Below are 144179 nucleotides of genomic sequence, written 5' to 3' on the forward strand. Positions count from 1 at the left end.
AATGAGGAGTGAAATACACTAGGTGTAAAAAGACAAATATCACAATATTTCATTCACATTCACAATATTTCATTGACACTTGGAAGAGTAAAAATTCCTAGTGATGAACTAGGTCTTTGGAGCCCATTGCCTATGGAGGGACACCTTGTTCAGTCTAGATACGGGGTGGGGGGAGCTTGGTCCTGCCTCAAGTGATGTGACAGACTTTGTTGACTCCCTATGGGAGATCTCACCCTCTCTGAGGAGTGAATGTGGGGTGGGTTTGGAAGAAGATGAGGGAAGAGGAAGGAGAGAAAAGAGAGGGAACTGGTATTGGTATGCAATTTTTTTTTTAAAAAAAGGGTTGTTTAAAAAATTTTAAAATATATTAGAATTCAGATCAACCAAAATGCAAGACAATGCGCCTTCCTCTGACACATGGCTATCAGTTATAGCCTTATTACAAGACTTACTAGGAACTATTCATCAATCAGTGAACATAGAACCTCCCTCAATCATCTGAAACCTATAAAAAGAGATCCCAATTTTGCCACATGGTCTGAACTCCTCAAAGCCCCTGCCATGCTGTCATCTGTCTGTCTATCACATTAATAACTTCTAATAAATATCATATGACTGGGAACATAGCTCAATATTATACGGTTAGCACATGTGAAGTCCTGGTTTCAATGCCCAGCACTGTAAGAAGAAAAGAATTAACTTATAAATCTCTTACCCAGGGGCTGGAGAGATGGCTCAGCAGCTGCTCTTCCAAAAGTTCTGAGTTCAATTCCCAGCAACCATATGGTGGCTCACAACCATCTGTAATGAGATCTGGTACCCTCTTCCGGCATGCAGACATACACTCAAGCTGAACACGGTAAAAATAATAAATAAATCTTAGAAATAAATATATCCTCTCCCCATTTAAAGAAAAATGAGCTCATGGAAGTGGAGGACAGTATAGTGGTTATCAGAGTCCAGAGGTAACATAAGAGAGGGGTGTGGGCAAGCTTATCAACAGTACAAAGCTATGACCAGATAGAAGTCTGGCATCCAATATTATGGAGTGGTGATTATTTTAACACTATCATGTGGTCAAAACAGCTTAACGATGAACTAGAGAGATGACACATTGGTTAAAAATATATACTGAAAAAAAAAACAAAACAGAACATACATTGCTGTTGCACAGGACCTGAGTTTGGATCCCTGTACCCACATTGGGAAAATCACAACTGCTGAAACCCTAGCTCCAAAGACTCTGACACCTCTGGCCTCTGTCCACACACAGCTCCACTCATGTGCACACACCTTCATGATAGCATATACACATGCATAGTAAAATACAATCCAAATGAATCTTTAAAACTAGATAGAGGACTGTGAATGCTCTCATCACAAGGGAATCATACATGTCTGAGAGAGAGGTCAGTCTGTATGCTAAGGTGACTGGCACAAAGCGTATGGCTGCATTGAAAGCATCACACTGTACACCGTACAGATGTTTAATTACTACTCCACTGGCAAACCCTTGCTAGCAATTTTCGGATGTGCAATTTAGTTAATTTTATTTGGTAGCACACATACAGATCTCTCAAACTCACCATTCTTTAATTTTATATGAATCAGCATCTTTCCACCTTCAGGTTGCCAAAAATCCTGATAATGCCTTTCTACTCTGCTTTGTAAACAATATTTTTATAAACTGGAAACATAAGACCATATGGTATTTTTCTTTCTAGTATCATCTTATTTCAGTTATAATATCACTGAGGCTCTTCCTAATGGGTTAAATGACAACTCTTCCTCTTTTAAACATTCTGAATAAAGTTTCAATGTTTGCGTATTACATTTTCTTTTTTAATTGACATTAAATGACATCACTTCCCACTTTTGTTTCTTCCAGGTTTTTGCAGCTAGCTACTCTTGTAGTATTAACAATAAAAATCCAGAGACCAATATCGGGGTTCAACTTGAAGATCAGAAAAGCAAAGCAGCCAGCCACTGGCTCTTACCTCTATCTCAGACCAAAAATGGACGACCCTGCCTCCACAAATCCTCAGATTGAGAGAGAGAGAGTTCCTGTCTCATCCTGCCTCATATCCCTCTCTAGTGCTATGATTAAAGGCATACACCACCATGGCCCCGCGTCTATGGCTAACTAACTAACTAACTGTGGCTGCTGGGTTTTAATGTTTGTGCCCCCACTACCTGGCCTGTACAGCTAACTAACGTGGCTGTTTTATGCTCTAATCTTCAGGCAAGCTTTCTTTGTTTGTTTGTTTATTTTTGTTTTCTGCAAGATTATTTTAAGCTTTGTTTACTAAAATACAAATGAAATATCACTACATACTCTCCCTTGACCTCCAACTCTCAAATTCATAGTCATTTTTCTTTAATATTGTTAAATTACATGTGCATATATTAATACAAACATACATGCATACATTCATATATACAAGTAAACCTGCCTGCTGAGTTCACATTTGTTGGTGGTGTGTATGTGGCTGCAAGGCTGAGCAGTCGGCACTGGATATCCAATAACAGGGCTCATCCCCAGGACACACTAATTCCCATTCTCTCAGCAGTTATTACCTCTAGCTCTTTGTCCAGGGTGAGATCCCATGAAGCTTTGCTCCTTCCCTGGTAGCATGTCCATTGTACTGCCATTGTTATGGTCTTATTTATGCTGCTATTTCTAGGAGACACTGTCTCACAGCAGACTTCCTTTTATTCTGGATCTTCCAATCTTTCCATCCCCTTTTACACAATGTTTCCTAGATGTATGAGCCATAGATGCAGGAGCCATAGACGACTAGTAGATACAGGAGCTGTGATCTAGATGCACATCTGTTGGGTCTGTGTTCCTCACAATCTGCTGATCTCTTCATTGAGTCCGGTTGTGGAATTCTGTGATCATCTCCATTTGTGTAAAGTCAGGCTTCTTTGATGAGGGGTGGTACCCATACTTAATTGCAGGCATCTTTTCTATAGGATTTAGAAAGCAGTTAAGTATAATGCTGACTGAGCAAGGTGACAGTAATAGATCCTTTTTTCTAATGCCTGTGACCTCACAAGATTTGGAAATCTGGCTAGGTTCCCAGTACTAAGCATGCTTTTCTTCCTATTGAGTGGACCTTAAGTCCAACTAGACAGCTGCTGGTTATCACCAACACGGAAGTGTCATTTCCTGCATCACTGTACCTATCTTGCTGGTAATTGCTGTGGTTCACGGGTGATGCAGCTGTGTGGGACTGTTTAACTGCTTCCATTCATTGGCACAGTGCAAACATGCTCGAATCTTAGAGGCTAGATGGAAGGAAAACATTCTGGTTAGATGCAACTCAGATCATCTGAGTCTTGCATCCTAACTGTGCAGTGTCGGCAGCAATGGGCCCACCTTCAACCATTGAGAGGCAACTGAAGGCTACATTGATAATCTATATTGTTTTGGGGAGTCACTTGGACTACCTGGATCAACCATTTGAAATGAAATTTCTTCTGCTTGGTATCTGGGGATTCGTTAGTCTATGGCTCTTATGAGGAGTGTATTGCCAGATCCAGAATCAAGAAAGCCATATGTTCTCTCTCATCTGAGCTTCCTGGACCCGAATCCTAAAATGTGTATATAAAACATGGAGTAACCACAGAAACAAAAAAGTATTTTCTGGGGGAGGAGAGCAGATGGGCTTGGAAGAGAACAGCAGGATATGGGTGATTTGAAAAGGGGGTCCCCAACTGAGGAGGAGGGAGAGCGGTCAATACAGAAGAAGAAGGAAGAATCAATGACAATATCAAAATGTTTGATAAAACCTCAAAGAATCATATTTTATATTTACTTAAAATTATGCAGGATGCATATAATTAAATACATATACATATACATCACATAGTCTTTGTCCATTTGCTACAGTTTTAATTGGCTCCCCAAAAGGCATGTGTTATAAACTTTTCCCATGATGAAATAATGTTGAAAAGTAAGAAGTAAGGAAATGATTTGGGTCATGAAAGCACCATTCTTGTGAATGGATTAATGTTATATATTTATGTATACACATGCATCTGTACATATGAGAAAGGTTCTTACCAAAAGACTCAAGATTTAGTTTCATCTCCTGATCCTTCTCTTTGTCCTTCCACCATTAGGGACTTCAGGAAGAAGACCTTTGACAGATGCTGGAGCCATCACCTTTGGACGTCTCATCTTCCAGAACTAAAACCCAATAGATTTCTGTTGAGTACAGACTATCCAGCATGTAGCATTCTGTCAGAGGGTAGACTGGACTAAAGCATGAGTCACCCCAGTGGCTCTGTATCTTAAATGCTATGAACAATGCTGCAATTGCAAAGTGTCATGGTTAGTTATTTAACTTTAAACAAAGTTATTAATGCAGTTCAAGGGGAAGACCCATGTGTTCAAATAAATTAGAACAGCTGGATATCTATATGGAGGACACAAAACAAAACTCTTGACATTCATCACCTACTCTAAATAAAAAAAGAAAGGTTCTAGATTGAAGTATAAAAACCAAGCTCAAAAACACAGAAGAAATATACCAGAAAGACTTTACAACCCTGGGTTTATCAAAATATTTTTTTGTCTTTAAAAGGAACACACACACACACACACACACACACACACACACACTCCATAAAAGAAAACAAAAGCCCACATAAACAGTTGTTATAATTGTCAACTGTCATTGTCTGAAAAGACATTTAATATTATCTGACATCAAATAAATGCAAATTAAATCCATGAGCTAGAGCCACAGTTCTCGACCTATAGGTTGCAACCCCTTTAGGGGATAAATGACCCTACTATCCTTTGCCTGGCCCCTACAGTTCTTTCAAATCCCAGAGGAAGAATTCATGACACTGTAAACATTGAATCTTTCTGGTTTCTAAAATCAGCACCACATGGATGGCACAGACAAGTGCGGCTGCCAGGTAGCAGGGATCACATTTCATATGCATACAGGAAGCACAGAGAGAGAAGAAAAAGTGAAACAAGGCTATAAACTATCAAAACCCCAGTGACATACTACTTTCAGAAATTCCATGACCTTCCAAAGAGCTCCACCAACTGGAGACCAAGTGTTCAAATCCATGAGCCTATGGGAGACATTCATCATTGGCATTACAACAGGCTCAAGCCCAGTACAACAACTACATAAAACCACAGATTGCAGTCACCCTGATGTCTGCAGAGATGGTTCAGGAAGCTTGGGTTCTCATCCCTAAAACCTACTGTGCTGGTTTGCATGAGAATGGTTCTCACAGGCTCATATGTTAGACTCAGACTTAGTCCCCATTGGTGGAACTGTTTGGGAAGGATTAGGAGCTGAGGACTTGGAGGTGGCACTGTCCTTGGGGTTTCAAAGGACACATGCTGTTTCCAGTGTGCTCTTTCTCAGCCTCCTGCATGTGGATCAAGCTCCAGTTGCCTGCTGCCTGTTACCCCCATGCCACTATCATGAATTCTGACCCTCCGAAACTGTAAGTCCCAGATAACTATCTTCTATAGGTTGCCTTGGTCATGGTGTCTTATTCCAGCAATAGAAATGTAACTAAGACACCTGCACATAAATTTAGGTGCAGTAACACATCTGTCTTTAATCCTAGCACTCTTACAGGGAAAGGGAAAGTGGAGGCATAATGACCCAGACACTCACAGGCAAGCTGGCCAGGAATACACAGCAGTGAACAAGAGTAGACCCTGTCTCAAACTAATATGAAGGCAAGGACCAACGCTAGCTTGCCCTGACTTCCATATGCACGTCCCTACACACACAGTAGCGTATACTGTTTTGTATGTCTCTACGAACAACATTATCCATAAATTAAATGACCTGACTCTTTTATTCAATGCACCTATAACATATAACATACTTGCTTGGAAATCTGGAAATGGAAGGCTGAGAATAGAATATCAAATTTTGAGGCATGTGAAAGATCATATTTGCGTAAAAGAGTCAAGGCTGTGTTAAGTCATGCCAAGCTTTCATCCCTTACTTGAGTAACCTGTGAATGGAAAGCAAAGAGCCCTTCATTTTGCCTTGCTGTTGCTTCTGCCTTCATCAGCGGTGATTATAGAAACCCAAAGGTAGCTTTTTTGCATGGAATAGAAAGAATTCTGAGAAAACTTATTCTGCTGAAATCACTGTTGCAGATTCACATCTTAGTTAACAATGTACACACTCTCTTTTGTGTTCATTATGGCTTTGCCAAAGCCTATCCGAGATGGCACAAGTTCAATAGTTTTTATGTGATATTGCTCTAATAACCTTTTGGACTCACATGCTTACATCTTATAGTTATATGAATTTGAAGGAATGAAAATACGTCCAAAATTAAAAATATCTGTGAGATTTTTCACTTAAGGAGACGTCTTGAGATGGATTTTAGACCTCAGTGAAGTATGTTTGGAAACATCAGCTAACACTTTGCTCTTTTATAACAGATAGCAACCTTTAGGTTTGTATTCAGCCTAGTGTGTGTGTGTGTGTGTGTGTGTGTGTGTGTGTGTGTGCCAGGGGGGAGTGAATTAGAGTATTAGAATCTACCAGATGTTTTGCATGTGTCAGAAAACACACACACACACACTCACAGAGACAATGCCTAATGTGTCAGTGAATAATTGAGTACTTGCAATTCTTTCCAATAAGTGAGAAATGATTCCTTGTGGCAGATGCTGGAATATGACAATTATTTAAATGCAAAGAAAATTAATTTATACCTTATGGACTCATCTTGATTTCTTTTAATTTCCGACTTAACATCTGCTAAAACTACACTTCATGAGAACGCACAGGAATGACGCAAACCACCGGTATCCATTTCTTCATAGGTGCTAGCATGATGGAGGGAACCACAATCACGCAGGGCAGGTCAAAGGTGTGGGTGTGCTGAAGACAGTGAGGAACGGCTGGCAGACCTGCCAGCATGAAAACAGGGAGATGCTGTGTCCTGGAAGCCCGAGGAAAGCAAAGTCTGCTCACAGCTTGGATAGGGCACAAAGGTATTTGTTCCACTCACTCCGAGGACTCAGGATGCTAGAGAAACAAACAAAACCTATACAAGAAGTTTTGTGAGGTTGGTAATGTGGGCACTGAGGTTTAGTTATGATGGACATAGATCACATCAACCATAAAGGGTGTCGCCAGGGAGCCTTTTAAAGCCCCATCTAAGAAAACTGTATGACTGGCAGCTTCTCCTCAGCTTTCATGATCTAGGATGGGAGCTGATCCCCAGGGAAGTCCTCTCAAGGTCCCACTTTGTGCACAGTTCCCTTTAGCAGGATTTATTTCTCAGACTGCTTAAAAAGATGGGTTAGTGCGTATGTGTTATAATAACTGTACTCTGAATTTTAACAGTGCAGCTGAAAGAATAAACCACATTTTAAAAGAAGACTTTAAAATAATAATTACCTGTATGGTTGAGGGTCATCTTTTTCTGCAATCTTCAAGCATGCTGCTCTAGCAGTTTGGATGAGACAAAACGGCTTTATCACTTTGGGATCATGGATTTTGCCATATGGAGCCAGAGTTGTGCTGGAAATGAGGTGGCAGTGTAGCTCTAACAGGCTCCTAAACTGTCCTCTGACCAGGTTTATGGGTCCTGATGGAGAAACACATGGCGTGTCGCTCACCTGACTAAGCAGAAGCAGTCCGTGTTTAATGGGAAGGCACTTTGGGTTTCGTGTTCCTGTGGATGCTGTGCCTACAGAAAGTTGATTAGTGAGGTAGAGCTGCAGTCTACCGAGAAAAGGAATCCTGCCTGGCCACCTTTCCACACTGCAGCAGGACGCCCTGTGAGATGCCCTGACCCATGATCTTTTGCTCTTTTCTATACTCTTGCCTCGCTGTCCTCCGTCTCACCGAGCAGTCTTCGAAACGTCAAGATGACTGTATGTTTGCTTTTTTGTCCGTCTGGCTTCTTTTGCTTTTTCTTTTCTTTTTGTTTGTTTGTCTGTTTTGTTACAACATGGCCTTACTCTGTAGCCCAGGATAACCCGAAACTCATTCTTAGCTCAGACTGACAATAAACTTGTGGTGATTCCCATGCCTCAGCTTTTTAAGACTACAGCTGTGAACCAGCATGCCTGGCTCCAAACACAGAAATCCTTAGGCAGCATTTTCTGCCTTCCACAGCTAACCCTCCCTTCCACAGCTAATCCTCCCTTCCACAGCTAACCCTCCCTTCCACAGCTAATCCTCCCTTCCACAGCTAACCCTCCCTTCCACAGCTAATCCTCCCTTCCACAGCTAACCCTCCCTTCCACAGCTAATCCTCCCTTCCACAGCTAACCCTCCCTTCCACAGCTAATCCTCCCTTCCACAGCTAACCCTCCCTTCCACAGCTAATCCTCCCAGGGTTCGCCCCATCATGATCTCACTCTCAACACACCCCAAACTCCATTCTGTAAAACGGGTCCCCTTTCCAGAATTCTATATTCCTCCTAGTTGTTGGGTCACACTCACAGTCACTGCCATAGGAACCCACAAGTCTTGGACCTATTTTCTATGTTTTTAACATGGTCTTATAATCCCAGTTTACTATGATAAAAGATAGTGCCCAGTTTAATCATAGGAAAAAGTCTGATCAGTTTGTGTGTGCCTGATTCTTGGTGCTGCCTAGCTGCACAAGGAAAGTCATCCTGCCTCTGCCCGTGTGCTCTAAACAGAGTCAAACACTGCCTATAAAATTGAATCAAAACCCAGCATTAAACAATGTTATACCCTCAAGCAAGGCTCCCACTGATCTCAACACTGCCTGAGCTCCTAAATAATGAAGTTACTATTGCCCTGTGCTCATTTAAGTGTACAGCCTTCCTCCTTCCTGTCCCTCAACTCAGCCAGACTATATGGAGATGAAGGGATGGGCTCTCTGATGGACACGCGTTGCAGACATGAAGCTACCAGCTGTCCTTTTGCAACTGTGGTGTTATCATTGATTTGCCTTTCTTTCTGTATTTGACAGCAGTTCTTAATTATCTATCAGAATCTCAAGATGACAGAAACTAAAAACAACACTAACAACAAACTGCGTGTTTTCCTGATGGACAAAAATGATACAGATCTTAGGCGGATAGAATTATCTTTAGCTTCCCGAACTGGAAGCTTATTATTATTTCCAAATGTACAATTTTACCTCAAAAGCCAATTGGAAGGATTCTTATGTCAGGAATTTAAAAAAATTACCATAACAAAAAAAACCAAATAACTTGATTGCAACGAAAGTTCGTTGCCAAGCCGTTTTGCTATGGAGACATGAATGTCTAATGTTAGTTTCTAGAGACAGGTCAAGCTGTCCCTGAGTTAAAGAGCTTGTGACCCATCTTAAGCAGGAGGAAGAGAAGCCAAGCTGCAAAGGCACACGTCAGGCACCTGGAGATAGCTCATCAGAGGCAAAGGAAGACCTGTGCCCATCAGAAAGGGTGAGGAGTGATGCAATTGGGGATGTGACTTTGGTGAACTGGATGGATCTTCCCCTAGGGAAGAAAAGGGGATATGTATGTACCTATGCATGTGTGTGCATGTATGTGTGAGTGTGAGTGTGTGTGTGTGTGTGTGTGTGTGTGTGTGTGTGAGTGTGTGTGTGTGCACTGAACAGAGCAAGGAAAATTTTAAAATCTTTTACCCATTGGACCTCAGGAGAAAGATAGATGAATAAGTCACAATGATGGGGATGTTTTCCTGAAGCAGGAATGAGGATAAAGATGGAAGCCCGAAATATCCATGGAAGCTCCAAGTACAGAGCCAGTCACAGCAGGAGCTAGAGGAGCAGAAACAAGGGGAGAGCAGACTACAGGTAGCCTGCGGATGGTAGTCAAAGGGAGCACGCTTTTAAAGAACGGTTCTCTAGAATACTCAGTAGCCACGTGGGCAAACCAAACAGGCAAGATAATTAGAACTTGAAAGAATTCAGGAATCTTTCCAAGGAAATCCAGTCAAAACTAAAGACAGGGACACCTGCTGAGTGAGGAGGAAACTAAACTGGGTGGAGTCTAGAGAAAGTCTGTACTATAGAGGGGAAACAGGAAAATACTCAAACTTGGTGCCATTAAGCTATACCAAAAAAAAAAAAAACAAGAAAAAAACAAAACAAAACAAAACAAAACCCAAAGATGTAGCTAATTTCTAAGTAAAAAGCAAAGGTTTCTTTTTTTTTAATCAAATTCACAAACAGACAATTTTTACACAGTTAAATGTCTCTCACGTAGAAGCCAAACAAAGTTTCAAGTTTTGTCTTATACATTGTCCAAAAAAAAAAATCAATCTCTCTCTCATCTCACTCTTCTTTCATTTTTGTTTCTATCTCTTTCTATGTCATATCCATTGAGAAAATCCCACGCCCTTTCAAGCCTACCTCTGTAGTCACTGTTCATGGTAAGTTTTCTCCCTACCCCCTTTTCAACATACCTCAAGCTGCCTCTTGAGTTTTTTCTGCTCTTTTTTCCTGTTAAGGTAACTTTTAATACTTAATCAAGTTGGATGTCAAATACATAAACATATAGTTGGAAAAAGAAAAGATTTAATTTATACCAAATTACATAGTTGCTCAAGACCATATCTGCCATGTCTGTATCTCTTAATTTGAATAATTTTAAGCCATTGTAGGACCCCTATATTATTCCAGGTAGAAGTGCATAGAAAACACAGAAGAGTGAAGACAGCTGGGTTTTCCTTCTCTTTCTCATACTTCGCATCTAGAGATTTCATTTCCTGAATATTTTATTAGCAACCTGCCGCTGACTCACAAGCGCATAATTCATCACCAACCAAGGTATGAAGTCAAAGCTGACTGAGTTATGCACCAATTTTAATGTCACAGATTATACTTTCACACGACAGTTTCTTTCAGGACAGGGGATCAATGCAGCCACACCGAAAGACCTAACTCTAAGGGCGGTTGGTCTCCACAGTCCTCCAATAGACAGGTGCTGTGTGGGCCCCAAGTATCTAAGTCAGAATTTATGCACTTGGACTTCTATAAACCCGCCACATTCTTCACAAATTTCATTCTAATTTACACCAGTCCTGTCTCCAAACATATATGTGTGTGTGCGTGTGTGTGTATACATATGTTTGGTTTGAATGGATGTACACACACACACATACACATCTATCTATCTGTCTGTCTGTCTATCTAGCTATCTCTCTCTATATGTGTCTATATATAGACACACGGAGAGGAGGGGTTTCCTGATTGCACAAAAAATATATTTCATAGCCATGAGCAGTTCTAGAATAAAATAACTTCCACTGAAATGCACTCTATTAACTTTGATCTAAAACATAAAATCAGGAATAGTCTAAGGCTACCTCAGCTTCTCAAGAATTTTTGCTACTAGGAATGTGACCTCTGCTTAATTGTGTTGAACTCTCATTCTTTTATTTGGAAAAATGAGATTAAAACTAAAATTTATTTCATAGTGTTATTATAAAAAATTGAATAAAGAAACTCAAAGAAAGCTAAAATGGTATTTAGGCCAGAATTTGGGCTTAATATAGCTCAGTTCTTATTCTTAAAAAATAACAGTTGAATTTATGAAAGTGTTCTGTTAGTAAAAAAAATAAAGGCAATACAAATATAAATATCAACGGTGCATTTTGTGCCAGACAGAACTGTACAGAACAAAAAGATAAATGAACCTTAATAAATCAATCATCTGATAAAGATTTCACATTTACTTATTATGCTTTAGAACATAGGACTCTACTTGAAATGCTAATAATCTGAATCTTGAGTGGGATCAATTTGTGGAACATGTAAGTGATCTTGATTAAATAAAAAATACAGCTTGGCTTTTGCAGGGAGACCAGCTTTAGCCCACATCTCTGCGGAACACCTGTGACAGACCAACTACTGCCCTGCAGCCAATTGTGACAGCAGCCCAGCGTCCTCCACTTCCGCACTCAGTCCCCAAAGCTCCAAATATTAACCCTAGTTCACATCCTCCCTGGAGGAAATGTGCAGACTGAAGGGTGACTGACTGGCGTTTCTCACCTTCTACCGAAATGTATTGGTCTCATCCAGGGTCGGCACCATAAAACTCTGAGCTGGCTTGCTAATGAGGACAATAAGCGTTTAAGTCAACAATTTATATTCCCGTTTGCCTCACTAATCTCTTTCAAAAAGGCGGCAAGTCAAAACATTATGAAACAAAACTTTTATTTTCTCTTATTATTAATTGAAATGACTCTCTTTAATGGTGATAGAACAACCATCATTTACGAGTTAGAACACCAAGTGTCCATTACCACCTGCTGATTACTTGCGAGGAACTGCCCTTTTACCGCAGAGCAATGGACGGCTTTCCATGTTTTGATAAGGGGGGGCACCAAATTATCTTCACAACTACAGTTGTGTCATATGGGTACAATTAACACCTTTTAAGTGTTGAGCCAATTCTACATGTAATAAATTAGTCACGGCTCAGTACCTGGCAACACTCTTCCGTTCAGTATTTATATGCTCACTGTGGGTTAACGAAAATGCTAAAAACAGACAAATTCTTTAGAACAATGCAATTACCGAGATAATTATATATTTGTCTTGATAATGCTGATTACATAAGCCCTCACAGGGGGAGGGTAATAAATTAGAAATGTCTCCTGTTATGGCCACAGGGTTTGTTCCCAGATTGAGATAAAGTCACTAAATCACCCCTTTATTATTTTTTATTTTTTTCTACTTTTGTTCTTACACTGGAAACTTTTCATTATCAAAAATCAACTATAATCACTTTCATTTAAAATTGTGTAAGAGTTGAGAGAAACTCTGACTCAATATATACAAGTACATTTAAAACTTAATCACCAATTTATATATGTAAAGTTTTCCCTTTTGGAAAATACCCTTTCCACATTCTTTGCCCTAAAGTCAAAATGCAAATAGTAGCAATTTATCCATTGGTTAGAACAAACAGATAAAATATCCCTAATAAAAAGATAACAATAAGTGGACTTTATGGCCCACTTGCAATCTTAAAGAAATATCACTTTCTTAATGAATGACTGTCTGTGTCTTTTCCCTTCTTCTGTAGAAGCACACAGGACTGAAGGCCAGCATAGAACTTGCAATCTGTCACATGGCTTCTTCCCAAGGAACAGAGAAGAAGTTACAGGCTACTTGATTTTGGTACCAAACAGCAGTTGGAGCTCCAGAGGTGGGAAGGGGGTTCCCAGTATGGCACAGCGTGCACAACATCAAACAATCCGAAAGTTACTTAGAAGCATCTCTTTTAATTTTCCTGAGGGTTTTTTTTTTTAATGTAAGTGATATGATTTTTTTCCTTTTCAGGAAAGTAGGCACCAGTGTTAAGTGCTGCAGAAATAGCTAATTGGGTGGAATGATCAGAAGATTACATAAGCCATTTCTCAGGTAGGTACATTGAAGACAAACTACACAGGAATGTGGGTCAAATGTTTAATTGCCCTCCACAGTGCATATAAAACTAATTCCTCGTAATGAATTCCAGATGGGCAGTTTTCAGCTTCCTATTAAGCTACAAATCAAGCCATGATCACAAATCTATTAGGAGGTTGAGGCTACTCAAGTCCACTTTCTCATATTACAGTTAAGAAAATAAAATCTAAGGTGGCTAAAAGTCTTGCTCAAGACTCTACAGTGGGATTGTAGAGAATATGATATTTAAACTGGAGAAATTCTGGGTAGATTACAGATAGGGGCATGGGGACAGCATGTGACCTCCCTGAGAACCTCAGCCACTGTGTTTTACAGTTTGTTTATAGGAATAGTACTTGATGGGTTAGAGTAGCCTTGCATTGTGCCCTGGATCTCATGCTGACTTTGATTTCTTCATTAGAGTAGCCACACAGACGAAAATGCCTCCTCTGTACTGGAACAACTTTATTCTATTAGGATTCAAAATATTCTCTCCATTGTTTTAGGTATCTCGGCATTGAGTCAATAGAGTTCTCATAAAGTTTCTACAGTATGAAAATTGTTTCTACAATTTGCAGTTTTGCATAAATTTCTCTAACAGTTTCCTCATATGATTTATTAAGTTCTAAAATAATTAGAGTTGGGATACAAAGACAGTGAGTAAATTGGTTCATTTTGTCATCAAATTATAAAGTCTTCCACACTATAGGAATTCTAAATATGCCCTGGTCTAGTAGTAGACAATTACATAAAATATCAATTACATAAAATAACACGTTAAGGAAAACTTTATAAAAGCTTCTATAATATACAGAAATGGTGCTCTGGCTGGTGCATTGTGGAGGGGTTTTTTGTTGTTACTGTTTTATTTTGTGTTTTGCTATTGTTGTTTTGGGTTGGTTTGCTTCAATTTTCCAAAAATAACCAAATAATGAAATTTAAATGTTTTTGTTTCCCTATTTTGAGACTGGGTCTTACTTTTTTAGCCCAAGCTGTTTCTAACTCCTCACAATCTTCCTGTGCCCACCTTTCCAGTATTAAGGATTATAATAGGCATCCCTGTGTCTGACTGAATACTAGTTCTAAAAGTTGCCTTTCATCTGCAGTTAGTTTAGAAAGGGATTTGAGATAACACACTCAGGATTGGAGTTTATGGATTCTTTTAGACCAATGACATTTTTCCTATGAAATAGTTATCAATTTCTATAGGAATGATGAATCAGAAGCTAATAAGGTATACTGTCCTAATTAGGTATACTGTCCTGTTCAGACACTATTCTTCAACAGTAACTATAAAAATTTACAAAGAAAAACAAAAAATATTAAAATTATTTTTCTTACATAGCCATTGCAATATAATATATAGCCTATAATACTGACAAGAAATTATTGACCAATGTAAGAAAAAATATACTCTGGCTATGTTTGAGAGATGTTATTCCACACAATGATTTTAAACCCTTCTCTTTGGGTAACTATACATATAGAAAAACATATTATAGAAATCACGGTAGAATAGTAAGCTAGAAGAGCCATCCAATCATCCATTCATAGGGTGAAGCCATAGTAAACAGCTAATAAAATCCATACAGTGATGTGCTGTTAGGTGGAAGACAGGGAGGTCTGGTTAGTTTTCCAAAACAGAGCCCATGGAAGCTGAAACTTGAACAGCACATAAAAGTGCCCCTGCAAAGGCAAGTGGTTAAGAAATTGCAGCTCCAGTACAGCCACACCTACACAAATACTCGGAAGAGAGCTGGTGTAACGAGGAAACACTTGGGCTGGCATTGAGACTTAGGTACAAAGTAGCAGTAGATGAGGCAAAATAGGAAAACAGAGCAAGAATATGACATCCCCGATTATCAGTCTCTATTGGGGCTTTTTCAAATGATAATTTTATTCTTTCAAATGTTTATGGATGTATACAATATATTTGATCATATCCATGTTCCCCATTACGTTCCTTCAATACTCCCAGGGACCCCTCAATCTATTTCCCTCCTAGCTTCATATCCTTTTTGTCTGCATCATCATCATCATCATCTTCTCCTTCTTCTTCATTTTCCCCTGAGTCCAATCAGTGCATGGGTATTGGGACATCCAGTGGGATATTCACCTGTGACTTTTAACATACTTTAAGTAAGGGAGTGTCAGACTCTAATTCCCATGTAGAACTTCTGGGTGAGAATAAAATAAAATAAATGTGAAAGTAGTTTGCATCCACTCAGAGAAAATATAACATTGTCAAATAAGGAAAGTGAGCAGTGTGGTATTAAGGGAGCATCGTCAGTGAGGTCTGCTGCTTATGGGGCTAAAGAAGAATCTAGAAACGGAAAGCGCACCAGCTATCCAGCCTGAGCACCTGGCAGCATGGTGGTGCCAAGCTCTGAAACGGGAGACATACGGTGCCGGACATGAGTGAAAAGCACAAACTGTCAGACTTTAACTTTGAGTCGCCATAAGAATTTGCAGGAGGAAACTCAAGGAGGCTCTTGGGTCTGTAGTTCTAACAATTCGTGCTTGCTAATCTTGGGTCTGTAACAGTTCATTCTAGCGTTAGTAGTTGGAGAAAAGTTTAGAGGTGGTACGTGTTATAGTCGTGATTGTCACCTTGGAAGCACGTAGAATTACCCAAGGAAAACACCTCTAGGAATGTCTGTGGGGGTGTCCACAGGAGAGGATTAAGTAAATGGGAAAGGCCAACCTTCAAACTGGTAATAACTTCCAACAAGTGACTCAGGCAGATAAAGGCCTACAGAAGCAACATGTGACAAGCCACTTGGTTTCCTTTTTGTCAAGCATGCTTATGCCTTCTGCCACCACATTCTACTGCTTCAGACTCCAACTTTTTTGGTTTTCCAAATATGGAATCAGTACCAGAAGATTTCCAAGGAAGTTCCAGACTTTCTGTGCCTGATTTGGACTGATGAGGTATTCAGCTTCATGCACTGAGCAGTCACTGGCTTCTTAGACTTTCTGTAGACAGAGAGACAATGTTGAACTAACCAGTCTCAGTTGTATAAAGTGGTCTACTAACTCCCATTATAAGACACACAACATATGGCAAAAACAATAATCTTTTAAATTTACTATGAAAGAACACTTTATGCCGGGCGGTAGTGGTACACACCTTTAAACCTAGTACTTGGGAGGCAGAAGCAGGCAGATCTCTGTGAGTTCAAGGCCAGCCTGGTCTACAAGAGCTAGTTCCAGGACAGGCTCCAAAGCTACAGAGAAACCCTGTCTCAGAAAAAAAAGACACTTTGTAATTTCACATCATTCAGGATTTAGAATTTTAAATAAGCATAAACTGTATAAAATAACTAGCATTTCATATAATTAAATTTTCTCTCTGTATATGCTTTCTCTAAATTATTTTTATTGAACTATATTCTTTCTTCACTCTGCTCTGTAGTGGGAAGCTGCTTGTTGGTTCCCAGGCACCTGGCTATCTTAGACCCATAATAATCACACAGAAACTATATTAATTAAATCACTGCTTGGTCCATTAGCTCTAGCTTCTTATTGGGTAACTCTTACATCTTAATTTAACCCATCTCCTTTAATCTATATATCATCAAGGGGTAGTGGCCTACCAGCAAAGTTTCAGCACATCTATTTCCAGCAGCAGCTCCGTGGCTTCTCTCTGACTCCACCCTTCTTTCTCCCAGCATTCAGCCTAGCTTTCCCTGCCCAACTGAATTCTGCCTTGCTAAGGCTTACTACCTAAATTCTCCCTTCCCCTTACGCCCTCCCCCATGGTCCCCGTGTGCCAAATTTACTCAAGAGATCATGTGTTTTACTGCTTTCCATGTAGACTAGATCTATGTATGTCTCTCTTAGGGTCCTCTTTGTCATCTAAGTTCTCTGGAATTGTGAATTGTAGGCTAGTTTTTCTTTGTTTTATGTCTAAAAGCCATTTGTGAGTGAGTACATATGATATTTGCCTTTTTGGTTTGGGCTACCTCACTCAATATGATGTTTTCTAGATCCATCCATTTGCCTGCAAATTTAAAGATGTCATGTAAATGTAACACTTTTATTTTTATCCATTCTTCAGTCAAAGGGCATTTAGGATGTTTCCAGGTTATGATTTAATGCCGCTACAAACATAGTTGAGCACATGTCCTTGTGGTATGATTGAGCATCCTTTGGGTATATACCCCAAAGTGATATTACTGAGTCTTGAGGTAGGTTGTTTCCCAGTTTTATGGGAAATTGCCATACTGATATCCATAGGGGCTGTACCAGCTTGCATTCCCACCATCTATGAAGAAATGTTCCCTTTACCTCACAACTCTCCAGCATAAGTTGTCATTAGCATTTTTGATCTTGGCCATTCTTACAGATATAAAATGGAATCTCAGAGTTGTTTTGATTTGTATTTCTCTGATGACTAAGGATGCTGAGCATTTCCTTAAGTGCCTTTCAGCCATTTTAGATTCCTTTGTTGAGAGTTCTCTGTTTAGGTCTGTACCCCAATTTGGATATTAGCCCTCTGTCCAATGAGGGGTTGGTGAATATCTTTTCCCATTCTGTAGGTTGCTATTTTGTCTTGTTGACCATGTCCTTTGCTGTAGATAAGCTTCTCAGTTTCAGAAGGTACCATTTATTAATTACTTCTCTCAGTATCTTTGCTACTGGGGTTATATTTAGGAAGTGGTCTGCGGCAATGTGTTCAAGTGAACTTCCCACTTTCTCTTCTATGAGGTTCAGTGTGGTTGGTTTTATACTGAGGTCTTTGATCCATTTGGACTTGAGTTTTGTGCATGGTGATAAACATGGATCTATTTTAATTAATCTACATGTTTATATCCAGTTATGCCAGCACCATTTCTTAAATGTGGTTTTTTTTTCCGTTTTATATTTTTTTTGCTTCTTTGTCAAAAATCAGGTGTTCAAAGGTGTGCGAATTAATATCTGGCTGTTGGCTTACTGTATATTGATTTTATTATGTGTAGGTATATTCCTTGTATCCCTGCTCTCTCCAAGATCTTTATCATGATGGGATGTTGTATTTTATCGAAGGCTTTTTCAGCATCTAATGAGATAATTTTGTATTTTTTTTTCAGTTTGTTTATATGGTGGATTACATTGACAGATTTTTATATGTAGAAAGCTGAGACTCAGCCCTCACCACAAAGTGAATAATGGTTGATAAGAGGCAATCATCACATATTGATTCTTATGTCCAGTGATGGATTTCCTCTTGGCCACATGATAACAATATTGTCTATCAAGCTAGAAAACTGCTGGGGGCTTCTTGAAGATGCTTCCTCAACATGCATGAGCATTCTATAGGAAGAGATAGCCTCTCTTATCCTAATGAATCTTGCTTTGAGATGTCAAACCATCAGCTCTGCTGCCACCATTTATGGCCATGTTGTAAACACAGTAAGGATGGTAGGGAAGGAGTACACACACACACACACACACACTGGGGGAGGTTCAGGATGCTGTCTTCAAACTTATTTCCTGCTAAGTAACCTATTTAACCTGTATGAGTCAGTATTCTCTGCTATTACAGCTACATGTATTCCAACTAATATAAATGCCCTTTAACTTAAGGGCATTTATAAGACAAGATAATAGAAACCTTAACAGTTAAAGGCATCATTCAATGGTTGGGAAGCATATATCTAGTAATCTCCGTGGTCTGTCTTTGGAACCATAGCCACCAGTTCTGAGATGAGTACTGCTTACCAATACTTACTTGGCTTTACTGTTATCCTCCTGGATATTGGAAGTAGACAAGAGTGCCAGGTAACCTTGGGTGCACGGGGAGGGGGGGGTGGATGGAAGGGGAGAGAGTTAGAGAGAAGGGAGTAGGGGAGGATTGGGGAAAGCTTGGGGGATTGGGATGGGGGGAGGGAGGAAGGATGGATATGGGAGCAGGAAAGTATACATCTCAAATAAGGGAGTCATTTTAGGGTTTACAAGAGACTTGATTCTAGAGGGGCTCCCAGGTCCAAGGAGAGGTCCCCAGATTGTTCCCTGGACAGCAGAGGAGAAGGTGCCTGAACTGGCCTTGGCCCATAACCATACTGATGAATATTTTGCATATCACCTTAGAACCTTCATCTGGCGATGGATGGAGATAGAGACAGAGACCCACATCGGAACACTGGACTTAACTCGCTAGGCCCAAATGAGAAGCAGAAGGAGGGAGAATGTGAGCAAGGAAGGCAGGATCAGAGGGAACCCTCACCCAATAATGGATGGAGATTGAGACAGAGACCTACAATGGAGCACTGGACTGAGCCCCCAAGGTCCAAATAAGGAGCAGAAGGAGGGAGAACATGAACAAGCAAGGCAGGACCGTGAAGAGTGCGTTCACCCACTGATACAAGGGGATTGATCTAATGAGAGTTCACCAAGGCCAGCTGGACTGGGACTGAACAAGCACATTGTCAAACTGGATTCTCTGAATGTGGCCGGATTCTCTGAATGTGGCTGGCACGGGGACTATCTGAGAAGCCATTGATAATGGCACTGGGACTGGTTTCCTCTGCATGTTCTGGATTTTTGGGATCCTAGTCTGTTTGGATGCTCACCTTCCTAGACCTGGAGGGAGGGGGGAGGAACTTGAACTTCCCGCAAAGCAGGAAACCCTGACTGCTCTTAGGGCTGGAGAGGGAGGAGGAGAGGGAGTGGGGGGAGTGGGAGGGTACTGGGAGGAGGGATGGAAGTGGAAACTTTTATAAATTAAAAAAAATGTGTCTTTCATTTTTATTAGACCAATTATCCTGGATTTCCCCCTTTTTATAGTCTATTATAGGATTCAAAGATTATCAATAGGTGAACATAATCATCATGCATAAAAGTCAAGTCATAGGCTACTATACAGTAATTTCTGATGTACGCTACACGTGATTAGCTTTAGTCATGTAGTACTTCTTTTCACAACAGCTAGCAAAAGTAATGTCCTGAACCACTAATAACATGAAAATGTAAAATAGAAGTGTTGTTTGTTCCCCTGAACCCTAAGGTCCATATTTGTTTTAGTCTCTTAATCTGTTATCAGAGTCTAAGAAGATCAGCATTCATTTCTGACGGTGTGATACACATCAATTGATATGTAAAGAATACTGTCAATATTTGATGACATTTTTAAGTAAATAAAAATTTTCCATAGATATAATACCAAAAGTGAAATGTACTATATGGAAGAACCGATACATAGTATCAATGTTTTAGAGAAATAAGTAGGCTGTCAATGAATGTATTGAGCATTTCAGGGAACAAAGTTAAACTTCAGTGAAAGTTTGTACATGTACGAGATCAGTGGATGGGGGGTGGTGATTATATAGGATTTTTCCTATAAAATTAGTAAATATATTGAAGATAACGAGCAAGGAATCTAATCATGAGAAAACTGTTCTCTAAATGTATGTTTTATTCAGGTTTAGCAAGGCCAACAGACCAAAAGACACTTGACATTAAATAATGCAGTTTATAAAGTTGTGCCCACTGATACGAAAGTGGCATGGCTGTAATGGGGTAAGCAACCACCCTCTGGAGAGAAGCTATGGCTGGCACTATAAGCCTGGTCAAAAGCAATGGTGTCGGAGGCTCTAGGCTTTTGGAGGAACCTAATGTTTTGATGAATGAACATGCTATCAAACTGCCCTCTAAACATTTGTTTGTGCCCATAGTTTAGTACAGGCTCAGCCTTGGTCATACTGTTTTGAAGTGATCATTAGTGAATGCAGAGACTCATAAAGGTACAAAGGAATGAGAATTAGAATCCAGTGAGTCTCCAGTCAAAAGCCATACATCTTATCCCCTTTCTGAGGTATAAGGGCCATTGTGGAAGAAGAGGTGAAAATAAGAATATAAGAACTGGAAGATGGGTGGAAATGCTGTGGGACATTGTCTTCTAGACGTGGTATGGTTACTGTAGCCACTAAAATGGTAATCACTTGTCAAAGATCAGTATATTCTATTACACATTGGGAAGGGGCTCATGAGGTCCCAGTCCTTCTTGAGAAGCAGTCAGTTGGTGGTAAGAAAAGAGGACCTACACTCATCCATTGTTGGTGGGAATGCAAACTTGTGCAATCACTTTGGAAATCAGTGTGGTGATCTAATGGGAGCTCACCAAGGCCAGCTGGACTTGGAGTGATGGAGCATGTGATCAAAATGGACACTCTGAATGTGGCTGGCAATGAAAGCTGACTGAGAAGTCAAAGACAATGGCACTGGGGTTTTATTCTACTGCATGGACTGACTTTGTGGGAGCCTGGTTTGTTTGGATGCTCACCTTTATAGATCTGTATGGAGGGGGAGAACCTTGGACTTCCCACGGGGCAGGGAGCCCTGACTGCTCTTAAGACTAGAGAGGGAAGGGGAGGTAGGGAGGGGACGGGAAAAGGGAGGCGGGGAGGAGGTGAAAGTTTTTAATCAATCAATCAATCAATAAATAAAGGGAAAAAAGAAAAGAAAAAAAAAGAAAAAGAAAAGAGGACTTATATTCCTAAGTGGTATAACCACTGGTAAGTTGGCCACACAGAGAGGCACTAGGCTTTGTCAGTGGCAAAAGGAAAGAGGAAAATCCATGGTCCTCATGCAGTTTCCATGGGAGATGCAAGGTGAGGCACATGAAGTGGGTCTAAGTTGGCTGATGTGAAGAATTTCAGCAGGCTCAGAAAAAGGTCTATCTCTAGCTTTCTGCTGCCCAGCCCTACATTGCTTAGGACAAGCGTTAAGAATATACAAAATATAAAGAAAAAAAAGGTGGACATTCTAAAAAATGAAGAAATAAAAAACTGTAATCTTCAAAATTGTTAAAAACAATACAAGTCTAAGAAAAACCTAGAAACAAATGCTTATTGTAGATACCTTACAACTAAATGCAAACTGAATTTTACAAGGGGCAGCTGATAGTTTCTGAACAGGGTCTAGGCTATATTGGTTTCTGATTGTGATGGAGAAAAAGCTTCCTCCACCTTGTATTCTTGCTGAGACCATTTTGGGTATAACTAGAATTAGATCTCCTTGATGCAAAATCCCATAGAAAATTATCAAACACTCTTCTAGGATTCTAGGATCAAGATGCCCCAGCTAACTTAGTTTAGCTTCTGGTAAACTGTTAACTTAATAAAATAAAAAAAAATCCTATTCACCCTGCAGTTGCAGGGTCCAGGATGTGTTTTTTGCCTTTAAAAGCCCCTTGTTCCAAACATCCAAAGCTACACTTGAGTCCTGAATGAGCGTAGTCTCTGCCTGCTGAAATAAAGACTTCAATTGACTATACACTGTGTCTGTGGTGCCTGGGTGGTCGTTTCTGGTAGGCTCCCCAAAACACTGTATTAATGCTTATATTGTGTTTATTATGTAGGAGAAAGATCTGATTTTTAGAGTTCACATCATTTAATGGAAAGTGTTCCCAGTATTTGCTTCATTTTCATTGTATGTGCAATTCTGCAAGTTTTCTACATCTTCTCCCACCCACAGGAGGATCTTCTCTGCCTTGCAGACAGAGCCGAACTCTCCTTAAGCAGCCCTGCTCTGTGGGTTAAGAGTGATCAACTATCTATGAACTACACTATGGCTGCTGTTACTTCCTGGTCTACCCGACTGATTTTTTTTTCAGTTGAAAAGGATAACCAGAAAGCTAATTTTGCTGTTTCCCAGAAATAGAGGAGGCTTTGCTTCTTTCTGGACTTAGATTTTTTGAGGTAAATCTGTCTACGGTTTGTTTTACCCATACTAGTTTTCTACAATGTGTTTTTTTTTTTATGTCACTATCCCTTGTATTTTGAGAACTTTCCAGGGATATCATATAAAAGGTCATGTCATAAGATATCCTTTACCTCAATGACCCTGTAGGAAGAATAATTTTCTGTGTTCCAGTTAGTGTCATATGTGAACTGGGGAAAAGTCAGGTGTTTACTCTCATACACATCTACTTACCCCTCGCGTGTGGAAACTACAATACTCATCGAGCGACCAGTCATTTCCCAATCACCTACTACCATCTAGGCAGAGTGTTCCTCACTTAAGATGCAGCAGTAAGTGAAACAGAGATAAACCACTGCTCACCTGGGGTTTATGTTCAGCAGAAGAGATAATGAATAAATGACAAGGAAAATCAATAGGCAATTGTGGTAAAGGTGATAAATGCTACAGAGGAAAATATATAGGTGGGGCATAAAGGTGGTTAGAACTGCTGGGTTTGAGACAAGAAGGTTGAAATTGTACCAAAGTAATAGAGACCCTTAAGATATAGACCCTAGGGAAGTAAAAATTCTCTTAGAAATTATAGGCTGGGGACCAGCCCAGGTACATAGAAGAGGAATTGTCATTTTAGAAATCACCTCTTTCCACTCTGATTACTGTCTTATAGCTGAATCGACATATTTCCTGGTTTTGTTTCACCATTTTTGTCAAATGTTGATCCTGGCACCTCTTAGAAAAGCTGAGAGAAATTAAGAACTTTTCTTTCACAAGTTCTGGCCCAAACTACAAAGTATTCTGCCACCTTCAATATTTTCTGTCTCCTTGTTTTGTTTTGGTAAGGTTATAAGCAAAGAGCCTGAGATTCCATTTATAAAAATATTTGAAACTAACTTAAAAATGAAATTTTACATTGTTGAGAAACAAATGAAGAACTATTTTAAATTATACTACTTAGTGATGTGAAATATCAATTTTTTTTCCACCTCCTCCCATTTCCTTCCCTCTCCCCCTATTTCCCCTCTCCCTCCCTCTCCAGTCCTAAGAGCAGTCAGGGATCACTGCCCTCTGGGAAGTCCAAGGTCCTCTCCTTTACATCCAGGTCTAGGAGGGTGAGCATCCAAACAGACTAGGCTCTCACAAGGTCAGACCATGTAGTACATTCAAAACTCAGTGCCTTGGCTTCTCAGTCAGCACTCATTGTCAGTCACATTCAGAGAGTCTGGTTTGATCACATGCTCCGTCAGTCCCAGTCCAGCTGGCCTTGCTGAGCTCCCATTAGATCAGTCCCATTGTCTCAGTGGTTGGACTCACCCCTCGCGGTCCTGACTTTCTTGCTCATGTTCTCTGCCCTTCTGTTCCTCATTTGGACCTTGGGAGCTAAGTTCAGTGATTCAGTATGGGTCTCTGTCTCTCTCTCCATCCCTCTCCGGATGAAGGTTCTTTGTCTTTGGCTTCTCAGTCAGCCTTCATTGCCAGCCACATTCAGAGTATATATGGTAGCAGGGAAGTAAATATCTTAATTAAGGGAGCCATTTAAGGATTTGCAAGAGACTTGAAATATCAATTTTAACCATTAGAAACCATTTTCTATTGTAAATATTTCCTTTGTACCCTCAAGGGCGACCCAAATTTCCGAGGATGTGAAAAGAGAAGGAATTGGGGCGGGGGAGGAAGGAGAACTCAGCAGACCAGCAAAGAGAGACAAGAGTAGGAAGTTTAAGGTTCTGGAGGAAAGGAAGGCTCAAAGGAGAGAAGTCCGGAAAAATGAATCCTATCATGATGCCCACGGGGAACTTAGAACAGGCCATCTGGGTGTAACTCCAGGGAGAAAGTAGGGACATGTTTTCTGCCATCCCTTAGATTCACCATGCTGCTTAATTATCAATTACTAAGATTTTTCCAGGGTGGGATCGCTGCTGCTTCTGTGTCACCGGTGAAGGCAACGGAGACTTTCAGGTCATCATATCTAATCACCAGTTCTCAGTCCTCACAGAATTTCCCTGCAGTGTCTAGGTGGATACTTAGACTTGGAAAGAACACTCTCCAACCTACTGAGATGCCTAAAGGCTGTTCAGTGCGCTCCAGGGGTCCCTGATTTCGTGGGCTGTCACTCACATTAACTGGGCTTTGGTGACACAGTTGTCTCTGAGTTATTTCTGCTCCTATAAGTAACTCCTCACCCATATTCTTGTATGTAACTCCTACAAAATTCACTGATTCCCCAACATGGACTTTGATAACCATACTTTGGATTGTCATGAGTTCCCTATCTGGGTGTCTAGGCATGTATGTTGTGTCTCCCTACAAAAGCCTTGTCATGCAACGATGGCGCCACCAATATCCAGGGTAGATTTTTCTTCCTTGGTTAAATCTTTCTGAAAACAACCATCACAGACACACCGAAGATGTTATTTCCATGGTGATTCATGTCACTCAAGTGACAATTACCCATCATGACAATGCTGGCTAGTTCACGTCTCCAGCCTCCAACCTGCATGTCTACTCTGGGTTTTTATTAAAATGTCTAATGTACACGTCTAAAATTTAACTTTTGAAAACTCAGATTCATCACACTCCCTTCACACACACACATGACTTTCTACCTAGTAGATGGCATTTTCCTTTACTCAGATATGGAAACTAAAAGTACTCTAGCCAGCTCAGTCACGGCAAGCATGGCTCTGGCAGCTCTTGCCTTGTCCCCCACTCCCTCTGCCTTGTAAAAAACTCTTAGATTGCATTTCTAAAGCTAGCCACCAAGATCCATTCTTTTACTTGGTCACTTTCGCCTCCTGAGACATAGTTTCCCCTTTTTCCTTCATAAACTGCCATTTGCCTAGCTGCCACACCTGTCTCCTCTCTGTCCAGAGGCAATCTTTTGCTCCTCTGGAACAAATAAATATCCCTTCCCCCTCTTCCTTATTCCTTCCCCTTTTTTCCCTTGTCCCCTCCTGTCTTTGTCTCTTAGTCTCTGCCCTTTGTCCCTGTGGAGCAAATAAATCTCCTTTGTGCTGAGAAGTTGGTCTTGAGGCATCTTATGCCAAATACCCAGCCCATTAGAAACCTTATTGTCATCCTTGGTATTTAGATTTTTAACTGCTTTATTGAATCTTTGGGGATAACACCATACACCCTAATTCTGTTCACCTCCAGGTCCTCCCATATTCTTCCGTCCCTGTTGCATCCCCCTAATGAAAGAAAACAAAACAAAGTAAGCAACAAGCAAACAAAAACAAGAACAAAAAAAAGGAAAGAAAGAACACACTGAACCAAAACAGAACAAAAAATTCAAACTCAAAACAGCAAAAGCTCTGCCTCTCCTTCTCTCCTGACTTCTCCATTACCTCTTCATCCATCCTGATGGTATTGGAGGCTTCGGGGAGTCATAAAGTATACCCCCTACGTTTCATCAACTTGCCTAGCAACTATCATTGCAATTATTTGGTTCAAGGCCCCTGGGTTTTGTTACACCATCCACACAGGATCTTCATAAGAGCTCTTCTAGAGTATCCTGTATCTTAGAGATCTTGCAGGAATTTTTCCAGAGGACCAGTCCCTTCACAGCTCCAGCAGGACCTAGATGGGGTAGACACTAGTGTGTTTCAACCCAAGACCCAGTTATGGGCCTGGATGTTAGTGGGTCAGGTCAGATGGAACCACTGGAGCCACCTACCTTGGGGGCTCTGGTGGAGTCAACTCCCCTACATGTCTGCCCTCAGGGCAGGTTCATCCTCACCTGTGATAAGGTGGGGGGCCTCTCTCCTGAGAGCAGGGCCCGTTTTCTTGCTGTGGCAGACAACTCGAGATAAGGCCTGCTTTCCCAAGGCAGTGGAGGCGTAACTGGCTCAGTATAGCCCTCTGATTTCATCTTGAATGATTTCTAAGGCCTACTGAGGTTCCTCTGGTCACAGAATCAACACAGACCCAGTTGGGAATGAATCATGGACCCAGACATGGCTTTGGGCAGCAGTTTAGGCTCTGAGTGGAGGGAATGGCCGCTCAGGTGGGAATGGTTCCAGCAGCTCTTGGTAGCCAGACACCCCCTAGGCCACATGTTACGGCCCCGACCCTGGGTCTCTATGTGACCATTAGTGGCAGTGTAGGACCTGCACCCCAGGTCAGACCACCCCCTCCAAACCATGATAGGACCATGGACTCAAACATGGTCCTTTGTAGCAGCTAGGTCTAGATGTTACCGCTGCCCCAGCTGCAGTATGGCCCCAAAACACTAATCTGACCCTTTATCTTGAGTGTCAGCATGGCCTTCCATAGTAGCAGGAACACTGGACATCAGTACAGTCGTTAGTGTTTATTAAGGTTATTGTAAGTCATACCCATGTCTCAGGCACTTAGTACAGGACCCTTCCCAGAAACCCCTTTCTCCTTCTATCTCTGCACATTCTTCCCTTCCTTTCCAGTCTCTGCTCACATGCAGCCTCGTCTTCCTATGATAACTTTTGTGGAAATGGGATCCTTTGTCAAAAGCTGTCTACCTGTTGTCTTCACCTAATTCCTATTACTTGCCATTATAGGTTTATCATTTTCTTATCTCCCTGGTAGGAAATAAGCTCTCTTATAGCAAGAATATTAAATTTTAATAATATTACATCTTTCTATTATCAATAGGCATCATCTAGTAGATATTCAATAAAGAACTTTAGTACTAATGAACAAGAGAAATATGACAGTTGATATGTGAATATTTGAGAGTTTTGGTGGGTTTAATACTGAAATCGAGATTTCCCCTGAGGGTTGCTACCTAAAAGAAAAATTGCAATATGTTGATAACCGAAACTAAAAACCTAAGAAAAGCTTGAAGACACTGGTGAGCTTTGAGAACTTCAGGTTGTAGGTCTGTGCTGCCTAATATGGTCATCATTGGCCGTACAATTAATTAAAATTAAAATTTAGCTTCTTAATTACACTAGCCATATTTCAAGTGTTCCCTAACCACAGGTAACAAGGACCTACCATATGGCCAGCTTCATCCCTAAAGAAAGTCCCTGCGTCAGCATTGCTGTGGATTATTAACACATGCTTTTACTATATCCAAAGTTCATAATTAGCTCCTTTTTTCTCTCCAAATCTGAAAAGTGTCAAAAAGACAACTGTTAGGATTTTTTTAGTGCTTTATTTCTGATGCTGCCATTGCTTTACAAGGAGTCTACATCCCTGACAGTGTTTGTGTATGCTTGCACACAGAATCACACACTTCTTCTTCCTGAGGGTTACCTTTGCCCATCTTTGTTTACTGCACCTGTATATTCTGACACATATACTCTGGGCCTGCAGATACTTATTAAATCCCTCTGTATCTGAAAGTCCATATTTGGGCTTTTAGAATGAAAAGAACATACAAATACCTACCCAGTACGCAAGACAGCTTGTAGAAGGAGAATACGGATACTATGCAAATGTGGTTTAAATTAAGAAAATAACATGATCAAGCACTGAAGAACCTTGTAGAAATTGAAGACGCCCCAAAGGGAATGGCAGCATGATTCAAGGTGTGATTGTTCCCAGGTAACATGGAAGGCCAGATCAGCTGTAACTCTCACCATACGAGCTCCTACTAGGTGCCCTGTGCTGGCGTCAGAAGCAACTCAAATTCAGGAAATTAAAGTGTCCTTGATAAAAACAAGTAAGTGGAGTATGAAAGAAAAGTTTTTAGGACAATTGAAAACACTGGTCTTTGAGTTAGCAACCAAATAGTCGATTGAAAATAGTGGGACCAGAGGTGAAAAGGCTTGGAAATCAGGTCTCAGTGTGCATGAGGATGACAGAAAATACCAAAGGCAAGAAGACCAAGATAAAACTTGAGCTTTCCCCTCTTTTGACACATTAGCGCCTTCTAATATTTTACCCTATAATTCTGTCACCGGCGCTCTACTCTCAGCTGGCGGTCTGCCAAATTTTCCCTACACTTCTCTTCCAACACTCCATCATAAATCAAACTTTATATTCGTAAGGTTATGAGATTATACTCTATTGAATTCTCGTAACTTGTCTGCATCCTTGTCCAATCTCCTAATTACTCTGTTCAACAGGAAAGTGCCTTCATACTATGGAAATGTACATGCTAAGTTTGTGTATGTTGGCCCGGAGCCCAGTTAAACTATGGTAACCCAACCCGTTAATGTATGGCTGTTTACATGCACTTCGGGCAGTTAAGAGTATCTCTCAAGTTTAACGAGTCCTGCAAAGGCAACTGAAACTCTCCAGGATAAACTCTAGCTGGACGGCGGCTTTTGATGTGAGCCTGAAAGGCACAGCAGTGTAAGACACAGATAAGAAGGGGGAAGGGCTCTGTTTCTCCTGAAGGTAAATGGTATCTGCATGTGCCTGCCCAGCTGTGACAGGACAGCTTGACTTACTACATCCTGTTGCTCTGTGTGTATGTGTGCACGTATGCATATAAGTATGTATATTGCATTTGGGTAACTTTACTTGGATTAATATATCCATCAGTTAACAAGGATTTGGGTGGTATGGCTACTATCCAAAGAACACACACACATAAATAAAACCCAACAAATCCCGAAACATTTAGAAACTCCATAGGAGGACCATGTGAATTGCTAATTAACTACCAGGAGAAGAAATTAATTTTCTAATAAGAATATAGTGACTAGGGACTTCCCAAAAGGGAAGCTTAGCCTAGGGAATTAGGGAAAACTCTTTAGAAAGTTCTGTTCAGCTGAGTTCTGAAAGGTAAGGTAACAGTCCCTAGAAAGGAAGCAAACTAAAGCAACAGACAACTGATAATACTCCCACAGTCCTGCATTCGGTTAAAAAAAATACAAAATGTGCGGTGCAATTAAAACTTTCAAGTGATCTTAAATATGTGAAATATGCTTTGATAAACTAATTTCCTCAAATTTGGTGAAATTAGTTTAAATGGATAAAATTCTGCTAGGGAGGTGCCTTAGCAGGTGCACACATGGCTACCTGAGTTTAAATCCCCAGATCACATATGTGTCTGCAAAGCCAGCTCTAGCTGTGAGGGTGGGTGGGTGGAGATGGGTGGAGTCAGGAGCATGGCTGGGGCTTACTAACTACAGGCTTAGTTTCAGATGCAGAGAGGGGATGCAGTGTCTTTAAGTGATTAAGATAGAAGGACAGTTCAGGAAGCTCACTGTCCCACTCTGGCTTCTGCCTGCACAACAGATGTATGCACACTCACCCACACATGCCCACATATGGAAAACCATTCCATGGGCCTTTAAAAATTATGTAATCAAACTGAGAGTTTTGTTTCCTAATTGTTCCCACTCCCCACTTAAAGAATAAACCTCTTCCTCTTAAAAACATTGCTGTAATCAATGAAATGTTATCTACTGAGTAGAAGTTTATTTAGTTCCTCATCTGGAAGACTGGGAAGTGCAAGACCATGGCACCTGCATGTGGTGAGGACCTTTTTGCTCGTCATAACCACTGGTGCTTTGAATGACAAATGTCCCCTTTAGTCTCTGGCATTTATCACCTTGGTCCCCCGTTGGTGGCTCTATTTTGAGAGGGTTACAAGGCACAGCTTTACGGTGGTAAGAAAGTTAAATCACTGGGGTGGGATTTAAGATCAACAGTGTCAGGCCGCTCTCTCTGCCTTGTATTTGTCTGTGGAAATGTGAGCTCCTAGTTTCCTCCTCCAGCTGCCATAGTTTCTGCCTGCTGCCCTGCGCCCCCGCCATGATGGACTCATCCTTCTGGAACTGTAAGGCAAAGATCTTCCTTCTATTAGCTGTGTTGGTCATGGTACTTAATCTCAGCAGCGGGAAAGTACCTAAACCAAACCCAGCCGGGAGTGTTACACTAGACAGCAAGCCAGTGACAAAAATAGAATAACCTGCTACCTTTCCTCAGGGAAACTCATCCAAATGATTCCTAATATTTATAGCTCCAGCTTCAAAGAACGCTACTACCCTACTCTCCACCTCTGAGAAGGACCCAGCTCCTCACAAGTCTGAGGTGGAAGACCTCTGGGAACTAGAGAGTTTCTTCCAGGCAAATCAGGCAATGCAATGACTCTCTATTTCAAAAACTAAAAGGGTGGGGGGGCGGCAGGAATACAACTCAGTGTCCAGTTCTTGATTAGCATGCTGAAGTTCCCAATACAAAGCAGAAGAACAAACCTTATGATATTATAAAATATAAGGAGCTAAATTTATAAGAACATGAGAAAATAAACCTTACATACAAATAAATTATAACATAAGATAATACATATTTATAAAAGTAAACTATAATACTAAAGATACATTAATCCTCCTGGTCTCCTATTTATTTTATTCCAACCATGATATTATGAAAGAAGTTTAAAATGTATTTTAGAGATGGGAGAGGTGGCTCAATGGTTAAAAGCTTTTATTGTTTTTCCAGAGGGCCTGAGTTCAATTCCCAGCAACATGTGGTGGCTCACAACCATCTGTAATGATATCTGGTACCCTCTTCTGAAGGTATATATGCAGACAGAACACTGTACACATAATAAAATGGGCTTTAGAATTTGCTTGTTCAATAATCCTACAGGGTAAGAATGAGTTCAGAGGGAAAGCAATTCTATCACATACAAATGATTTCCCACATATTTGCTCAGATTTTAACTCATAATTTTTAAAAGGTAAACAAGTAATAAATATCAAAGAATTAAAAACAAATAATTAAAGTCTTCCAATAGAAATTATTATTTCTCTGTAATTATATACAGTCTCACTCATCAAGAAATGGTACTTTCTTACGTATTCACCACCCAGAAAGGTTCCATTTTCTATGGTAGAGGTTTTATTGAGCTATAATACAGAGAGAAAAGTACACAATTCAAAAGCAGACAGCTGAGAAATTATCATAAAATGAACACACCCATATTCTTTACCTGAGTTAAGAGGTAGAATAGTGAAAGCGTCCCAGAAGGGTTTGCATGCCTCCTCACATCTTTCCAGAGAAAACTGCTGCCCTGAATCTTAGCCATTGGCCAGTTCACCTGGACAAGCAGGATCACACAACACACGTTCTGTAGGGGAGCTTACAATCTACACTGCGACTACAAAGTTTATCCCTCATGGGTAACTATCCATAAACAGGTAATTTTGTTGATGGGAAATTTCCAACATATTGAAATAAGGAAGCAGCGTGTATAAAGAATACACTGTATCCTGATATATGACATGCTACTGCTCGCTTTCCTGATGGCAGATATTGGAGGTTTTAGTGTTGTATTATCGTGTATAATATAGCCGTAAATACTTGTGGAAGCATTGGGTTGCCTGCTTACATTGGGTACTTCTCTAGGGTATAAATGACTGATACTTATGCAGCAATATAATTGTTGCTCTGTGTTTGTTACATTCAACTTTAAGAGACAGTGATGAATTTTATGAGTTTTACAAGTGATGCATTCAACAAGATATAAATATGGGAATTCCAGGTGTTTTTTACAGTTGTTGACATTATCAGATTTTTTTATTTTAAGTACACTTTGATGTTTTTATGCATGTCATTGTGATTTCAAAATTTCTTTCTCAAACAAAAAAAAAGTTTATGGTTATTGGTTCTTGGAATTATCCTGTTGGGAATTCTTGCTCTATGTAGTACATTTAAAAATTGAGTTGCTGCTATCTTGCTACAATTATACAGGATCATATATAGATTTTTATGGTTATGTGTAAGCATTATGTGTCTTTTAGAGTTTTCCAAATATTGCCTTTGAATGATCAGAAGACCAGCAGGACTACAGTAAAATAATATCATTTATAAAAATAAATAAAAACATAAGACACCTAGAAGTAATTGAATTAAGCATAAGACATTCAACTTAATCTCTCCAATGGTTTGAATAGAACATCAAGAGAAATTTTTACAAGAATCTAACTTTAAAGTTTATAAGTTTGAAACTTTTTCACAGCCATAGCATAGATGATTTAATATTGTTAAGTTGTCAGTTCATCCCAATAGACCCATAACATATTCATGTGAGAGTCTGTGTATCATAGAGTTAAAAATGAGCCATGTTCGCATGCAGGGTTGTAATTGGTGGGTTTAAGAACTGATATGGAAATACAGAGAATCAAGAATATCCACAGTAATGGTGAAAAAGACTGTAGAGAACGGTCGGCTCTATTACAAAGCTAACACATGTAGGACACTCTTCTCTCTGCACAGGACAGACAAGACGACCAATGGAACAGAATAGTGACTACAGAAACAGAACCACATATAAACACCAACTTCATTTATGCCAGTGACACACCTGAGAAAAACTGTCCTTTCCGTAAACTGTGCTAGACCAACTGGCTGGCCTCTAAATGGGGACCTGCTATTCTGAGTCCATCCTCCACACCCCCACACCCCACTTTTCCCCCTGTTTAACATCCACCAAGACCACAGCCAATCGTGCTCTTCCTAAGACTGCGGACGTTCCCAGACTCGAGCACAAATGTTCTGTATTTGCTCCACTTTTACTGTCCATGACTCACAAAGGACTTTGTGAACAAATTTAATCCCACTAACCACCACGAGACAGAGTGCGAGTCAGTCGCCTCTGATAGTAAGGCAAAGGCTCACAGAGTAAACAGGGTGAGCCACTTTATGAGCTGTGTGCAGAAGTGGCCTGAGAGCGCAGGCAGTGAAATCACAGGAACAGCGTTCTAGAAGAACAGGAGAAGGGCAGACACCAGAAGCCAGCCTCGGGCCAGTAGAACAGAATGCAATCCAAGAAGCAATGTGCTGACTCCCCTTGAAGTGGTCTCAGTTCCTACGCTGATTACACTGCAACCAACTGCCAGAGATTGGCTACACTGTGTCATCGAGGAATCCTGCAGTATTGAAGGCTGTATGGTATTTAAATAAACAGGTCATCTGCTGGGGTGCGGAAACCTTATTTAGAGCTCTTCTCGGGAGTGGTGTTTTTGTAACTAGACTGGGCTTTTATTACACCCAGGCAACTGGGCGAGTGCTGTGTTTCTTGAATAAAATGACTTCCTGTCTTGAACTGTGCAACTCCTCCTTCTCATTTTCCAGCCCTCTTCTCAAGTCACATTTTGTCCCTGAATATTCCACTTGAAAACTCAGCCCATATTGACAAAAACTGTTCTCAAAATTCAGGGCTGCCTGTTGTCGCATGTGGTCTTCCAGGACTTCTTGATTGTCTCATGCCTGTTTGTGTCATAAACACAGATACAGTGCCCAAAAATTCCCCATGAGAGGAGGATTCAAAGGGAACCTGCCTTGTACCTTTCTTTCCATTACATGTAATTTATTTATTGAGGAGGGGTTTGCACACATGTGTCACATGACAGCTGTGGAAGTTGGAGAAAAAAAAATTGTGGAAGCCCATTCTCTCCTTCCACCCATGGGAGTTTCAAGACTAGGACTCAGGTCTGCAAACTTGGTAGCGATCACCTTTGCTCACAGAGGAATCTTGCCAGATCTGCCTTGCTTTATTTTCCTTTCCCTACCTTCTTTTCTCTGGTGCCAGGCACTCCAATGTCATATTTAATCTCAGCTACTCTTAGGGTGAGTGTTAATATCTCCGCTTATCAGACGAGGAAGCGGGATTTCAGGGATACCATATGTCCTGCCTCATTAAACAGATGCTTACACATGCACTGGAATTCAAATGAAGGTAATTTTTTTTCAGATCCATGCAGTACTGTGTCTTCCCAGACTTCCCACGTTTCAGAAGTCTGGCCTTGCTCACTTGAATATGTGAAGCCAGTAGCAGCATCATAGAGGTAAACGAAGAGTTCTCGGGATTTGGGAACTGGACGCCAGTGTTCCGGTTATGGTTCTACCATGTACACCATCTACCCAACTACTGAAGGACACATCTGGAAGTTGCCTGGTAGAGTTGTATTCTGCATGATCCCGTGCCTGCTCTACATCTAAAGATTCAATCAATCTTGAATTGAAAGTTTTCAAGAAAAATAAAATTGTCTCCATACTGAACATGCACTTTTATTCCTTGCATTAATCTCTAAACTACAGAGTATAACAATGATTTACATATAACTTCATTGTATCAAGAGATCATTGAAAGCACAGAAATGGCATTCATAAATTATAGGCAAACCCATCATTAAATGTACAGGATTGGAGCCTGTGGACTTGGGCGTCAAAGAGAGGCCTGGAGCCAAACCCTTGGCTATCCCAAGAGAGAATGAACCCTAATGCCATCCTTTTGTTTTTTTTTCTTTTTAAAGAAATATCCTAACATTTGGGCTTTGGGGTGAAAAGAATAATCTGAGTTTGAAGCTGGAATCTGCCTGTTCTGAGCTATGCCAATATCAATGTAGTGAATTTCTCTCAGCCCTATAACCTCATCTGTAAAATGTGTTAAAGATCACCAACTCAATGAGCCATTAGGAGAAGTCAATGAAGTTATGTGTGTAGAGTTTTGATCATTCTGCTGGTAAACGCTGCACAAAGCCATTGCTTGCGCACATTATTTTTGGATTAATAGAAAACTGACAACTGTGCTCTAGGTAGACTAAAGATTCTGCAGGAACGCAGTCATCAAAAAAATTGCAAGGCATAAAAGTACAATTGTAATCACTTTTTGAGTCGATATCTAATAAATAATAGGTCCAATTTGGGAAATTTGCACATTGTAATTCGTAGTTTATAGCCAGAAATAATTTTGAAACTATCAAGGAAAGCTGTCTTCTCCAGCATTGATTAAAAAGTAACTTCATCATATAAAGTTGCCGAGTCCTTTCTGCTTAATCATAAAATTTATTAAGGTTACAATCACATGGTAAGTTAAAAACTTTCAATTCATGAAGATAGACACTGATTAAATTTCCTGTACATTAGGTGAAATGATGAAAAAAAAGACACAATCCTTATTTATTTCCCACTTTTGCTGGCAATTCGATAACAAAGCCAACTTTAGATAGGTCTAGGGCCAACAGAACTGACTCACATAAGAACAGTGAAAAAAAGAGATTTTATTTTTCTTGCTGAAAATATTTTAAACAATTATTTGAGAGCCAGATGACTCCTAAAAGTGATCACGGGCTACTGTGTTCTGTAACACTGACACCGAGGTCTCCAGCTGGGGTTGGCAGAGCCTCGCCTATCTGACAGAATAGTATGGGCTCTCAAAAGAAAGGACAACGCAGGTATTTTCAAATCCTTTAAAACAAATTGAAAGCACAGGAAGGAGACAGATTTCTGAATGCTGGTCTATCAAGTCACATACAGCTATGCCTGGTGGGGTGGGGGTAAAACAGCAGGAGTTAAATCTGATGTTCATTAACATGAAGGGACATTTCTTGAGCCATTTAACTAATATCTTAGTTGGTACAGTGTGATAAAGACATTTCAGCTGCTAAAATCTATTATACCTGCTTTAAATTGCATCCCCCTATAGCCAGAAGCTCAATAGTTGGTTAAATTCAATTTAAGTTGCCAGGGGCTGTTAATGGGCAAGATTTCTACTTATTCTCTTAATTGTTCCTTATCTAAATTATCACTGTGATGAAATCTTATGTTTGCTACATTCCCACATAATCAGAAGGGCTAAATAATTTTCCCCTTAAGTATAATGATATGGAACTAAGGGTTCATAAAAATCTTTAGGAATAGTTTTTAGGGTTGTTTATGCACGGTTATTATTATTGTCATTAATGTTTATGTCTGCATTATATGCACATTTAACTTCACAATAAATAATTTCACTTAAACTTTAAAGTATTAATACAAATATGAATAGAGAAAGACAATCTCATTGCTAAGCATATAGTAGGCGCTTACAGTATGGGTGCATACTATTTGACTACTCCCTCAATTTTAGCTTGAGAATGCTCTCAGAAACTTCCAAAACACAACACTTCTATCTGAATATAGCTTTGTAGTTAATGTGCTATGCTTATGATATAACATTGAAATTTCATTCTTAAATTACTTACTGGGTTTATGACATAATGGCTACAGTAAAATGCAAACAATGAATTGGACAGAAAGTGTGACTTAATTTCTATCCGTAATTCCCAGCAGAGGTCTCTAGAGAGCAAGCAAAGTTATGGAAATAGGGAATATAGGCTCAGTAATTTAAATAGAAATTTTAACTCTTCAGCCTAATGTGAGCTTTCTTTTCACCCACGCCCCTTTCTCTTTTGATGTCTCTGCTCCTTCATCAGATAAAAGGCTGTCTAAAAAACTGATCAGAATAGACACAAGAGAACAGGTTAATCCCAAGTGCACCGGTGTAATGTGTCACAAAACAGACAATGTAATTATCTCAGCAGCCTGTTTAACCGGCTAATTCAGTAGCTTTGCATACCACGGGTGAGCTCATCTGTTCACCCTGCTCCCAGCCAGGACTTTTTCACCCAGATCACTAGATTTACAAAAGCTTGTAAAAGCCTGAGGATTGAGGGTTTCGTTGAATGTGGTTTAACAGCTTTTTGAAATCTTTTATTTATAAGGAAGCAACAGACTAACAAAGAGAAGAAAATGCAGATTGGCATCATACAATCCCTTCAAAACGAAGTCACCGATGTAAATATCCATGTGTTCAATGAAATAAACTCTCTTTACTGGGAATCTCTGGAGAACTGCTACAAAAGCTAACAAAAATGTGACTTGGAGAGTAAAGATTTCTGAGCCTGGTGTCATTTTCTTAGAAGTTAAATTCTCTTGCTATCAAACACGTTCTGCATTTTACCTACACCAGCCCTATTTGAAGAATTAGTATGGGATTATGAGTCATGTTGATGTAGGGCTGAATTTTGGTTCCTACTAGGTCTTTAAAAATTGATCTTATTGTTTGTTAGACTTTATACTGTGAGTCGTACCCACCACACAGTGGAAGTTCATTTAGGGGCTTAAATTATATAACAGGGAAATTCTGCACCAAAAGATGACTGTGGCTGCTATTACCCCACAAAATCATAAGCATACATATAGATACATAACTGTACTAAAACATGCACATATATATGTATGTATGTTATCGATAAATACACATTTATAAATGTAAGTATCTACTAAGTCAAACACAGGACATAATAATAAAAATATATATGAATACACCAAATGACAGTAAGTTCTGCTGTCTAATGACTCCGATAGAGGTAATATCTGTGATATTATACCTTACTATTTGACACAAAGTCCGATAGAGGCATGCAAGTCAAAAACCTTAAGCAATGTTAATGGTTGTTTTGAAGGAGAAGCCCAGAGGAATGAAATGTAGGATTTATAGCAAAAGTATAATATTTAATTATTTGGTGAGCAAAGTGTGATTGAATTACATCTCAGGTGCAAAATTAGAATCACATTAAATTGGAACTGCATCTCAGGTAGGTGGAACGGCACAACTCCATCACCATCAAGATGGTCTAGGAAGCAGTAACAGGAAACAATGTATAGCCTACAGATTCAGGGCACAGAATCTGAGGTCTTCTACATCAAGTTGGAAAATCTGGGGTATGTTTGCCTTCTGTTGTCCTAGACGATCACTAAAATGAAACTCGGATCACACCCTTCCTCTTCACCCTCTAGTAACCCCGCCATAACTCAGCTATCCTCTGCTTCCAATTTCCTTCAAACACTCCTCCCTCAACTGCTCCACTAAGGCTACCGGGTCTCGAGGTTATGCTGGGATCAAGTCACAGTTAGGCAAGTGCCCTAGTAGTGACTACACCTTCCACCCTCACCCTACTTCCTCCAAGTCCCTGCTTAAATATTATCTCCCAGGAAAAGCCTTTGCCATTCATACCTGCTCAGCCAGTAACTTGGACACACTCTGACTTTTAACATTGCTACTCTTTTCTCCACAATGCTTGCCTAGACCTCAGTATTATGTAGTATTTATGTGCGCTTGCGCTTGCTGTCCCTCAAACCACTAGACAATTAGCTTAGTGAAATCATAAATTTACTTTATTCATCGGTCTGAAAGGTCCCCATAAGGTCTCTGGCACACAAGGCAGCCACTTGGTACACAATTGTTGAATGGATTTTAGGAAAGTTGAAGAGCCAAATGTCTGTGTTTTATCACACTTTGTTCATTTAGCCTCATGTTCTACTGTAATTGAGAATCTCCACAGCCTATTGCTACAATTAGTCGGTCGGCTCTCTAAGTCTGGTAGGACCTGGATCTTAGCCATCTTTCATTATATTGCCTGGCAGTAGATTAAAAGGGGGTAAGGGTGTCTAACAAGCAAAAATTCTTAAAATGAACAAAAAAGAAGTAGAAAACAAGGCATGTTTTTGAATGAAGAATCATTTTAAGTGGTATTTTTAAAGACTGCTAAATGCATCAAGATAATCCTGAGGTGTAAAGATAGATAGATAGATAGATAGATAGATAGATAGATAGATAGATAGATAGATAGATAGATAGATATGCAGGTAGATAGATATGTAGGTAGATAGGTAGATAAAGGTTGAGAAAAAAAATCACTGTGTCCCTTTTTCTTCTAACTTAAACCCAGGGAAACTGAAGGAAGTAACTGTTAGGCATCTTGCCTAGAATCACATTGCAAATTACTCTGAGATCTTAGTCGTCCATATTAACAACTTTCTCTTGAACATCTTCTGGGTCGACCTTTCAGGCTGACCTTCTAGAATTTCAAATAGTGTTTTGTTTTGGTTTTACTCTGCCTTTTATCATTAATAATCATCCCTGATGCTCCCTTCTAATAATCAAGTCAATATCACAACATTAAGGATTTAGATGTTGGGAAGTTTCACTTGGATGTTTCACATGCATGAATGGATGGAGTTTCATTTCAGGACCTTTTAACACATTTAACAAGTGCATTCCCCCCACCACACACAAGGGACTGGCATTGTCTTTGTACTCACAACAGTTAGATTTCATAAGAGTCTACTAAGACTACTCAGTAGAGAAAAGGAATGTCATACCACCCGGATTTCAAGGGCTTCTATGACGAGTGGATTTCCTTCCTGTCCAGAGTGGGTGATACATAACCTCAGTATAACTCAGCACATGTACTTGGTAACTCCATACCTTTTCTAAGCCAATAGGCAGTTCACTCCGAGTGGGTATATTTGGGTTTTAAAAGAGACAAAAAATTAGAGAGTGAACTCTGCTCTGTATGGGCTCCAGTTAACATATTCCATATGGTAGCAGGTCAAACACCTTAACTTGTTTTATAGACCCACAGCCTAATATTCTTCAGCTCCTGTATAATTTACTCCGCATTATGCTTGCAGGCAATATTAATTTGCATGGGTTCAAAAGGGTCATTAGTTTATTACTAAGTATCTGTGTGACCTTTGGCAAAGAGAAAGTATTACATAAGTACCAAATTAGAGTCCCCCAGAACCTGGAATGTTAAGGTTTTCTTAATTCTTCTTTTATTGTCAGATAACTTATGGAGATGTGCTCACGATACTCATTAGCTTAAAGTTCCTTTCCTTTAGACACATGTTTATTCAGCAATATGTAAAACATTTTAATATTCAAGTTTCATAAATGTACTGCGTATACAGCAGGATGAGGAAGGCGCAGACAAGAGGAAAAATAATGAGCACAGATATAGTTGAATGCCATAATTGTAAAATTAATAGTCACAACTAATTTGCATACTTCATATATAAGGCCAAGTATCAAGGTAGAAGGAAATGTTACAGTACTTTTAAGGCTGCATCATCTCAAATTAACCACAACGCAGTTTTAAAGTATGCCCAATGTATATGCATCAGCTAATCAGCATCTGAGGCCACGAAATGGAAATATATGCTACTCAACACATTGCTAAACAACTAAGAAAATACCAGGAAAATATCTCTATGTAGTTTTCGAAATGAAATTTTAATTATTGGTCATAATTTTGGTGGAGAGAGACGAGAAGCAAGGGGACTGTGTATCATCTAGCTTTCCTAATTGCTGTGACCAAACATTTGACCAAAGCAATTTAAGAAAATATTTACTCTGGCTCACAGTCTGAGTGAATGAAGAAGCCTCACTTAGATCTGTCAGCGTTCTCCAATGGATGTATCATGTTCCTGGCGTCTCCTATCTCCTGGGGTCTCTACTGACACGTAGCATTCACCCTCACAGATTCCTGGACAACCCATTCAGGAGCTCCATGTAGAGTCCCTGATATCCTGACATGCATTGCCTAGCCTCAGCAGCTCTCTGGAACCTAGTCGCAAGCCACCATGATCCCCTCATTTATGCATCTACACACCTGCAAAACCAGTGCCATATGGAAGCCATCATAATTTGCTGTCATCTTGAAATGTAGCCTGGCCCCTTCGAACTAAAACCACAGTAAGCCCTGAGTGCTTGTCTGATTGAACTGGAGTGGCATTTCCTAGGTGGCCCTGCTCACTCCAGCGGGATGCTAATGGTTCTCTTTTCAAGGACTCTTTTTTCAAATACACACCTGTAATCTCAGTATCAAGGAAGCTGGGGCAAGAGGAAGTCTATGAATTTTAAGCCTGAGCTACATAGTATGTACCATGCTAGTTTGGGCCACACAAATCAAAGCCAGTCTTGAACAACAAAACAAACAATAAAAGCACACCAAGCTATAGAGATGGTTCAGTGGTTGAGGGCACTTACTCTTCTTGCTGAAGATCTAGTTTGAATACCCGGTGTCCACATGGTAATACACGAATGCCTGAGACTCTAGGTCCTGGTCAGCCTATATCCTCTTCTGACCTCCATAGGCACAACATGCACGTGATACATTTATTATAAAATAAAAACAAAAATAAATAAATCTGGAAAAAAACAGGAACGGTTTTGAAGCGGTTTCCATTATTATCACTTCTCATGGATGTAGCAGACTTTTCCTATTGTCAGAGTGCAAAGTGTAAAGTCTCTCTTCAATGTCACTAATCCCTGTAACATATGGATGCTTTGACCATGCACACCTGTTGCAATGTTAAACTCACTTCTTCCCACTCCAAATTACACAGTTTTCACATTGTCTTTGAATGTGCCTATAAGCCCCACATGGCTACTACGATGAGCAATAACCATGCAGTAGCCTAAATATTAACTTGTATTATCAACATTTCCTCCACCCAGTTAGTTGATTTAATACTTCTGAATTCAACCTTACTCAGTCTTTCCAGACAAGAGTAGGATATAACAAAAACAGCCTGTACAATAGAATCCTTGCTCTCCCCAAAATTTCCTGAGCCAGGCCTCTGCTGTCTGCCTTTTTTCTGGACTCAGGTCTTTCAAACTTCCACCAAAATGACCAATTGAGCACTGCTTGAAAGGTTTTTAAAGTTTCTTTGTAGCCCATGACTCCACTCCACTGTGTACTCAATCCAATTTGTGTGTCTGGCGGGGGGCGGGTGTACATGCATGTGTGCAAGTGCACATATGTATATGGAGGCTGTAGAACAACACTACTATTCATCTTTTTAATAAATAGGTGTGTGTAATGTTATGTTGATGTGCAGTGTGTGACCACATGTCCATGTGTATGCGGAGGCCCAAGGTTGACAGCAGGAGTCCTCCCCCCCATCTTTGCTGATACAGGGCCTCTCACTAAACATGAAGCCCGTCTGTTTGGCTAAACTGGCAGGTTCATGAGCTGCAGGATCCACTGCCACTGAAGTCCTAGGGCTGGGTTCTAAGTACATGCTACCATGCCTAGCTTTGTTCACGAGTGTTGAAGAAATGAACTCCAATTATTAGCCTGGTGAAGCAGGCACTTTACAGACTAAGTAATCTCCCTTGCCTCACAAGTTCATTTTCTGGCTGTGTCTCACTGTTCTAGAGCTCACCAAGTAAGCTAGGCTGGTCAGTCAGCAAGCTCCGGGCATCTGCCTGCCTCCACTTCACTAGTGTTAGAATTATGAGCATGCGCCACCATGCTCAGCACCTCATGTCGATTCTGTGACTTGAACTTAGGTTCTCATGGTTGTAGAACAAGGACTTTACAATTGAGGATCTAGCCCACACAGACCAACGTCAAGGGCCTTTACACCACAGGCTCAGGGCTCACACAGCAGTGATTCTGCCATCGGTACCAGTTCTCTGTATCAGTTACTTTTCTTCCTCCTGTAATCAAATATCTGACAAGAAGCAGTTTAAAAAAGAAAGATGTATTTGACTCATGCTTTGAGCACACACTCTCTCAAGGAAGAGAAAGCAAGAGGCAGGTATTACTTGTGGCTGAGGCTCTTTCTATTCGGGGCTTGTTGGAAATTAAAGGACATACTGACGTAAGTACAAGCCCAAGGAATTCTTTTTGGAGACCTCTACTCAGGTGAAACCAGGATTCTTGACTGTGTGGCAGAAGGCAGTTTTAAGATGAGCCAGTATGGAGCAGAGTTGGAATGTACTGAGAAGGTATTTCAGCGCAGTTAAGCACAGGGGTTAATGAGAAGAGTGGCTCGGAGACAGGATAAGACACACCCAGGTATAGGTGTGGACTTCTCAAGAAAGAGTTGTGCTGAAGAGTCTTACAATAGCGCTAATGTCTCTACAGTAGCCATATATGTGATTCCACCGTCTGCAGTCACATCTCACAGCGTTGCTAAGGAAATGAAATATTGTCTCTGTGTAGCTAATCAACAAATGTCAATGTGCTGCAATTTTAGGAGACTTTAGTTCTATGGTGGAGGACTTTTTTCTATTTCTACAACATCTTAATTTTCCCTATTCAATTCTGCCTCAATATTATGTTATTATAGTCTGTTTCTATCAGTTATAAAAGTATCCAAAATGTAAGCATGGATTCCCTTTTATTTTCTAATTAAATCAAGTTCCGAGATACCCCTATAATTATATTCTCATGCACTCAAATCTCAAAGCATTTTTTTAACCGTTCAAGAAGGAAACATCACAATGGAGGCAGAACTACCAGGGACTCTGATGAACTTGGCCCGAATGGAGTACATCACTTAGCACTATCTATGAACTTGAAAGAATTAGAACAACACACCAAAGTGAAAAAAGATAGGACAAGGAAAATCAAAAGCTCAGAATAGATGCCCTAAAGAAGCCCTCACACAGGTGAAGATCACCCGGTTTTCACCTCCAAATCTCAATACAATGGTCACTCTTCACCCTCACCCCCCAACCAAACCCTAGTGCCAAGCCTGTCCTATTTAGAAAACAGGGAAGAGCTCATAGCTCGCTATGGTAAAACCAAAACTGCTTCTGGTCCTCCGATGCCTTTGTATTTTAGGAACCAGATATTTTTCTTCAAAGCTTACATTTCCACATAATTATCATTATTGATGGAGACAAATGCTTAACTAGCATTTACACTCTGGCAAAAATTTAAGAGAAGGTAACTACCAAACCTCTCTTAGTCTTTGTTTTTTGTTTGTTTGTTTGTTTTGTTTTGTTTTTGCCTAGATTGATCTCTAAGCATCAGAGTCATTTTAGGGTTTTGATTTCTTAAATACTTTCTTAGATAGCCACTCCAAGACTACTTTCATTTTTGGACACTGTGATAATTAATCTTCTTGTAGGCATGTCTATGAGGGTGTTTCCAGAGAGGTTCAACTGTGCAGGTGAGATTTACCTTGAATGTGCATGGCAGCGGCTCCTGTCTGGACACAAGAGTGGAAGATCTCCAACTGAACATCAGCATCCATGGCTCTCTGCCTCCTTGTGTCTAATGCAATGCCAGCGACTAGCCACCTCACACTTCTGCCACCTCACACTTCTGCCGCCTCACACTTCTGCCACCTCACACTTCTGCCACAATTCCTTTTTGCCACGATGGACTATATCCCCTCTTAAACCTTAAGCCCAAACTATCACTTCCTTTCTTTCTTAAGTTGGTATTGTTAGGTGTTCTAGCATAACACAAAATTAAAATACAGACACTGATTATTGGCCCAAACTACCTGCCAAATTTTGTTTATCCATTGTTGTGGAATATTTGTTTACATTGCAAAGACGGGTCTTTGTCAAGGTGCCTTCTGATTGGTTTAATAAAAAGCTGAATGACCAATAGCTAGACAAGAGGTATAGGTAGGCCTTCCAGGCAGACAGAGCTCTGAGAAAATGAAGGCAGAGTCACAGCCAGATGCAGAGGACAGATGGGCAGTCGGCAGAGATGAGGTAATGAGCCATGGACAGAATATAGATTGAAATAAACAAGTTAAGTTAAAAGAGCTAACAGAACAAGCCTAACCTAAGGTCAAATGTTCATAATTAATAATAAGTCTCCATGTCTATTTGGGGGAGCTGGATGGTGGCCCAAAGAAAATTCCAACTAAATTCATTTCTTGGGTAGTTATGGCTTTCTAGTTTGAGACTCCAGACCAATATCACCTTACTTTCTCTAAAATTCCATGACCGTAATCAACTCCATAATCATCATTCTGTTGTTGTCACATCACCAAGGAGTCAACAGGGAGCGAGGTCGAGCCAGAAAGTGAGGGCAACATTAGTATGAGATCATGACTTTGGGGATCATTGAGACAAAGATTCTAAACTTTTCAAGCATTTGGAGGGCTTAAATTAGCAAGAAATGCATGTATTTCAGATCTAACCAGAAAAGACCCATATGACAGAATTGAAATCAGCAGACTGAGGTCAATATGGACAAAGATGCAAGCATGGGAAATGGGTTGAAGATAGTCAGAGAACAACTTGGGATTGTTGGACTGTCTGGACCAACGAACAATAAAAATAGCATCTTCTTATAGATAGTTAAGCAGTCTGAATAGGCACAAGCAGAAAGCGTGAATTCTAGGGATGAACAGGGCATCTGTTACTCTATTTTAGGTGTGGCGTTTTGCTTTGGTGTGCGTGTGTGTGTGTGTGTGTGTGTGTGTGTGTGTGTGTGTGTGTGTGTGTGTGATAGAGAGGGGGGATGAGGATCAAATACAGGGCCTTGTCTATACTAAACACTACTCCACTAAGCACTTTTTTTCCTGGTACCGGAGGTTGAATTAAGGCTTTGGGCACTGTAAGCCCATGCTCACACTTGGGGGGTAGGCATTCTTGGTTGTTTTACAGAAGAATCCAATTGTCAAGAATCACAGCATGTAAACAAATGTATACTTCCATTTAACCCTCAGTATTAAGTAGCATAATAATTATGTTATTTTCCTAAGTATTTCTTTCCCCCAAACCATGTGAGCATCTGGATATACAATGTCTGCTCACACAAAAATAACCCATAACTAACACGAATTAAGTAGTAATTGCAACCAACAACTTTGTCTATTGTCCTGGCTAGTTTTGACATCAACTTGTTATGAGCTAAAATCATCTGAAAGGAGGGAACCTCACTTGAAAAAAAATGCCTCCATAATATTCAGCTGTAAGTCATTTTCTTCATTACTGATGGATGGGGGACGGCCCAGCCCATTGTGGGTAGTGCCATCCCTATGTCCTGAGTGCTATAAGAAAGCAGGCTGAGCAAGCCATGAGGATCATACCACTAAGCACCCCGCTCCATGGCCTCTGCATCAGCTCCTGCCTCCAGGTTCCTGTCCTGCTTGAGTTCCTGTCCTTCCTTCCTCCAGTGATGAACTATGATGTGGAAGCACAAGTCTAATAGGCCTTCTCCTCCTCAACTTGCTTTTGGTCATGGTGTTTCATCACATGATAACTCTAACTAGGATATCTATCCAACTTTTTTCTTTCGTATTTCATCCTTCTTTTTTTCTCCCTCCCCTTTTCCCCCTCCTCCCTCTCTCCTCCTTCTCTCCTGCATTTCTTACCTCCTCTTCAACTCAGGGAATGAACCCAGGGTTTCATTCATGCTAGGCGAGCACTCTGACACTGATCTGGCACCCGTGCCTCCGGCTAAAGTTTTTGGAGTAATTTTCTGCACAACTGAAACTTAAGAACTGCTATACCCCACATGATATGCTTGCTTTTATAACTTATAGGTGGGATCGGAAAGATCAGGGGAGGAGTTTACCAGTTCTTGCATCAGTCAGAAGAAAGAATGAAGGTATTTTTGGTCCTGCCTTTGCCAAGATTACTGTTGAGTGTGTTAATTGCTTCATCTCCCCATTCTACAATGATGTCAATGGTAATGTCTATATAGCACAACCATACAGGGGAATGAGGCTAGAGATAACACTGCATGAGCTCTGAGAAAAGCACCTATGGAAGCATAGGATATTATGACTAAGAAGTTTCCACAGCCTTTAAAGCCTCCAAAGGCCCCAGGCTGGGTTTGGTTTGGTGCCAGAATATGTCAGGTTGACAGCCAACAATCTTGGCTTATTTCACTTTTTTTCTTTTTAGAAAGAGAAGCAAGCCTCCTGGCATACTTAACCTGCGTGTTACATCACCACACCACCACAGGGGCTTGCTGAGCTCCGGTTGCTGGAAGCCAACACTCGGTATGAAATGACAGGCGCTGGACTGACGCACGGAGGTCAGGCGTCTTTGCCTTGGTAAAAGAGAAAAAGAGTAAGACTAATTAATTCCTCTCTTTTAACCAACTGAGTGACGATGCTCCCTTAGCTTGGTCTTATTAACCTTCTGTCCATTTAGTTCTAAAAGATATTAAGAAATAATTAAGGAAAATAAAGAAAATTTAAAGTTACATAAACAGATTTTTTTTTCATGGTTAGTTGTCAGCTTGACACAACCCAGATTCATCTGGGAAGAGGGTGTCTCACTTGAGGGATTGCACGTGTCAGATTTGTCTACGACCTCATTTGTTTGAAAGATCAACTGGTGACTGATGTGGAAGAGCCCTTTACTTGCTGAGTTCTCATTGTCGACTCGATGCAACCAAAAGTCATCAGAGAAGAGGGAGTCTCGACTGAGGGATTTGCACAGGTCAGCTTGGCCTGTGGCCTGGCCTGTGAGAGACTGATGATTGGTGTGGAAGGAACCAATCCAGTGAGGGTGGCACCGGCCCTAGACAGGTGGTTCAAACCGGTGAGCAAGTTTGAGGAAGAAAGAGCCCATAAAAGCATTCATCTATTATTTCTGCTTCAGTTGTTGCCTTAATTACTGCCTTGACTTCCCCAATTTTGATTTATAACCTGGAATTAGAAGCCCAAAGAAACCTTTTGATGCTGTAAGTTGCTTTTGACCAGGACATTTATCATAGTAACAGAAAGCAAACAAAACTTGGATAGACGTTTTTCTTCATCACATTATGTGTGCAAGAAATATTTTCTAAAGTTTCTCTATGATGAAAAGGACTCAAAATCATTGCAAGCATTTGAGATAAGCTAAAAAAAAAAAAGGGGGGGCGCAGAGAAATGGTGGTGATAAGAGAAGTATAAAGATGGACACAGGGATGTGTCCTTGTCATGGATGTCAAAGGCTTATACAAGTTCCCTTGCAAAAGTGTATCAATGGGCGGTGGTGGCGCACGCCTTTAATCCCAGAACTCCGGAGGCAGAGGCAGGTGGATCTCTGTAAGTTTGAGGCCAGCCTGGTCTACAAGAATGAGTTCCAGGACAGACACTACAGCTACAGAGAAACCCTGTCTTGAAGAATCAAAAAAAGAAAAATAAAAAATATAAATAAATAAATAAATAACAGTATATCAAACAACATGAGGAGCAGACGAAGTCCGCAGGTGAATGTGTGTTGATTTACAAGGATGCAATCATGTCAAGAACCCCAATGTCTCAGACTGACTGCAATGGCAATGCCTTTACTTTGTCACGGCATGCATGCTGATAAAAATGTCAAACGCAGCCTCCTTCCCCTCCACAGAAGGTCTATATAGTCTGAGACCTCTCCCCTACAGAAAGTTCTCGCCGAGTTACGTTCAATCCTTCTCCTCATTCAGCATTATACACTCACCCCACCTCCTTGTTCAGCTGTATAAAATAAGCCTGCTTCCTGATTCAGGCGCATAAGGTAACAGGGTTGAGTTTCTGGGCGACTGGTGGTGTCTCCATCGAAGGGCAGACGGCCTACCATACTGTAGGCTCTCAGCATGTGTGCCTGTCTTCTTGTCATTTCTTCATTGCCTATCAACCCTGTCAACTCAGTCTCTAAATCTGGGCAGAGCATGGCAAAATGAGGCCGAGGGAATGTGGTAATTAAATAGGAACTCTAATAAAAAGACCTAATATGACGACTGGCTGTGACAACATCTTCATGAAGAACCAAAGCTGACCTGTGAAGGTGTCACAGAGTGTCTGTAGCAATATGGTGACACCGTGGACTCCAGCTAGAAAAGAGAGTTGGAACAACTGGGAAAATAACAGGGGCAGCCAAAGAGAAGAACCCTGTCTTTGGAAATAGGATAAAGATACTTTTGTTCAAGGTTGAGGGGATATAGTCATTACGGAAAAGTTAGGAGCAAGGAAAATGACTGAATGAGGGGAAGGCGAGATCCACTTTGAGTCTTAGCTAAGGATCATCAGCACAGAACAGAACTGGGACTAACCTAACTTCACTCACGGTGTTTACTTCATAAAAGATAATAAATAATGAAATGAACTACTCACATTGTGATTCACTTGCACGAATCGTTACTTTCTTCTCCAGACGAGGGTTCTGTGCTACAGACTACATTTCATTTCGGATGTGTGTGGCATACACAATCTGAATTCCCTGCTCCACACCTCTTCCCATCATCTCCCCCTATAGGGCTGGGAAAACCATGGGTAAAAGCACGGGCCACCCGAGTCACATGACCTTATTACAGAACCCCGGAATCCATGTAAGAGCCAGATGCAGAGAACAAGGGTCTATAATCCCAGCAGTCCCTGCAGAAAGGAGGAAGGAGGATAAAGGAAGAATCCCCTGAAGCTCACAGGGCACTGAGCCTGCCCCTGCTGTGGCAGAGAACCCATCTGAAACAAGGTAGAAAGACAAGGACTAACACCCAAAGGTTGTCTGACTTCCACACATGTCCTGCCATTATTTGTGTGGCCACACCCACACATTTTACACACACACACAGACACATGCATACACATGCATGCGTGCACACACATACCTGTGTCATTTATGTTTTAAGTGACTACATGCTTTAGAGAATGACAAGTCCTGTCTTATCCTCGGAACCTTTAGTAGTTTACTAAAGTTACTCATATAAATTCTATCGTCCTTGGCAGTGATAATGTTTTGAAAGAGACATGCTAAACTTTCCTGTTTTCAAAATAGAAGCCTTACAAGGGAGACCTCCACTTCTCCTACTTGGTATAGTAGTGTCGACATGAAATAGCTGGTGTATAGACCCATCCCATGAGAAAGCAAAGTGTTATGGCGCTGGTAAGCAATAAGTGGAGAAAACGGTTCCATTGAACATCATAGACCGACTATAGACCATTATAGGAAATAGTTACACTGATCACAGACTGGATAGGATTTAGAATCACCATGAAAACAGACCTCTTAAGTATGTCTCTGAGGCAACTTCTTGGTTAGATTAATTGCAGTGGAAGAATACCCCTCACTGGGGACAGGAATCACTCCCTGGGCTGTTGTCGTGGGCTGAATAGAAATGAGAAAGTGTATGAGAGAGTATGAACGTTCATCTTTCCCTGCTTCCTGACTGCTAGTGTCATCATCTGAAGCTCCCACTTCCATGGTGGGCTGCATGATTGAGTCATGAGCCAAAATAAGCCCCTTCCTTCATGAAATTGCTTTGTCGGGTGTTTTGTCCCAACAATGCGTAAGTCAACGAGTGCCCCGCCACAGGGCTTCTGGCTGTACAGTTATCAGATACATTTTACTAGAGTTTCTGTCTCTTAAAACAAAGTGCATTCTAAGTGGCATACTACAGGTTAAGTATATGAGGGCTGAGAAAGGCAGATTTTATTAAGGTCCAACTCCATGTCAGATATTCTGCACCCCTTCTTTCATTATTGTTATATGAATGCTGTTTGATTCACGTGCTCCACATTTAAACCAGGTTTTACTCAAAAGCCTGGATGTTCCTACCCCTCTATATGGGATTAGGAAACCTTATCCAAATTATGAGCCACTGAGTGTTGCTTCTAGCCTACACTAATATTACTTCCTAGACTTAAAATTGTTCTCTTATGAATATCAAATTTCTACAGGGCACTATAGAGCTATGAAGCTGGGCCATGAAATAAGGCAGACTGTTCACGTATCAGCACATTTATTGACCAGGTGAACTAAAACAGATTACTTAGATAGTAGAGTGTGCATTACCACCAAAACAGACAATAATGACATCTACCTGCAAATGGATATTTCCAGTAGTACATTAGATAATGCCTGCAGAACATCCAGCAAATACCACTGAGGATTTAGTCAAGCCACAAATGTGCTCTGTTCATAAAATTTTGCTACTGCAAAATACACAGTCAATTTTTAAAAGTCACATCATAGAATTTTAGGAGTGGAGGAAACCGAAGAAATACATTCCCATGCTATCCCTGCATGCAATGGGAAGAGCCTATAATTTAAAAAAATAGCTCATAGCAATATATAAAATATATAAATGACCTTCTTTCTAGTTACTTCTAGAAAACTATTTGGAACAAATTTATATCCCCCCAGGAAACTTATGGTAAAAGTTACCTATCATTAATGACTAGTGAATAGCTGTACACAGCTGCTTGAGAGAAGGAAAACAAACAAGGTTAGTTGAAAATATATGAGTGGGATAATTGTCCTTATGTTTGTCCCACTGCATGGTAACATTTTAGTGTTGTGTAGCTAAAGATGCTGAACTTAGAGTTTTAGAAAAACACAGCTGGAACCTTCTCCATTATTTATTGGTCTTGCAACTAGGTACAAGTGGATTGTCATCTTTAAATCTCAACTTAATCTTTAAAAGAAGGTGACATGTGACACTTAGTCACTTGCCTCTCTTATGGCCTGATTCTGAGAAAGCATATCCCAAAACATTTTACATAATGTAACGTCAGCATATGTGTGAGGAAAATAAAAATGTCGATGACCACAAATGACAGAAAGCTCAAATTCTGCCTTCTGTAACGTGTTCTTTCTGACTGTTTCCTTCAGATATTTACTCATTTCTGATTCTGAAGTGTCAGCAGCCTCCCGGAAAGCTGCGAATGGCTGTAGATTCAAGGAGGGTCCTTTGATGATGGCAATCTTTGAAGGTTTCTCGTCTCTAGAGGCTCGCTGCAGCCGATGGAACAACTCTACAGGCTCCGTTTGTGATCCTCGGCTGGAGTCACGGTTGAAAACCACTCAATCAAGAAACCAATCAGTCTGCCTAGAAAACAAATGGGTTAGAGAAGAAATGCCAAGATGACTCAGACACAATTTCGAAAGTGTTTTTAATGGGGGCATTGATTAGGCCTCCACTGAATATTTACTAAAAATAAAAGATAATATTGGCAATGCTCTTTGTGGACTCTCTTCCAGATAGCTGTGACGTCTGAGAAGCACTTGGAACAGCACACACGGAAACCGTAACTAACTGCATCATTCTTACCTATGATTGCTTCTCTCACTCCACAAAAGCCTTAAGTAAAATGAGTTGTTTTTCCAGGAATCCAGAATGCAGTAGAAATCAGTAAAGCAAGCCCCAGTACTCTATTTCATTGTTATAATTGTTAGTTTTCATTCTAGTGCAGAATCTCTTTTGCTCATAGAAAGTTGGCTTTAAATACCGGTCATTGTCCCAGGCAATTAAAAAGGTACATAAATGACTCCAAAATCAGTACAAGATAAAATGGAAAGGGTCTGTGCAGAAAACTAAGGTAACCTCCAATATGCATAAGTATAAACTCTTACAGAGGAACAAAACCTAACCAGGCGTGAGAGGACCACGAACCAATCACAGCAGAAAATGTGAGATGGATGATGTCTAGAAATTAGTACAGAAAAGATTAGGAACGCTTGCCTTTTACTGCCTCCAGCTTTTGTAGGCAAGCATCTGAAAACACTAATTTCATTGAATGGCTGCCCTTCTGTTTCCTGAAAACCTTAACATGGTTGATATGTATGAAAGGACTTAGCCAACTTCAGAATATTACCATAGTACACAACTAACTTATAAAAAAAGTAACGCCCAACTTTTCAAGTAAGGTACTGAACCACTTAATTATCCCACCTAAAGTGATCATGTTTTCACTTAGTTTCATGTAGACAGACATGTCTTATTTATCAACCTTCCAGGTACAAAATTAGATATGATGATTGAACTTCTAACATGAGTTTTCATGGACATCAAATCAAACACCTTCTCTCCAATGTACTCCTCATTCTTCTCAGGCCTGTTTCTGTTCCTTATCCCTTTCTATTCGTTTGGTTTCCTTTTTTAGACCAATTTACCTGAAACTAATGTTTTTGTTTATTTGATGTGTTCTGAATTTGATCCTCTATTTCTATTTTTTTCTATATTCAAGTCACTTTAATGAGAAAATCCTCTTGTCAATACAGGTAACAACTTTCTTCAATGTTAGTATCTTCTGTTTTTTTTTTCTTTAAAGAATCCTTCCTTATCCAAAAGACATAGTGGAGCAGTTATGGGGCTAAGGAAAAACCTGGTGCTAGGAAAATTCCCAGGAATCCACAAGAATGACCCCAGCAAAGATTTCGAGCAGTGGTGGGGAGGGTGCCTGACCTGGCTTTCCCCTGTAATCAGATTGGTGAGTACCCTAGCTCTCATCATAGATCCTTCTTCAAGTAACTGATGAAAGCAGATGCAGAGATCCACAGCCAAGCACCAGGCCGAGCTCTGGGAGTCCAGTCAAAGAGAGGAAGAAGAGATAATACGTGCAAAGGAGGGGCGGGGTCACAATCATGACTAAAAAACCCACAGAGACAGCTGACCCGAGCTTGTAGTAGCTTATGAACTCTAGACAAATAGTTGGAAAGTTTCTCTCCATTTAGTTTGATGTTGGCTGTTGACTTGATGTATATTGCCTTTATTTTGCTTAGGTATGTTCCTTGTATCCCTGCTCTCTCCAAGACCTTTATCATGAAGGGATGTTGCATTTTCTCAACAGTTTTTTCAGCATCTAGTGAGATGATTATGTGATATTTATTTTTCAGTTTGTTTATATAGTGGATTACATTCACAGATTTTCATATGTTGAACTATTCCTACATATCTGGGATGAAGTGAACTTGATCACAGTAGATGATGATTCTGATGTGTTCTTGGATTCTATTTGCCAGTATTTTATTAAGTATTTTTGCATTAGTGTTCATGAGTGAGATTGGTCTGTACTTCTCTTTCTTAGTAATGTCTTTATGTGGTTTGGGTATCAGGATAATTGTAGTCTCATGAAAAAAGTTTGTCAATGTTCCTTCTGTTTCTATAGCTTGAAACAATTTGAGGACTATTGGTATTAGTTCTTTGAAAATCTTGTAGAATTTTAGCTGAAACCATCTGATCCTGAGCTTTTTTTGGTTGGGAAACTTTTGATGACTGTTTCTATTTCTTTAGCAGTTATAGGTCTGTTTAATTTGCTTATCTGCTCTTGATTTAATTTTGGTGATATTTATCCAGAAAGTTGTTCATTTCTTTTAAGTTTTCCAATTTTGAGGAGTATAGGTTTTCAAAATATGATCTGATGATTCTCTAGATTTCCTTCCTGTCTGTTGTTATATCCCTCCTTTCATTTCTGATTTTGTTTATTTGGATATTCTCCCTCTGCCTTTTGGTTAGTTTGGATAAAGGTTTGTCTATTGTGTTAATTTTCTCAAAGAAGCAACTCTTTGTCTCATTGATTCTTTGTATTGTTTTGTTTCTATTTTGTTGATTTCAGCTCTCACTTTGATTATTTCCTGCCATCTAGTTCTCTTGGGTGAGTTTACTTCTTTTTATTCTAAGGTTTTCAAATGTTCTTTCTGTTAATCACTAGTGTGGGATTTTTCCAGCTTCTTTATCTAGGCATTTAGTGCTATGAACTTTCCTCTTAACACTGTTTGCATTGTATCCCATAAATTTGATTGTGTTGTGTGGTCACTTTCATTGAACTTTAGGAAGTCTTTAATTTCTCCCTTTATTTCTTCCTTGACCGATTGATGATTCAGGTGAGCATTGTTCAACTTCCATATGTTTGTGGGCTTTTTGGAATTAATGTTGCTGTTGAATTCTAGTTTTGAACCATGGTGATCCCATAAGATACATGGGTTATTCTAATTTTTTTGTATCTATTGAGGTTTGTTTTGTTACCGAGTATGTGATCAATTTTTGAGAAGGTTCCATGTGGTTCTGAGAAGAAGGTATATTATTTTATGATTAGATGGAATATTTTATAGATGTCTGTTAAGTTCATGTGGATCATAACATCTGTTAGTTCCCTTATTTCTCTGTTCATTTTTTTTTTGTCTGACTGCAGTGGTGAGAGTGGAGTGTTGATGTCTCCCAGTATTGTTATATGGGGTTTAATGTATGATTTAAGCTTTGAAAGTGTTTCTTTTACACATAACAGTGCCCTTGTATTTGGGGCATAGATGTTCAGTATTGAGATTTCCTCTTGAATGATTTTTCCTGTGACTAATATGAAATGTTCTTCTTTGTCTCTTTTGATTGATTTTAGTTTGAAGTCTATTTTGTTAGATATTAGGATAGCTACACCAGCTTGTTTCTTAGGCCCATTTGATTGGAAAATATTTTCCCAACCCTTTACTCTGAGACAATGTCTGTCTTCGGGGTTGAGGTGTGTTTCTTGTATGTAGCAGAAGGATGGATTCTGTTTTCATATCCAATCAGTTAGCCAGTGTCTTTTTATAGGTGAGTTGAATATTAAGGGATATTAACGACCAGTGATTGCTATCTTCTGTTAATTTAGTTTTCGTTGTTGGTGATGTCAATTTGTGAGTTTTCCCCTTCTTTGGGGTTTGCTGCTGTGAGATCATCAATTGTCTGTGTTTTGTTTTGTTTTGTTTTGCTTTTTGGTTTTTTTTTTTTTTGATGTAGCCAATTTCCTTTGTTTGGAGTTTTCCTTTTAATACTTTGTGTAAGGCTGGGTTTATGGCTAGGTATTGACTAAATTTGGTTCTGTCATGGAATATTTTGTTTTATAATTCTACAGTGATTGAAAATATTGTTGGGTATAGAAGTTTGGGTTGGCATCCATGGTCTCTTAATGTCTGCATAATGCTAGACCAGGGCCTTCTGGCTTTCATGGTTTTCATTGAGAAATCAGATGTAACTCTGATAGGTCTGCCTTTATGTTACTTGGCCTTTTTTTCTTTGTAGCTCTTAATATTATTTCCTTATTACGTATGTTTAGTGTTTTGATTATTTTGTGGCAAGAAGACTTTTCTTTGATTCAGTCTATTTGGTGTTCTGTAAGCTTCTTGTATCTTCATAGTCATATCTTTCTTTTGGTTGGTAAAGTTTTCTTCTATGATTTTGCTAAATATAACTTCTATGCTTTTTAAGCAGAACTTCTTATCCTTCTTCTTTACCTATTATTATTCTTAGGTGGTCTTCTCATGGTGCCCCATGTTTTCTGGATATTTTATGTTAAGCTTTTGTTGGATTTAATGCTTTCATTGACCAATGAGTCTATTTTCTCTGTTGTATCTTCAGCACTCAAGATTCTCTCTTTCATCTCTGGTATTCTGCTGTTTATGCTTGCAGTTGTGGCTCCTGATCATTTTCTCATGATTTCTGTTTCTCTAAGTTCCTCAGTTTGTGTTTTCTTTATTGTCTCTATTTCAGTTTTCAAGTCTTAAATAGTTTCATATGTTAGATTGCTTTTTCTTGGTTTTCTTTAAGAGATTTGTTGATGTCTCCCAATTTTTTGCTTGTCCTTTCCTCCATTTCTTTGAGGGATTTTCTCATTTCCTCTTTAAGGGTCTCAAACATTCTCCTGAAGTTATTTTTTAGGTAATTTTTTTCTGCTTAATCTGTACTTGGTTGCTTAGCTCTTGCTTTTTTATGGTCACTACAGTTTACTAATGTCATGTTCCTCATTGTGGTGTTGGTGTGTTCTTACCTTGTCTACCCATCTTTTCCTCTAAGTGGTATAGTTGGAACTGTCTGTGACTCTGGTGATCAGTCTTCCAGGTGCCAGTGGATCCAAGGCTCCGATGGTTGTTCCTCATGATGCAGTCAGTGCCACAGTTTCGGTCATCCTGTTGGTCAATCCGTGTTCCTGGAGGTTGCTCAGTGTTCCAGTGGAGTTTGCTGTTTCAGGCCTGTTCTGGCCTAGTTTGCCAGCTCAGACCTGTTTCTGTAAATGTCCCTGGTTTAGATCTGCTCTGTAGGGGGTTCCTGGCTTGGTGTTGGTCCTGCAAAGGTCTTTGGCTCTCATCTACTCCCTCAGAGGTACCAGACTAATGCCTGGACCTGCAGGAGTCTCTGGCTCTGACCCACTCTGTCAGCAGTTGCTCCCCTGTACCTGTTCCTGTGGAGTTCACTGTCTCAGGTCTGCTCCACTCTGGGTCGCTGGCTCAGCCCTGTTTCTGTAAATGTCCTGGTCTGGATCCACTCCCACTCACATGGAATTTGCTGTCTCAAGCCTGCTCTGGCCCAAATCGTTGGCTCAATCCTGTTCCTATGGAGTTTGCCATCCCAGGCCAACTCTGGCCCAGGTTGCTGACTCAGTCCTGCCTCTACAAATGTCCCTGGTCTGGATTCACTTGATCTCTCACAAAGCTCAGTATTCCAGGCCTGCTCCAGTCTAGGTCTGTAGCTCAGTTCAACTCCTGTGGCCCAGGTCAGTGGCTCAGTCCTGCTCCTGTGGAGTTCACTGCCACAGGCCTACTCTGACCTAGATCACTGACTCTAATCTATGCTTTTTGATTTTTAAATGTGTATATACCCATGTCTGCATGAGTGGATGCTGCATGACTGCAGGTACATGCAAAGACAAGCAGAGGGCATTGGATCTCATGAAGTTATAGTTAGCAGTAGTTTCGAGCTACCCATGGGTTCTGGGAACAAAATTCAGGTCCTGCATGAGAGCACTGGTTCTCTTAACTGCTTAACCACTCTCCAGCCCCATCCCATGTATTTTTTAATTATGATACAGTTATCTAGAGAATCTCAGGTTTCACCTAACTTGAATGATTTCATGTTTTCTAGCTTTATTTCACAGTATTTGAATAACTGTGACTTTCTTCTTGAAAATTACTTTTATTTTCTCAGTGACATTGCTCTTTCTCTTCCTTTCTTTCTACAGTTCCTCTACTAGCCTCCTAAATGGTCTGTCCTCAGCTACTTCTGTTCTGCTTACTTAGTAATTTACTTTTTCCTTCATATAACCCTACACCCATTCTCAGACACCAGTGTTCTTAATATACTTATACCCACTAACTTGGCTGAGTTTTTTTTCCAACAATACTTTATTTCTGATTATTCTTTTTTTCTTTATACTTGATAGTCTCTGAATTTCCTTACCTGAACTAAATTTTAGTATTGCCTGAAGATAAATCATTAGTCATCTCAGGTCATGCTGTTTCTTTTGTACTTAACACCTACTATAGACTCTGTGGGAACTCGACATCATCCTTAACCTTCACCACCACTTCCAGGCTGATTGTCCCACATTTATATAAAACAACATGACCCTCTGAAGAGAGTATAGTATTCTGATGTATGTACCCATATTCTTATTGTAGCTTTAGTTAGATTTTCTTATCCTTTCTCCTTTCATATTAGCGAGACTTCTCTAGAGGAGTGGCTTACATGATATGGGCTGGGTAGTTCAATAATGTCGGTCATCATGCTAGAGAGGCTGAGCCCCCAGTAGCTGTTCAGTCCTTAAGGTTGAGTGCCTCAGCAGTCCCAATCTGTTATGAGAGCAAGGAGGATTTCTGAAGAGCTGCTGTCTTCAGTTTATGCTAGAGTTCTGAAGAAACTGTGTATTGCTGTTGTGAAAGAATCCAGAAACAACTTTGGTGGTGGTGAGGGGTCAACAAGAAGGTAGATGAACTACTTGGTGGAATATGGAGGCAGTGAGACAAAAAGCAAACCTTTTCCCTAAGACATGGTTTACTTCAGGCTGTTAGTAGAAGGTGATGCTCATAGTTGATGTAGGTCTTTCCACTTCAAATCATTTGAACAACAAAATCCTTCATAGCTGTATTAATCAGTCTATCACTTAGCTGACTCCACATCCAGTCAAGTTGAAACCAAGTGTAATCACCATGCCCTTCATTTGCAATTTTAATATCTGGTACATTTTCCTCCCCATAACCACAAGTTCTTTCATCATTAAGGGTGTCATCTCTCTACTGGTTAAGCTTTGAATGTTTGTGTTCCAACTCCAAATTTATATGTTCGAAACCCTAAACCTAAAATGAAGATATTAAGAGGTAGGGCAAATCAGGGAGGATGTTAGATCTTGAGGGAGAATGATTCATGACTTGTATTAATGCTGTAATTAAAGAGGGCTAAGAGAGACTCAACACTTCTTCCTCCATTCACAAGTGCACCTAGAAGATCTTATCCATGTAAAATAAGGCAACCCCTTACCAGGCATGATGTAGAATTCACCTCTATATGCTGTGAATATGTTCTAGTAACCCACTGGTTACTAAAGAAGCTGCTTTGGAAGCTTCTTTATGGAAGGCAGAATAGAGTTAGGCAGGAAACCTAAACCTAATACAGGGAGAAAGAAGGCACAGTCAGGGAGACATCATGAAGCTGCTGAAGAAGACAGTTGCTGGAACCTTGCCAGTTGGCCACTGCCTCATGGTGATACTTAGATTAATAGAAAGGGGTGAATTTAAGTGTAAGAAATAACTAGAAATAAACCTGAGCCATCAGCTAAATGGTGTTGTAATTAATATGGTTTCTATATGAAAATTTGGGCCTGGACAGTTGGGAAACCAATTGCACAGTCTCAGTTTACATAATGGCCCCCACTGTCTGGGGCGTGGATTCACATAAAACCTAAAAAGCTTAAGAAAATAGAAGAGGGTTTCTAGACCCACAAAAAGAGGAACCAATTGCAGCTTCTTGGTAGTCACATTTTTTTTTTCCAGATAGGATCTGTTTGCCGGTTGCAAGCAGAGGTATGGTTCCTTTAAGAGGTTTCCTGAGTCAACATTAGCCGCAAAAACAGCATGGCTCTTTTAAGAGACAGTTTCCTGGTTTGTGTTGGTGGCACTACTAGTTATGGTTCTTTAAAGAGGTCCTGCTATGGAGCACCTGAATGGGGGTTGTGGGCACATGCTGCAAGTTCCTTGGTGACAGCATGAGCCAACTGCTTCTGAGAGTTATGGTGGTGAGCTTGGGCAGTCCCAGAGCTGGCAGTGAGTGTACCTCTGCCATGTTCAAAGGCTAAGAGAGATGGATTCAGCATCCAGAGCCATTGTGACCACACTGCTTATGGTTTAAAGGGGCTCCTTGTAAGAAAAGGATTTCAGAAACACAATAGGACAGATTCAGACACAAAAGACCTCTAAATGAGATACTGTTTAAAAAGTGTACATAGGCTTGGGAGAGAGAGAAAAGGGGATAGACAGTTATAAAAAGAAATAGATTTTAAAAATAAAACGAAGTATTTAAAGAAACAGTAAAAGTAATATGAAAGAGTAGAGAAAGTCATAGACTAAAGCAATAATGATAATAAAATAAATATTAAAAAGTAATAGAGTTAAAAGTAAGCCATGTAAAGATGGGAAATACACAGAGTTTGGATTATGTATATGATTGTGTTTTCTTTGAATTTTTTGACTATTAGTGAGCTAAGTGCAGAGTCTGACCTGGTTAAGAAGAGACCAGATCACGGGGATGAAATCTTCCAGGGGATGTCTCCTCAGCGTCAGCACACAGAAGCTGTGGGCCAGAGGGGACCAAGGACGCATCTCAAAATGACAGCCAAACTTGGCAATGTGTAAGTCTCCCACATCATAATCATTACAGTTTTGACAATAAGAAGGGGTCATGAAGAGCAGCTGGGGATTGACACTATGTGACAAATTTGGAAAAGAGGCCAGAGAGGCCAGTGGCAAATGTGCAGTCTTGGTTGCAGGGAAGACTCCTGTATGTGGGAAGATCATCGAGAATAAGAAGTGTGGGGCAGAGCTGGCACGAGCCTAGGAGACAAGTTGTACGTGTTACTGAGAGCAGAACTGGAGGGATGGGACTGTCTTTGGAGCGTAGAAGAGCATGAGTGAGCCCCAGGTGTGAGACACTAAGCTGTCCTCCTGGTCAAATTTTGGTTTTGCTTTGATCTGATTATAAACTTGCCCTGGCTCTTTCTCTTGGAATAAGAAAATATGTAATTCATTTTGGACTTTACAGGCACTCACAGATAAAAGGTTGTTTTTTTTTTTTACTTTTAAGGATTTAAATTTTTATTGTAATTTTTAAATTTTTGTGTCATACTTTTAAATCTATATAAATATTAAGATGACATTTTGGGAATAAATGAGAAATAAAAGGTTATAGCTAGGTTATGTGTTTGTGTGTCAAGTTGACAATTAACAAAGGATGAAGTGTGCTAATTATTTCTGTTGTGAACTTGAAATAACTTGGAAAAGGGAACCTTAACTAAAGAATCGCTTCAGTTGAACTGGCTTGTGCGTGCCCTTGAGGCATTTTCTTGAGCGCTAACTGATATAGGTGGGTGCAGCCCACTTTGGGCACTGCTGTCCCTGACCTGGGCAGTATAAAAAAGGTGGCCAGTCATGAACCTGGGTGCAAGTCACTGAACAGCATTCCTCTGTGTCACCTGCCCCAGTTCCTGCCTTCCTGCCCTGAGTTCCTGCCTTGGCTTCCCTTAATGATGGAGTACGAACTGTTAGATGAAAGAAACCATTCCCCCAACAAGTCGCTTTCGGTCCATGTATTGTCACAGTAGCAGAGAAGAAAATTAGAACACATATCTACAAATTTGAAGATTAGTCTACAAGCTGATAAACTCACAGGCGATATGCTGGTTTTTCATTTCCTCTGATGTCTGTAACTTTGCTTTAACAAATTTATCTTTGCAGTGCCATGCATCTGATCACATCTAGAAGTTGATGGGGATCAAACCCCAAAAGAGGATCACTCTTATTCCACGCTCTCCCAAAGCAATAAAAATGAGCTTAAAATATTGATGTAGATAGTAAAATTCCAGGGAGCCTTGGCTGTGGTATATGGCAGTTTCCTAGGATTGCATTTCTGTCTTACTTATGGCATCTTCCTTTAAATTGCTGGGTAAATCTGACAGCTCTAGGAACCGTGGCACTAATAGCAGTTTTAGGGACAAGGGCTCAGCAAGCTTTACTGCATCACCCGTGTCTCAACCGGGGCTGTACCAAATGCCTAATTTTAGTATTTGGCCCAACACCAAACACCTGGAAATGGCATTCAGCCAGAGAGGAGCACAAAGCTGAACAGTAGGAGAGCAAGTACATCTGTCTCCTCTTGTTTTCCCCTTCTCGGCTATTAGGTAAATAAGATAGTTATTAGGTAAATAAGGTAGTTATTAAACGATGACTTATGCAAAGCCTGCAATTTCAGTGTTCACATTTCATGTCACCAACATTTATGGGGCTGCTCAGTACATAATGTTTTGATAATATTTGTATGAAAACCAGCTTGACTTCCTTTCTGATGCTAACTCTCAGAATGAATATCAAACCGCTATTTTCTCGAAAAAGAATGCATCCATGAAGCAAGACAGGTGTTGGATTTAGCAGAATGGAAGTTGGAATCCGCCAAGTTTTCAGCGGCTGGATTTGCTTGAGAGTGCCTCCACGCTCGCGTATGCCACAGCACTCAGGACTCCTGACTCCATCTCTGCACCCACAGAAACCACATTTCCTCTCTCCCCTTCTCACTTCACCAATCCACAAACCCTTTAACAACCCGTGAAATATAGAGACATTTCCCGACATCTCCACAAATATAACAGAAAGCTTTCGTGGCCTCACGTAACCAGACTTATAACCATGTGCACGCCTCCTGTGACCAAGAGAATCACTCATTTCTCTCATGCGTTCAATTCCAGATTCTTCACAATAGAGTACATGGAGTGTGAAGGCCAAATCCAGCTGTAGATTTCAAAGGAATCAAATACACATTTCAAGAAAATCAGAGCAATGTCATATTTTATGCAATGTTTTATATTTCCAAGTATGTACTTAGTTTTACAGATTGTTTTCATTATTTTATGGTGAAAACGTAGCTATTTCTCTCTGGTTTCGGAAGAGACGTGGAACATAATTATGAGTTCATCTATATTTTCTAATGAACACTACATAAATTATCTATCAGATAGTAATGTGTGGTTTTGGAGTACTATTAATAAACTACCATTTTAAACTGTCTTTTCATATTTTATTGCATGTTTCTTAGGTTCCTTTGGTCACACCAGTTCATTTCAGACACTAAGTAAGCACCTCAGCTTCAGGCGCAACTTTAATGGAATTTGTCTCCAAGGCCACCCTCTCACTTCCCAGTTATTGACATTCCAATCTGGGGACAAGTATGGAACCTATTTTCCTTTACACTTCCCAGAGAGTGGGAAGTTACCACCTGTGTCAGCTTGCTAGGTCTACCATCACAATACAGAAGGAGGGGCTCACCCCACATAAATATATTCTCTCAGCATTTGGGGGCTGGAGAAGAACAAGGCCACAGTATCAGTAGCTTTGTTTTTTTCTGATTCCTCTCTCTATGACTCGGCCCATCTTCCCATCACGTTCTCGGATGTACTTCCCTCTGTGTGCCCACATTACTCTTTTTGTAGGGACAACACTGAGATTACACTGGGTCCCACCCTGTTTGCTTCAATTTACGTGAACCCCCTCTTTAAAACTAACAAAGTTACATTCAGAGGTATGGAGCATTCAAGAATCAAGGTATGAATTAAGTGGGGGATGTGGCTCAACTCCTAACATAACCCATAGGTGGTGGATGTAGAGAAGGAAATTGATGGGTAAATTCTTCTTCGATTCTTCCCTTCAACAGTTGGTCTTGATTCATATTTTATGCAGTTCCTCTCAGAGAGACAGTGAACAAACTAGACACTTAGTTCGATGGTCTACTGGCAAGTCAACTTGCTGTTGGCTCTCCTTCCTCTTTTATCTGGCTCCTAATGCTTCATTCCGTCCTGGTCTCAGGAGCAAATGCACCTATATAAAGCTTCCACCCCTGCTCCGTTCCCTGGACATTCTTAGCCGACACACATCACCTCACCTTGTAACAGTCAAGCAATATAGTTCTTACTGTTACTTTACCGACAAAGAAGTGTGTGAAGACAAACGACTTGGTCAAAATTACAAAGCTAGAAAGTTATACAGACACAATATTTTGTCTCCTTGTACGTCCTATAATCTATTACCAATTTCCATATAATATCAATATAAAATTAGGTTTTTTTCCTAGCAATTAAATAATCTTTTAATGGACTAAAGCTAAAGTAAAGAACGCCCCAAGAGAGTGTTGCATCTCCCCATCCTTCAATAATGCCCTTTCTTTTCTCTTCCAAATCTGCAATTTGATCATCTTTTTACCAAGCTTTCCATATTTTTGAAATTGCTTGTTTTCAATTACAAAATACATAAAGTACAATGTTATTAATATTATCACAAACCATACCTTTTCAAGGAAACATCTCACAGTCAAATAAGGGGAGCTCTTATATCTTAATCAAAGCTATATAGATTAATTGTTCATCAAACGTGAGAGTAATTTAGTGTCCTGCTATGCAATCATTATTGTTTCCTGAAAACGTGCTGGGATGAAGGACAATAAATGCAAATTGAAAGACTGCTTGTAGAAGGTTATTTATCATTTCTTCTAGCTAAAAACATTCATAACTGAAATTTATTGGTCCATACTCTCTTCATTATAAATATTTTATGTTCTGCCTGAGGGATCCATGTCTTAGCATTTAAATGTCTCAATCCTGTGTCATTAACAGGAAGAACAAGTTCACTGGGTGGAATTTTACCCTTTACCTCAGAATGTTACAATAATAATAGGCTATAAATATGCTATAATTATGCCTTTGATCAGTGCTGTAGTTTTCTAGTCTCAATGAATAAAATTCAAAACTAAAGCTGAGATACTCCACAAAAATGGTAATCACTCTCCTTACGATTTAGCTGAAAATTATATTAATAACAATAAAAATATTTAGGGTGACTGGTACAGTTTATCATCTTTTCTATTTCTTCTTCCTTAATGTCAACCAGTACTTGCACCTGTCACCTACTTTAGAGATCAATAATGATTTACATTTATTTTAATTGTAAGCATTTTTTGTTCTTGATGTCTTAATCATCACAATTCCCTCTGAGGTCCTAATAGTAGTTGCTTAAATCTTTGTTCCCCAAAAATAAAAGTGAGGTTCAGCAAATTACACCTATGTGTAAATCTGTTTTAATTTTTAATTTTATGAATGCTGTGAATCCAACTCCTTACACCTGGCTATCTCATCACGTAGAGTGGGCGAGGGGTTACATCAGAGAAGGCCTGGCAGGAAGAGCATGGATGGGCAAGTGACAGAAGAGTAAATGGCAGGTAACCCTGTCTAAGAAATGCTATGGCACAGACAGCGTGTCCTATTTTGTCTGTTTCCACCCAGATTTCATTGTCTTTTATAAACCCTAAATACGGATTACTTGAGAGTCCAAGAACATGTACCTTTCCAATATACCCAAGCTGCTATCATTCATATTAGGCTTATAATATCAGCATCTTAGAGTACCAACTAGTAGACATTTTTGATGTCTTTCTTCTACTTCATTTGCATGCAATTCAGTTGCAAACATAACCTTTTGAGACTTACTGCGATGATCAGTGTTGATTGCCAACTTGCCGGGACTCAGAATGAGGCAGGAGACAAACCTCCAGGTACACCTTTGAGGGACCATTCAGATGAGGCTAACCTTTCGGCATGTCTGTCAGGGATTATCTTGATTAGTTTAAGAGAGACCAGAAGGCCCTCTCTAGGTGGTACCATTCCCTATGCTTGCTTCCTAGATGCTGAAAGAGATGAGGAAGTCAGTTGAGTGGCATTAACTGTTCTCTGCTTCCAGATTCCCTATCAAGATAGACTGGACTTTCAAACTGTGAGCCCAAATGAACTCTTTCCCCTTTTGCTCCCTCCTGTTGTCAGGATATGTTATCGTAATGAAAAGTAACTAAGACAATGCATTCTTCACGTGGGGACACAAAGATGAAACCACCCCTGATTCAGTTTAGTGAAAATTGAAAATAAAATTCTGTAATCAGTAGCACCTTATAGTTCTCGAGGCTACAGTGTCTAAGATGAAGATACTGGCAGGTTTGTTGTCTGAAAATGAACTATTTGTCACAGAAAACACTGTTTATGCAAATCACATGGTACTAGGAATAGAAAGAGCAAACCAGGATGGTCAGTTTGCGCACAGGCCAGAAGATGAAGCAGAGGGAATCCAGTCACTCAAATATTCGTATAAAAACCCTGAACTGACCCATGATGATTCTACCGTCATGGCCTAATTATCTCCTAAAAGTCCCATGTTCAAATACTAACTGTCCTGGTTCATTTTTATTATCAGCTTGATTGAGGGACACCTGGGAGAAGGGAATCTTCACTGAGGGACAGCATAAATCAAATAGGCCTGAGCAGTGTCTCTGGACTGTCTTGATTGGTGATTGGTGTGGAGAGTCCAGCTCACCAAGAGCAGTGCCATTCCCAAGCAGCGGGCCTGGGCTGTAAAGGAAGAGTGAGCCAGAAAGCCGTTTTCCTCCATGGTTTCTGCTTTGGTTCCTGCTTGAGTTCCTGCCCTGATGAAGGCCTCCTGTGACTTGGAAGAGGGAGCTGAAATTAACCCTTTCTTTCCCTAAATTGCTTTTGGTCATGGCAACAGAAAAGCAAACCAGAGCACTATGACACACTGACATTATTTTTTGTTAAACGTTAGATTAAAATTTAATTTCAACGCAAAATTTAATTTCAACAAAATTAAATTTCAGCACAATAATTGTGTATGCATTCAAATCACAGACTCTGGAATCATATTACTAATTGAAGAAATATACAGAGAAGAAAGGAACTGGTTACCTTTAGCATATATAAATGCATTGGCAAGGAATATTAAATATTAGGAAGTTTGAACAATAAAAATTCAGTGGTCCTTTTCTGACCATATTTTCAAATACTGGCTCCCCCTAAAGTAATCTGTTGATGGGGTAACATTGGTTTTGATTATCAGCACTAAAGGAGATAAATGGATAAAATTGATAGAGTGACTGATCTTAGTGGGGAGATTAAAAAAAATATATTTATGAGATTTGAGGGATCTGGTTAAAGTTAAGTCTTTCAGAGAAGAATTGTGATGAATATTGTAGAAATGTAATGATACATAAGCTTACAATTTTATAACACAGCCTACATATGGTTTAAGAAACCCACTTCAGCTGGGCGGTAATGGTGCATGCCTTTAATCCCAACTCTCAGAAGGCAGAGGCAGACCAATTCTGGGGGTTCAAGGCCAGCCTGGTCTACAAAAGTTAGTTCCAGGACAGCCAGGACTGTTATACAGAGAAACCCTGTCTTGAAAAACTGAAATGAAAAATAAGAAGAGAAAAGGAAAGGAAAGGAAAGGAAAGGAAAGGAAAGGAAAAGAAAAGAAAAGAAAAGAAAAGAAAAGAAACGAAAAGAAAAGAAAAGAAAAGAAAGAAAAGAAAAGAAAAGAAAAGAAAAGAAAAACTCACCTCAGGTGGCTTGGTGGTTAAGAATACTGGCTGTTCTTGCAAGGAAAATGGGTTCAGTACCCTGAATCCACATGGCGGTCATAACGTCTGTAACTCAAGTTCCAGGGTATATCTAGAGCTCTCTTCCAGAACCAGGCAAGCATGTGGTTCATATACGTACATATACATACATGTAGACAAAATATCCACAAATATAAAATTAAAAACTAATTAAGTTTTCTACAAGAAGAAACATCTTTTGATTACAGACTGTCCTAAAAAAGTAAAACTGAAGGGAAGTATATTGAATAAGTAGTTTTCCTTGAAGCTTCTAAGATTATTTGCAACTTCTATCCCAAATAAATTTCCTGAATAAATTATGTGAATACAGACAAATGGTAGAGGCATGTTAACACAGAGCATGGACAAACCTTCGTAGGTATCAAACTGCTAGAGTCTGGATAAGGTTTGGCTCCTCAAGCCTGATGTTTATTAAGCTTCACCTCCAGCATAGTGGTAATAAGAGGTCATAGAACCTTCTAGAAAGGGTAAGGTGGAAAGTAATTAGGTGACTAGGACATGACTGCTCTTGTTAAGGGATTAATGCAAATCTTGTAGGAGTTAGTTAATTTCTTTAAGAGCAATTGCTATGAAAAATAGAACACCCTCTTTCCTCCCCAACCCTTGCCTCTCTCCTCTTCTTTCCCTACCCCTCCTTTCCATTTTTCCCATTCTCTCCCCTCTGACTCTCTCCTCCTTCTCCCGACACAGCAGATATGGTAAGTGATGAGTTTTTTCTTTGGGAGTACCTTATCTCAGGTACTTATCTTTGTGGATGTGTGTGTGGTGCACACAGGTACTCTTGTTCATGTGTGTATATGTTGTGCATGTATGTGTACCCATGTATATTTATATGTTGAGGCCTGAGGTCCACATCAGGTATCTTCCTCCATTGATCACCACCCCCATTTTTTTATTGTCTTGTTCATTTGTTTGTTTTCAAGACAGAGTTTCTATGTATAATAGCCATAAATGTCCTGGAACTCACTCTGTTGAACAGGCTGGCCTCAAACTTAAGAGATTGCCTGCCTTTGCCTTCCCAAGACTGGGATTAATGCAAGGGCCATAGCCACCCAATCTTTACACATTTCTTTGAAACAATGTCTCTTATTGATCCTGGAGCTCACTGATTGGTTTTAGAAGGTTGTAGGGATTTTCAGTCTTTCCCTCGCCATCACTGGGATGACATGCAATTACCAGTTTTTTTGGGTGGGTGCTGGAGATCAAAACTCAGGTCCACATGCTTGTTCAGTAAGCATGTTACCGAGCCAACCCTCTAGTCTTCAAATAGTTTGCTAAATTACATAAAAGGTACAGGAAACCATTAAGAGCTGGGATATCTGGAGAACAAACCATGAAGCAGCAAATTGTTCAGGGTGATCCATGGTTACAGTAAAAGAAGAGAAAAATGTTTTAAGAGCTGGAATGTGAGATTGAAAGGGAAAAGGAATGGAAAGACTTGGAAATTTCTAAGTCTTTCCATGGACAATAAAACTTGTTAGTTGGAGACAAAAGGAATGTACAAGCAACCATTTGCTACAGAGCTTGACATAGGGGGAGGCCAGGTCCATGTTTACCATAGAATGGAAGAACAACCCCCAAGGATTTTAAAAGTTCTCCTGGGGAGACTAGGACACTGAGTCCAAGGTTTTCAGATCCATAAGATCTCAGCACCAAATTCCAGTTGTGCCTCACCACATAGAGCTTTGGTTCAGGTAAGCCACATGTGCCTCAACCCACTGCTCCCAACGGTTCTAGCAATAAACTGTGACAACAACCATGTCGTGCTAACACTGTGGGCAAACGAGTTCAGGAACAACAGGGCCATGCTTTTAGTTTTATTGTCGCTTTGATTAAAACACTTGATTTAAAAATTTGATAATACTTAGAGGACAAAACGCTTTGTTCTGCTTAAAATTCCAGGTCCTAGTTCATCACTGAGAGAATCAAAGTAGGAACTCAAGCAAGGCCTACTTGCTCTTCTAGATGGGATGACCTCCAACCAAGGCACTCACAGCCAAAATAGTACAGCAGAAGTCATCCATGAAGGAATGGTGCTTTCTGGCTCACTCGCAAACTGGTCTCTACCCAGCTAGCTTCCTTCTATAGCTCTGGACCACATGCCTAAGGATGGGGCTGCCCATAGTGGGGTCATTAACTGATTAACAATCAAGACACTCCCCCACAGGCATGCTCACAGGCCAGTATGATCTGGGCAACTCTTGAATTGAAACTCCAGCTTGTGACAGACATACTAGACTAGCCTGCAAAATAGATTTCAGTGATTATCACAGAATGCCAGGAGAGACGGTGTTACCATAGAGAAATAATCCCCAGAGAGCCCTCCCAAACGCATTGCAAGGGGAGCCACTGGAAGGGCAGCCTCCAAGACCACCGACTTATGGGACCATGGTCTGCAACTCCAGTTTTGGAGGAGTAAAATGATTAGAGTTTGCTAAGTCAACTGAGCCCAATATCGTGGGAGAGACCACCTGAAACCCCTGAGTCCCAGTTTGAACTCCAGTGTATCCAGACAGAGGTCATGAAGTCAAAGGAGATTATTCTGAAGTTTTAAGGCTTGAACCCACTTATCCTATTTGTTTGCCCTATGCCTACCTCACTCTTGTATTTTAGAAACAAATGGATTTTAATTCTACACACACACGGGGGGTGGAGGGTGTTGGCAGTGAAATCTGCCCTTGTGGCCAATTGTGCCTTGAATCTCACATTTATGTGTGATGTGCACAAGACTTAATACTTTTATCTGGGTCTGGGATGCATTACTACTCTGGAGTGCTCCGGCCATAGTGAATATGTTTCAGATGTTAGACGATTATAAATTTGGGGAGCCAGAGAGGAAGGTTATGATTTGAATTTGTCATCCCAATAATGTGTCAGAAACCAGAAAGTTAATCCCCACAACTTCAGTGTAGGGAAGTACGGCCTCTTGGGATCCCATGAGGAAAAACACTAATTATATAACAGCTGGAGGCTACCACTCAACAGCTTGCCCCCCCCCTTAAACCCTTACTTTCTCATGTGGGAAGATACATCAATAAATACCTCAACGAGAAGCTTCCTCTTGCAGCAGATGGGAACAAATACAGAGACTCAGAGCTAGACACTATGCAAAGAGTGAGAGACTTTGGAATACTCAGCCCTAAATGAGATGTCTGCATCAAATCCCTCTCCTCAAGGCTCAGGGAGCCCCAAGGAAGAGGAGCCAGGAAGACTGTAAGAGCCAGAGGGGATGGAGGACACCAAGAAAACAAGGCCCCCTGAGCCAAGATGATCAAAGCTCCTAAGCACTCGGAGAGGAGGCAGCAAGCACAGGGCCTGCAGAGCGCTGCACCAGGCCCTCTGTGTATATATTACAGCTTCCAGTTTAGTGTTTTTATGAGATCCCTGAGTGTGTGGCAAACCAGGTCTCTGATTCCTGAGCCTTCTCTTGCACTCTTTTCCTTCTGTTTGTTTGTCTTGTCCAACTTTGATGTGATGGCTTTTGTTTTATATTCTATTTTATTTGTTGCATTGTATTATTAGCCCTTAGAAGCCTGTTTCCTAATGAGAGACAGAAAGGGGGTACATCCTAATAGGGCGGGGGGGGGACTTGGAGGAGTAGAGGGAGGGAAAAATGTAAACAATCAGGATATATAATGTTAGAAAAAAAACTATTTTCAATAAACAGAAAAATAAGAATAAGGAATACTCCTGATGACTCCCTAGCCCCTCAACCTTGAACTTCTGTGCTTTATAAATTTCCCAATCTCAAGTATTTTGTTATACCAGCACAATGACAAAGAAAAACCTCACACAGAGCTAACAACAACAGCAAAAAAACCAAAACCATATTAATAAGGTAGAACAGGGTATTAGAATACCCTAAATGGACTAAGACATCAGAAACAGCTTTTTCTAAATACTTATCATAAAACATTTAAACATTTATTTTATTCATCTGAATAAAGATTCACTAGAAATATATCCCACAGATGAGGCTGAAGAATAGTGGACAAAATTTATTTCTATTTAAAAAATAAAAGGCAAATTTGGGTTTTATGCCAGGAAATCGGGAGATGGAAGATGATTTCAGAAGTTCACATAAATGCAATTCTAATAGTATAACTACAAGTAAAGAAACCACAGAGGAAGAAAGGGGCAGACAGTACAAAGAAACCAATGTGGTTGCTGAGCTCAGTCTCTGGAGGGACACAGAGAAAGTCTAAACATCACTTGCCATTATGGTTAGCCTGAGCCTGCAAATTCAGGGGACATACTAACCACCCAGAAAGCTGTAAGAAGAAACTCCATAGATTTCTCTGAAACAATCGCATGTATTAAGACAAGGCACAGCTTTTCTTTACTCATCCTCTCGGTATTCCCTAACATACTTGGCTTTATGATTCAAATTTGGTCGCTATACCTACATTTTGCTCTAGGCTTTTTCTGTTGAAAACCAATACCTTTGGAGTTCTGATGACTCCAATCAGGGTAGCATAGAGACAGCTACAAAAACAAAAAACAAAACAGAAACAATGTCTTTCCTTGGAGGAGTTAGAAAGGAGTGAAATATAAACTTACCTTGCACTTTGTTAGTATCTTAACCTTCTCCAGGGATTCAAAATCTCAGATGGTAAAACAGAAACACCACAGTCAAGGGAGAACTCATGTAATAAAGTGGCATGGAACTGATGAATTTAGGAAGTTTGTGGTACCAAATGGGTGGACGTTTCCTTTTGTTTGTTTGTTTTTTAAGTCTTTTTTTTGTATCAGTTCAAGAAAAAGAAAGATGCTTAAGAAAGAAGGTCTGTTTGATAGTACTGTCTTCAATGATGGCAAAGAAAGCAAGCCTCTCCTCTGTGGATGAAAAGGGCAAAGTGGATTGATAAGAGGAAGCTGGAGTGTTCACTGAGCCTGAATTTTCTCTAGAAGTTTCTAAAGAACCACTGGCCTTTAAGGAGCTCAAAACAGCAGTGGGAAAGACAACCAAGTGTTGCAAAGTCCTAGCCGATCTTGAAAAGGGGCCAAACAGAGCCGTAGCAAATTAGTGTGAAGTGTTAGATTGACTTTGGCTAAGCTTTTTTTACACAAAGGGAACGGTGTGGAGAACATAAAGAACCAATGATCACTAGGCGTCAACAGAGCCTCACAAGAACAAATTAGACTCATCGCAGTTCTGTCTGTATGAGTCAGAGCTCCGACAGGGAGCAGAGGGAACATACAAGAAAGTGTGTACCACGCAAGCATGGGCAGTGGTAAGAAAAGCCTCCGCGAGGATGGTGAGGTGACTGAGGGAAAGCAGCACCACCTCAGCAAGACTGGCTGCATAATTTGTAGGGCCCCTTTCCAAACAGACTATGCATTTCAAAATAGGAACCAAAGAGCAGTTAATCAAACATGCAGCCCTAGATGGTCACACAGCAGGAAGTCTCTGACCCTTAGATGTCAAGCAGCAGGGTCGCAGGGGCCTCTGCGAATCTGCATAGTGTCCTAGTTTTATCTCTTTGGGCAAGGGAAAGAGTTCAGCGGAGGGACTTTCAAGTCTTTGGGGGGACTAAGCCACTTAACCTATGTTAAACATACTATATTATGTGCGGCTGTAAGAAAGGAATCTGATAGAATGCAGGCCACATACTCATTCCCTTTACTCTCCTGCAGTCCCCAGTTAATTCAGGACAAAGGAATCCAGTTAATGCAGTACAAAGAGTACAGAGAGTACAGCTTCCCAGAGCATGAAACAGGGGCAGAGTGGACTGGGAGAAGTCAGGGAGGCTGTCCTGCATACCTCTGTGAGGTCATGTTGTCCAATCTACGGTAAGTCTAGGATAGAAAGACTTTCCGAAGGCATGTGGTATCACAAAGTGTTTGTCTCGGAAAAGGTAGAAAAGGATTCTTAGAGGCAAAGATCTATAATGAGTTAAACCATCCTATCCAAAGTTACTGAAACCGGGATAAAATGCAGTCTGGAAGGGAAGTAAACATGCAACGTGGCTTGTCCTATCTAGTGCAATCATTTCCTGTTGACTAAAGAAGTGTTGTTTATCAAGCATGGTTTGCACATTCCCAGGAAGGGCATTCAACAACCATAACGGCCAAGTTAGAACCCACAACTGGGACAACAGGTTACAGCAACGGGACACAAGATCTTGGCAAGCAGGAGAACAGAATAAACTTAACAGTAAAAAGTCCTTTTCTATTTGTTCTCAAAATTATAAGGCCAGAGGCACAGACTTAGGACAAGGAAGTTAATATTTGTCATGTATTGAAATGACTCAGACGAGAACAGTGGAAGGTAAAGGCAAAATGAGTCATGAGAGCGAGGCTTTATCCAAAATGGCAGATTGGAGTTTAGGCAGTGTTACTTTAACAAAAGAGGTGATAATCCACATCTGGAATTGTGTTCATCAAGCCACACCTGGAAAACTGGATTTGCTTTTGAATGCCACAGATGTCTTGTGACGCATTCTGAGGGGAGTAACTAGGAATAGAGAAGAGATTTTTAACTAGAACCAACCCCAACAGGTGGCCTGGTTTTAGTAACTGATAAAATGACAACTTGAATCTGAAGGTTTTGTTACTCCTGCTCAATCAACAAGCTGAATAAGAATAAGGAACAAACAAATGGGGGGGGGGATATGCTTGTTTCCTACTCACCCCCAAATATGCAGGACAGAGAATTTGTGTCAAAAACTTAGTCCTTTTGGGAGAGAAAAGGGACATTATCTCACAAGGATTCACAATATTACCATGCAGGGCAGCTCTTTCTGTGGCCTGGCGACATACTTCTGAGTCGCCTACTGCTGTGTTCATGGAGTATACAGACATGTGTAAACACACAATGAGAACCATGCGTTGGTATTGTAAATAACTTGAAGAGATTTAAGGCTAATATTAAAAAAAACCAGAGATTAGTGGTCTCCAAATAATGTTAAAGACAGCAACATTGGAGAATAATTATGACAATCCTCTAATATCTCAAGACATAAAGTGGTATTTTTTTTAAAAAAATCAAACTTTTTTTATACTATTTGATTGATTAAGGAATTTCATATCATGAACCCCATGCACACTCACTTCCCAGTCCCTCCCAGGTCTGTTCCCTTCACCCTTAGGACGAAAAGATACTCCAATCTGTGTTGTCCATAAACTCACTGGAACTTGGTCCAACTCACAGCGGCCAGCCCATTAAATAAAACAGCCTTCCCTGCCTGCACCTCTGCCAGAAGCCATCACCTGCAGAGAGCTACACTTCAGCATCCTTATCACAACTTTTAAGGGCTCTCTTCCATTGATTTCTGTCTAAGGTTGCTTTTTTTCAGGCGGAGGGTTGGGGGAGGCTTCGGAGGATTCTCACCGAAGCCTTCTGCGTCTCTCTTTCTCCACTATGACTCTGCAGTCATTAATACAAAGGCAAACGCAGCTTCCTTGCCTTTTGCTGTCCGTGGGAGCACAGACCACGGATTTACACATGGTTTCTGGAGACGGCATCGACCATGGGCACCCACAGGGTCCCCAGCGTCAGCACACGCCACAGAATTGAGCGTGGTCTCTGGTGGCAGAACAGACCACGGAGGTCAGCATGGCCCTCTGCCGCTGCACAGGCCAAGGACACCGACATGGCCTCGGGTGGCAGTGCGAGCCATTCACAACAACACGGTCCTCAGCAGCCGCAGCAGCACAGTCCCCGGATGTCAGCATGGGTTCAGGCTTCAGTACGAACCACAGACACCTGTGCGGCCTTCGCTGGCAGCACTGGCTGTGGACATCCACACAGATCCCGGCTGCAGGAGGATGATGGGCCCAGACATGGACCAAAATCAAAGACTCTTAACAGTCCAGTTTTCTTTTCCTTTCCTCCCCTTTCTCACTTCTGTTTCTTCTTTCCATTTCCTCTCCTCCTGCCTTCCCTTCCTCCCTTTCTTCTTTCAGGACAGAAACTTGAGAACATATTCTCAGAGTACAGCCATACTCAGCTACTGTTTCTACTTCCCGAGGACAGAACAATCTCTCAGGGAGGGCAACTCTCCACGACTCTGACACATGAATGAGTGTAAGAGCAGAAGCATTACTTAGGCAATACAAGTATTAGATGGGTGTCGGGGCAGTCTTTGAAAGCTCTCTCCCCATCATGAATTTCCATGGCTTACTGTTTGCACCACAGAGACATGTATTGACTTATTGGCCACACAGTCAAAATCATTTTAAAAGCCGAGGAAGCATGGACAAACGGAAACAAGTAATTTTCTCATCGGGTTTAAATCTGAGGGAATAAGAATATGATAAGGTAATCATAAAGTGATAGCAATAAAATGGCATGTAACAGTAAAGGCAGTAAAGAAAAATAAAGCAGGGCATAGAAACCGCTGGCAGGAGGGAAAGAAGGCAGGATGAAGACAGTCAGCCAAGGCCTCTCTGGCCAGCGAGCACACCTCCTCATTAGCCGTATCTTCATTTTCAGGCTATGCCTTCCTAGGGCCTGATTTTTCTTTCACATACTTCTTACCATCAACATGATTAACTCTTAACTCTTACAACCAGAATGATGTTCTAAACTCTGAAGAATTGAGGAGTGAAACTGTTATCCTAAAATTTGAAATCTGACTCTGTCAGCCACTCTTGGCTTCAGCCCATACATGGGTGTAGCTATACACACCTCTATCCATACACTTCTCTCACCCCACTCAAAATGTCTTAATACTTTGGTTTCGCTCTGCTTTTCTTTTAAATCTTAAGCTATTTATTAAATAGATCATACTTATTCATCTATGTTTCCTACCCATTTCAAGGAAATTTTATCTCACCAACTGGATATGCCATCCTCTTTATTATTGAAAAATAAATAAATATAGATATTTACTTTGAAATTTATATTTCACTGCATGGGAGTCAAAATATACTGAAATTAACATGTGACCTAATCTGCTTTTTGGGGGGAAAAGTATTGTTATCATTGACTCTTCAAAGCTAAGAGGAAGACAAACTAATTAGACTATAGAATCCAAATTATACACAAACGTAAATAACTTATTGATATGATATTTCTTTATTTTTTCTATGTGTGTGCTTAGTCAAAGTACAAAGAGATATTTGGAGGGTCATTTTAAAAGATTATTAGAATAAAAAGTAATTTTTCCAGATTCTACAAAAGCAGTAGGTCAAAAGGTATTGTTTCAACTTTCTATATACAGATTCATAAGGTTATATATTGCCATATTGTGAAAATTATCTTAGAAATTATTTCTTACACTACCAACCACCATCTCAAAGAAACAACTTTAGCAAAGTAAAATTTAATATGCAAGATATGTGTCTCTGTAGTAAAAAATAAGTAAATGAAGTGACTGATAGATGAAAGATAAGCAAGATTCCTTATTGTTTTAATTATACCAAAATTATAGATACAGTTTTAAAATGAAAACTAGTCCTAAAGCCTAAGAGATTTACAATGAGAGTCTGAGAAATTCCTAGAGGAGAAAGGGCAGCTGAATCACTGGAGAAGACAGAGTAAAATAAAGATGGCCCAAAATGTCCCAAGAAGATGTGGGTAGAACCTTGGGGGTTCTGTCTGCCCAAAGCAGCACATACACTATGCACAACTGTAGAACTGCAAAAGCCCCTGAAAGGTAAGACCTGCCCATCTGACTTCCTTCCTTCCTGAACACTAAGTCAATGGTGGTTTCAGACTTCATTATTGGCTTCAGAACCAAACCTAACTGTTCTTCACATCCCTGCCCAGGTAAGTGCCCTAAATCTCTGGTTTCTCTTAGCTCCCAAAGGAAGCACTATTTCACTGGGTTTCCCAAACACCTGTTAAATGGTCTAAGATAACCTAGTGACAAGGGAATCTTAAAGCAGATTCCATGGGGCTTAATAGCATCCACAAGTGCACCCAAAGTAAAAGAAAGCCTTTTTTTTTTTTTGACTCCCTGGAGTTAGACCTGTTTGAGTAAGTATATGAAAGATTTGGGGTTTAACATATTCAGACTATGCAGATGAAAACCCAGAAAGAAAAGAAATAAAAACCGCTATTCATGGGCTGGATAGGTGGCTGAGGTTAAGAGCACTGGCTGCCCCTCCAGAGGTCCTGAGTTCAATTCTCAGCAACCACATGGTGACTCACAACCATCTGTAATGAGATCTGGTGCGCAGGCATACATGCAGGCAGAACACTGTATACATAAATAAATAAATAAATAAATAAATCTTCAAAAAGAAAAAAAACATTATTCTCAAAAACCGCTATTCACACCAGTGAGAATGGACCCAGTCACCCCAAAAAGCAATTTGAGACTTTGGTTTTCCTTTCTCTTCGGATACTAACTTTCGCTATTTGATAAATAGCTCAGGCTGGCCCCAAACTCACTAGCCTCTTGTCTCTTCCTCCTAGGACTACAAAGCATGAGATACACCAGATAAACAAAAACATTTCTTAAAGCGCTAGCCGTGCCGCCATCCTGCACCTTTACAATGACTATATTGGGCTCATTCAAAATAAAGAAAATGCAGGTCTACTCGAAACCTGTACAGGATGTTCAGCAGTGCTGTTTGTGACAGACAAAACCGGCGATCAAGCCAGCTGTCCTTCCAATGGACGGCTTCCGGGAGTGAAAACAAGAAAGGACAGACATCTCCATCGCCAGTAAATTCACCTAGTTCAGACAAGAGCAGACTGGAAAGCTGACAAATGCAGGGGCCAATGAAGGTAGGGGTGGAGGTGGGGAGATTCCTCGTGGCCACACACTGTACAATCCCACCTACATAGAATTCCTGAAATGGTAAATTGTGCAAATGGAGATTATTTTAAGTGGTTACCCGGAGTTAGGGAGTGGGACAGTGAAGGAGACAAGAAGCCAACGCAAGTACAAACGTATCTTGTGGCGAGAAAACAGCCCGTATACCTTCGTACAAAGATAACCTAAGTCCTTAAGGATTTCACGGTTACAGGAAAGCTGGTCAAAGGTACGTGGGAATTCTCTACTATTTCTTACAACGGACTGTGCTTTCTACCCATCGTGGCTTGCAGAGTCACCATGGCAGTAGCTTAGTGAGTGTCAGGCAGGGTTCTACCCTCCAGAACCGATTCTCCCCAGGATGGAAACACAAAGAAAAAAAAAAGTCAACTAGAGTAAGGTTCGCGGTAAAGAAAGCAGTGAGAGAAAGCACCCTCAAGGCATTCCAGAGCTGCAGACGTGAACAAGACGCTGGAGGCCAAAAAGACCTCAGCCGGCCTGAGACCCTGGCTGAGGCCACTCTAGTCAGCAGAAGCCAGAGCGCCCATGCCCAGGACATCCGCCTGTACTCCCTGGGTGCCACTACTTCCTGATGAGGTGCTACGCCTCCCATCCGCCAGGTGGAGCCGGGATGCACGCAACAGTTTTCAGGGTTCAGAGGTCACACTGTGGGCGGTGGCAAACCGGATGAGGCAGTCTACAGCCTCAGGAGCTCAAGCTTGCTGTCCTAAACCTCGCGGCCAGAAAGCTGCGCGGAGCGCTCTACTGTGAGCTTCCCTGCTTTCCCCGAGCTCCCAGGAAGGGAGCTCCCACGAAGGAAGCCATCATGCCCCACCTCCGAGCTCACGAAGTCCAGAAGCTCTTGCATAACAAGTTCGTCGTCATCCTGGGGGACTCCATCCAGCGTGCCGTGTACAAGGACCTGGTTCTCCTGCTGCAGAAAGACTGCCTGCTGTCTTCCAGTCAGCTGAAGAGTAAAGGTGAGCTGAGCTTCGAGCACGACGTGTTGCTGGAGGGCGGCAGGTGGGGACGCATGCACAATGGCACCCACTACCGCGAGGTGCGCCAGTTCTGCTCGGGCCACCACTTGGTGCGCTTCTACTTCCTCACACGTGCCTACTCGCCCTACGTCGAGGACATCCTGCATCAGCTGCGCTGGGGCCAGTATGCCCCCGACTTGGTGGTCATGAACTCTTGCCTCTGGGACTTGTCCAGATATGGACGCAACTTCCGTAGGCGCTACCAAGAGGACCTGGAGAAGCTGTTCAGACGCCTGGATCAAGTGCTGCCTGCCTCCTGCCTCCTGGTGTGGAACACCACCATGCCTATAGCCGAGGTCGTATCTGGGGGCTTCATCCTGCCTGATGCGCCAGCCTGCCCCACGCGCCTGCGCGAAGATGTGATGGAGGCCAATTTCTACAGCTCATCAGAGGCGGTGAGGCGTGGCTTCGACGTGCTGGATCTCCACTTCCACTTCCGCCACGCGGGGCAGCACCGACTGAGTGATGGCGTCCACTGGGACGAGCGGGCGCACCGCTACCTCTCGCAGCTGCTGCTGGCGCACGTGGCAGACGCCTGGGGCGTGGTCCTCCCTGCTCACAACCCTGTGGGCAGGTGGATCAGGGATGTTCCCGCCCAGAGACAGCCAGACCGGGCAGATAGAAGGCAGCCTCAAGACCACCACAGACGTGAGCTGAGTGAAGCCCCAGTGTCTAGGCACTCTTCCTCGCCCAGGTACCACCGCCACAGTCCTCAGAGATCTTCCTCTCATGCTCGAAACCTGCCAAGCCGCAGAGAAGATCCCATGTCCTCCTCTCCATCCTCCCAGCAACAGCCACTTCGCAGAGTTTCCCCGAGGCGCAGGAATGAGTTTATCAGGGAAACCAGCTCAGCATATCGTGAGCAGAGGCCGGGCCCTATCCGCAGAATCTCTACCCACCACCGAAACAGAGAGTCAACCCCTTATCCTTCCAGGCACCACAGTGAGCCACACAGATCCCATCGAAGGCACAGCCATCGACCGACCTAAGCCCATGCAGAGGCAAGGTCTTCATAGCTAGACCCAGTTTTGTCTGTCAACAGGGCCCTTAAAGCTGCCTGATTCTGTAGCGTGGCCTTCAGCAACCCTATCTGAAGGTAATTTAGTTTTCCTGGCTATTTCTTGGGGAGGAACTCCAGAGCTGGAATACCTCACTAAGCACTTGTTATACCTATTAGCATTTGTGTTGGAACTAGTCCACATGAAAAAGCACTCAATCTCCTAAGAAAGAGAGAAAGCATAGAAATGGATTAAATCTTAAAGCACTAACCTGGGTTGACATTTTTTCCTCGAGCAAAAGTAAAAATGTTGATTCGAAACTTTACAGACTTCATCTTTACCATCGGTTTCAGCATGTGCTAATAGAACCTAATCTCCAAAACATTCACAGTAAGGAGATGTATTGGAGATTCTGTAGCTGTATTTGTCTGTGTGAAAACAGCACTCTCCTTAAAAGCGCAACCACTACCATAATACGAGAAATCTGTTTGCTAGACTATTATAATCTCCATTGGTGTAAGTTCATCAAATGCCTGGTATCTTTTGTTTTGTCATTTTATTTTTCTGAGGTCTCAGACATTCACAGGAGAAGATTTTGGAGAATGAATTCTACCTCCCCCATTACCCACTCTCATTCTCCATCCTGTTGAACGACTTTTCCCCAAATAACCTCACACCTACATTCATGTTGTTTTCATTTTTGTTGCTGTTTTGTTCGTGATCCACTAAGTTTAATTAGGGTTGCTTGCATGAGCTCGGAGCCAGTGTTCCAGAACAATTTGGGGTTTTCAGTAAAATGGTATGGGAAGTACAGAGAGGTTTCTGAAACCTGTGAATCCACACAGGATGGCCCCAGGCCTGCTACCACCATCATCACACACCACACGTGGTCATGGGTTACACTTGGTGAATTTATGTTCCTAAGTCATTACACTTCAACTCTGTCTACTTTAGCATTTGCTTTTGGAGTTGTGTATCCTTTAGGCTTTGGCAAATATGCAGTGTGTCTTGTCATGATAGTCACTGTCTTTAAAAAATCATTTCACTCCATCTTTGTATAACTCCCTCCTCCAAATCTCTAGAAACCAAGGTTCTATCACTGTTATCATAATTATGAACAGAGATCATTCCAGAGACTCATGCGGTCTGTAACCTTTCTGGCTGGCTTATTTCACAGAGTGAATAAGCGCATGCATGTTTCTGTCATGTCTTTCTGTGGCTTGGCAGCTCATTTATTTTTAGCACTAGATAAAATTGTGTTACCTTGATGTTCAGCTGTTTGTTTTTCCATTTCACCTGCTGAAGAAAATTTTGGTTGCTTTTCAGTTGGGTCAATTATTAATAAAATCGTTATATATATATATATATATATATATCTGTCTGTGTGCTTGTGTATCAGTTTTTGTATGGATGTAAGATTTCAGTTCATCCGAGCAAATGTTGAGGAAGCTGTTGTTGAATTGTGGCATGGTGACTATGTTAAGTTTTGTAAGACCATACCTTGCTGAGAACATAGCTTAGCCATGGGATGCATTCCTAGGATGCATGAGACCAGAGGTTCAGTCCCCAAACTACAAAATGCTACAAAACAAACAACAGGAACCTTGCCAAACTGTCTCCTAAGTTTACCACACAATTTCTCATTCCAGTTGACAATGAATCAGAGCTTTGTTCTGTGTCCATCCAAGCATTTGCTGTTATCAGTGTTGGAAGAGTAAGATATGTATATACATGTGTGTCCAACTCAGCCCCACTTCTTGAAAGCATTATTTTCTCCATTGCATTACTTTGATCCTTTACCAAAGATAATTTGACTATATGTGTAGCTCCTATTTTGGGACTTTCCATTCTGTTCCAATGACCTATTTGTCTGTCCTTTGTATGTATTACACTCTCTTGGAGGCTGCAATTTTAGTTGAATTCTAGAAGACAAGTGTTATCAAGCCATCTTACATAGTTCTTCATTGCTGTGTGCTACTCTGGGTCTTTTACTTCTCTGTACAATTTAAGTCTTGAGGATTTTCGTGATAGTGAAGTCTGTAAACTGCTTGAGGGCCAGAGAGAGAGGGAGAGAGAGAGAGAGAGAGAGAGAGAGAGAGAGAGAGAGAGAGAGAGAGAGAGAGAGAGAGAGAGAGAAGGAGAGAGAGAGAGAAGGAGAGAAGAAAGGAAGGCCAGAAGTAGTGGTGCACACTTGTAGCCCTGAGACTGGGGATGCAGGCAGAGATGGGCAGATCCCTGGCACTTGCCTACTTGGTGAGTTTTAAGCTCTAAGCTGGTGACAACTTTGTCTCAGAAAAAAAAAAGTGGGAGGGTGGCCAGGCGATGATGGTGGTACATGCCTTTAATCCCAGCACTCGGAAGGTAGAGGCAGGCGGATCTCTGTGAGTTTGAGGCCAGCCTGGGCTACAAGAGCTAGTTCTAGAACAGGCCCCAAAGCTACAGAGGAACCCTGTCTTGAGAAACAAACAAAAAAAAAGTGTGTGTGTGTTGGGGGGGTCAGTACCTGAGTAACAACATGGGATATTTTGTATGTTATTTTCTGGCTTCCCCATGTGGACACACATCACGTACATGTCACACAAGAGAAAGATGCCTTAGAGCTTGCTGCAGTATGCAGTAGACAATATTGACTATATTGAATCTATAGATCAATATAGAATAAATTGATAATATTGGAATTTTTACCCATGAATATAGATACTTTCTATTTGGTTCTTTGATTTGGAGGTGGGGCATCCTCATATATGTCCTAAAGATATTTTATTAAACTTTTACCTAAGCATTTCATTTTGGGATATGCTAGTGAAAATGGCGGTATATTTAGAAATCAAAACTTTTCATTGTTGAATGCTGCATACAGGAAAGCAGGGGAGCCAGTGAAAGGCTCAGAGGGTAAAACATTCTCATAGGCAAAGACTTGGACCTGAATCATCCCTAGGAGCCACAAGATAGAAGAAGAGAAGCAAATCCGGAAAGTTACCTCTTGTCCTGGGTGCTGTGGCTGGGACACATGCTGGAGTCAGCATTTCCTATTTGTTAGATTAATTAGGCTTATATGAAAACACAGTAGTGGATTAGGTAACTGGCGAAATAGGTTTGTTTTTGGCAGGCTTTTGAAGTTCTTGGAAACTTTCAAAGTGGCTGCTCTTTGCTCTTCCTGACAGAAGCCTAAGAGCACATTTTCCCTCATCTTTACTTTGACCATCCGATAAGTCTCCTGGAACTAAAACTTAAAAATTACGGGGCGCAACTCCCACTGAGTTCCTCTGAAGGTTTTAGCATTCACATTTGTGTGTAATGAGCCTCTGGCAATTAGACACTTAGAATTTAGCTTTTGGAATTGGTACCCACGAAAATTCCCCTTAACTAAGTAAAGAATGAACTAAAGAATGGATATCGCACAAGGTTTCTCTTGGTCCATCTTTGCATCCTTCCCCTGACATAAGCACAGCAAAGTCCTGGACTACAAGCAGACCAGAAAGGTACACAAAGCCAAGCAGACATCATTACGTCTAACTGTAGCATGTGAGCTGGGTGCTGAAGGCAGGTTTCCGTCGCTTTTTATCAATAACCAAGGCAAGGGAACTTCAGTGATGAAAGCAGGCATTAGTGAATTTTGGTAGAGCATTTTCAGGGACTGGGATACTCTTTGGAAATAAAATTATTTGAACATCCCTTTGCTCTTAAGTTGACATTGAGTCTCCTTTTGTCTAACTTGTCATAATTCTCCATTTGGAAAAAGGCCCAATTCTTATAACACCTTTGTTAGACTCTCCCCACATTTTCATAGGCCATAAACTCACTAATGCATGCACATGGCAGGGGCCAGGTCTCATCTCAGTGCATCTTATGTCACGATGCACCCATCAATCCCCCATGTACGGAGAAAAGACTACAACCACACCACCTCTTTGCTGGGGTTTTGTGCATGCTGCTTAATTTCATTGCATCTGTCAAGCCATTCTTTACTGGAGATTCTAACAGCCTTTGAGTGCACCGTGCTCTATCACTTACGTACGGGTTATATTGATCTTTCTGGTGTGTGCTCTAAAGTGGCTGGCATCAAAAGCCAGAGAGGCAGCCGGGTTGAGCAGCGTGGGCCATTTACAAACTTCAGGATGAGATGCCGCAGGATGCCAGGGAAAATGTTTTTGTTTTTCCAGAGGGAACCATAGTTCATGAAATGTGGTTAATGTACCATTTTTGTATACCCTTAAAATCATTTGATAACCACACTGAGTGCCTCTAAACATTAAATATATTTTATAAGTAGTTGGTTAACTAGCTGTTGTATGCTTTAAATAGTAAATAAAATGGAAAGGCACTAAACAGTGACTATATTTCATGGAGTAAGATGCTTTTCTAGCCACTCAATAATTCTCCACGTTAAGAAAAATTGATTTTCCAACTTCTGAGTGCCTCTAAAAATTAGCATCTTATCTTCTTACAGGGATGCATTTCAGCTAGTGTCCTTTCTGTCAGCTTTTCAGTTAATGGTCTCTAAGGTCTCCTCCTTCCTGAAAAATTCTGTAGGGTCTGCAGGACCATAATGTCCCTCTGTGCAAAATATACAATAACACAATTGCATATTCTGTTTCTATAGCATAATGGCAAATGAATAGCTTACCCGTTGGCTGTTGCTTAGCGCCTGCCCCATCTCCCCTCTCTCAAGAGGACGCCACAGAGGAACCTGAAGCAGTGACCAAATAAAAGAGTTACGAATTCTCTGTCGTTTTCCCCATAATTCTCCCAACCCCCTTGCTCATATGATCCCTCCCTCCTCTCTTCAAATGAACCCCAGAATTGCAGCCCCGTGTTTGGCTATGGGTCACTGCATCTGCTCCCATCAGTTACTGGATGTAGGTTCGATTTTCTCTGGGATTGTAGACTGTAGCTTAGTTGTCCTTTGCTTTACATCTAGTATTAATTTAGGAGGAAATACATTCCATGTTTGTCCTTCTGGGCCTGGGTTACCTCATTTAGGATTTTTTTTTTTTTCTAGTGAGAGCACACAGACTATAAACTTGCAGCTGGGGAACCGGAATGGGACAGAACTGGACCCTCCAAGTGTGAGTGACAGTTATGTAGCTTGATCTGTTGCAGGGACGGGGGGGACTGACAGTCTAACCAGAACCTATGCCAGATACATGAACTGGCTTTTTGGAGGCCATTCCCTATGATGAGATTCCTTGCTCAGCCTTGATACGGGGGGAGGGGTATGGTCCTGCCTCAAGTTGGTATCCCTGTTGACTCCCCAAGGAAGGCCTTACCCCATCTGAGGAGTGGATGGGGGTTGGGAGGGGATAAATGGGGACAGCAGAAGAGGAGGAAGGGGGAACTGGGATTAGTATGAAAAATGAAAAGTAAATTTTTTAAGGAAAAATGGAGGGGAAAGGAGTTACTAATTCTCAAGAGCTTTACACAGCATTTGTGAACAACAGATACCATTTGCCCTTGTAAAAACTTGATCAGGGATGTTGGTGGAGGCTGCTCATTCATTTCTGGCTGCCCAGACCTGAAATAATCACTCAGAAACTATAGTATTTGCAATACTGTTTGGCCAATAGCTTAAGCATATTTCTTGCTAATTCTTATATCCTAAACTAACCCATGTCCATTAATCTGTGCATCACTACAAGGTTGTGGCCTACCAGCCCTGAGGTATATAAAATTAAATCATTTTCCTGGCACCATATCAGCTCTGTCTGGCCTTAAAGAAAATTATAATTCCAGGCCAGCGAGGCGGCACTGTGGGAAGAGGCAGTTGCCACCAAACTGGAGAGTGTGATTTTGATCCCCTGTCCTGTGGAAGAATTGAAATGACCTGTGAAAGTTTGTCCTCTGGCCTCCAGATAGGCACTGTGGTGTATGCACACCTCCACATACTATATTCATTAATGACATTTTTTAAGAAGCACATTGCAATGCTGAGCCTCCCCCACACAAATAGCTCACCATACTATAGAAGTTGAAACCCAACCAGACACTTCACAATCATGTACAGCAGCAGGAAAAGAAGGCACAACTCTTAGTTCTGCCTAAACTACTAACCATCTGGGTGACCTTTGGTCTAGACAAGTCAAAGGGCTTCACTAAATTCTATATATACTATTTAAATTATATATAAAATTATACACACACATACACAGACATATATCCTTGTCAGTGGAACGCTGTTGCAATATTTTTGGTTTAAGATGTTTCTAAAATCTGTTGGCTGGATAATTGCCACAGATTACTATGAGATCTAATAATTTTTAAATTCCCTCTAGCCCCTTCTCCAATTCTGAGTATCTATATGAGACAAGTATTCCTACCTGTTCCACAGCAGTAAGTGGCTAGCATGTGGAGGACTGAAGAACATAGAAGCATCATATGTCTTAAGTGCATGTGCTTATATTTAGAAGTAATGCAGGCCATATTCAAAATTCTTCCTCTGACATACCCTCAAAATTCCCACTGACATCACTAAGATCAATATGGGACCAAAGAAGGACAGGTTCTTGACTCAGAGCCAAATCCAGAAATGAGCTGCCATTTCTTTGTTCATGCTAGACTGATATGCTCTCATGACTCCAGAAGGCTTTGGGAAGATGTGCCCCAAAGTAAAACATCCCAGAAATACTGTGCTCACTGTATAGGGTACTGTCTGAGTGATCACTGTATTCCTGACAGCCAACAGTTGCTCAATGAATGCTATGTGGAGCTAAACTAAAGGTGAAGCAAATACAGAATAATAGACAGAAAATATCTAAAAGGGAGAGACCCAAGAGGTTTGAGACAACACTCAGTGTGAGCCCTCTCTTTGAATGTTACAAGAAAAATGGACATAAAAATTATGTATCCAAATTATTTTGCTTTTTAGATTTGCTCCAAATACTTCTTTTCTGGCAAAAAAAAAATCAAAATGAGGTTTTGCCTTAATTCTTATATGCATATATCCCAAAACATAGAGACTGTCATAGCACATTGCCATGCCTTGGATAATGTCACTTTACTGAAGGAAATGATAATGGCTAACATTAATAGATACCTGATTAGGTGTCAGCTACTGTTTAAGAGCTCCGTGTGTATTATCTAATCTGAATCTCTAGTCTCCTTAGGTATGAATTATTAGGTAACAGTAAGGAAAATAATCACCACTATTTTTAAAAAATATTGTGAAATAGGGTAATTTAGGATGTATGTGAATCTAAAGCAATAATCACTGTACTTAAAATCTGAACTTCTATGCTCTACTATTATGCCCATAAGAAAATTTTCCAATTAGTTTAAAGTCCATGATAGGAGAAGGCGTTATAGATAGAAAGAGCAATATGAAACACAGAAAATGAATCAGAAAACCAGAAGTCCAAAAACAAACAAAAACAAAAAGCAAACTGACAAACAAAAAAACAAAAACAAAACAGAAAAAAAAATGCTGTGACTCAGAAAAGAAGCAATTAGCACAGCCACAGCTGGAGAAAGATTTTATCTGTGCTGATAGGAGCTCAATGAATACAATCCCAGGGATTAATCCATGTGTATGTTTACCTTCTCAATGCCTTAGAGAAAGGAAGAGACCAACAACTGTATATATAAAAGGGCTTTTCCTGCATGGCCAGCCATTGGCAAACTTGTTGATTCAAGGCATAGCATTCTTATATATCAGATCTTGTTAGAAACTATGATTCTGTACCACTCAATCTATGGTATGCAGTCCTTTCTGGTGAGCAGCTATGCCTAAAAAGGGACAGCAACTCTTCCTTTGTACTTTGGAATGCACAGTTTTGCCAATAATGTTAGGAGCTGGAGAGACGGCCCAATGGTTAGGAGCACTGACTGCTCTTCCACAGGGCCCAGGTTTGATTTGCCGTCATCCACATGGTGTCTTACAACTATCTATAATGGCAGTTCCAGGGGATCCAGTGATCCTTTCTGGCCTCCTCAGGCAACAGGCACACAGGTGGTAGACAGACAGGCTAAACAACCATATACACAAAAATAAACAAATCTAAAAAAGGTATCAATGAAAAAGTAAATAAAATGGGCTTTTGCTAAGATGTAAAGAAACAAATAAGGGTAGTGATAAATATGAACCCCTCCCCATCCCTCTATTGCTTTCTTCTACTTACTGATCCTGCTTTTTACCTAACTCAGGATTTAGTTAACAAGTATTTGTTAAAACAACATGGCAGGCACTAGGCTAAAGCCCAGGGAGAAGTCAATGATTGTGTATCATCAGAGACAACAAAGTGAAGCCTAAGGATGGTAAGTGTTATAAGGGCATGGTCGGTGTCTGCCTTTGGAAAGAAAGGAATATAGTGAGATCAAACAAATGTGAAAGATATTGTAGAAATTGCATTTCTCAATAAAGGGCAAGACCAAGCCTTGCAGATAACTGGGGGGAAAGTTCCAAGGAAGCCTGCTGTCATAGTCAGTGAGTACTAAGGAGGTAAAGGATGAAGTTGGGGTGTGGTAATTGTTGAATTCAGAGGCTTCTGAGGTTTAGCCCAACCCTATAGGCTATAATTAGTACTTTGCTTTTGCTTTTGTTTTGCTTTGTTAGTTTTTTTTTTCTTTTTTTCTTTTTTTCTTTTTTATCTTAAGTCAGGGTAAATAGTATGGTAGCATCTCACTTTAAACAGACTATTCTGGCTATGAATTAAAAACGTGGAGGAGGAAGAGCAGGATTAGAAAGACAAATTAAGAGACCACCGCAAATACTGGCTTCTTTTCAACACTTGGGCAAAGACACTATTGGTGGAAATTCGATGTGGAGGAAATGAGGTTAAAGCCCTGAGCTGTGCTGATTGACTACATGTGGGAGGGGAGGGGCAGGAAGGGGAGAGCACGGTTCCCTGTTTTCCCCTAATAACTAGAATGTTCCACATGATTGGTGTATAGTTGTAGTGTTGCTTCTTCCAGGGAATGCTTCGTTGTTTCAGAGTACTGTGGTATCACACAACTTTTCAGCACGTGCACGAAATAAAATGAAATGGTGATGCCCTCGTGTCAAAACAGTCATGCAGAAAGTAATAAAGGAAGATAGCTACAGTCAACCGGCAGCTTCCACACACATGGAGATACAAGTGTGCATACACCACAAAAATTCTAAACATTTTTATAACAGCTACACATTCTCCATGAAGCAAAATTCCACGTAGCTAAACTCATTTTTCTTTACTATTTTATGAGTTCCTTTTACTTTTACTCATATCGCTTTCTAAGAGACATTGAAAGTACTAAAAACCTAAATAAGGCCAAACAGTAAGAATTACATTATTTAAAAATAAATAAAATTAAAAACATGAATTAATAGAATTCATGGGCGGTCTTGGGAAACATTAGAACCTGAGGTACATTCATTAGTGTTGTTTCTAGCTGAAATAATTTTTGAAGTCCATAACTTCAGGGAACACGTTCCCTCAGAAGCTCCACTTAGCTGTAAGAGCCGTGTTTGCCCTGATCCACAAAGCCATAACTAATGCCATTTGCCAAAGGAGGATGACATCTGTTTAAAGTTGTATCAGAGGCAGCACTGTAGAGCTGACCTAAGACACCACTCCTCCAATCTGAACCCATAAAGAACATTTCCTCGTCCTCAAGACGGTCCATTTTGCTGCCAATCACAACTAAGCTGCTAAAATGGGATTCTGGATAAAATGTCCTGTCCTTCCCTCCCTAAGCCCGCCCCGCCCTCAGCACTAGGGATTAAAGCTTCATGTATGCTAGCCAAATGCTCCATGACTAAGCTGTAATGCCCCCACTGTTGTCTTTCTGGATTCCTATGATGCTGAAGTTTTTCTTCAAACTTACTTCACTTCAAACGAATCTCCATTGCAGCTGAGACTCCTCCATGCTCCATGGAATGCTTTTCTGCTTCCCAAGATCCAAGGCAGGAGAAGGAGTAAGCATGTTTTTTGTCTCCCCCGTTAAAGAAATATTCAAGAGTCAGTTCCTTTACACCATTGTCCTGACAATTTATCATTTCATTAGAAGTAAGCCAGGACGAGGTTCAGCTCTCCGCCATCCTCATGAACACACTAAGCATAGAAAGTTCCAGTACGTAGGCCACTCACCTTTCCCAACAACTTCTAATGGAGCTCTGTTTTTTTTTTTTTGAATTGAACCAGGTGTGCAACGTTGCCTTAAGCCTTAATTATTTTAGTGCAGGATCTGATGGTTGAGGATATATGATCCAATTTCACCTGTCTCTAAAGGTCCAGGAACTAGAATCATGAGGATATATGATCCAATCTCACTTGTCTTTAAAGGTCCAAAAGTCGAATCATAAGAACGGCAATGCCCTAGGATTAGGTGTGAATGCCCATTTCCCTATGGATATGGCCTGAAAACATGGATGTAATGAAAGCATTAAAAATGCTTTGGAGAAGAGCATAACTTAGTCTTTACTGTCTGTCTGGGATGTCATCATCCCATGAATGAGTAAACCCTGAAATCTCTCTACTAACTAAGAGGGGGGAAGCAGCATGTCCATACGCCTTTCAAGGAACTTAGAGTACCAGCACCAGATGAACCAAAGGAAGGGAGATGGTGAGAGACAATGAGTCTTGAAATAAACTTCAGAAAACGGAGAGCCAATAGCCTACTTTTATCATTACCACATATAATAAACTGGTGATGAGAGAAATGGGACCTTCATGCTTTTGTCAGACTGAGTCTAAGTCAGTGGTACAGGGCTACTTTGAGAGAGGTCTCCCAGAGCTAGCCTCTAAAAGTTATACTATGTTTTGATTTTGTTATGTTATTTCAAGATGGTTTCTCTGTGTCACCCTGGCTATCCTAGAACTTGTTCTGTAGACCAGGCTGGCCTCAAACTCAAAGATCCACCTGCCCTTGCCTCCCAAGTGCTGAGATTAAAGGCATGCACCATTACCACCAAGGGATACTTTGGGTTTTTTGTTTCATAATTCTTTCACTTAATATTTTTATGGATCTCTAAAAAGACCAATAGATGAGGAGAGGTCTATAATGAGTCACATAAGACCGCAGTGACACACACGCCTGCCTCACAGTGCCCATCAAGAGGGCTGCAAACAGGCAGGGGAGGAAGTTTGGGATGTGCTAGTGGAGCATAGCTCCCTATAAAATCCTTACAGTAAGGAAAAGAATGTTCACTTTTTAAAACTGAGTTCGAATTTACCATCAGGAACAATTGGGTTTGGAATGTGAACAAGAGAACAGAACACCTTGTATTTGCAGTCCACAGAGAAAAACTACAAGGTCTATAAATTATCAAATGTGAAGCATTGGGCATCCCATTGGAATATAATAGATGTTGAAAAACACAAAAATAGTGAAGATGAGAGCTAATATAGGGAACTTAAGGAAGAAGCTGGGCAAATATTGCTAAAATTCAAGAAAAATGGAGATCGGGAATGAAAGCAAAGGTTCGGTAGCTGCTGGACTATTTCTGTCCTTGACGATGAAGGATCAACTGAAGTTTGAGAGCCAGGAAGGTTCACATATGACTAAGTGTACGGTATGAGTGAAATCTTCAACCACCAAGGCTGTGACACACACACACACACACACACACGCACACACACACACATGCGCGCACGTGCGCACGCGTGCATGCATCTAGGCTGTTCCCTCAGATCTCCTCTAACTTCAGTTATTTCCTCAGGGACAGGAGCACTAGGGACATTTATTGTCCTAATCTTTAGTCTTTGCCCCAGTTCCAGACACAGCATCTGACCCCATTGAGTTTGGATAACAGGAGCACCTTTTGGGCTAATAGCTTATTTTGTGGAGTCCTACAGGGGTTCAGACCATCAGGAAAAACAAAACAGACTCGAAACTTCAAAGTTATAACTCTGCTCTCAACACCACTACTTTCTACTCTCCTAGGATGGTCAGCTAAAGCCCATTTAAAATGTTCAACTGCTCCCCTACTTCAGTGTCCCGAAGTCCACATTGTGCCAACAAGCAGCGTGGTTTGTTTAGTATTGTGCTTGCCTAGCATGTGTGAAGCTCTGGTTTCAGTCCTTAGTACTGCATAGCCTAGGCACAAAGGAACATACTCAGAAAGCAGAGGCAGGAGGAACAAAAATTCAAGGTCATCCTTGGTTACATAGTGAGTTCCAGGGTAACCTGAAACACAGGAGACCCTGCCTCAAAAAAAAAAGTCTTTATTCATGCTTGCCAGATTTGTAGATTTGTTTCTTCAAATAAGCACTCAGGGCAACTGAAAAACACTAATGTGTCCAAATTCTTCTTTTGTGATATTCTAGTTTAATAGATCAAAAATAGGAGACCAATAAATAAGTAACCTGACATTCTTTCTTCCATCTACATCCACTGGACACTGCATATCTCTCATTTTCAAGCACCTACCAGGTACCAGAAAACTCACATTTATTTTCTCCTTGAATGTTATACAGAATGATTCTAAAGCTATGAGTTTTCTTCTCACAGTATCCATACATTGAGTGATATTTATGCTTCTTTTTCTTAACTCTAACTTCATACAAGGCAGGAATTTTTTTATATCTAACCATGACCAGAAAAAAATATCTTGCACACAGCAACTCCTAAATATATGTGTGTTATACCAAAGGGAATCAATCAATGAACAATTGACTTTTCTACATATGAACTATTCCTAACACAAGGTGTTCAGAGTCTTACACCTTAGACTTTATATATCAAACTATTCATGAATGGTCTTATGTAACTGTGGGTTTCTCTCCCACCAGCCAGTTCCCAAATACCCACTCTGAGGCTTAATATAAATTACAATCTGTTTGGCCAATGGCTCAAATGGTTATTACTAACTAGTCTCACATAAATAAGAGTTCTTTTAGCAATCTGTATTTTTACTGGTAAAGTTCTTTTGTACTATTATGCCAATCTTGATTTCTATTTTCCCTTCCTGCTTCATGCCTTGACGTAATTGCTAGTTGGTCAAATGGCTGATATAGGTTTGGTGCCATCTTTGTATATTGTCTGTGGATTTGGGGACAAATATATTTAGATTTCTCTCTTTTTCCTTCTCAACTATATAATGGGAATAAGACATGCTTATGAATATTCATGAGTCACAGTGGCAAATGTTAATCTTTTTCTTGTTAAATTTTCTGTCTTAGTGATAACGACTTTAAAATACAAGAGGTACTTCCTTAGCTTCCTTTCTCGTTGACTTTGCCACACAGATGTGTATCCATAGATTTCATTGTCCTTATCTCCTTCCTTATAAGCTCAGAAAATTACTGGCCTGATACCTTTGTGTCTTTACTCCTGTTGACCTTTTCTAGAATGTCTTATGCCTTGCCTTTTGTCTGCCTGACAAACTCTGATGGGTTCTTCGTTACCTTCCTCATAGATACAGGGATCATCAATTCTCATCACCATGTGCTACTGTGTCTAGACTTGGGCATTTGGATATTTGCATTTCTTCTACTTGAGTGTTACTTTGGAAGGCGTCATTTCCAGTTGGGCTTCTCTAGGGTAATGAGCTAGTTTTTCTCAAGGCTTTTGAGCCACGGCCTGGTGCAATGTTGAAATGTAGACACTTGATATCTGTGGCACTGAGTTACTGCTGGAACCAGACTTTCCCTTCCCCTCTCACCCATGAGATTTTAAAACTCTATATTCTCACCAGTGCTTATCATTCATTTTGGAGTCAAAGAACTCTCCGTCAAAATTGGAGGTGACTTTATAACTTATAACTTACAATGTTATTTGAGGAATTAAATTAAATAACAGACATAAATTGCCTATTACAATAAATATCCAAAGTAATCAGTGATAAAGTGGTAGTCATAATTCTACTAGACTGTTCTCTGGGTAAATTGCAGGGCAGAGGAAGGAGTTTCAGGCTAAATAGTTAGGCATGTTCATCACAACCACTTACACCCTGCTTCTCACCCTTCCAAGCTTTCCTAGTGTTTCCCAAAACGAGAGGAAGACTGAGTAATCCCTTATGAAGATAACCGAAATCTTCTTTCTGGGCTAATCCCATCATGCCTACATTCCTTTTTACTTCAGTCAATCCTGAAAACCACAAGCTGTCTCTCATCACTTGAACTCTCCCGTCTCCATAGCCCTTTGAAGAGTCTCTAATCCGGAACCATCTTCCACTCCTCCCTTTTCCTGCAAATCCTGCCAACACACCCTCTGGAATTTCTGATAACTCACTGACTTGATCTTCTTCCTTATGTGTATTCCCTTTCCTTTTCTGCTGGGGCTTAAGCCTCCTTATACTTGTGAATACTACCCCCTTCTGCACTTCAGAAGGGGAGCATTTTCTTTCTCTTACATCTTATAAATCTAAAGGTATTTTGATATTGTTTCTTGCTGGCATTTCCATGAAACTAGACCCCTTTCTTTATAAAGGAATCTAGCTCCTTTGAGGTTTATGCCTTTGACAACCTCAACTTAAAATGCCCAATACCCTTATACTACTCAGTTGCTAAACATAAGGTTCCTCAGTAAGGGAAAATTGAACACATTTCTCCCTACTACCACCACTATTTCACAATTATTCCACGTCTGGTGATTCTGTATCCAGGTAGACTCCCATGTTGGACTATTCTTTCACTGTCTTTGCTCTTAGTCCCCTGACCTCTATGAGATCAAAGATCTTATCCTCAACTCCCTCTTCTATCAGGTCCCAAGTCAGACAGAGATCCTCTTGTCACCTTAATGGTAGACATCAATAACCTCCTCTTAAAATGCCCTGGTTATGGGTGGTGACCACCTCCCTCTCTTTGTTAATCTCTTTAATAATGTTTGCAAAAAATTTTCTTCATTTACACAGGGAGACCAATCCTGCCAGCATTTACTTGTCTTTTCGTCTTCACAGCTCTGCTTCCCTCCTTACCCAGTAGAACATATATGAACTATCACCCTCATTATCTCACACGTTCCTCTGACAATATTACTGCCTGTCTTTCCTTGTTCTATCCACTGCTTATCCTGACGACAGCTTCTTCCTATTCTTTGCGTGACTCAGAGCAGCCCGAGTGTGACTTGACAAGACACGCAAGAGAGTTGATCTGTTTTCCTTGAAATGCATGACTACCACATTGGTAGAGTGGGCCTATGATGTAGTCGTCAAACGCCAACACTCATTTCCATTCACCTTAACTTCCTTACTGAAAACAAACCGTGTCTGAACATTTAACCTTTCTCCTTCAAATCTCAACATCTTTTATACACTTCTCTACATTCTCTGGCCAGCCCCCTTACCTCAGATTTCACTGTTAATATTTTTGCAATAAAACCATGTTCACATTTCCTTCCTAGTGTTTCTGTACCAAGTACTTTGCATTCCTTTTTGTGATGGATTTTGTTTCTTACCTAACTCCAATTATACTTCTTTCCCCAGTGTATGCCCTAGACTCCCTTTCATGTACCTTATTCAATAGTTTTGCCCTAATTGTTTTGGAACCATCACTTACCTCTTTATTTAGAAGGAACATGTCATAAATTTCCTCCACGAAACAGGCAAACCAAAGTGTCTTGCTTGACTTCAGATCTCTGTCTCTCTGTCTCACTGTTTTTCTATTCCCCCTTTATATTTGCTTTCTTGCTCGTTTGTACCAAACTCATACTTTAACACTGTGCTGCTCTACTGGCTCCACCTCCTGCCACCCTGGTATGTCCCCAAAGGACCTCACTTAATTGATACGTAAGTAAGAAGTAAGTCCCAACTTCTTGAAAATAGTCTCTGTCCGTATCACTTTCTTCTTTCTGCCAAAAGCAGAAGGCAAACTCATACACCCTTGTGGTAACATCTGACATAGTCGAGCACTGCTGGGCCATTTATCTTCTCAGCCTCCACCGTGTCTGTTTCCCTTCTGCTGCCATCTCCTTTACCGCTTGCCTTTTGGGTTTTCTTTGTTAATCTCCTCTCAAGGCAACCAAACTGACATAGTCAACAGGAGATTATTTCACAGCCATGCTCACCATAACTCCATGACATCCCTGCTATCATTCAGAAAAGTAAAAGCCCCTCCAGTGATTCCAAAGGTCTTACTTCGACTTTCTCATAGCTGAGTCACCACCCTTCTCTGATCACACTGCCCCATCTACTCTGCATCTAGCTCTCCATGGATATATTTCAGGCCTGCTCATACCTCCAGGACCTTGGTCCTTGCTGATTTCTCTACCTATACAGAGACTCCTCTAAGTATCAGGCTGACTGGTTCCCTGTTGCATTTGGGTTTTCTTCCAGATGTAAATCTATACACCCTTTTCCCTACATACAGTCACTCTCTAATGCATTTAATCTTCTTTTCTCAATATCTTTGTTCAATATATGGTTTGTTTATTCCTTTATTCTTCTGCTTTTCCACATAAAATTAATGGTGCATGGAACTGGTTAGGGTATCTAATTTTTTGCATTTTTTCCTATCTTTTCACTAACCTTTTCCCTAGCACCTAGCAGTGCTCATTGCTTGATAAATATTTGCTGAACGAATAAATAAAATCCTCCCTTCGAATGTCAACATTCCTGTGATAAGCATCTATACATATGCATTCCTAAAACCATTAAAAAACCTTTCTCCACTACTTAAACCAACTCTCGAGCACAGTAAACTGAGAATGGCAGTGAATGGGTCAGCCAGAACCTTCTACTGAATGTCTTTCCTTTGTCCTAGCACGGAATGTATTGACTAATTCTTATAACTCTCTCCATTTCCCACAAAACGCAGGGTGGTTAAAGTCCAAAATCAATAAAAACAAGAATGCTTAGAGCGAGAAAAAAGAAAAGAGAGATTATGAAGAGAATATACTTTAGAGGAACTCATAAATACAGTGAAACCATATCTGAGAAACAAAAGGAAGATTTTTAAGGATGCGTGTTGGTAGAGCAGCCTCTCTCTACTTGACTTTTCTCCTCTATAGAGTCTAGGAAGTCTTTCTCAGGCCAGCTGTGCTCCATCATGCAGAGCAGAGGACAAACCTTTTGGCCTCAGCTTCAAGTTATCTGAACCCAGATAGGGACACACAGGATATGCCCCGGGCAAAACTGTCCAGTGGAAATACTTGGCTTATGTCTGGAAATTCCCTTTTCCCTGTCTCTTTTCCCCTTTAGGGATTGTATTCTCACCCCCTTCATTATTAACCTCCTAAATCTTTCCTCTGTCAAAACCCCCAAAACAATATCTCAACAATATTTACGCTATAGCCAAGCTACAATTTTACTTTTTACCACATTTAATAATTAAAACAATGTAGGCTTTTAATTTTTGAGCTAGTTGATCAGTTCCTCTGTTGTGTAGCTATAAAAATAAATACACAATCCAGCCCAGGCAACTGAGGCAGCTTAACATCTGGAACAGTGTTTTCCTATAAATCCTTAGTTTCCACAGGTAAAATATCTGGTCGCATACTGTCCTCCCTCTTGGCATGCAGATATGTTTGTTGCTTGATATTTCCTGGGTAGATGCAAATGCCTATTCACCCCAGTTGTGGCAGTAACAATAGGATAAAGAAAGGGTTCCACTCAAGTCTAAAGTTGATAAACCAACGAGTTCACGTGGGGTTACTTACAAGAACATATGGAACTCAAAGGCTGTATCACCAAGGCTACCACCACCATCACGCCCCCTTCAGCGTGCCTGCGGAACTCACTGCCCCAACTGCAGGCAGCTCTGTGAAGGAGAATCTGCTCTTCATGGCCACTGTTTACTACCTGAATAACGCTGGGAAGTCAGCTTCTTGAGTCTTGTCACTTTGAACTTCCTTAGGATGAAATGTTTCGATTCAAAGGAAACAGCTGTATGATGAGCTCTATGGTACTTCGTGATAGCAGGGGTGACAGTGGCAAGACACCCTTTCTAGCCAAAAGAGGGTTTATTGAGTGGAACTGGAAACTCTTGGCCACCAAGAAGAAGAATCTAAAAAGGGACTTTAGTGTTTGCCAGTAATGATGCTGAGTTTAAGGTTTTTAATAGGCCTAGGTGAGCTCTCCTTGTTGTACGCATATGCAAAGTAAGTGGAAAGTGAGAGATTACCTAACTCAGGAGCCTACCTACAGGACAGCCTGCCAGACTCAAGTAAAGCTCTCACATGGCTCTGTGCCCCCATGCCTTCCCTCTCTGCCATGATGTTGCAGAAGAACTAGGGAAGGGGGAGTAACCCCACAACAGGTTTATTTTGGGTACCTTTCCTGCCCACAAATGGCTCAGATCACAGCAGAGACACACAGACACACAGACACATACACACACAGACACATATATACAGACACATACACACAGAGACACATAGACACACTGACACATAGACATACAAACACATAGATACACAGACACATAGACATAAAAACACATAACACAGACACACAGACACACACACCCTACAACATACTTGTGCACACACAAAAATTTAAGTGTAATTACATTTATTTTTGCATTGCTTTGTTCTCTCCTTTAATTGCCTTTATGTACAAACACATACACATGCTCACATACACATGGATACACAGATAAACATAGCATCATATCTTACACATCACTCGGGTGTCCTTTTTCTCAATTAACAAAGTTATTATGGCTACCCAAAAATGTGCAGAAATTAATTGTATTTTTCCATAAGAACTAAATTAAAAAATAATATCCTCCACCTCTACTCGCATTAAATTTTCCAATAATGCCATGGTATATTCTGCATCCTGAGGCAGGTGCTTTCTCTCCTCTGTCTTTTTGGTCTCTACTTCACCCATGTGTTACTGCATCTCCCATGCTGACACCATGATGTCTAGATATAATTTAGATGCACAGTCCTCTCTCTGGGACATTATAATCACACAGTCATCTACTTAGGATGATTAATGGGTGCCAATCCAGGTTCAGAAATGCAACAAGTGTTGAGTGTAAACTGTAGGGAATTTGTGTATTCGTGTATAATAAAAATAAAAACAATACTATTACAATGTGCCTACATATATTGCTTTTGTCTCTAATCATGGAAAAGTCTTCATAAATAACTATAGTTCTTACTCATTCTTTTTAGAGGCTGCATGATATTCCAGGGTGTGGGATTTTATTGCTGTTTATTTGTTTCACTCTGAGGACTTTATGATTTCTAAGAATAATCTTCCAAAGACTAGTCTTTCTGGTCCTGGTAATCCCAGGACTCATGAAGCAGAGCTGGTGTCTCACACATGACATCTAGGCCAACCTGGTCTACATAGTAAGTTCTAGGTCAGCCTGGTCTCCAAGAGATCCTGTCATAATACAAAGACAAAACAAAGCAAAATGTCCACACATAATTGATGTAATCTACTCTCTTATTTTTGTGGAGATATTTTCTAAAGCTGGAATTACTAGGTGAGAAGGAACACACATTCAATTTTTTAATATGTGGTAAAATTATTTTCCCAAATGTTTGTAACAACATACACTGTTATTGTAAATACCAGTATTGAAATACTTATGCAAACAGTTAATGCATTTTAAACTTTCTAATGTGCTCTATATGAAATTCTGTTTTAATTTTCTTGAGAATTTCAAAAGACCCATTCTTATGTTTGCAAAATACTTCGAATGACCCTGGAGATTGAACCCAGGTCCTTGCATATGCTAAGCAAGTGGTCTACCAAGTGCTCAGTTTTCAAAAAATATCATTTGACTTTTATTATTTATTATCTAATTAGTTTAAAAGATTGTTTTGTTTACGTGAGTGTAATATGTGTATGTGCATCTAAGGGCCCACGGCGGTGAGAAGACGGGTCAGATTCTCCGGCACTGGCAATGCAGTCCTCAACAGTTGTGAGCCACCCAATAGGGTGCTGGGAATAGAGTTTAGGTCCTCTGGAAGAGCATCCAATGCTCTAATGTTTGAACCACCTCTTCAGCCCCCTTTGCTATATATTTTAAATATTTACAAGTAGTCAAATAAACTAGGAAAATTTTATCCTACTAAAGCAACTGTGTAACAATTTCTTACAAAGGAATTTTTAATGTCACATAAAAAGACACGTACGTTAGTCTTTAGTAGTTACTTTTCTCAATTACTGAGCCCAAAGACCCAACAAAATAAGCTAATGGAGAAAGGACTAATCTGGCCTCCAAGTTTAAGAGTACAAGAGAGGTCGTGGCAGCAGGACCATGACACAGCTGGTCACTGTGTCTCAGCAGTGAGAAGGCAGAGAGCAGGAAGTGCTGGTGCTTAGCTCACCTTCTTCAGACTTCAATCAACCTAGTCACCTTCTCGCAAATCTGTGTAACCAGGAGAAACCATCAGTCATCATTGAAGGCAGTAGCCACTTACTGCTGGTGGGAGGGGCAAGGACAGTACAGAAAGTGGCTTGAGTCTTCCGTAAAAGGAAGGAAAAAAAAGTGGCTCTCTAAAGATTTTTAGAGCTGTGAACTACAGCTTGATAGTTTATGATTTCAGTTCACTCCAAATTTCTCCTAATAAGCATTCTATACAGTTGGCACATTCATCCTTCTGAAAGTTACATGAGCGATGTCAATCAAATGGAGGGAAGAGATATTTGATGCAGAAGCTAGAGGGGAAACGAGAAACATGGTGGCCCAGAGTGACCAGTGCTCCTCTACAAGGGGGACTCTCTCTACAACGGAGAGCAGGTGTTAGTTCTGCGTAGCATCCATGCAGGTGACTCCCATTAGAGACCCTCATTTCCACAGCCTAGCACAGTTGTCTCCCATTTCCTTCCCTTCTCAGTCCCTTTTTCTCCGCAGTTTTTATTGAATTTGAACCAAGTACATGCCAGGCACTCCTCTAGGTCATGGGAAGTCGATAAAAACATGTAGGTGGCTCTTGCCCTTTGGAAAATTCAAGTGTTTGTTCATTAAGAGAGAAAACAAACAAATCACAGCATCATAAGGACGGTGACCTAATGGATAAGATTTGCTTTGTTGGGAACAAAGCAGGAGGAACGTTTGAGGGCCCGGTCCTTACTAGAGACTCAAGAAATATTGAGCTAAAGCATAAATAAATGGTTAACTGAACATTTTAATTAGTTAACAGATGAGTTAACTAATTAAAAACCTTCAAAATCTAGAAAGCTGTCATACACACAGGGAGGAGAGGAGAGAGAGAGAGAAGCATGTCAGCTGAACTTTTAAAAAGCATGTGTTTTGTAGGGATGAAAGCAGAGACGGTCCCCCTAAGAGCAGGCAGAGATGTAAATTCAGAAAATAGAGAGAATGGCAACTTCCACCGAGTGTGCAAAACTAAACGACTAGACATTCAAGGTGTGAGGGTGGGGCCTGAGAACTGAAGTTGCTTTAGTGGGAGACCTCGCTCAGACCATTGATCACTGAAGCCCATGGGAAGGAGTATAGGTTTGAACTTGTAGCTCAGGAGCTGCCGCGAAAAAAGTGTGAGTAGTAAAGTGAAGCCGGGTTTACCTTGCCGGCGTTTCTCTCGGAGAGCCTGGTCAGGAGTGAAGAGGCAAAGAGAAGAAATACAAGCCCACTTCCGGGGACCTAGGGGCTGGTGCTACAATGACCTGCACCTGGCTCCTAGAAGTAAGGCACGAAGAGGAACTAGCACTTTAACAGGTCCGGGGGTGCAAAGGGTAAGACACAGGAAGGAGGGAGGCTAAACTTCCTTACTTGCCTTTTTTTTCTTATTTACACAGAAAGAGCATCATTCAGAACCTTCAGAAAATGCATCTTTAACAGATGACTCTGACTCCAGGACTGCTAATGGCTGGGAATGGAGACAGAGGGAGGCTAGGAGGCTCCTAAGAGGATGTATGGCTGCTCAGGGGGTGTTTTCCATAAATGTAGATGTTTAGCCAGTCACCCGCTGCAGCTTCTTTTTTCTTTCTTTCTTTAATATTATTATTATTAGTTTATAAAAATTTCCACTTCCGCCCCTCCTCCCCTCCCAATACCCTCCCACACCCCCCACTCCCTCTCCTCCTCCCTCTTCGTCCCTTAGGGCAGTCAGGGTTTCCTGTCCTGTGGGAAGTTCAAGTTCCTCCCCCCTCCCTCCAGGTCCAGGAAGGCGAGCGTCCAAACAGACTGGATCCCCAAAATCCAGCATATGCAGAGGAAACAGGTCCCAGTGTCATAGTCAATGGCTTTTCAGAAAGACCCCGGGCCAGCCACAGTCAGAGAATCCGGCCAAATTCCGAGAATCTGGCTAGATCACGTCCTCGTTCAGTCCCAGTCCGACTGGCCCTGGTAAATTCTCATCAGATCCGTTCCCTTGTATCAGTGGGTGATAGCATCCCTCGCAGTACTGATTTCGTCTTTCATGTTCCTCCTCCTTCCGCTCCCCCTCCGGACCTCGGGGGGGCTCAATCCGTTGCTCCAATGTGGGCCTCCGACTGCATAGCCGTCCTTCGCCAGACGAAGGATCTATGGTGATAAGCAAAATATACATCAGTATGGTCATGGGCCACGGCCGATTCAGGCACCCTCTCCTCTGTCCAGAGAGCAATCTGGGGGATTTCTCCTTGGACCTGGGATCCCATATATAATCAAGTCTCCTGTAAACCCTAAAATGGCTCCCTTAGTTGAAATATATTGTTCCCTGATCCCATATTCATCCTACCTCCCTCCCCCCCATGGAGGGGGAGAGGGCTAGAGAGAAGGGAGTAGGGGAGGAACGGGGAAAGCTCACTACAGCTTCTTAAAGTATTCAAGCGCCCCAGGAGTTGGCAGGCTACCTTCAGGCATCTGAAGGGGGCCGAGGCAGAGCTGCTGCAGTACTGTGGCATCACAGACCAGAGCCCACATGTCCCTCCCCTCCCTGCCCGCATTCCCCAGGACCCGTGGTTAACAAAGGAAAACTTACCTACATTTCCCCCTCAGACATAGATTGTTCTCAGTGCTCTGTCGACATTAGCTTCACCAACTTGATGTATGAAACCCGTGAACTGGCAAACAAGACCTTCGGGGGAGATTAAAGTTAGGCGGACAAGGTCCTAGGTACGGTCGTGAGAGTTTCTCTCGTTTTCATTTACTTTCACAGACATAAATCAGCCTAAGAGGGCATTTCAATGCAATACATGATGTCACGATTATTGAGGACTTTCTGTGAGCCTGGCATAAGACAGTGTCATCTCATTTGATACTCCTAACAGCCAAACAAGTTGGATACTGTTATTCCTGGCTAGTGGATAAGCATGGCAGAAGTCATTTTCATTTCTTTCCTTATTTTAAGCATTGAAGATTTTTTTCTCTTCAATTTCTATTTGATTTTCATTGATGAACGCTTCTTGGCTGCGTATGTTATGAATGCTAAAATTGCCTTATTACTTTAACTAAATGTTTGCTACCCTTCGGAGTTTATGATTTATATTTATTTATTCTCTCCTCCTACTCTTCCCTATTGGACCAGAAGCACAGTAGCTGGTGTTTGCCTTAGACAGCGCTTAGCTCAGTCACTGACGGTTGGAATTCTCTTCCGACACACATAAAGCACACAATGGTGTTCCCATCAAACAAGTCGACTCAGAGACACTGGGATCTCTGCCACATCACTCACCGTTAACTGGGAAGGGAATAGAACATATATGAAGTTGGCCTTGATATTTCTTATGTTTCCTCAGTTTTCCTTAGATAGCTTAATTCCTACTGCAAAGTCCACTTTATCTCCATTTTCTATGGTGATTTAAATTCTGTCGCCAATGACTAATACGAACTATGCCAGCATCTGATCAGGCATTGAAAAGTGAACTCAAAATAAATTGATCAACAATAACCTGGCATTATGTCAAGAAAATGAAAAGTTGGTGACATTACCGTTTGTCTCTGTCACTTGATTTAAACAAAAGTCTTGTTGTATTAGGCTTGTTTTATTTGAACAACACTGGTAAAATAGGGATTATCTTTTTTTTTTTTTACTTTGCCTATTGCTCCAAATTATCTAGAAACAAAACCGACAAAATGACTATATATTACAAGAGGATTTAGTAGATTGGTTTACACAGTAAGGTTGGAGTAGCCCAACAACGGCTGTCTCGCACAGGTAAGGCCAAGAACCCAGTGATGACACAGTGCAGAGGCTCCTGTCGAGCTGCTGGTCTATAGTCTTTCCGTCCACAGAATTTACTTCTAACATCAGGGAAGAAGTCAACAGCAGCAGGACACAGGAACTCCCCAGTGAGAGGCATGCCTAAGCCATCAGGAAAGGAGAGCTGTCTGTCTTCCATGGCTTCTTATCTGGGCTTATAGAAGGGTGGTCCACACTGAGGGTGAGTCTTTCCACACCCATTAAGAAACTCAAGGTCCACCGCCCTCCATTCATGTCTAGGAAGGTGAGCATCCAAACAAACCAGGCTCCCACAAAGCCCGTCCATGCCGTAGAATCAAAACCCAGTGCCATTGTCCTTGGGAGGGAGAGGGAAATGGAAGGTGGGGAGGAGGTGGAAATTTTTAATAAATAAATTAATTAATTAAAAAAAACTCAACACAGTCTTCCCACCCACGGGCATGTCCCCAGGCCAAGCTGAGGTAAATAATTCCTCACTCGGGTTCTGTTTGCAGGTGTTTCCAGGTAATTAGGTCAAGTTAACAATGGAAGCGAACCACGACAACAATCATGGCGTGGTGAGGCTGATTGAAATCCCTGCTCCAAGAAGACTTTGAAAGTGAAGCTTGTTTAAGTCATAGCATCCACGCAACGGTAGGGTAAGAACTACCTGTTTAGTTGAAGTGAAATCCCTGAGTGGCCTCCCAGGGTATTCAGTTCCACTGACCTAGGGGTGGATACCTGAACAAAAGATGCCAGTAGTGAGTATCCAGGGACATCAGCTGATGTGACAAGGACTGAGGCACTTCTGATATTATGATATATTTTGTTACTAAGCGAAATACATACTATAATTCTAAATTACCTTGAACCACTTAAATATTGCCCACCAGGGACTCAGAGATAATAGAGAAAACAAAGTTGATAGCTGAGTGGAGCAGCTTCCTGCTCACATTCCTGGATGATCCAGATCCAGACGTACCTGGGTGCCGCTGCCCTAAATATTTACATATGTACAAATCATAAGCACATTTCGTGGATAAGCTCCACTGAGTTTCTGACTCGGATACCAGGGGTGCTAAATGCCCAAAGGATGCAGTGATGCTGTCAGCTTCAGTCCTGGTCCAAGGGACATACTGTCTACCCGCAAATTCCAATAAATCTGGATTAGGTAAAAAAAAATTGAGGGGATACAGAGCAAACATCTTCTGGTTGCAGTTTGTAGGATAGTGTTATTGCCTACTTGCAAAATAAGTTAAAGAAATTAGAGAAATATTTGTAACCACCTCTAAATATGAAAACTCTGAGCTCTGTTGGTGTTAAAAATAATTCAGAATGTGTGTAGTCAGCAGTGTGCATTGTGTTTCCTACACCACTCAAGACTGGCAACTTGATGTTAATAGATAATTGTGCCCTCCCGTTGCTCCTAGGCTATAACGTCTACTTTAAAGGGCATTTTGTGGCAAAGGTCCAAATCCTCTCACAGCAAAACCCGAATACTAATGGAGTCGCTGTGATTTAAAACTATGAAACACAATCTGTTTCTCAATGGAGGAAATAAGAACCATAACCACAAATAGTTACAGTTTCTTAAGTCATCACTGAAGGATATTGTTCCATTTTAATTCATTATTTAATGACAAGAGAAGGGAGATCGTGTCGAGGAGCGGAGAGGCTGAGAGCATCAGATGTAATACCTGGGTTCAAGGTTTGCTTATGATACCCACTAGCTGGGTAGCTGGGACACGTCACATGAGAGCTTGCTAAGTGTTAAGCTCCTATAAAGATGTTAGATGAGCTAAAGCTTAAAGGATGGTTTGTTTTGTGTCTGGGAGACAGAAAGAACACAATAAGTAGCTATACTTGCTGCTGTTATTCTGTCCGAAATAATGGCATGGAAAGGTGCTAGTGTGGCAAGCAGAATCCTAACTGCTCTTGCTTTCTGCTGAGGGCATTCTGCATGGATTATACTTTTCCCCCTTTCTTTCTCCAGTGCTCCTTTCTCTCCTCATTCTTTCCCTTTCTTTTCCTTGTCCTTTACCCCTATTTTCTTTTGTCAGTTGAAGAGGGCAAGAACAAGAGCGCATGGTAGAAACCGATGGCGCTTACTTCTCAAAAACCAAAAATTATTCCAATAATGAAGTTACACCTTTTAAAACTCTTACATCTAAGACTCCTAATTAAATTTCCAGTTCAAAGCCATTCGTTTATAAAGTGCCAGATCTTCAAACCTTCACACAAGTAGGAAAGTATTTCTAAAATACACTTTACATTTTGAAAATACAAGCAGAGAAGTTGTTTCCTGGTGTAGAAAGGACATATTGTTTCCAGGCTCCAAAATAGGATTTGGTTGAAGGAGAAATCCAGTCTAAAGATCATCTCCACATTTCATTGCCTACTTACTGAACATCATGACTTCAAAAACATTTCACAGAATCATCTAAGAGTGTACTTCTAGAGAAAAAGTCAGGAACCTCAATAGTAAAAATAAGTTTACATCAGAGGATGAAGGTTTTCTGGTTGTGTACAGGGCAAACTGAAGCAGGTAAGGTTAGAAAGGACAGACGAACATTCTGAAAATGATAAGAAAGGTGTTATCCAAGAGGTCACCAATGCATGGACCAAGCGGGTAGAAGGAAGAAAATTAAACACGGTTCTGTTTAAGAACCACATTGTCTGTGAGTTGATAGCACTCCCTGGTGAATTTGACGTGGGTTGTATTGTAGGAAAAGAAACAGTAAGCTTCTCTTGGGCTTGGAAGCTAAGTCCGTTTATGGAGTATGCTAACCTGTATTCGAATGGCACATTTATGTTGCAAGTCAGGTAGACTTTTGCCAAGTTGGCTAGAGAAAATGGTATTAGCAACAGAGGCAACACTATGAGCCAACATGTAAATGCTTTAAAGAGCCTGGTGTGCCCATGAAGAGGAACAGCTTGGTCATGGAGGATGCACAGGGTAACAGGCAAGAAAGAATAAGGGCAGGTGGGTAGAGCCAAGTGATCAAGAACAGACTTGGTGACTTAGGTTGGAAAGGGATTCTGAGACGAGAAATGGTTAAAGAAGCCAAGCTTTCATAAAATAAATCAAAGAATTAAGAAATAAAATGACAGTGGGAGAAGAATTGGCCATACATATGAAATTTACACGGACCTGCAACTCACACAACAGAAAATTTAAAGCAGAGTTTCGAAAGAGTCAATGAACGTCATAAAATATGCTAGACCCAAACCTGGGCCAGGTGGTGATAGGGCACACCTTTAATCCCAGAACTTTGGCCAGCCTGGTCTACAAGAGCACTTTGGCCAGCCTGGTCCATGACAACCAGGGCTGTTATAGAGAAACCCTGTCTCACCAAAAAAAAAAAAAAAAAAAAAAAAAAAAAAAAAAAAAAAAAAACAACAACAACAAAAAACCAACAAACAAACAAAAAAAAACCCTAATACAGTTGACAAGAAAAAAGCTGAAAGAACCGGAAGGAGAGTGGATGAGAATGTGTATCACTAGATGAAAAATCCACAAGCTTTTCTTCCCCTTAAGTGCTCTAAGAACTCATTGGCTTCCAACAATGAACTTCTGAGTCACTCAACATTGTTAGTCTCACAAACTGGATGAGAGACCGGGGAAGATGGAGTATTTAGGCACTGCGCATAATTTCTTACAACTGTTGGGTGGTGGAGATAAGACTTGATCATACTAGTTTTGTCTTAGGAATCACAACTTTTGATCATTGCTCCCACATAGTCTTTAAAGGGGATGAGAAATTTTATAGAAGAGAATCAGTTCTTATTTAGTCAAGTTGAAACAAGAGTTTAAACATCTCCTTCTCAATGTTTCCTCTATGAGGTAAGGTGAAGTCATGGGTTATCTGAAGTTCAAGAACTACTATGGTTTCCCTTTTTTCTGTTATAGTCCTCTCAAGTACCATTAAATAAAACACATTTTTCTTTAAATATTCTGTGGCTATAAAATTATTTTGGCAAATTCTTATTCCTCACTCCCTTCCATCTTTCTCAATATAGCCATACAAGATACATGAAACCATGGTAACCATGACCACATCTGTTTTAGTATTAAGAGTCATTCTTTGGATACATTCTGCATGTATTTATTTTAGTTATAGAATTAATTTTATTATAGTAAACATTCTTAACTTCTACAGGAAGATGTCATGAACAAGGGATGAAAACAAGATCCTACCAATGACAAGGCTCACGTGTTGTGTTCTCACGAGTGACTGAAGGAATGAACCCTTGTCTCTGATATAACGAAAGCATCCTATTTTCTACACAATTAAAAAAAAAAAACACTTTACCAAAAGTTCATACCAAGGAATTAGCTTGCTGTAATCTTTTGGATATTGAATTGTTTAAGGATGCAGACGTTTTGACTAAAAATTTGGTCACTTGTGAATTAAGAACCGAATCTGGGAACCAATGTCATAGCAGAAATTATACTGAGGTTGGAGAAAATGGAGTCTAGTTCTGAATCTGCCACTACCTGGATATCTTAGTTAAACCATGGTCCTGGGGTTTGTGTTACCTAATCACATCAATATAGAAACTGGAACACACATGTAAGTCTCTACTCCTCCAAGAATAATCTAGAGTAATACAATTTAAAGAAGTATAGGGCTACAAGAGAATAGCACAATAAATGACAGAAAGCAACGCAAGTCAACATTTGGGGAGAGTAGAATGAATGATGGAGACAAACACAGGTGAGATCAGACAAGAGGAAAAGCAGCAAGCTAACGCTGTGTGCAGAACACTGGTGTCGGCGTGAGAACGGCCGGCCACAATTCTAACCTGCGGGACAGATGAGAACTGCGCTTGCCTATGAATTGAAAGCAAACTGTTTCTTTCCTCGATGTTCTTCCCCTATCTGTCTTCCTAAGCTTTAATCATTATTTACTCTAGGACAAGACTAGAGGTTGCTTTCTGGGAAGTTAAGTAGGAAAGGTCTATAATCAAGTGATTGAGAACAACTCATTGGGGGCCGGAGAAATGGCTCAACGATTAAGAGCTCTGGCTGGTCTTCCGTAGGATGTGAGTTCAATTCTCAGCAACCACATGTTAGTTAGCAAGTTAGCAACTGTCTGCAGCTCCAGTTAGCGCCAGGCATCATCATATGAAGAAAAAAAATCACTGAACATAAAACAAAATAAGATATATTTTTTTAAAAACATTTTGAAAAGGACAACTGACTGTAAAGTTAGGCAACACTGTGACATTCTTCACTTAAAAATATGTAATTCCAATTATTCAACCATTCTAGTAATTTCCTATGAATCACCATAGCTCAAACATGCAAAGATCATTAAACAATTGACATAGTCTCAAAGGTCCTAAAGAAGAAAAAAAAGTGGAGGAGAGGAGGAAAAAATTGAAACAGAATCCAGAGAAAATTGACAAAGATACTAAAGATCCTGTCACAGATTGCATCCATCAGATGAGAGCAAAATCTTAGCATTTCTAAAGAAACAACCCAAGATCATCGAATAAACGTTGAAATCAAAATTTATGACAGCATAAATTAAAAGTGTATGAATACAAAGTTGTGGTATTATGGAATAATGTTCCCTGGATATGGCATAGGTGTTATCTTCCTGAACTCTCAGCAACAATGGTTACCTATGTGAATCTGAACAAGACTAGGTGCGTGGATGCTCTGTCCTGGAAGAACCCCCCCCCCAAGGATATCTAAATAGTTCATGGCTGCTGATGTCTGAAAGCTGTTCACACTCCTGCAAGTAACATTAATTAAACTATTGGTTCAGCCAGGTAGATTTGGCAGGAATGACTTTCTCTGTCTCCCTTGAGACAGTATATGGCAATTTCAAATATTATGACACAAAAAATGCAAACTACAATGGAATACAACAATAAAATTATATAAGACATACAACTTTTGAATACAGATTTTTAAAGAGAGAGAGAGAGGAAAAAACATTAAAACTCCAGACAAGAAATTTAACAGAAGTGAAAATTTTGAATTCTTAATGCAGGCACTTCAAAGGATGCATGTGTTGATTTTTTTTTCTAAACAATCCACACAAAGGACATCAATGTAAGGTGACTGACACCATAGACTAAGAAAATTCCTAAAAACTTTAACCAGGAAGGAAATTTAGAAGCTACAACATGTAAGATTGTTGACTGCAGCTGAAAGCTAAAGCCAGCAATAAAGTCAGCTTACAGGTCTTAAAGAAAAACTAAGCCCCATGTGTAAGTCTGTAGCCAGCCTACCTATCAGTTATTAATCTTACTAATATGACAGTATGGCAGCAGAATGTGATCATATTTTAGGCTTGGGCTCAATATGTTCATCTTGCGAATCCTTTTATTTTCCTTCCAGAACTTGTTGCATATTATTTCCCAACAAAATTAGGAAAAGCTGGCTGTGGTAGCTAACACCTGCAATCCCACACTCTAAGACAGAGGCAGAAATCCTGATCTACATCGTACATTCCATCCTAGCCAAGGTTCTGTTAAAAAAGGACCGGAGTATGGAAATTCAGAACAAAAGTGAAGGGAAGCTGAGGGCATCAATTAAGAAGACCATAAAACAAACACCCCAGGACCAGGCGTGAGAAATCTCGATTCCAGTTGTTGGTCATAATAGTTCAGAAGTCTCCCAAATCAATATAGGTTATCGCTGTACTCCTTGGTTTCTTCCCAGAGGTTGAAGATAAATCTCTATTGCTGAAGACACAGTGTACTTTGGACACAAGACTCTGAAGATCCAAACTGGATCTCACCCAGAAGCCTCCTTTTATAGGATCAGAAGGTTCTATGCAAGCTGCCAAGGAAGAGAGGCAATCAGTAGTCCTATCAAGTGTGACACATATGAGCCATATAAATTACAGCAATGGCCAGGTTTTCCAAATACCTCTAAAGGTGCAATACCTTGGCGGTAACCAACAACTGTCTAGTTGGACTTAAGGCCCATTCAAAAGAAGGGAAACCGTGCCTGGTACTAGAAACCTCGAAAACTTCCTGAGACTAGTGAAGTCATAGATCTTAGAGGAGAATCTACTACTAATGCTTAACTAGATAAACACAATTTCTAGCTACATTCTAAATGGATCCTTATACCCACAGATAAGCGTAGCTCTCACCCGTCATCAAAGAAGCTTCGCAGCAGAGACCATTACAGAAAACCACAGCTGGTCAAAATGCAAAGCACCACACACTGATCATAGGGTTCCCAGCCTCAACGGATACATCTCCAACACAGACCCTGTACCTAGGGCTCAGAGGACATTGTAGGAGACAGACTAGGATTCTAGGAGCTAGAGACCTAGGAAATCTTCTGTGAAATTGAATCTCCTAGAAATGCCAGGGAAGGTACGGTCACTCGTCACACCTAAATAACATGTCTACCTAAATAAGGCCAGAAGAATGCAAACACCACAGACATGCTAATGTGCAGGGGACAAGCCCCATTCCTAAACAAGGAACTACAGACAACTAATGACTACTGAGAGAGGGATAGCTAATCTTTCCCAGGGATGAGCCCCCCTCATTGATTATATAATGACAAGCAATTACCACAGAAATTATACACACACATGCAATACTAAATGGACTCATCAGATTGGATTTATATATTTATGCACATAGAGGAATATATGCATATAATATGTATGTAACAAGAGCAAAGAAAAAGTGGTCATGTACTTCAGAAGGAGCAAAAGGACATGGGAGGGATTGGAGGAAAGAAAGGGGTGGCGAGAAATGATTAAATTATGTATGTATTTAAAAACCAACAAAAAGTTGTCTCAGAAAAAAACAGCAACAAAATGCTAGGAAAGTCTTTCTCTCTGGAGCTGAAGCGTGCAAGGTGCCAAGATACAGAACTCAAAGACAATGTGGAGTTTGTTTTACAAATGCATTAGGTGAAGAATTTGGGCTTTCCTATAGGTAGGAGATAATACAATGATTGCTATAGAAAACTAAGAAGACAAAATATAAAGTATAGGTAAAACTAAAATCTCAAACTCAAACAATATACAAATATCACTCTACTGATGATGTTTAAATACTATCTTAGAAATAATAATAATATAAATGTGAGGTGTTTAATTCACATGGTAACATGTCTTTAGGTATTTAGGGAATAACAAATTAAGAAGAGTCTAAGTATTTAAGGAGTGATTGAGAAAGGGTATAGAGGTAAACAACTTCTTTATTTTATTTTATTTTTGTCTTTTTTTTTTTCAGGGCAGGGTTTCTCTGTAGCTTTGGAACCCATCCTGGAACTAGCTCTTGTAGAGCAGGCTGGCCTTGAATACACAGAGATCAGCCTGCCTCTGCCTCCCGAGTGCTGGGATTACAGGCGTGCACCACCACCGCCCATCTTAGAGAAAGGGTATAGCAGTCAATAGCTTCTTTCATAATTAGAAGTTCATAGATAATGCTAACAACTCACAAGCAGAATTACCATGTTACTATGAAATATAGAATTATAAAGTAAGATAGATATAAATAAAATTCTTGCAAATGAAAAATTTTGTTAGACAGTGAAGTGGAATGAGATTGGTTGTGTCAGGATTCAACTTATTTTCATTCTGTTCCCTATGGTGTTGTATGATATTTAAGACAAATATACATGTTTAATATATATTTTCAATATCAGAAAAAATTGATCCTTGTCTTCACATACACAAAACAATGCTTTTGGGACTTATCAAGTAAAAACAAAAAAACAAAAAGAAACGAATTGTTTGTTTTAATTATGTCTTCCATAAGTGATCTATGTACAATTTATTACAAACACATATATATTTACTGCTGTATTCAGTCTCTCCATAGGCAATATCATGAAGTATTCTGTCACTTCTGTGATAAAGAATGTGACAAAAGATAATAAAAAATAAATGTATCTCAAAATAATTTAAGTTCCATGTAAAACATTGCTGTGCATATCAACTTAGAATATATTGTGATCTTCAGAGATAATACGCCAAGTAAATAACTCTCTCTCTCCGAAATCGGAAAATTAGACAGAAGCTACTATTTATGTTATTTGAATATTTTCAATATTTGAACACATTGCAATAAACCTTTTCAGTAAAATCTGGAGAATATTATGATGGGAGAAACAAGTCCGCCACAGAAAGACAAATGCCTATGTTCTCACTCAATTGTGGATACCAGTATGCCAAACCTGTAGTAGGGAATGAAATGCAAGTCCCTAGAGATATGTCATGGGGAACACTGAAGTTCAAGTGATTGCTCTCCCAGCTTTGCTGCTGGTAATTTATACTAAGAATAGACGTAACTATTGGTATGAGCCCTACTCCCCTCTACCTGTAAGGTTTATTTTGAATAGGGCTGAGAAAACAGCTCAGTTGGTAAAGTGCTTGACTTGCAGAAATGAGGACCTGAGTTTGGTCCACACAAACAGCCGGGCCTGGTGGTGCACACTTGTCCTCCTGGCGCTAGGGAAGTGGAAAAGCTTGGTTCCTGGGGCTTGCCAATCATCAGCCTACTTTACCTGCTAAGTTTCAGGCCAGGGAGCAATCTTTTCTTAAGAAAAAAATAATTTTAAAAAAGAATATATCATATAACCAGTCATTCATTATAAATATCATAATTTTATGTCTTACAAAATGAATACAGTTATCTCCATTTTCTCTCTCTCTCTCTCTCTCCCTCCCTCCCTCCCTCCCTCCCTCTCTCTCTCTCTCTCTCTCTCTCTCTCTCTCTCTCTCTCTCTCGTGTGTGTGTGTGTGTGTGTGTGTGTGTGTGTGCTTTTCCAGAGTCTTTCCTATGCATCCTGGACTGATCCCAGACTTAAGAGCTTTCTGTACTGCCCCATCCCACCCCAATGCTACATACAATTAAAGCCCCACTCTGCTCACTGTGAAAAAAAGAAGGAAATAAGGTTGGGGGTAGCACATGAAGAGTAACACCTAAGGTTGTCTTCTGGCCCCCACAAGTACTCACTCACAAGGGCATGCCCACCAGCACAAAAAGAACACTATTTATAACCATGAGAGTCAAAGAGAAAAGGAAACGGCACAGTCAAATGCCAGTTGTAGAGAGTAGAGCCACATGGTCTACCCCTTGGTAGGGATACAGTATCCTTGCTGAGAAAATAAAGCGAAGACCTACTCATGAGGTATCTGGATGGAAACACTGCAGGCAAAGGAAACTTAGGCATATATCGGTGTAAGTCACAATGAGGCCCTGGTATCTGATTTGAGAATTGACTAAAATGCCTGGGATCTGTGACTTGTAAGCTTGCAGAGAAGAATCAGTTTCTACAATAAAGATCAAATGTACTTGTGTGATATATTTTAAATATGCACTAAGAAAGGCCTACACAGGGACTAGAGAATTGACTCAGCAGCTGGGGCATTTGCTGCTCTTTCAGGGGACCAGAGTTTGATTCCCAGCATCCACATTGGACAGCTCACAACCAACTGTAAATCCGGTTTCAGAGGATCCAACACCTTTATCTGGATTCTGTGGGCACCTGCATGCATGTGCATACATACAAAAACACACAGACACAACATACACACACACACACACACACACACACACACACACACTAAACAGACCAAGTGGAGAACATATGAAAGATCAAAAATTTGTTTTAAACTAGTTTATTTAAAAAAATTATTTATAAATTATATATAAAAGATATTTGCTTCTTGACATTTATAATTGATTTTTCTCATGCATGTATTCTGTATTTTAAGAAGTTAGAAAAATGTATCAGGACAATGATACCTTTAAAACAAACTTTGATAATCATTTGAACTCTAGTAAGTTCGACCTTAATGTTGGGGGCTGCAGCCCCCTGGCCCCTTGACTTTCTTTGCCTGCTGGAATGAACGGAGTTGACAGCTTGTTTTCCTGTGCCTGCGGCTACTCTTAGCATGAGACCCCCCTGAGTTCCTGATGGCAGGGGAATGGTTTCTGGTGGGTTTTACAGCTAAAAATCCCAAGAGCTGGCTGTGGCTATCAGTTAAGGATCCCTATATAAGCGTCCCTGGAGCACAATAAAGTTGACATTCTTGTTTCAAGGATGACCCGTGGCCCCGTGTCTCTGTCTGTGTGCCTATGTATTTAAATCTCCAGCCCATTTCCCGGCTTCCGTGCCGTCCCAATACGATAGGCACCACAACTTAATGAGTGCAAACATTAGCACAATTGCCATGATACATTCAATAAAGTAATAAAGTAAAAATGCCAGTTTGGTGTGGCCTTCAGATTGAAAAATTTAAAAGAAACCTGGTACGCTTTGAACATAAAACAATTTTAAATCTAGTTAAGTGGGGTTTTTTGTTGTTGCTGTTATTATGGACTAATATAAAGTAAGACATTGGAAGACAATAAAGGAAACTAGGTTAGAAGATCAAGGGAAAAAAGCAGCATGGTACATAAACAGAGGGGTATAAATACAGATAGGCTGATGGGAAATAAAACCCACCTTCTGCTTAGATGCTGTCCGGCTCTTAACTGTGAGTTCTGAGAAGACCACAAGGCTTTGATCGCCAGAAGAGGGCTGCGCACAGCAGCAGTGCACAGAGCAGCACCATCTGGTGACGGAACAGAATAAACCACAGACAGTGCTGCCTGAATCTTCAGGGACTTCCTGCAAAGAATGGAGGAGGAGGGAGGAAAAGATAGTCGCCCCGCCACCCCCCCACACGTGCACACGTGCACACAGACATGTTGCATGCACACACATGCATCTATACTTACTTTTAATAGACTTTTCCCAAATTAGTTTTCTCTTCCTTTCAACAGATTTTTTTTTTTTTTTTTAGAATCTCCAGTTGAGAAATTTCAGGTTTGTCTATCTCCTGCGAAAGGACAAAGAGCATTTTAAGTGGCTTTCAAAGCTTATGACATTTTCAAAGATATTCTCATGACCTCTGAAAATTAAAAAAGTCATTACTTCCCCTTTGTTAAAAAAAAAAAAGAAAGAAAGAAAGAAAAGAAGATCCAATATTTTTAAGATTTTTACCACCTGGCGCTGGAAGCTGGTTTAGAGGATTCTTATCGTTTAATTTTAGCATTGCCTGTTTACCCCTAATGTGAAGTTCAGAGAAAGCTGTTGCGGAAGTAAAGGGAATCTAGTGGCAGCATGTTGGAGCAATGCCCTTACAGTAAAGACACTTTCCTTCGAGTTAACTGGGGACCAAACCACATCTATGATGCCAAATGCAGTCCCAAGAATAGAGATCACTTCTTTGCCAATCCTTCCATCAACAGACAGCTAGGGAAGCCCCTTAAATAAGGTTTGGTTTGATCGGCTAATACAACACAAACTAGCTCATTATCGTATTGCTACTTAAATGTTTGTTGTTTTACAAAACAAGCCTAGGCTGCAAAAGAGGCTCTTCACCTGTTATGTGACTTCAAAGGCAACGGCCTTTCAAACGCTGTGACCGATTCTAAGAATTTCAGGAAGACAGGATTCTGACTCCAGACAGCCTTCAGGCTCCAGGGCCAGCTAATCCTGGGAGTGTTTTACGGCTCAACAGAGGTGGGGCACCTGGATTCTGACCTTTCTGCTCCAAAGAAAGTCCCTTGAGCACAGGTGTCAGAGGGAGGCTTCTCAACTCTCCGAGGAGTACCCACCTCCAAATCTGGGGCATTGGTGACTCTGGGTTTCTTACACAAGCTCCTCGGTTTAGTCAACTTATACAAGCCCTGAAAAGACAGGGAGCCTATGAATAAATACAACTGATTTCCAATCCTTTACTCATTCATGCAGGGGTCTACTGAACAGATTTGTTTGTTTGTTTCTTTGTTTGTTTTGAGACAGAGACTCATAACATAGCCTTGGCTGGCCTGAAACTCACTATGTAGACCAGGCTGGCCTCGAACTCATGGAGCTCCACTGAGATTAAAGGTGAGTACCACCACATTCAACCTAATGAAAAGATTTTTAAGGGCTTCTTTACTTGTTGATGGAAAACCTTGGGGGAAAAAAAAGGAGATGTGTTCTCTGCTGCCATGGAATCTATAACCAAGATAAAGAAAGATATTAAATATGAATCCAATTTTTTCTAAATTTATTATTATTACTTCTGCATTGCTTTAAGAATTAAGAAGGAAAAACATAGGGTGGGGAGAAAGTATACAATACTGGACTTCTTTCTCTCTCTCTGTCTCTCTCTCTCTCTTTCTCTCTCTCTCTCTTTCTTTGATAAAGCTTAGGAAATGCCTTCTCATTTGAAAGTTCACAGAACTAAAAGGTCAAACTTTTGAGGAAGGAGAGAGAGAAATAGTGTGTGTGTGTGTGTGTGTGTGTGTGTGTGTGTGTGTGTGTGTGTTATTAACAGCACTTTCAGGTGAAGAGCCACAGACTGTGATACTCAGTGTATCTTACAAAGTTAAAAAAAAATCAGGACACTGAACCAGAAACAAACTTCCTGTCTTTTTCCCATGTTTCTTTTCTCTCCCCATCCTGCCTATCATTTTAAGGTGACTGTAGTTTTTAATTAAATTTATTCATTTATTTTACATCCAGACTACAGTTGCAACCATCTTTTAAATAAAATTAAAGATAGTTGTCTGTCTTGTCTCCTTTATAGGTTACCCTGCACATGAGCAGGCAAATGGCACTTCATTAACACAGGAATCTAAATATATGTAAAGTCTCTCCCAAATGGATTAGTTCTTTTCCTAAGTTGCAGTGATAAAACACCATCACCAAGGCAACTTATGCAAGAAAGAATTTATTTGGGATTACTGTTGCAAGGGCTAGAGGCCATGATATCAGGGACAGCGTGGCTGCAGGCACAGGGTTAGGGGAACTGGACCCGCAGGCATGGGAGCTAGAACAGCAAGCTAAGAGCTCACAGCTTGAACCACAAGCAAGAAACAAAACAGAGGGAACTAGAAGTCGGGTGAGGCCTTAACCTATGAAGACCCATTCCCATATGTTCTCCAGCAAGGCCACAGCTCCTAACCCTCCCTGAACTATGCTACCAACTGGAGATCAAGTGTTTAAATGCCTGAGACTGTGGGGTACCGGTATCATTCAAACCATCCTTCCAGGGTTCTCTAGTCACTTTTAACCCTAAGATAAAGCAATGTAAGTATAAAATGTCGATTTTTCAAAAGAATTCATTAACTACCATTTTATTGAGAAAGAGCTTCTCTTTGGCTTTTCCACTTTTTTCTCCTAACTGAAACATATGAAAATAACCATATCAATAAGGTATTAAGAGTGAACTCAAGGGACCGGGGCAAGGAGGTGTGTGTTTGCAATCCCATCCGTAGACTGAATCAGGAGAGTAACCACGAGTTCATGACTCCTATACCAGCCTGGACTATAGAGTGAGACCTCAGATACAAACAAGAAAGGAGAGAAAGTCGGGGAGAGGGGGCTGAGGCAAAAGAGGAGAGAAAGGAGAGAGAGAGAGGGAGAGAGAGGAAGAGACACAAGAGAGGGGAGGGAGACAGAAATTTTCATTATCTCAAATCTGGGCACACAACTGGAAGTTCTGTTTTTTCAGAGTTGAATCCTTATATGAAATCAATAATTATATGCATGTTTTTTTGTGTACTGGCTCCAGATAACGGAAAAAGATGGAAGTGTCATTGCCGCTCTTCACCCGGCTGATGTTGCCGGAGGCAGACCTTAACACTGTGAAACACACTGGGCAGATTCCTGCACAACATGCTTTTGTGTGCTACGTTTTGCATACAACAGGGATGATGCAATATTGAGCACACATTAGTAACCTTTCTGTTCTTAGACAACAGGGTGTTTAAATATATTTCTGGCAAATAACTATGTTCTACATTCTAACAGATCCTGAGTATTCACGCGAACTACTTGTAGTTCATAAATTGACTATGTCTATTAATATACTATTTAATCCAATTTTTATTTTTGCAGTAATAGAGATTGGGCCTAGGGCCTCACGTATGTCAGGCCAGAACTGAACCTTTAAACTGCACCACCTAGGGGCTTCTTTTTTGGCTTTTTTAAAGTTTAGAGGCAGAATCTCATTCAAGTGGTCCTAGGTGGCTGTCAATCCTCTCTGTAACCCAAACAGGTCTTGAACTTGCATTCCTCTTGCCTCTTCTCCTGGTATCTGAGATCAGCATCAGACCTGGATACCATTTTTTAACATCACACTGCCATGACATACACGCTTGCTCATGTTTGTGCACCCGTACAAATGTCTCTACTGTCTAACAGTTTCCGGTAGAAACCTGCAGTTCACACTCTCTGTGCAAAGCTTTTCTGAGTTCTAAAATTGCCCTCCAAAAAGATCTATATTGTCTGACCTTGTGATCAGTATAAACGTGATCCACCCTTTTCAATGTTTGTACCTGAGGGAAAACAGTATCTCCATTGTTAGCTAACTTCCATCCAGCTGATTAGGAGTAACATTAAGATTTGGACTTATATTATATTATATTTTTATATGAGAAAAGTTTGTTTGGTAATTAGTCATATCAATTAGTATTCACTGGCTCTGCTGGGGACAATGAAACCTTAGGACCAACACCGACATCCCACAAGTACCTCCCTACCTCTCAACTCTACAGAGTAGCTTAAGGGACTCACTAAAAGCAAACCAATGTATAACTAAAGATAATAGCAAAATCACACTTTTACTTTGTTTATACAAATAAACCACCACTCAGTCAACCAACACTTGCTGAACTTCTCTGTGCATCCCTAGAAAATTTCTTCAACATAGAAGAGCTCTGAATTTTTATAAGGGATTTCTATCTTGTGGCGTACACACCAAAGAGTCACTGGTAACGAAAAGAGTTTTAAATTGCTACTATTTCAAGTTCTCCAGATTCAAGCAAGATGATATAATCAACGTAATGGACTAATAATATGATGTCACCTAGAATAAAAAGCTGATCAAAGTCCCTGACAGTAAAATTATAAACAAGAATTATAGAGTTGCTATAGCCCTGAGACAGGATAATGATGATGTAATAGTAGCCCAGCCCATAGAATGCAAATTGCTCTAGGGATAGCAGAATAGCATATAGAATGAGGAGAAAACATTGCCACATCAGTATCTACGTATAGAGAAGGCAGGGAGTGCATTCATTTACTCCAGCAATAAAGATCACAGTTCTGTTCCGTAGCTGCCACTGAAGTTAAGACAGCTAAGTTTATCATAGTTCACGGGTGGGCAGGCACTCCTCCGAAATTGTCTGTCTATTTGCGCAGATGAAATGAGGAAATTGAATGAAATAAGTTGAGTCAAATATGTTGAGGAGTCATTACTTCTGTATCATACAGGCATGTGATGTTTCTAATAATCTGCAATTCTTCTAAACATGCAGAATTATTTTGGGTTTGCTACTTTTGTATGCAAAATCATCTCTTTTTTATTGATTTTATTAAGCCATACATTTTTATCGGCTCCCCTCCCTTCCTCTTCCTTCTGCTTAAACACTCTCCCATGATCCCCATGCTCCCAATTTACTCAGGAGATCTTGTCTTTTTCCACTTCCCATGTAGATTAGATCCATGTATGTCTCCCTCTTAGGGTCCTCATTGTTGTCTAAGTTCTCTGGGATTGTGATACAAAGCCTACAAAGGCTGGTTGTCTTTGCTTTATGTTTAAAAACCACTTATGAGTGAGTACATGTGATAATTGTCTTTCTGGGTCTGGGTTACCTCACTCAATATGATGTTTTCTAGAATCATCCGTTTGCCTGAAATTTTCAAGATGTCATTTTTTTCTGCTGTGTAGTACTCCATTGTGTGAATGACGCCCACGTAGTATGGAATTTTGTATCACCATGCCAAAATGAATAATATTAGCTATGTATATTCTTTTTGAATTCACGGAGAGAGTTTGCTGACACTCAAGGTCCACCGCAATGCTCCTCAATCACTAACTTCAGCAAGTCTCTCTTCTGAATGTGAACCACATTGCTGCCAGTCTCCAGAAAAACAGAGCTTAATACTCCTGGAAAATCTCATTATTTATACTTCCCCCAATGAATTGTCATTCTTTGATTATAGGTCCCTTTGGTTAGATTAGAGAGAGGGGGCTGCTCTATAAATTATGACCTCATAGCAGGATCCTTCCTCAGCCTGATCTGATTTCTCCTTATTTGAGGTTCTCCAAATCTGCTGTCCCTCATTAGAGAATTAGTCGATCCCAATGTTCTACCAGGATGACTTGGGATCGTTTTCATCAAATATGGATTTCTTCTAATTTATTTATCTACTTTAGCCTCGAGTAGTCTGCCAACAGACCTCAGTTCCAAGGATGCCATTATTATCTACCCCAGGTCAAGTTATCTTAATCAGTGCCCTGACTCTGCTGCCCGATTGACCATCATGTCCACATGCTGTGATCACCACGTGCTCAGTGGGTGATGTCCTGCAGTTCCCATCAGCACCACTGGGTCCTCGCAGTCCACTGTGGGGAGGAGTTCCTTTATTCGTTGTTCTTACTTGTATTTGCCCATTTTCCAGCATGACAGAGAGAAAGAGCTTAGAGGACAAAGACTTTGTAAAGCAAAGAGGCGCATTCACCTTTTAGTTTCAGAGCCTAAAAAGACAAAACTGTATAGTACCCATTTTGGTGAAGGTTTAGTGATGCATAGCGGCATGCTGGAAGCAAGAGGGAGTATTATATGATGAGGGAGGAAATCAAAGCAAACGTGGGGAATGGTTTTCCAAGTTCTCATGTTTTAAATGTCCCATCTGCTCGTGTTATCACCGTCATGTGATGGACCAAGTTTCTAATACATGAACCTTTGGGATCATTTCCAGAACATAGCTGCTTCTCACCACCGTCCTGGAGAAGGCTTGTTAACGGACTTCTTTCAGTTCTGCACCATCTCAGTGACCGGAGTTACTTCTGAAGTTTCTCAAGTTAAGAGATGGATGAGGAATCTTAAACAAAAAATCTCTCCAGCGTCTAACATTCCCCATCCCTTACTTACTTTCGACCACAGGACAAGAAACCTCAGGTGGGCCTAGAGAGATGGTTCGGTGGCTGAGAGAGCTTGCTGCCCTTGTAGAAGATCAGAGACTAGAGTTTTCTTACCAACACCCACAGCAGGTGGGCCACAGACCCTGCAACTCTGGCTCTAGGGGATCCCATGCCCTCTTTTGTCCTCCATAGGTAAAACACACACACACACACACACACACACATACACACACACACACACACACACACACACACACATGCACGCACACACAAATAAAATGAAACTTATTTAACTGAAAGAGAAAATGCTGGAATTCTGATGTGATCTGGTAGGGATGATCTTTGGGTCTAGATTTCTGCAGCTAACCAGCCAAGTGAGCAGCCAGTTCTCCACCCTGCTGATCACAGCGACATCAACCCAGGACACAACGTTCTTTCATCAGTCAGTTCAACCTAATCAAACATCCCTTCCCACCACTTTCCCCTGATCAAACATTGCTTCCTATCACCTTGCTCTAGCATGCTTACTTGGTGATTTAGAATCTCAACCACATCCCCCCACCCGACTCCACACACATTTTCTAGTACAGTTATAAGCCGGCAATCATTTTTATTCTAAACCATATTTTTATTAAAATGTGTTATGAAATATCCAAAGTTCAATCCAAATCCTTTTCTCTTATAGGTACTTGGTTACAAGTGGCCCCAAATGATCATTTAAATAACCTTCCCCAGTGGATTGCTGGTGTCCTTGGCCAAAGGAAGGAACATTTAGGCCTTAACTCCAAGATGAGGCTGAGTTACATATACCCATCTTTATGGCTCTGTTACTCTGAGTCCTTACACTTCCTGTTTTTAGTAACTTTAGCCATCACTGTTTCATCAGAGAAGCAGGACTAAGTATGGTATTATATGACACATAATTTATAATAGGAATTATATAATTACACAACTATAGACGAAGAAGAGGGAAATGAAGGTCTGAGAAGGTTCAGAAAAAGTCAGTAACTAGGTCCCAATCCATGCGAACTAGCTGAGTGTGCAAGAAACTGATTGTGACCTCCTGCCTTAGCATGCCATGGAGTAGGCTAGTGTACAGCTCATGGAAGGTTTGTGTCGCTTTAACCAAATAGCTTATATGAAAGACTTCTTCAGTACAAGGACTAGGAGACTAACTGGTGCAGAAAGGGAAAATGCAAGAGTTCAAAGGTCTCAATGTAGGAGACAGCTCTGCTTACTTGAGACGAAGTAAAAGGGAAATACAATTAGGAGAGAGAGAGAGAGAGAGAGAGAGAGAGAGAGAGAGAGAGAGAGAGAGCCAAACTTGAAGATTAACTCAGGGTAGAAATATAATCACAGAAATGACTCAGACCATGAAGGGCCTTATGGGAATTTTAGAGTTAATCTAAAGCACGGGAAATCATTAAATATATTCTCAAAGGTCCTAAATGTGACAATTGTCCCTGTCGTGGTTGCTTACTACAGTGTGGGGACCACGAAAAACATTGTATACAAGTATTCACCAGACATTTATTAACCACCTATGTTACACCACATAGTTTGCTGGATACAAGTGACCCAGTAGTAAAACATGAAAGCAGCAATTTTAAGATCTGTTTATCGATGTGTCTGTTTAACCCACACAAGAGCCTTGTGAAGTAAGAAAGTGGGGCGTAGAGGGACAATGAAATAGCACAAGGTCACCCAAATAGAAATACATAGGGTCTTTATGAGATCCCGCTCATTTGCATTCCAAAGACATTGCTTTTAAGCAAAATTCTGTCTGTCACACATGCTGCCACAGGCAAACTCTCCAATAAATCAAAGGAAGAAAACACAGGGATATGATGAATTTCTTAATCTCTTCCAGGGTCCTCACTTCTCTATGCTTATGTCAGTAAGTGCATTCCGGTTGTAAATTTTGCTTGAGCGAGGAAATGAGACAACCTTGAGTGTGTGGAGTGATCTCTGTAGAATTCCAAGCAAATAACTCACCAGCACTCTGTTTCTCATGGGCACAGTGCAAGTGGAATGGGCTCTTTGTTCTTCATCACAAGATGGGAAATGCGTCACCACACTGGATGTACTCACTCAGACCAAATACCCTGCTGGTAGCTTCTTATCAAAACCTTGTGTGTGTGTGTGTGTGTGTGAGAGAGAGAGAGAGAGAGAGAGAGAGAGAGAGAGAGAGAGAGAGAGAGATTCAGTCTGTCTGTGTTGTATGCATTCATGTGTGTGCACATACAGCTATATAGAATCCAGAGGTCAATGTACGAAGTCTTCCTCTATTTCTCTCTACCTTATTTTTTCTCTCACCGGGTCCAGAGCTCACTGGTTTGGCTAGACTGGCTGATCAGTCAGTTCCAAGGATCCTCTCTTATTTTTCTCTTCCCACTGGTGGCAGGCATCAGAGCACTCCGCCTGCCCCAGAACCACATCTTTCCGTCATATTCTCTTTGAGTAGGATGTATAACAAGAACTTTTAAGTGTTTTCTTTTTTAAGTTTTTCCCTGATTGTAGGGAAAAAATGTTCATTGAATCAGCACTGGACAGATAAAAATCTAAATTTGGTTGTTGTAACTGTCAGGCTATTTAGAAACCAAATAATTCACACCCTACTAATTGCTTTTGTGTTCCTCTATCCAAGAGACATGAGTCATCGCTCAGAAAATCCTAATTATGAATGACTTACACCTTGCTGATGACAGACCTCTATGTTATTCTTGCAGAAACTTTCCAAAACGTATTTCTTTCAAAATAATTTCAACTTTCTGTAATTTATGTGTATCGGATAAACCTATATCTTTTCTCAGAAGTATATGACCCAGGGGCCTCCCCTCACCTGCCTTCCTTTCCTTAGCCGAAGATTGTTAGGGAGCCAGGAAAATGGAGTTTCTAAACTTTTGCTGCCAAGTGTCAGCACTGTGATGACAGATTAATCCGAGCACAGGATTGCTGAAGCCATGTATTAGGAATATGTTCTGCCCTCAACTGGGGAATCCAAGAGTACTCTGAACAGTAGTGACATGAAAAGCCATGTAGTACATGTCAGTCTGCTTAGACAAGCTCACCACATTCCTGAGGAATCAAGTGGTTCATATGATCCCACCCACAGACAAGGTAGGCATCTCGAAACTGGATGTGAATTATGAGGAGTCGTTCAGTGTAGAGGAAGAATTCATAGAAAGACAACTCACTGAGTACTAGTCACACAACTTAGCAAAGCAATCTGCAGCTTATGATTCAACTGTTACCAATGCCTCCTCTAGCTTTACACATACATATGTGTACAAACACACACAAACATACACTCATAAATACACACAAACATGGGCATACACAAGTATGTACACGCATACATTCAGACACAATGCATGCATGTACATATACACATTCATGTGCATATACATGCATATGTACACATAGCACACATATAGACATATTCACAGTATGTATTTATGTGTGTACATACAGTATGTATGTACATATACAGAATGTTTTGGCTTATTAGCTATTCTTTTACATTTTACAGTGATCTTCAAGGCTCAATCCTAACAGGAAAGTGATGGAAGGCTTAAACATAGAGGCTTTCCTTGATGCTTACCATGCCAATATTTCCTCTTTATCCTGAAGCTTAAATCATCCATCTCAAACCAATGTTTAAAGCCTAAAGCAAGGAGCATGAAAACTCTTTGGGAGGCATATTCCCCCAACCACATTTTCTCTTGCAACCTTGCTGTCTATTATGCATGTGAAATGTTAGACACAGGTGTTTTCCAAGAATTAAACCATAAAGAATAATCCTTGGTTCTTGTAAAACGATTCTCAAAGACTTTCTATCATACGTTTCTGAGAATTTCACATTAAGGAATGATTGACATGTAATTAAAGTAGAATTCATGTATTTATTCAGAAGAGGGAGTGGTAGCACAAACCGTCTGGAACATTATTCCAAATGGGAGGATCCAACAGCAGGGATCAATCTTTGTGCTGAGTCAAATGTTGGCATCTCTTCTAAGGATTCTGATACACAGGCATCCAAGAGGGCTATGTCCCATGATAGATTTTGTTATATGGAGATTTTGCTGGAAGATGCTAGTAAAAATGTTAACTTTTTCCTTTAAATCAGAAACTCTTCTTCCCTAGATGCCATTAATATTTATAAATTATCATAAATATGGTGTTTCTCAAGTACTCTAAGGTCTAATAAGATAATTTATAGGACTTTGTTTTTCCTCTGTGGAAACACACACACACAAAGAGATGGGAGGAGGTTGTGTTGGCTGGCAGTCAGGATCAGTCAGAAAGCAGTTACTACTCCAATATTTTAAACTGATCACAATAGAACACACCCTTTGGAAAACACAGTCATAAAGTAAACTTGAACTCAAGGCCTGATGTAATTTGTTTATCATTTTAACATCTTTGGGGGCCAAATTAATTTCTCTCACTTTAAGCCTCTCTGTTCTATATAGCAAGTTAATTTTTTAATTATGTAATATTGTACTAAGATCTGCTGTGGGTATTATACTCTGTAAAGATTTGTCACTTATACTGGTTTAATAAAATGCTGATTGGCCAGTAGCCAGGCAGGAAGTCTAGGCGGGGCGACCAGAACAGGAGTATTCTGGGAAGAGGAAAGGTTGAGTCAGCAGTCGTCACCTAGACACTGAGGAAGCAAGATGAGAATGCCTCACTGATAAAACTTACTAAGCCATGTGACTAATACTGACAAAAAATTAAGGGTTAATGTATGATGTAAGAGTTAGTTAATAAGAAAGCCTGAGCTAATAGGCCAACCAGTTTATAATTAATGTAGACCTCTGTGTGCTTCTTTGAGACTGAACGACTGTGGGAACAGGTGGGACACAAACCTCTGTCAACAAAGTTACCTCCTAAAGTTAAGTTACCTCTTTGGGGAGAATAGTTGGTATTTGAAATAAATTCTCATACTATGTGAAATATTTCACTTTCCCATCACTCTTTCCCTTCCTTCCTTCCCCTTCCCTTTCCTCCCTTCCTTTCCCTCTTCTCTCCTTCTCCTCCCCTTCCCTTCTCTATTTTTCCTGCTTCTCCTTTCCTCTTATTTATTCCTCTAGAGATAGCATACAATTGGTGCGGAAGAATTGTCTGTATTCTGTCAATCATGTTTAAATAAGTGCTGATTGGCCAGGCAGGAAGTATAGATGGGAAAACAAAACAGGAAGTAGAGGTGATGCAATGAGAACAGGAGAATGCTGGAAAGGAGGAAGCTCATACCTCCTCATTCCTGCCCAGACCACCGAAGAAGCAACATGTGACCTGCCCCCACTGTGAAAGGTACTGAGCCATGTGACTAACATAGATAAGAATAATTGGTTAATATAAGCTACAAGAGCTAATAAGAAGACTGAGCTAATGGGTCAACAAGTTTATAATCTTATGGAGTCCTCTGTGTGATTTTCTTTTGGGCTTACTGGTTGTGGGGTACCAGGCGGGACAGAAAGCCCAACAAGCCGGCCCTCATGTAACAAACAATATTACAGATTTTAAAGGTGCTCTATCACTACCCTGTCATTCTAAATTGTTCCATACAGAATAACATGAACTATCCATATCCCCTTGCATCCACACTCGCGTGATTCCTGCCTGCGCTCTCATTCTTAACTGGGAAATAAATGTGATTTAAGCCTGAAGACAATTTTCTTCATTGCAGGGATTAGCAACACCAGTCCCAGGCACTCTGGATCCATTGTAAGTGTCCACACAACAAAGGGAGGGGAACATTTTTAAGAGAAACAGTTTAACAAGCTCACATGGCTTTAACCACATTCACATCCATAGGAAGAACATTCATAGTACAAATCTAGTTGGTGGTTTCATTGTTGCATTCGTGTGGAAATTAAAATCTTACCGTCAGGGTCCTCTTATTACAGGAAGCTAGCTTCCTAGATAAAGATTATTAGGAATATTTCATAATCCTTTTTGTTGACAAGGTCAAGAACCAGGAAGCATGGAGTTAAATAGACCACAGTCAGTAAAGTAGGACTCGGTTACCAAGCATGGGACAGGATCAGACAGGCTAGGAACCTGCTGGGCATCATGCTTCCTGGTCATGAAAATACGGGGCAATAATAGGAGCTCAGAGCTGAGCCCAAAGCAGGATGCACAGGCATAAGGAGCAGAGGAAGGGAAAGATTTGACTCACTGCAGTTTCTTAAGAACTAAGATCCAGATTTATTATTGGCAGTGACTGACATCAGATATTCTTTTCAGGGTTTGGAGAGATGGGGAGTTAAGAGAGCTCTCTGCTCCTCTGAAAGACGCACAAGGTGAGTTTCCAGCACCTACATCGGGTTGCTCACAACCTCAGGGGATCCAACATCTGCTTCTGGCCTCCGAGGCCAACCCCGCACAAGTGGTATACACTCACTCAAACACACACACAAAGTTAAAAATCTTCTTTCACAAGACAGGTATCACCTGTAATCCCAGCACCCAGAAGGCTGAATCGGCTGAATCTGGAGAATCAATATATGTAAAAGACTAGTTTTGGATCTGTAGTAGGTTCCTAGGTGGCCCAGGCTACAGAGACTGGCTCTGTCTTGAAAAAGAAAAGAGAGAGAGAGAGAGAGAGAGAGAGAGAGAGAGAGAGAGAGGAGAGAATCAAGTAAAAATATAAAAGCATTCTGGGGCTGCAGAGATAAAAATTTAAGTGTAAGGACCTTGGCTCAAATCCCCAGAATCCACGAGAAAACCTGAAGGTGACCATGTGTATATTTTTAATTTCACTACTGTGGGAGCAGAGATTGAGAATGGCTAGAGCTTATTAACCGAGCTCCAGACTCAAGAGAGTCTCGGAGGAACAATGGTGAGAGTGAGGACCTGAGGTTCTCCGCAGAGAGACAGTCGCCTACAGCACCACACCAAACACTCACACACACAAACAATTCCTTCCATTGCTTACATCTGTCGTGGAATCAGCACGGCAGAGCATCTGTTCAGGCACTGCTCTCACCTTCCTGGAGCCTAAGGTAAAACTTAAGTCTGACAATCCTCAATAAATTTTTTTACTTGAAAAATAAAACCATATTTCAGAGTCTTATCAGTAATGTTAACAAGGAAATGTTACCAGAGGCAGTTAAATGAGCAAAGACAAGCCATATGCTGTGTCTCCCCCTCACATTTAATAAGTTTATTGTTAGAACACCTAAGATTAGGCTTAGAAAATTAATTGGCTTATCCATTCTTTCTTCAAATGGGTATCAGGTGCGAGTTAAAGACGTAGACTCAGGGATCATCTCCTGGCAAAGGGAGGCCGATACTGGGGGTCCTAGAATAAGTCCACTGGTTACAGTACAGATAACTTTTCGATTTAATTCTCTTCAATGAGACTAACAGACTGAGTAAAGGCAGGATTGAAAACTGCTTTCCACGTTTAGCCATGAAGACTCTTCATGATCCGGGCAAGAATAGTCTTTTAGTGGGAGTTGTAAGCACAAATTCTGATTGGAGTAAATTCAAGCTCAAATCGGGACTAAGAGAGTGGAGTTTAAGGTCTCTGAGAAAAACAGGGTGGTAGGTGAGGGTGCATGGAGTTAAAGGAGAGCCTTTAAGAGTGATTAGAGGTCTGTCACCCCTGACTGGGCAGGTGTGGGTGGGACATAGGCAGGAAGGGAAGGAGCAGGCTCCTGCTCTAGTAGATAGCAGATAAGCAACTCAGTATATAGTTCTGAGTGAATTTAAAGTGTTCAGTATGGTTTTTTTCTCAAGGGTCAAGGTTTGGCTTTTTTTTTTTTCCAGAAGTGTACAGATTCCTTTGTTCTGAGCTGGTCTTTAGCTGGAAGGTATCTTAGTTCAGAACTCAATGTGAAACAAAGGAAGGGCTGGACCCTTACACGTTGATGTTTGTGGGAACTAGAGTTAAATTTGGGGAAAGGCTTCCTTAGAATACTCCTCATCGTCACTCGGGGGACCCAAAGTGGGAAAAAATGTTAAGGGTTATAGAAAGTCTTCCGTTACAGTATATTCTCCATTTCCTTTCCTCCTGCAGACCAGCCGGCTGTGTGCAGGCCTGTGTGAGCCAAAGATAAACACCCACTGCCTGATCATCCAGCAGATAAACCTCACTCCACTTCATGGGAGATCTTGAACCTCTGAGCTTTTCAATGAGGAGTGTAGGATCAGTTCCTCCCGTGTGAATCACTTTGACATTTAAAGAGTTCATGGAACCACGAAAAAGGTAAGGCCTATTATTGTAAAAAAGAAAATGTTGCAACCCTCATGGAATGTTCCTGGATTCCTGCCATGCAGAGGAAGGGATATGTACTGGGTGGCAAGAAGATGCGATAGTCACCCTAGTGATGAGTAGCCCATCAAGGCCCTTGAGGTCTACGATCATAGATCATCGAGGCTATGAAGTGTCAGGTTCCTTGCAGGTTGGGCCCCAGTACGGGTAGCCCTGACTGCATTCTCTCTTGTCCATAATGTGTGATCAAAAGGGATTAAGGGAATCCAGCCTTTTCCTTTGCTCTCTCCCCAAAAGAGTAAAGCAGACTGTGGCAAATATTTGCTTAAGAGAGATTCTTTCTGATAACCAATCTGGATGACTTTCAGAGTAACCACAGAGGTAGGATTAGAATTGTCTGGCTGACTCGAAGGAGGTGGTTAAGGAAGGGAAGTTGGGTGTTACCATGGAAAGCTGGAATCCAGCTCTACTGGTACGTTAGCCTCTGCCACTTTGGAATCTCTTAATTGCCACAAAGCCCGGTTTCTGGGTAAACACAATGGAACTCAGTATTTTTGAAGAAGGGGGATGGGCAAAAAAACAGAGCAGCAGCCTTCTCACCTGGGGGAAAGGGTAACATTCTTCAGCTGAGAGAAAAGGGATTCCGTTTCACGGACATAAGATTTAGCACAGCCGTTGCACTGTGTCATGTCATGGAGCGGGCAGAATATCGCATTGAAAGGGCAGTGAAGCACATGAAAGACCCAGCATGTTCAAAATTGCCTATTCTAATGTGCCAGGCATCACATTCAGAGGAGGAAGAATGCATGGATTTCCTTCGCTACTCTGGGCATTTCTATGCTAAAACCCATTCAACGTTCCCTTTCTATTTTCCTAGAAGTATCCCCAAGATGAAAACTAACTATCTATTGTCACAGAACTTTCAACCCTAAGGCCTGGCTGGACAGCTTTGGCTTAGCTGAGGGCCACTGGATAATTTTTTTCTTGTTTTTGAAGGTTGAAGGCCAGTAGTGATCAGGATTGCACTGCCCCTATTTTTTTTTAAAACCATTTTTAATTATAGCACAAGTACAATATTCACAGCAAAAGGTGATAGCCATGGATTGTTCTGGCAGGTATCAGCTTGTTTCCAGCTCAAAGGTTTTGTTTTCTACTTTTCTCCCCTAATATCCTTTTAGTCTTGAAGGAGCTCTGTATAGAAAAGGACATGGTGCATCTTGTCAACTTCCTTAGCATTCCAACAAATTAAAAAGAGTTTTTAAGTCTAAAATGAATAAGACAAAGCAAGGACTCCTTAGTTTTTCTTTTCAAATATTATGCAAAGATGGGAAAATGGAGACATTGTGTATTCTAAAAATAATTTTCAGAATGGTTCTAAGTTCTGTAAAATTGCATTTCATAATGAGGATGAAGAAAACATCGTCTTTAATATTAAAGAGATAAAATAAATGACAAGATAGACTCATTCATTTCCAGCTTCATTATAGGTGGGGATAAGTTATTTTTCTATACTTTTATCATTATTATTAATATTTATATATTAATATATAAGTAGCATGTTTAATATATAGTATACATAATATCTATGTAGTACTTTTCAATTTGTTTTTATTTTATGTGCGTTGATGTTTTCCATGGTTGTCAGATCCCCTGGAACTAGAACTACAGATAGTTGTGAGCAGCTATGTGAATGCTGAGAATTGAACCAGGCTCCTTTGTAAGAGTAGCCAGTGCTCTCAACCACTGAGCCATCTCTCCAGCCCAGTATTTTTCAATCTGTGTGTGTGCTCCTGCATGTGGAAGCCAGAAGACAATCTTGAGCATCATTCCTCAAGCACTATTCATCTTTCCTTTCTGCAACAAGGTCACACCTTGTCCTGGAGAGACTAGGTTGGGCCAGGGAGCTGCGAGTCTCTGCCTCACCAGTGCTGGGATAATAAGTGTTCTCCAGCACAACAGTTCATTCCCCAGTGGCTCTGGTGATGGATTTCAGGTTCACATGCTTGCGAGGCAACCAAGGCATCTCCCCAACCCCACTTTTCAATCTATAAAATGCTTTAGAGACAAAGTAATGGAGAATAAGATCAAGTGACTCACCTAAGGTCACAGACCTAGTTGTAAGTGGGGGAGTCAGAATTTGTACACAGGTTTTCAGCTCAAATTTACCTATGTGCAGCAAACACCATCAACTTTACTTATCCTCACCTTCACCTTTTACTCAAATCTCTCTTTCCAGAAGTAAATAGATTAACTGTGGCTTTGTGTAATTTTTCACTGGGCTAAAGTTATTGTCTACCTTCTTAATTAAGGCCTGCCAAGCAATAACCATGTCCAAAATATTATAGGCAACTTATTTAATTAGAATATGCTTTCTCGGGCTACCTGATAAATGACATCCTTGATTCATAAATTCACAAAATGGGAATTATAATTACAACTCCTAGTAAAAATATTTAGATACATTGAAACAAAATGTATTTATTATTCGACAAACAGCTGCCAGGATTTTATTGGAGATGCCATCACCATGCAAGGCTCTTCTCCAACAATACTCTGCTGTAGACTGAGCCAAAGAACGATGTAGAAGCAAACCCTTTCCAGGCTGGAAAACAAATAACCAGCCCTGTAATAGAATAAAGGGGCTTTTCATTTCTCTGCTCTGATAAGAGGAGAATATCGAGCAATTTATGTTAGAGTAATTACATTTTGGAATGTGAAATTTCAAACTTAACTTGACCTTTGGGTTTTTGAGTTTGTCTACTTTTGGCATAAGATAATTTCCTGACTTTAAAGACACCAGGCGGCTCTTACCAACGAATATTTTAATTATTCAAGTTGCATAAATGACTTGAAACCATATGGAACCAATTTCCCACGCAATGTTCATTGGTTAGAAAATTGTGAGAGAGATGGCTTTGCTATACATGGAATTAATTTCCTTGAACTTCAGACTTCACAGGTTTGGGCACAGCCAGATCTGTTAGGTCTTCTGAAACTCAGAGGGGTCCACACCCCTGCTGGCATTCTGAACTATGTCAAACATTTATTTTGCCTGCATGATAATCAGGTCCCACCTATACAATAGTATTAATAAAATCACTTTCCTAGTCTCATAAACGCACATTTCTATTTGTTTCTTTTGAAGCTTAAGCTCATCCAAAACATTAAACACGCTATAACCCACAAACTATAAAACACCCCCAATACATGGCATCCTGCGGCCATCATTTTCATGGACTTTTGATGGAATGCAAGCCACTGATAATAAAACCTTATCATGAAGCTTACTGTTTATCAGCTCCTCGACACTTGGCTCCAAACTCCTGCACCGTGTGATTTGTACCACTTGTTTGCTAGGTATGGATTCCAAGCCGTGGGAAACTATAACCCTGCTGTTCTCTCGCTTATTTTTCTGTCACTTCACTTAATAGCGCAGAGCATCATGTGGACTGCGTGGGATTATAGCACTTCGCGTGAAAAAAGTTAGTAGGAGGATATTACAGCAACGGTTATGCTGAAATGAAATCTGGCATACGTGCAAAAGCATCTTCCAATTTGTACCCTTTTCCAATTTTGGACCTACAATCATATGCTATTACTAACATTTATTTTAAGTTGTTATCCCTCGGACTGATTTAATTTTGTGACACAGTAATTTTCAATTTCTTCTGCTTCAATTGACTTAGCCTCAGAACTATCATTGAAAATGCCTCAGCGGCTCTGAAATGGTACGGCTTTGAGTCTAAGTTGATGAGTGTGCTAATAACTGGTCGCTGAGCTTCCCAGTATAAAAACAAAGTCTATTGACTTCCCAGTGTGGCTAGGGGTAGAAGTGGGCTAGGATAGAGATGGTCTGGGATAGAGTTGGGCTAGGATAGAGGTGACCTAGGATAGAGGTGGGCAGGAATAGAGGTGGGCTAGGATAGAGGTGACCTAGGATAGAGGTGGGCAGGGATAGAGGTGGGCTAGGGATAGAATTGGTCACACGGTTAAGATTTATTTCATGATTTTTTAATTTATATATTATCTCTTGATTTTTTTCTCTCCTCCAACCCTCATGTGTAGCATCTGACTCTACAGGTCCTTGCCCCTGGGAGCACAGGCAAAGGCCAGCAGAGGATACTAGAGCCTTTCTTTATTTAACTCCAGTTCATTGCCTTGAAACAGCCCCTGTCATTCAACAGAAGCCTGCTGCTTTGTCTAGACTGGCTGGCTAGTAAGGTTTCAGGACCCAGCTCTCTACTCTCTGCAATGCTCAGTTGACAGGCGTATACAGCCATGCCCAACTTCTTATATGGGTGCTGGAGATTTGAACTCAGGTCCTCATGTTTGTGCAGCGAGCACTTCCACTTGCTGAACTAGCTCGCCAGCCCTACTGATTCTCTAGTTCCTGAAAATTTATCTATAATTTCCAAGTCAGCACTCAGGACATCTTGCAATCATTCATGGGCCTGCGCAAACGGTTGCAATCATTCATGGACATGCGCAAACGGTTGCAATCATTCATGGGCATGCGCAAACGGTTGCAGGTTTGAAGTACCAGCAGGGCAGGGTAGAGTACAGACATGCCCCGCCTCCTTGTTTAATGCTCATACTATAAACAAGTCCCCTCCCCATCTTCTTTTTTTTTTTTTTTAAATAAAATGTGTGATTGGCTGTTTAAAATCAACCCTGGCTGAGTTTTGAAGTTCTGTCTAAGGTTCCTATGTGCAGGCCACCTATGATGTGCGTCAAGGAGAAAGTCCTCCTGTTAGAAGAGCTTTGTTCACACTGGAATGATGGTGTTGCCGGCCGGAAGTGCGAGGATAATGAATCAACTATACTAAATAACACGTCTTACACAGAACCCCACCGCAGAGAAGTCTAGGTCTTCCTCCGTGGCAGGATAGAGTCCATAGGAGCCTAGCTTTGTATTTCCCCTAGGACCGCTGGCTTAGAATTTGCAGCCAGTCCGACAAACGGTGAGAACTGACAGTATACGACATTTTCCTCCTCTTTGGGAAACAGCATATGGAGAGACAGCAAGATGATATTAACATACTGGTTTTCTTTGTTAATGAGGTTCTGTGTTTCGACGTACAAATTGCGCTTGGTATACTACTTTGCTTTTCATCTCCGGTGTCTTCTTAAAGGAGCTGGTGCCCAGTTAATTAATGAGCTAGTTCGTTTATTTTTACAACTGATTGAGTGTCACTGAAGATAGTCCCTAAGTTAATGATCACTGTGGCTTGTTTGGGGGAAGTAACATGGGAACTCTTGCTACCTGACTGCTCAATGTGTCTCATAGGCAGCATCTTCCAGGGATGTGATACAACACCCAAACACAGACAGCGCTCCTCTTTTAAAGGTAAAGGGTCTCCAGTTCAAGATCTACCAGTCTAGATCTTTCTCACATAGTCTAGAAGGATTTTTTTCATGTGCCTTTTGGGACTTTTATATTTGTTCATCTTTAAAGTAAGATATTAACACCAACTGACAAAGACAACTCATCCCCAAACCTAAATCTAGAAACCCTAGGTTCAGCTAAGGAAGCAGCAGCCTGGTGGTGAGAAGTTTGGGGGGTGGACACAAACTTGGCACTTGGGCATTTCCTATATTATTCTGTTTCTAGGCACTGTCTCCTTGAAATACTGTTCCACTCACATGTAATGCCGTTCTCAACTGATGCAAAAAGCGATCCCGATTCCTCTGTGGTACAACCGAGGCAGACTGAGAGCTTAGAGATGTCACTGACTAGTACGGAGAACAAACTCCCAGTTCCCTGAAGGGGGCTTCTATGGTGGTTTACTTGGCAATATCTCCACATAGAACAGGGCAGAAGCTGAAAAACTAGAAGTCTGAGGAGAGGGAGTAAGCTTGGGAGGCCCACAGTATAGAGTCTTCCAACTGGTGCGTGGACTATGACAGGCTGCCCTCTAGTTAACAGTCATTAAATCTTTTGTTATATTTTGTTACTTTGTTATTCTTCCCCATTAGCTAAGAAATTTCCCTTAAGAGCCAAAGGCCACAGAAAACAAAATTCCTGTTAGATTGATGAGCCCAGGCTGAAGATCTGACAAGGCTTTGAAGGGGATGGAGCTAAAGATGGTGCAGACGGAAAATAGGTGGTTGAAGGATTAAGGAGTTATATTCCATAAACTTTAAGGGACAGAGTTGGCTGACATGGCCATGCTTGCTCCCACACTAAGTGTGCCAAAGAGACTGTCACAAAGACTGGGTATGGCACCAACAAGTTCTTAGGAGTAAATTGTTATTTTCTGACATGCTTGAGAAGGTGTCTGTCACTTGAACACCAAGCCTTCTAATTCAGCTAGTTCAGCTGGGTATCTTACTAAGAAATCCCATGTCTCCAGATCACTGGGATTACAAAGGGACTTCTCTACTCACTTAGCATTTACATGGGAATATAATTTAGCATTTAGCTGGGATTTGAACTTAGGACCTCATACTTGGGTAGCAGGTGATTTACCTAATGAACTTTCTCCCTAGCCCTTAAAATTTTCTTCTGGAATACTTTTATCAATAAAATCACAGGTATTCAGAAATTCTTGGTTTATTGTGAGTGCATTTAAGTACTTTTGCTAGCGAAAGTCTAAAACCCAGTGTGAAGTGCTACAACTGTTTGGAATGGATATTCTCACTGTATAGTTCATTTTGCTGTGTAATCTGTGGATCTGGTTAATTTTGTTTTGTAATGCTTTTCTATTTGCTAATTTTTTTAATGAAATTTAAAATAAGAAATAGCAAAGAGTCTTCAAAACTTTTCACAAAATTCTCTGATGAAGGAAAATAGTGTCACCGTTCTTTACATTCATATTCACACATTCAAGCCATGAAGCTCAAAGCACATAATAGAATACAATTATAAAACTTTCTTCTGAAATCTGTGATGGGGATAAGTATTCCTATATTTCTGGAGGTAAAGTGACATGATGTGCATATTTTCAAAGTATGGGTAATATAAATTGAGACCAAAAATGTTGGCTTCTGTATTCAGTCACTGGTCCATACAACTACTTGCATGAATTAACGTTATTGACTGAATTCTACTGTTCCTCAACTTGTACCACATTTGATGGTTTTTTTTGCCTTGGAAGAAAATCTGTTCAACACCTTGTGCGAGGCACTAAAGGAAAACACTTCTGTAAAGAGCGTTAAATGGCTTCTTGGCTGGTCAAATCAGGGACAAGGCAATCAGGGTCACCAATTTATTTCCTGATTCAAAAGATGAGTCACCACGTAGCTTTGTGAATGTTGCTTCACCTTTTGACATTTCAGTTTCTACAGCTGAAAAACAAGGATAATATCTGTCTACTATACAATAGTAAATACTTTAGAAATACAAAAAAAAAAATAATCTTGAATCGGAAGACAGTAAATCTGGTTTTTCATGTCCCCGAGATACCACTGACACACTCACAGCAAAGGTTCTGCCAACGTTGCGTGTTTAATGCTTCCAGATCACCTCCCTAAACACCACATTGTGCGCTGAACTCTCCTTATCCTGCCTTGAATCAGACTGCTGGTTGCCATGGGGTGTGTTCGACATGACTGATGGGCTGCATCATGCCGACTGTAGCAACTGCCTGTGCCAGGGTGCTGTCTGCTTGGTTGTCAAGGAAGGCACAAGTCAACAGAAGGGAAAGATCCGTGTGGTGGGAAGAAATGTTCTTGAATTGTGGTTCTGGAGAAGATGACTAAAGCTACGGAACGGCCAGTTTTCCTTTGCAATCTTCCTGCCGTATGATACATCTCTTCGTATTTCTCGCCTATTCTAGAGGCCTAATCTTAGAGAAAATACCTAGTTTCCTTCCTTGCTTTGTTTATTATCTTTTTTTCCCTCCTTAGATAGTCTGTATGTTTTGCTTCAGTATTTATAAGGGCCAGTTACTTAAAATGATTGCCGGGATCTCCTGATCGCTTGACTTCTCAATATGTTTTTCTTAATATTCCCACAGTTGGCAGTAATTACAGTTCACTGAGGTTTGCTATGCGGGGTTAACCAGGCTTCTTCTAAAATTGTCTGTTGATGATGTGGAGCTTGGGAAATTCCATTGCACAGGTAGGGCCAGAAGTTCTCATAGAAGGGTGTACCCAGAAGACAGGAACAAACTCCCTTGCTAAGAGCCTCCTCACACCAGAATAGACCCACAACTATGAACTCACACTGAAGGCCAGTGGAGTTGGTACACAGGACAGGAAAATGCCTGAGTCCAGACTGAGTGGGCTACATAGAAATCGGGAAGATTCTGCACCAAGAGAATGAAGTGAGTTCCTGATGGGGACTTCGCTCAAGCTCGTGTCCTTTGGAAACAGAAAAGGACATTGCGTAACTGTAGGTAACAGGAATCTCAGATCGTTGCTGTTGGTACTCACAGACTTCCAGTCCTCTGTGAAATGCCACTTGAAGCCTTCTCTTTGGTCTCACCGCCCTTCCCTGCACATAGGACTGCGCCGTCAGGGCTCACGCTCACTTCTCAAGCAATATGTACATGTCGGCATCCATATTAACCTGACAGGTGACTAGGAGTTAAGGAAACAGGAACCCTGGTTTGGAGAGATCACTCAATGTGTAAGAACGCTTGCTTGCTTCAAAGTACAACAGTTCGAGTTCAGACTCCTGCACCCTCATTCAAATCTAGACAGCTGTGATCTCAGCACCCTCAAAGACCCTCAAAGGTGAAGATAGGAAGGAAGCTGGGTTTTCCTGGCTGCCAGGCTAGCTCCAGGCTCGATGAGAGACTCTGTCTCACGGGACTAAGAAATAAAGAGATACAGCAGGACCCAAGATGCCCTCCTCTGACCTCAGCATGCGTGTGCCTGCACACAGACCACACCAGACACACACACACACACACACACCCCAAGAGTTACACTTGGTATGCAGACTTTAAATGTTGATTTACCATCGCGGGCAGTTTTCACAGAGCTTCAAGGGAAATTTTGTTTTCTGCCAGCAATATCCAGCTTGATCTCCTTTAAACAGACATACTATTTTGCACTACCAAAATAGTTTCAGGTTTGAGAATTGCTGCTTGCTACATAAATCTCCCTTTGAGAACTTTATTCCACACACTAGACTATCAAATCTTTCAAGGTTTTTCCAGAAGGTAGTAAATGTCTCTTATGCATTTTCCCACAAATCAGCCAGAATGGCAGTTTATCTGTCTTAGTTCCCAGGACGGTTACAGAAATTCTCAAGCAAACCATCACAATATTGAAAACAGTATTTTCTACCTGATTTTTTTTATGTTTATTTTTATTTACTGTTCATGGGCATTTCCCCTGCATGTATAGCTGTACACCACATATATACAGTACCTACGGAGGCTCGGAGAGGGGACTAGATCCTCTGTTGCAAACTGCAATGTGGGTGCTGGGAACTGATCCTGGGTGCTCCCGGAAGAGCAGCAAAATACTTTTGACTGTTAAGTCACCTCTCCAGCCACCCACCTGATCTTTTTAAATTGCTACTTATTTATTTGCTTGTTTGTTTAATTTATCAGAGTGGGGTGCACACATGCAAGGGAGACAACTTGTAAGAGAGTTAAGGGAGAGATGGCGCTGCCCTTCCACCACGTGCATTCTGGGAAAAGAACTCAAGTCACCAAGCATGGCCACAGGAGTCCTGCTTGGCCCGCTAAGGCGTCTTCCAGGCCCTTGATCTTTTAATGTGAAGTTGGCCTTCTGACTCTACTCTTCTCTGGGTTGATCCCTTGAACACGTTGTAAAATGCGTGTTTATATTTGAAATAAAACTAACTTCCCTATTAGCAGAGACCTGTTTTAGGTGTGACCTGGGAAAGGATTAACTGCAATTCCTTTTTCTTCTGAATCTTCCTGTAGAGAATTTGTGGCTAAGCAGCTTCCTCGTTTTGACAGTGAGCAAGCAAAGGTGTCTAATTGGATCAGAGCACAAGGACACCAGAAATTTCTGTTTCCTACAATAAAAAATGATTCGAAGGGGCAAAAAAGAAAAAGATTTTTTTCTGTGCTGCCATACATTCTGTTAACAGGGACTGTCAAAGATAAGAAAGAGAGAGTGCGGTATTTTACGTGTTTATACCTTAATTGTGAGCCCGTGTTCTTTCAGAGATGAACTGCCTCACCACACGGCTGTCTGCAGACATGATTTCAGGGGAATTTGAGTGGCAGAGGCTGGAATGTCGCTCTTACAGTTTCCCGGAAAATGCTTTTTTAAAGTAAGGTTTATTGACGCTATCCTGAATCAGAGCACTGGTCTTTAGCTTTTTCCTTACCTTCGCCTCCTTCTCCCATTCAACATTCCTCATGTTCATGTAATTTGAGTTTTTCTTTTTTGTTTGTCTGTTAAGCCTAATTTTGCTTTTCTTTTACAGACGAGCATCCTAGAATAAGCGGACCCTAGGAAGTGTCAAATGCTTATTTTTATATCAGTGTTGACTCTGTGAGTCTCAGACTTTGGAATATACATTAACTGTGACATTATCAAGTGTCCCAGTCCCTGTTTTAAAGGTGGAAGATGGAACAGGACAGCGAGGTACCTTATGCCTCGGTACACAGTGAGTCACCTCCTTACATGAAACAGGGAATAATTTTCTTTATCCATTCAATGCAAGCTGTTTTTTCCTTATTGTTTTTAGACTGAACTTTGTGTCCAGTGCCAAATTCATGACTTACAGGCTACAGAAGCACATACTTATGCACATGTACATCCTTGTGTTTTATGCACACACACACACACACACACACACACCTTTTTATTATTGCAGAATTATCCCTGAATTTTTTTCAACATGTTAATTAGCATTTGTACCAGGTCAATACTGGTTTCCCTGTTATGCAAACCCACGCCCATGCTAAGTGTCTCTAGCGTTAGGAACACAGTGATAATATGACTGTTTGGTTTCGATGTTTGTGTGCAAGGAGCCCCAGGTCATTTTCAGGAGAGAGAGATTGATTCAAGTAGCACCTTAACAAAGAAGTGACCATGACCACCCCTCAGTGGCAACAACAACAACAACCAAAGCAGGTAGGATAAAGAATCAACAGTGATGGACTCTTAAAAAATGACAATGGCTCAATTCCCATTTAGTCAAGAAACTGACCAAACTAAAATTTTCATGCACAGTATAAGTGACCCCAGGAGAACTGTGAGCTCTCACAGAGAGCGCGCGCACACCCCCGAGGAAGTATTCCATCTCTGTGACAGCCATGCTACCCTGTCCTTTGAAACCTGGGGGCTTGTGCAAATTCCTCTGATTCCAAGGTGTGTGTGCCTGCAGAGCTGCTCCCGGTGCTTCACGTTCTCATGGGCCCAAACGCCTGGCTCTTCCATGCTTGCGTGTTGCTCTGTTGATCACAAAGGTGATGCCGTCCTCCCAGCATCCTTCTAGCACCTGTTCTCATCAAAGAGGACTTGGAGAGAATGACTGGCACGCGGGAGGGGATGAGACCGAGACAATGAGGTTTTCAATGAAAAGCAAGAGAGGTACCTTCAAATGAAATTTTAAGGAAACCTGTTTCTTTTTTGAAATTTTTATTATTATTGGTGAATGCAAGCATGTGCGCATGTTCGTGTGGAGGTGCGGGCATGCTATGTCTCTAGTGTAGACATCAGAGAACAACTTTCTTGACTTGGTTGTCTCTTTCAACCTTGGGTTTCTGGGCCTCTACCTAAAACCAGGACTCTGCAGGTCTAGCATTTATAACTGCTAGGCCATCTTCTTTATTTTCGTCATCTTTATATTTTAATTTTATGGGTATGAATGTTTCGCTAGCAGGTATGTGTGTGCAGCATGTGCGTGTGCTTCCCAAGGACCTCCCGCAGCTAGAATGATAGGTATATGTAAGCTGCTATGCGGGTGATGAGGTTCCAAAACAAAAGAGGGTCCTCTGAAAGATCATCAACTGCTCTTACCGGCTGAGCCATCCCTTCAGCCTCTTGTTAAACAATCTTGCCAGTTCTTGAATGCACAAAATATCCTTTATTATATAAAGAAAACTTCTTGTCCTGCCGGGTAGGTCCTCCTCCTTACGTCCCCAGGCTCTTGCTTTCTATCCCAAGTAGCTACTAGAGGATTTTTCCTAAACAGTGGGACTCTGGGTTCCTTTCAGTAGGGTTTGTTCTATGACACAGTTTCATCTGGGGCTAGTCAGTACTGCTTCCTGTTTGCAGGCAGTGCCACTCAGAGAGGAGCTTCATGGAGGGCCACCTGTCACATCTGCTTCTTTAGTGCATAACTTTACTTTTTGAACTTTTGTTACAAGTTTATATTGCGTGTCAAGAAGCATGTCTCATTTTCCCTTCTCCTGACTCCCCTCTTCTTAACCCTGGTCCCTCTCATCAGTCCCCTTATTCCCCCTGGATGTTTTATTTTTACTTTCGTGTCATATACATATGAGTGTGTGTGTGTGTGTGTGTGTGTGTGTGTGTGTGTGTGTGCTTGATCTTATGTGCCACTATAAAAATCTAAGAACCACAAGTCAGAGAAAGCACATAGTACTTAACCACGCAAGTAACTGCCTCCAGGGGAGTAAGTACAGCAAACCTGGTAATTACAGACTCTTCTCAATTGTTTTGTGTTACAGCATGGATTTTAATCCACAGACATGCCTTATTTTGATAAATATAAAATATCATTAAATAAAAAATATCATTAGGGAGCTGAGGAGATAGTCCAGTTGATAAAGAACCCAAGCTTGGATTTTGAGCATCCGCTAAAAGCCAGGCATGGTGGCATGTGTCTTTAAACTCTATACTTGCTGGGTACAGAGACAGGCAGATCCCTGGAACTCAACGGCAAGTAAATATTGCTTATCAGTGAGTCCCAGGTTCAAGGGCAGACCCTGTCTTAAATAACATGATGTAACAAAAGACTTGTGCTATTGACCTCTGGTGCCTCTGTTTCCCTGTGCCCCCACATGCATGTGTGAATAAAACACCATCAATGTTGGTGCTGTGGCTCAAGGTACCACGCTTGTATAGTATAGGTGAGATCAGGAATCTGAAACTCAGGGCTACAGACACGCAAAGACCACCTACAAGGGTGGAGTCAAACAATTTTTTCTGGACGATTTAAACAAGACAGAGTGAATGTTAAGCAGTACAAATAGAATCAGACACTTGAAACTCTCCTCATCAACAGGTGGGCCATTGGAGTAAAGCTTTCTCGAGTCTCTTAAAACTTTGAAACATAGAAAAAGGTGAGGAAAGTAGAGTGAGAAAATGTGCCCCCCGCCCCCCTCCCCAAACGCACAGGTAAATCTTTCTGGCCACTTGCCATCTTGGAGCAGTCTAGCATGGAGGCCAACAGAGCTGGGGGGCTGGAGCTCGGTGGTGGGATCCTGGTCTAGCCACCTGTGTAAGCCTGGAGTCCCTCTCTCTCTTCACACACCAAGAGCAGAACCTGCCTCCGAAGGTGTGATGCGGATTAAATGAATAATACATTTGCAAGTTTTAGTCAACCCTTTGGCACCTGTAAGTGTTGGTTGCCTTTGTTTTGACTTGGCCGGTTGACAGCCTAGGGAAGGGCTGTGCAGAGAGCTGACAAGCTGGGAGCAGGAAGCTTTGGCAGGAGATTCCCCGCAATGGAAGTAGGCGAGATGGTTGCTGCTGCTGCTGCTATTGCATGAGCCTGGAAACCTCCACTCAGGAATTAGTTTTGCAGGCAGACTTCTTGACTTTAAACTTTGGCAAGTCGGGATTCTGAAGCAAAGGGAATGGGCTCTGTAGGAAATCATGCCTATTTCACAATAGGCTGAAATGCACATGGGTCTGAGCATGGACGTATTTCTCTCATAAATAGGTCCCCAGTTTCGATGGATTTGAATGTGTTTCTGTGATGAAATTCTGTTTTTGTTTACTGAG

General features: G+C 40.8%; 2 long non-coding RNA genes and 1 pseudogene across 3 annotated transcripts; 1 reads left to right on the top strand and 2 right to left on the bottom strand.

Moving 5' to 3' along the window:
- Window positions 1–51024: 51024 nt before the first annotated feature.
- On the bottom strand, window positions 51025–102084 carry LOC146896184 (uncharacterized). 2 transcript variants are annotated; one of them, XR_015004909.2, is made up of 3 exons: window positions 101621–102084; window positions 84910–84972; window positions 51025–52130 (listed from the first exon to the last, which is right to left on the bottom strand). It is a non-coding gene; the product is annotated as an uncharacterized LOC146896184 (long non-coding RNA). The 2 variants fall into 2 exon arrangements; XR_015004910.2 differs by lacking the exon at window positions 101621–102084 and adding an exon at window positions 95693–96270.
- On the top strand, window positions 78944–81641 carry LOC125416429 (PC-esterase domain-containing protein 1B pseudogene; annotated as a pseudogene).
- Window positions 102085–102193: 109 nt separating the features above from the next.
- LOC148123256 (uncharacterized) lies at window positions 102194–115803 on the bottom strand. Its single transcript, XR_015735626.1, has 3 exons — window positions 115645–115803; window positions 103020–103115; window positions 102194–102580 (listed from the first exon to the last, which is right to left on the bottom strand). It is a non-coding gene; the product is annotated as an uncharacterized LOC148123256 (long non-coding RNA).
- Between the last annotated feature and the right edge of the window lie 28376 nt (window positions 115804–144179).

This window comes from Myodes glareolus, chromosome 1 (genome assembly GCF_982192425.1).
Source record: "Myodes glareolus chromosome 1, mMyoGla1.1, whole genome shotgun sequence".
In the NCBI taxonomy this organism is placed as follows: Eukaryota; Metazoa; Chordata; class Mammalia; order Rodentia; family Cricetidae; genus Myodes; species Myodes glareolus.